Source organism: Carcharhinus amblyrhynchos, chromosome 15 (genome assembly GCF_965287045.1).
Source record: "Carcharhinus amblyrhynchos chromosome 15, sCarAmb.v2.hapA, whole genome shotgun sequence".
NCBI classification, from domain to species: domain Eukaryota; kingdom Metazoa; phylum Chordata; class Chondrichthyes; order Carcharhiniformes; family Carcharhinidae; genus Carcharhinus; species Carcharhinus amblyrhynchos.
In genome coordinates this window covers 19,386,370-19,508,496 of record NC_137338.1, presented here as the reverse complement: position 1 = coordinate 19,508,496, position 122,127 = coordinate 19,386,370, and the positions used below count along the sequence as shown (strand labels likewise).

The 122,127-nt window shown below is 41.9% G+C and overlaps 2 protein-coding genes across 3 annotated transcripts; one reads left to right on the top strand and one right to left on the bottom strand.

The window, feature by feature from the left end:
- Positions 1–7,352: 7,352 nt before the first annotated feature.
- Positions 7,353–15,270, bottom strand: rpl24 (ribosomal protein L24). The gene is made up of 6 exons (XM_080203494.1): positions 15,194–15,270; positions 14,989–15,064; positions 12,504–12,614; positions 11,267–11,403; positions 10,945–11,008; positions 7,353–7,479 (listed from the first exon to the last, which is right to left on the bottom strand). The coding sequence occupies exons 1-6, from the start codon at positions 15,196–15,198 to the stop codon at positions 7,399–7,401; spliced, it is 474 nt and encodes a 157-aa protein (XP_080059620.1). The 5' UTR covers positions 15,199–15,270; the 3' UTR covers positions 7,353–7,398.
- A 169-nt stretch (positions 15,271–15,439) lies between these two features.
- On the top strand, positions 15,440–106,458 carry cep97 (centrosomal protein 97). 2 transcript variants are annotated; one of them, XM_080203492.1, is made up of 12 exons: positions 15,458–15,506; positions 16,543–16,598; positions 24,408–24,550; positions 50,695–50,853; positions 54,220–54,321; positions 64,018–64,131; positions 64,321–64,487; positions 76,223–76,387; positions 79,107–79,240; positions 89,369–90,152; positions 96,846–96,921; positions 101,882–106,458. In XM_080203492.1, exons 3-12 carry the CDS (start codon positions 24,431–24,433, stop codon positions 102,560–102,562), a joined length of 2,502 nt encoding a protein of 833 aa, XP_080059618.1. In that variant the 5' UTR covers positions 15,458–15,506; positions 16,543–16,598; positions 24,408–24,430; the 3' UTR covers positions 102,563–106,458. The 2 variants fall into 2 exon arrangements, with proteins under 2 accessions (XP_080059619.1, XP_080059618.1); XM_080203493.1 differs by lacking the exon at positions 16,543–16,598 and having other exon boundaries at positions 15,440–15,506.
- Positions 106,459–122,127: the final 15,669 nt, after the last annotated feature.

Here is a 122,127-nt window from a genome sequence, read left to right as displayed (position 1 = left end):
ATAGGATAGAGGTGGAGAGGCTCTTCCCGATCAGAAAGGACAGTAGGACTAGGGGGCACAGCCTCAAGATAAAGGGGGGGGCGGTTTAGAACGGAGTTGAGGAGGAACTTCTTCACTCAAAGGGTGGTGAATCTCTGGAATTCTCTGCCCGTTGAGGTGGTGGAGGCTGCCTCGCTAAATATTTTTAAGAAGCGGGTTGATGGGTTTTTGATAAGCGAGGGGATTAAGGGTTATGGGGAGAGGGCGGGAATGTGGAACTGAGACACGACAGATCAGCCATGATCTTATTGAATGGCAGGGCAGGCTCGAAGGGCTGGATGGCCTTATCCTGCTCCTATTTCTTATGTTCTTATTCTTAGGAGTTCTGCAGCCAAGAGGTGTCTCCTTTGTTTTCCCAAGACATGTGGGGAAAACTGGAAATGGGTTGGAGTTCAGCCCATAAAAGTAAAGGAGAGAAGAATGTAGTGGTATAGCAAAAGGGAAAGGGGAGTGGGACTTAATGGATGGTCCTCAGGGTGATAAGGAGACTGGTGCCTCAGCACCAGGGATCTGGTTTCAATTCTAGCTTGAGGTGATTGTATGGAGTTTGCACATTCTCCTCATGCAAACTTCACATAGATCACTGTCTATGTGGAGTTTGCATGTTCTGCCCATGCTTGTGTGGGTTTCCTCCCACAGTCCAAAGATGTGCAGGTTAGGTGGATTGACCATGCTAAATTGTCCCTTAGTGTCCAGTGCTGTGTGGGTTAAGAAGGCTTAGCAGTGTAAATATGTGTGATTACAGGGTTAGGGCTTGGGTTGGACACTCCATCCAAAAGTGCAGACTTGATGGGCTCCTTCTGCAATAGGGATTTTACGTCGAAGATGTGTAGGTTAGTTGGATTAGCCATGGTAAATTTGTGGGTTTACAGGATAAGGTGGGGGAGAAGAGGGCCTGGGTAAGATGCCCTTTCAGAGAGTTGATGCAGACTTGACGGGCTGAACAGCCTCTTCTGCACTGTAGGGATTCAATGATTGCTTTTTGCTTTTTGAAGGGGTGGTGCAAATTCTCCCAGAAAATGCTGCAGATGGCAGAGCAGGAATCTCACGTGTGGGGATGATGGTTTTCATCAGAGCAACAATTTATTTAGTTCCTTCCAATGTTGCAAAACATGCTGCAGTGCTTCACAGGACTGTTTTCAAACAAAATTTGGAATCAAGTTGCATAAGGAGGTAATAAAGCAGTTGGTCAAAGTGGTAGGTTTCAAGAGGAGCATATTAAATGAGAAGAGAGGTGGGGACATTTAGGGAAGGAATTCTAGCGTTTAGAGGGATAAATAAAATTGAGGATTCATAATAAACTAAAAATGTAGTAAAGCTGAATTCTTGGAAGGATGTGCAGTTCAAGGAAATTACAGGGATTGGGAGAGGCAAGGCCATGGAGAAAGATGAATACAAGGATGAGTATTTTAAATTTCTGGTTTTGATGGACTAGGGATCACTATTGATCTTGGGCACAAGGATGATGAGTAAGCAGAACTTGTTGTGAGGAAGGACAGGAGCATCACAACTTTTAATGAGCTGAAGATTCCAGAGAGTGGATAATGAGCCCTGAAAAGAGAGCATTGGAATTGTTAAGTCTGGAAGTAGCAAAAGCATAAGTTAATGTTTCAGCAGCAAATGTGTAATATTTCTGAACTGGAAGCAGGCAGTCTTGGTGATGGAGTAGAGGGTCCAGAAGATTGGCTCAGGCTCAAAAAAGGATGTTAAGATTGCAGAGTCTGGTTCAGCCTAAGACAGGGAGAAGTCTGATAATGATGGCCAGGGAATGGAGTTGTGGTAGGAACCAAATTCAAGACTTTCAGAATTCTCAGTATTTAATTGGAGGGAATTTTGGGCAAGCACCATGACAAAATGACACAATGGTGTGATACAGAGCTGATTTACCAAGAGACAGCATGTAGATGAGAAATATGAGGTTACGAAGGATAAAGTTTTGGGGGACAGCAGCGATAATTGTGCAGAAGCGAGAAACAAGTTCATTTGTGTTTGTTCGCAGTGTGTGGGCAATTCTGGCAAGGCCAGCATTTGTTGCCAATGCCTAATGTACAAATTGCTATGGGGTCAAATGGATCAGGATTGAATTTGTGGCATAAAGGATGGTGTGAAAATGGGAGTTTCATTTCATGACACACTGGCCATGTTCTAAGGCAGCTGTGGAGCAACACTAACAGGTGTGAAGCCCCTTGAAATCATTACATTTTTTGCTGATGCTTGACATGTCCTAACAGACAGATCTTTGAGTCTTGATTGTTCTGCAAAAAAAAAACCTGTGGAAAAACCCGATGCCTTTATGATGCTCTTTCGAAGAAATGGTGCAGACTCAGGAGGCTGAGTGGTCTCCTTTAGCACCGTAAATTCTATGAAAATAAGCTTAATAAAAAAAGGGCAAATATCATGGGGATATTTTAATCATTGCTTCTCCACACAAAATCTGAAATCTATGTCCTCTAACTATGTGTACCATCAGTTAATGGGATGAGTTTTCCCGTGTGTACCTTACCTAAACATGTCATAATCTTCTACACGTCTATCAAGTCTCCTTTTAATTCGATCTCCTTTGCCCCAAGGAAAAGAACTCCAACCTTTATAACCTAACCTTGTGACTAAAACCCCTCTTCCCTGGAATCATTTGGATAATTCTCCTGTGCACTCTCTCAAGAACCTTTATCTATCGTAAAGTGCAGTGACCAGAACTGGATGCAAAGATCTAGTTGGGGGGTAGCCAAAATTTTATTAAGGTTCAGCATAATTGCTCTGCCATTTGCACCCGTATCTTTATTTATGAGATACAAGATCCCATCCGCTTTGTTAACTACTCTTTCAATATGTCCTGCCACCTTCAAAGGTCAATGCACACTTTAAAATTGTGCCCTTACCTCGATATTGCCTTGCATGATCCCTTCTGCCAAAATGCATTACTTCACACTTCTGTATTAAATTCCCGTGCGCCACCTGTCTGCCTATTCTGCTGGCTGATCTATGTTCTGTTGTAGGCAATTTGTATCATCTTCGCTGTTTGCCACTTCTGCCAGTTGAGTATCATTGGGAAATTTTAAGATTTTACTCTGCATTCCAAGATCCAAGTCATTTTTACATAGGCCAAAAAGCAGCAGCTGGGCACTGACCCTTGAGGAAGGCCACAGTATCAGATTCCAGTCCAAAGAAAATATTAGTCTGTAGAACAATCTACCATGATTCTCTGCTTACTGTCCAAAAATTCTAATTGAACATTGACTCTCCTATAAGCCCAAATGTTGTTAACCAGTCTTTTATGCATTATCTTGTCAAATGTTTTCCTAAAATCCATACACAGCATTTCCTTGATTATCCTTTTTTTTACTTCTTCAAAACATGAAATAGTTGACATAAGTTGACAAGCAACATCTTTCACAAATCCTCACTGACTCTCCTTAATTAGCTGAAACATGATTATGGATTCCATATCTCATTCAGTACTGATATTAAACTAACTGGCTGTAGTTGCTAGACTGTCTTTACACACTTGAATTTGCTACTCTCACATTTGCTGCTGTCCAATTTTAATATTCATGTAGGTTAGGCAAACCAAATTAGGGAAAGTAATTTGAAGGATGAGTTCATGAAATACAACCAAGGTAATTTCCTGAAAGAAAATATCATGGAATCAACAGGGAGGAGCTATATTGGATCTTGTTTTGTGTAATGGGATAGGATTAATTAGTCATCATAAGGAATCCTCTGGGAAAGAGTAATTGAAATCAAGAGTGATGTACATAAGTTTGAGACCAGAGTATTAAATTTAAATAAAACCAATTATACCATTACAAAGTTATGAGGCAAATTGGCTAAGGTAGACTGGGAAATTAGATTAAGAAGTAAAGTTTATTTATTAGTCACAAGTAAGACTTACATTAACACTGCAATGAAGTTACTGTGAAATTCCCCTAGTCACCACACTGGTGCTTGTTTGGGTCAATCTACCTAACTTGTACATCTTTGGATTATGGGAGGAAACCCACGCAGACGTCGGGAAAATGTGCAGACTCCACTCAGACAGTGAGCCAAGCCGGGAATCAAACCCAGATCCCTGGCGCTGTGAGGCAACAGTGCTATCCGCTGTGCCAAGCCCCATGGGAAATATGGGCAGCACAGTGGCACTGGTTAGCACTGCTACCTCATAGCGCCAGGCTCGATTCCTGGATTGGGTCACTGTGTGGAGTTTGCACGTTCTCGTGTCTTCGTGGGTTTCCTCCCACAGTCCAAAGGGCACACTTGTTGGGTATATTGACCACGTTACATTGTCCCTGAGTGTACCCGAACAGATGCTGGATTGTGGTGACTAGGAGATTTTCACAGTAACTTCATTGCATTGTTAATGTAAGTCTACTTGTGATAAACTTTACTTTTATCCATTGGTGTATAATTAAAGAGGTTACAAATAATATTAGATCAAAGGAGCTTTGCCAAGGGGCATATAAAACCTGAGGCTTAGGAGTGTTTAGATACCAGCAAAACATGACCAAAAATTGATGAAATGGGACATACTAGGACACAAGAGTAAACCAGCAGAAAATATAAAAACGTGCTAACAGCTTCTACATGTAAAAAAGAGAGTAGCATAACAGCCTGTAGAAGCTGACATGGGAAATATTATAAATGAGTAAGGAAATAATAGATGCTAAATAAATGTCATCATGAGCTTTATTCCATTTGTTTGCTGTCTTTTTTTGGTGTTAGAGGTTGCAAGTTTGGCATGTGCTGTTGAAGAAACCTTAGCAAATTGCTGCAGAGCATCTTATAAATGGTACACACTGCATTCAGGTGGTGGAGGGAGTGACTATTTTAATGTGGTGGGTGGATGGGGTGCCTTTCAGACAGATGGAATTGTTTTGAGTTTCTGTTTGGACTGTACTCATCCAAACAGGTGGGGAATATTCCATCACACTCCTGATTCATGCCTCATAGATGGTGGATAGACTTAGGGTAATTTTTCTGACCTGCTCCTATGGCACTGTATTTATATGGTTAAGTTTCTGATCAACGAACACTCAAATTAAGATGAAAGATGTATCTTGACTTTAAAAAGGGCCTTTGATAAAGTACAATTATTTAACATAGTCATCAGATATCAAATATGAATGTGTTAAGGGAATAAAACAGGCATAAAGTATTTGTGAACTCATTGCTACCATTATCTCAACAATAATTTTGTAATAAAGAATCAATTGCACCATTAGATGGCTAGATTAAAATCAAACTGATTTCCCTTGTGATTATGACTGAGTTATAATGTCTAGATCTTACTATAGAATACTGCATACTGTATTTATTTCTGGTTGCTATCTAGTCAAGGCTATTGTTCTCAGATGGCATCACTTTTTAATTACTTTAATAAGCAAAGTCCCTTAGTCCCCAAAATCAATTCAGACACTCTTTACAGAGAATTACACTGTGCAGGTGTGGGGGCACTGAGAATCATTTATTTACAACAGCAATTTTATTAGGTCAAATGGCTGTGGCCAGGACATTAACAGATAAGCATGGGATTGCAGTTCTGGGACAAGATCAATGAATTAAAGATTGTGCCATGCAAATGTGTTTTGAAGTGAAAAAGTTGCAGCTTGAGTTAAGAGTGTAAGCTTGGCAATTTGGTGAGGAAACTTTAAGGGCCTTTCAAGTGAGGGAGTTAAAAGATATAGTTTTAGTACTGTAGTAGGAACAATATATTTGGGGTGGGGGAGTGGCGATGCTAAGATATCTACAACTGGATGTGGAAATCCTCAAAACTGTTGCTTGCCTAGTGCTGGGTTGAGGACATCTCCTCAGGGCTGGAGAAGAACTTGGAGGTGGGAGGGGGAAGAATCTACATGGATACTAATGACTCAATAGGACTAAGAGATTCTGCTGAGAACTATCAGCAACTATGAGCCAAGTAATAAAGCAGAACCAAAAAAGGAATATCTATATTACTATGTCAGCCATGAGCAAATTGGCATTTGCTTTATTTGAGATAAGGATGTCACTGGCTAGCATTTATTACCCACCCCAAAGGTGCTAAATAAGCTCAACATTGAACATATGGATCAAAGATTGGATTTGGGAGAGGGGTTTGATTCATGGGGCAGACACCAGTACTAGTAGGAGGGAGCTTTATTGTTAGGACACCCTTCACTTATTTGATCTATTGTCAGGTCTTGGGGTACAGTGAGAAGCACTGTTTCTTGTGTGCTATACACACAAAACATACCGTTCATAGAGAACATAGGAGGGTATGCTTGAACCATACATGGACCAATTATTGGCAAATCATAAGTAGGCTGTAGAAAGGGCTTTTAACAGTAGGGAAAGGGTTCACATGAGTAATGGCAGATGTTAGTTTATGCATATGCGATAGTCATTACAGACACATTTTGAAGGTGATCAAATCTGGGACTTTGAAACTGTTAAGGATTTTCCTCTTTATCCATCACCGTAAGCTACACCAAACAAAGACACCTCACCTGAAAGAGATTTGTTGGCTGCATGTCCATCATCTTTCATACATGGAACACAAGTAAAAGGATTAAACCATATTGCTCATCTAATCTACTCCACCCAGCATTCAATATGATCATGGCTGATTATGGGATTCAACTCCACTTTTTCCATCTGCTCCCCACATCACTCAATTCCCCAAGACTCCAAAATTCTGTTTATCCGATCCTTAAACATATTCCTTGTTGGAACACACCTCGCAGAAGAAAATACAAAAGATTTGCAATCCTTTGAGAATGAAGTAATTTCTCTTGATCTCAGTCCTAAATAATTAGCCCCTTATCCTGATACAGTACTGTTACAGATTTAAGTGGTTGAATGATTGCTTTAACGGTGTTGTCATTGGGGTGTTTCACAGGGTCCTGATTAGTTTCATTTTCAGTTCTGTACAAGCATAAGCTCCCACAATAAACTTGTTATTTGGAATCTATGCGTGCAAACTGCATCTTTTCCCCATCAAAACTATGCTTTAGATAGCACAATCAGCAGGGATCTTCAGCATCTGGAAGGATGTCAGTACTAAGCCAAGCTATACTGAACTGCAAAATTCCTATTCTGATCTGCAGTTCTCACTCAGCATTTCACTGGTGTATCGATTTGGGAAGAATGACAAGACTGGATAAGATTCTCTTTCTTCCGATTGCTATGTAATGATTTCCAGTGGAAGTCCCCAACTGCAAAACTTTCTGAAGACTGCTGTAAGACAAGCTCAATGCATCGAACCTCTGCTAGCAAATTTACAGTCTCAACAAATGTAGTCAAGTTAACTTTGGGATAAAATAACAAGACATAAAATCTGAAAAAATTCGGTGATTTTTATTCTACATCAACAGTTAATGATGTTTAGCGTTTTCCACCAACACGAGGAGCCTGAGACTTCATTGGCTTGGCAAACTTCTGTTTGGGTGCTGCTTTCTGAGTAGCCTAGAAATACAAAAACATTAAATGAAAATCACGGAAGAGTTGTACAATATACACTGATTCCAAAATGCCAAGCATTTACAGCACAGAAACTAACCATTCAGCTCCACACAAATCACCTAGCAGCCTTCAACTAAGACCCTCAAATACATCTTATTTTACTTTTATTTTATCCCTGATGTGCTTTTATCCAGCCTCTCCTTAATTGCAGCTATGCTATTTGCCTCAACCATTATGGCAGAGAGTTCCCACATTTTAACCACCTTGGGTAAAGAAGCATCTTGTCAATTTTCTAGTGGAAATATTAGTTACTATCTGTATTTATGGTTTCTACTTGTGGCCTCACCTATAGGTGAAAGATTTTTTTGCCACTCTACCAAACCCTTTCATAATCTTTTTGCTGTATAAAAAAACTTCAATGTTTTCAGATGGGTATAACCTTAAGTTAAGAACATAAGAACATAAGAAATAGGAGCAGGAGTAGGCCATCTGGCCCTTCGAGCCTGCCCCGCCATTCAATAAGATCATGGCTGATCTGTCGTGGCTCAGTTCCACTTTCCCGCCCTCTCCCCATAACCCTTAATCCCCTCTCTTATCAAAAACCCATCAACCCGCTTCTTAAAAATATTTAGCGAGGCAGCCTCCACCACTTCAACGGGCAGAGAATTCCAGAGATTCACCACCCTTTGAGTGAAGAAGTTCCTCCTCAACTCCGTTCTGAACCGCCCCCCCTTTATCTTGAGGCTGTGCCCCCTAGTCCTACTGTCTTTTTTGAGCGGGAAGAGTCTTTCCACCTCTATCCTATCCATCCCATTCATCATCTTATACGTCTCAATGAGATCTCCCCTCATTCTTCTAAACTCTAACGAGTACAAGCCTAGTTTATTCAGCCTCTCCTCATAGCTCAACCCCCTCAACTCCGGTATCAGCCTAGTAAACCTCCTCTGCACTCCCTCCAAGGCCAAAATATCCTTGCGCAGGTGCGGCGCCCAAAACTGCACACAGTACTCCAGCTGCGGCCTCACCAATGCCCTATACAGCTGCAGCAAGACCTCCCTACTTTTATATTCAATCCCCCTCGCTATGAAGGCCAGCATCCCATTCGCCTTCCTGACCACCTGCTGCACCTGCAGGCTGGGTTTTTGCGACTCATGCACAAGGACCCCGAGGTCCCTCTGCACCGTCGCCTGCTGCAGTTTTTCGCCACGTAAGTAATAGTCCTTCCTACCATTCTTCCTACCAAAGTGGACCACCTCACACTTGCCAACATTAAATTCCATTTGCCATTTCCTGGCCCATTCGCCCAGCCTATCTAGATCCTTCTGCAGACTCTCCACACCCTCCGCACAATTTGCCTTTCCCCCAATCTTGTTCAGGCATAATTCTCATTTTTGGACCTTTGCCATTGCCTTACTATTCAATAAAGATCAGAACCTTTTGCAGTATACCACAGCTGATTTAACTAAGGTCTAAACAAGTTTAACTTCTCTGCTTTTTAACTGGACCTCTTATTAATTTTGCATCGCTACACAGTGTTTTGGAACGATACCGCCAGTTATTCCTATTTAGATACTTACTTTCAGACAAGTAGATGGCATTTTAACTCTACCAAAATGCTCAGTCTACTCTTATATTGAAGTCATTTGCCAATTATATGCATATATTGAATAACTTCCTATTTTTTCTCCTCCTCCTCTATTTAGCACCCAATTTGGTGTCAGCTGCAAATTTTCTAGTTTTACTTCAGATTTTTGAGGCTCAATTTATGGCCAACGGCTGTCCCAGCATTTATTCTTGTGGAAAAACCACTATTCACCATTTGTCAATGAGTAACTACCTTTAACTCCAATCATTGATTTCAATTTGGTAATCAGATTGCTATTCGTTCTGCTACTTGACTTGTCTCAGGACTTTTTAAAAAATTAATTCACTAATATTGTGAGCATTTGTTGCCTAGCGCCAACTGCCTACGAGGTGGCAGGAAGCCACCACCTTGAACTGATGTAATGTGGGTATACCCACAGTAGTTATTAGGTAGGGTATTCTATGATATAAGAACATAAGAACATAAGAACATAAGAAATAGGAGCAGGAGTAGGCCATCTGGCCCTTCGAGCCTGCCCCGCCATTCAATAAGATCATGGCTGATCTGTCGTGGCTCAGTTCCACTTTCCCGCCCTCTCCCCATAACCCTTAATCCCCTCTCTTATCAAAAACCCATCAACCCGCTTCTTAAAAATATTTAGCGAGGCAGCCTCCACCACTTCAACGGGCAGAGAATTCCAGAGATTCACCACCCTTTGAGTGAAGAAGTTCCTCCTCAACTCCGTTCTGAACCGCCCCCCCTTTATCTTGAGGCTGTTGACCCAATATTGACCCAATGACAGTGAAGGAATGATGATGCAATTCCAAATCAGATGGTGCAAGGCTTGGAGGCGGCAGTGTTCCCATGTACTTTTTGCCTGTGACCTTCTAGGTGGAGACCATAGGTTTGGAAAGTGGCTTAGAAAGTTGCTTCAGTGAATCTTGTAGATAGTACACAGTGCTGCCATTGTACAGTGATGATAGGAATGAAATGATTAAGGCAGTGAGTGCCGATAAAGCAGACTGTTTTGTCCTGTATGATGTTGAACTCCAATGCTTTTTTTGGAACAGCACTCATTCAGATTAAGTTGAAGTATTCCATCACATTCACAAATTTGAATAATGTCTATCACATTCCGCTTACCTGCCTGTCAATTCTTGACAGGTGGCACAGTGGTTAGCACTGCTGCCTTACAGTGCTACAGACCTGGGCTTGATTTCCAGCTTGGGTCACTGTCTATGTGGAGTTTGCATGTTCTGCCCATGCTTGTGTGGGTTTCCTCCCACAGTCCAAAGATGTGCAGGTTAGGTGAATTGGCCATGCTAAATTCTCAATGTAGCCAAACAAGCGCCAAAGTGTGGCGACTATGGGATTTTTCACAGTAACTTAATTGCAGTATTTATGTAAGCCTATTTGTTACTAATATAATAAATAAACTTTTTAAAGGTTGTCCTCCCCTTTCAGAATCAATGTTGAGTATTATGTGCTTGAGCATTACTCCTACCATCGCTATTAAGCTAATTCCTTGGATTTGTAATTCAAATATAATTGTGTGTGGGGTGGGGTGGGAAGGGAACAAACATTAGCTGACCACCAGTCTTCTGGCACTACTCAAACTGAATGATTCTTTTCTTCCCCATTTTTATGTTACACGTCTAATTTTTGATCTTTTCCAATGCCATGCAAAATAGAATCACAGCTACATTTTAAATTGAAATACATTAATCTCGCACAACATAAGAGCAAATAGTTATATTTTACTCTAATTCAAAATGTTTAAACGTTACAGTTTAGATACTTCATATGTTTTAAATGTCTTTATCCAAATAGGATGAAGTTCCAATAATCAGAACAATAATGTAAAGAGTTGTATGTTTCACTACCTTAGCTGTAGCTGCACTGACTTTCTTTGTTGCAGCTTTGGCCTTCTTAGCCTCCTTGGCAGCCCTGTGGATCAGAAGAGAGTTCAGCAACTTTCCCCCAATAATTTGTACTGGAAGAATCCTGGTTCTCACAAGATGCAACATAATGAAAATACCCGAACACTGCAATATATTGAGGGTGATTAACTGGATATAATTTGTCATCTAAGAAAAATACACATGCCGTAGCCATATAAAAATGTTTCCAATTATTTGCACTGCAGTGCAAGCAATCAATAAACTTACAACAGAAAACTCTACTTGGCACACAATCAGTTCTTACCTGATTGCTTGTTCACGTTGAGCCTTGCGCACCTCAGGCTTCTGATTTCTCTTAGCCATAATCTCAGCAAGAGAGGCACCAGTAATAGCCCGTTGGAACTTCACTGCACGACGGGAGCGCTTTTTCTGAATCTCTTCCTGACAGGGGGTAAAAAGTTTTGAAAAATTAAATTCAATTGTGTCAAGCTGTTTTTAGCTTCATTTCAAATTGTTAACTGAGAAAACTCAGTTCTAATTAAGCAAAACACAAACAATAAATGGGGTGCTTTATCTGTGGCTTGTTTTTGAAATGGCATCATTTTAGTCAAGATAATATTTGAATATATTCCAGGTCCCTGCTTTGATTCCAGCAACCATCTAAAACATATACTCAGAAATAAAGTTAGGCAATGGAGCATTATTTGTGGAAAGGAGGATGCATTTCTTTAAAAGGGACAGTGTCACAGACTAAAAATGAGTGTGCCAATTCTCTTCATTCTTGGGCAACATGGTAATGCTAGAATGGGGGGAAAACACATGCATAATCCAAAATTAACTTGGTTTTGTCAGGCACCCTTCTTTGCAAAAGCGTTAACAAATGGAAATCGTGTCTCAGAAACTTGGACATTGAACAAAAATTATTTTAAATGTTTAGGAAGACCTCATCATGTTAATTCACTCTAAATTTTTACAAAATGCATATTTGATTTCAGGTTCAAATGCCTTTCTCATCATAACCTGTGAATATTACCCAAACCAGGAGACCAAAAGGAATGTTCTGTGCCCTTTAAAAAAACACCGTTCATGTAATTCTCAATTGCTTGGCAGCAGAAAGCTGACTCTCCTATTAAGGTTACTAAATTCATTACACCAATATAAATCAAAAACAAAAAAGGCACCAACTGAATTATTGGGACAAAGTCACCATCAGGTTAGAGTGATTTATGAACATCCTAATAAGTCCTGAATATCAAATATCAGTTACATAATTAAACTAAAAACATTGTCAGCATGAATAGGTTCCACTTAAAAATATTCAGATATTCATGTTTTTCAGTTGATGTTTAAAGCCAGTGAACACATTTGCAAAGGTCCCTGACCATAAACTTAACGCAATTATCCAAGGTACTTTCATTTGAGAATTTCTTTGTGGTTTTAAAGTAACAGTTTCAATTTACCAGTAGAGTAATAGTGTACATTACAAAGTACAACACTTTGCAATGCAAACAGAGCGAGATATGTTATATATTTTCACTTACAGACTGCCCTTTTTTGTGCTTGCGCCTGTACAAGACAGTCCAGTTGATCTGTCGAGGGTTTCTCTTGGAGAGGAAGGCCGACTCGCATTTTGAATTCAGAAACTGGAAAACCTACAAACAAGAACAAAATTAGCAACAAATCATTATCTGATCTAGAACCAGTCTTTTGTGCTATCAGCTTTTTCCAGCATTGACCTCATTCTTGGTGTGAAATCAAGCAAACGTTAATCTTAAATTATATTTATAATACAATTCACTGTTAAAACAACATAGATATATTGAAAACTGAAGTTAGAAAATAGTTGTGACGTTTCCTCTTTCCAAATCTATAATTTTTATCAGGGTTAGTACCAACTGCCCAGGCTTCACAAGATGCTGAAAATGGCAATCACAACCACCAAATTTCTTTTAACAAATATATACCCACAATTCAATAAACTACTTAAATAAAAGCAAATTACTGCAGATGCTGGAATCTGAAAACAAAATGGAAAATGCTGGAACACCTCAGCAGGTCTGGCTGCATCTGTAAGGAAAGAAAAGAGCTGACATTTCAAATCCAGATCCAGTAATACAGATGCTGCCAGACCTGTTGAGATTTCCAGCATTCTCTCTTTTGGTTTCAGTAAACTACTTCCCCAGTTCAGTGAAAAACGATGACTGGTAACCCTGGTGATTTTTGTCTTTCTCGTCTGGATGCTGTGGCCAATTGTCCAAGCTAACATCATATATCAAAAATCAAAAATTTGATTTATTGTCATATGTATTAACAGTGAAAAGTATTGTTTCTTGCATGCTATACAAAGCACACTGTTCATACAGAAGGAAACAAGAAAGTGCAGAATATAGTGTTACAGTCATAGCTAGGATGTAGAGAAAGATCAACTTAATGCAAGGTAAATCCATTCAAAAGTCTGACAGCAGCAGGGAAGAAGCTGTTCTTGAGTCACCTGGTATGTGACCTCAGACTTTTGTATCTGTTTCCCAGGGAAGAAGACGGGAGAGAGAATGTCTGGGAGGCATGGGGTCCTTAATTATGCTGGCTGCTTTGCCAAGGCAGCAGGAAGTGTAGACAGAGTCAATGAATGGGAGGCTGATCCATGGCTCAACATGCTTCTTGAAATCAGCACTACTCCAGAGACTTAAGCACAAAAATCTAGACCAAACAGTCCAGTGAGATACTGTTTGTTCTTTTGGATGAGATGTTACAGTCAATGAACAGAAGACCATCCAAAACTCAATTGTCAATATCCTAACTCTCACCAAGTGCTATTCATTCCACCTTGCTACTCACTGAAGAGTGAACACAGATTCAGGTGGCACAGTGGTTAGCATTGCTACCTCACAGCGCCAGGGACCCACGTTCAATTCTGGCTTCAGGTGACTGTGTGAAGTTTGCATGAGTTTCTTCTGAGTGCTCCAGTTTCCTCTCACAGTCCAACGATGTGCGGGTTATGTTGACTGGACATGCTAAATTGTTCCTTAGTATCAGCAGCTGAAATTAGGAGGGTAAAATATTGGGCAGCGTCGGCAGCAGCGGGGGACGGGGTGTTACAGGGATGGGACCTGGGTGGGATTGTTATTGATGCAGGCCCGATGGGCCAAATGGTCTCTTTCTGCACTGTGGATTCTATCGTATGATTTAAAAATTCTCATTCTTGTATTTAAAACTCTCAATAATCTCCATGATATCCCCCAGCCCTACAACCTTCCACGACATTTGCATTCTTCCAATTTTAGTCTCAAAACATCTCTGATTTTAAATTATTCTGCCATTGTTTACAACTCCCTGGGCTCAAATTACCTCCCTAAATGTCTCTTCTCCACTGTCTCATTTTCCTCCTTTTAAAGTACTCCTTAAAGCCAACCTCTTGACCAAACTTTTGATTATCTGCCCAAATATCTACGTATGGCTCAGCATCACATTTCATTTTATAATAACACTGAAATGCCCTGAGCCAGAGTGCTAAAGTCACTAGATAAATGAAAGATGCTGTTGAGATATTACGTCTGCCATCTCAGGTGGACACAAAAGCACTATTTTGATGAACAGCAAGGTGTTATCCCAGTGCCCCAGGCAATCTTTATACCTCAATTAACAGCACTAAAATACAGTACGTAATCATTATTACGTTGCTGTTTGTGGGGCAGCTTGTTGCAGCAAAGAAGCTGTCACCTTTCTTGCATTATATCAGTGGCCACAACTGAAAAGTACTTCATTGATTGTAGAGTACCGTAGGACATTAGAGGTAGTGGAGGAAACAATATAAAACACAAATCTCTCTTGGCATTTTTCACCAGCAGAGTTTTATACCACTGCAAGTAGTTAGTTATGAGATCTTTTACATTCGAATGGCTTCTTCTGTCAATACCACTTTAATCTATACCCAGCACCAATAAAATAACACAGGCTATCCTGTGCAAACCCACGGATTTAAAACGGAATTGCGGCTACTCCACTTGGGGGAAGAGTTTTTTTGCTTACCTTCCCATCAATTCTGGCATAGCGCTTCCCGTGACCCGGGTAGATTTTATACCCACTGAAACTGCACAGTTCGACCCTGGGGAAACAAATAGCCGGTCATCAAGGTTGTTCACACTTAGCAGCATCATCTTTAACACAGGTTGGGATAATTCAACGGCGAGGAAGAGCGGATGGAAAGAGATTAGGTTGGGGATAAGAAACTCACTTCATCTCAACAGCAAATATGGCGCAGGCGGAGAGGGAGGAGGATTGTGGGTAAGGCCCTTAACGTCAAGGGGGGGGGGGCGCACACACAATTTTTTTTAAAAAACAAAGCTCGGATAGAAAATTAAAAGAGATCGGTTTGTGGGGCAAGAATGAAACTGATTGTTATTTTTAAAATGTATTTTGGTTGGCGCAGTGACAGCAGCCAATGGGCGGTTGGAGCGGTTGCTGGGCGTTAAGCACGCGGGAAGTGGCTGCGGTGATGGCGGCGGAGATGGAGGAGGCTGCTGAAATGATGGTTAAAGCAACCCAGGGTAGGTGTTTCTGAGCGAGTTCGGCGCCGCTTTGCCCGCACCGAGGTTTCAGAGAGTCGTTGCTGTGCTTTTTTTCCCCTCCCAGCTGCAGGGGGGTAACGGGGGCGGCTGACACTGCCTGAGGACGCTGCCCGAGGTCGCTCTCTAATTCCTGCAGCTTGTGGTCCTCCGGCTCCCCTGTCACCCTGGAGATGAAGGGGAACAGTCAGCACCTTGTAACTACAATTCCCAGAGCAACCAGCGCACTGTACCCCCGAAATACTCTATTTCTCTCCCTCTCTATTGTAGCCTCTCTGCCCACCAATGTCAGGGATTTTTTTTATATGTAGAAGCCGTATACTATTTGAGTGTGTCCAAAACCAGTGCTTGGATTTTCTGCTCATCTAACTGCAGCTTCTATAGGATGTACAGATTATTTAACCCAGCCAGGCCATGTTACTTGTGTTCCATTCCAGCATTTTTTCAGTCCATCCTCAATTAATTATGTCAGACTAGCCCTGTATTTTTCTCACGTACTTATTTAGCTAATCTCCCTTTTAAATGTACTCGTCCTATTCACTTCAGCTAAACTACTCCTGTTGGTAGCGAGTTCTACACTCTCGCCAATCTTTGGATCAAAAAGTTTCTTCTGAATACTCTATTTGATTTCTTGGTGATTATCACACGCTTATGGGCTATATCTTTTTGCTGTTCCCCATGAGTGGAAATATTGTCTCAGTTTTTACTCAATCCAAACCTTTCAGAATTGTCAGTCTCTTAATCGGTTCCCCCCGCCCCCCAACCTTTTTAAGAGGGAAAAAAAGGGCCTGTATTTCTGGTAGCATTCTTGCTGCCACGACAGATCAGCCATGATCTTATTGAATGGTGGGGCAGGCTCGAAGGGCCAGATGGCCTACTCCTGCTCCTATAGATCAGCCATGATCTTATTGAATGGCGGGGCAGGCTCGAAGGGCCAGATGGCCTACTCCTGCTCCTATTTCTTATGTTCTTATGTAAATCGTCTTATACGCTTTCCAGTGTCTCTATCTCTTTATAGTATGATCACCAGAAATAGAATGCAATACTCCAGATGTGATCTAACCAAGGTTTGATGTAAGTTTAGCATAATCTCTTTACTTTCAATGCTATTCCTCTAGAAATAAGCCTTAGTGTTTGATTTGCCATGACTTTGTTAACCTGTTACTGCTTTTACTGATTTGTTAATTTGTACTCCTTTGTTGTTTTACCCCATTTAGTGATGTGCAAACACATTTTTTCTTGTTTAAAATGTAATACCTCACATTTATCTATATTGTAATTAATTTGCCAATTATATTCTTATTCTGGAACTTTAATATCTCATTACTTGTTGCAGTTCTCTTCAGTATTGTTTTGAATTTGAGAAAATACTTTTCTATTGTGCTTTTCACAACCTCAACATGTCTCAAAACTTTCAGCCAGTGAACTACTTTTCTCTATAGCCACTGATGTAATGTGAGAAATCCAGGCAGCCAATATGGCACGGTGATCCCCCTCAAGTAGAAATGTGATAATGATCAGTAATCTGTTTTGGTGATTAAATCTATGTCAAAGAGCATTGACATGAGATTTTCTTTTATTAGTAATTCTGTTTTCTCTGTTCAGTAATACTACATTGAAGAGCACAGGTTAAACCTTGGTATAGCATCTGTTTCAAAAGTTGTTATCTCTGATAGTATGGCAAGATACCCTGTATAATGTTGTGTGGCAGCACCCTGCTAAATGGGATAGACTTCGAACAGAAACTAGCAACACTAGACTGGGCATCCATGATGTGCTGTAGGCCATTAGCAGCAGCAAAATTGTACTCAACCACAATAACCTCATGGCCCAGCATATCCCACATTATCACCAAGACAGGGGATCAACTCTGTTTCAATGAAATGTTCGGGAAGGCACGCTGGGAGCAACACCAGGCACGCTGAAAAATGAGATGTCAACCTGGTGAAGCTACAAAACAGGACTACTTGTGTGACAATCTGTATAAGCAGCAAGTAACAGACACAACCAAGCAATTCCACAACCACTGAATTAGATAAACTCTGCAGTGCTGCCACATCTAGCTGTGAATGGTGGTGGACAATTAAACAACTCACTGGAGGAAGAAGCTCCACACATATTCCCCTCCTCAATCATGGAGGATCCCAGTACATCAATGCAAAAGATAAAGCTGGTGGGAATCATATCTGACACAAAGGAAAATAGTTGTGGTGATTGAAGGTCAATCATCTCAGATTCAGAACATAATTGCAGGAATTCCTCAGGAAATTGTCCTAACCATCTTCAGCTGCTTCATCAATGACCCTCTTGCCATCATAAGTTCAGAAGTGGGGATGTGCAGTCACCAGCAAACAATGTTCAGTATCATTCATGACTCCTTGGATGCTAAAGCAGTCCGTGTCAAAATGCAGCAAGATAGGGACAAGATCTAGACTGGCTGACAAGTGGCAAATAACATTGTCTGGCACTTGTGTGGTGCAAATGACCATGGAGTTTGGTTACAAGTGGTGTGCCTCAGGGATCTGTTTTGGGGCCACTGCTGTTTGTAATTTTTATAAATGATCTGGATGAGGGTATAGAAGGATGGATTATTAAATTTGCTGATGACACCAAAGTCGGAGGAATGGTAGATAGTGAAGAGGGGTGTCGTAGTTTACAGAGAGACTTGGACAAGTTGCAGAGCTGGGCCGAGAGGTGGCGGATGGAGTTTAATGTGGAAAAGTGTGAGGTAATTCACTTTGGCAGGAATAACAGATGTGTAGAGTATAGGGCTAACGGTAGGACTCTGAATAGTGTTGACGAACAGAGGGATCTAGGTGTATATATGCATAGATCCCTGAAAGTTGGAAATCAAGTCGATAAGGTTGTTAGGAAGGCATACAGTGTCTTGGCGTTTATTGGTAGGGGGATTGAATTTAGGAGCCACAACGTCATGTTGCAACTGTACAAAACTCTGGTGCGGCCACACTTGGAGTATTGTGAACAGTTCTGGTCCCCACATTATAGGAAGGATGTGGAGGCATTGGAGAGGGTGCAGAGGAGGTTTACCAGGATGTTGCCTGGCATGGGGGGTAGGTCCTATGAGGAGAGACTGAGGGATTTGGGGTTGTTTTTGTTGGAAAGAAGGCGGCTAAGAGGAGACCTTATTGAAACATACAAGATGATTAGAGGTTTAGATAGGGTGGACAGTGATAGCCTTTTTCCTCGGGTGGAGAAAGCTAGCACGAGGGGACATAGCTTCAAATTAAGGGGTGGTAGTTATAGGACGGATGTCAGAGGTGGGTTCTTTAACTGAGCCACGACAGATCAGCCATGATCTTATTGAATGGCGGGGCAGGCTCGAAGGGCTAGATGGCCTACTCCTGCTCCTATTTCTTATGTTCTTATGTTCTTATGTTCTTACCCAGAGGGTGGTGGGGGAATGGAATGCCCTGCCTGCTGCAGTTGTAGATGCGCCTAGTTTGGGGGCGTTTAAGAGGTCCGTGGATAGGTTTATGGATGGAAAGGGATTGGTTTAGGTTAGAGGGTCATTGCTTTTCTCTTAATTGGTCGGTGCATCATCGTGGGCCGAAGGGCCTGTTCTGCGCTGTAATGTTCTATGTTCTATCTCCAAGAAGAGAGGATCTAACCACCGACCCTTGGCATTCAATAGCATTACCATCGTTGATTCCCCCACTGTCAACATCCAGAGACTTACCTTTGACCAGAAACTGAACTGGACTAGCCATGTAAATACTGTGACTATCCGAGCAGGTCATAGACTAGGAATCCTGTGGCGAATAACTTGCCTGTTGACTCCCCAAAGCCTATCCACTATCTACAAGGCACAGATCAGGAGTGTAATGGAATGCTCTGCGCTGAGTGCAGCTCCATCAACACAGAAAATGCTCGATGTCATCCACGACAAAACAGCCAGCTTGACTGCTATCCTTTCCACAAACATTCCATCCATTCACCATCAATGAACAGTGGCAGCTGTGTGTACCCTCTAAGATGCACTGCAGGAACTCACCAAGGTTCCTTAAGCAGCACATTCCAAACCTGTGACCACTACCATGTCGAAGGACAAGGGAAGCAGATAGGTGGGAACACCACCTGAAGGTTCCCCTCGAAGCACTCATCAGCCTGATTTGGAAATATATCACTATTACTTCACTGCCGCTGGGTCAAAATTCTGGAGCGCCCTCCCTAACAGCACTGGATGTACCTACACCTTGGACCACAGTCGTTCAAGAAGGCAGCTATGGATGGACAATAAATGTTGGCCTGGCTGGTGACACCCACATCCCATAAATTAATTGTAAGAAAACTGCTGTATTTCACTGTTGATGCAGAATAGATGTTCGAGGGGGAGTTTTCCTATCCTGCTTGCCACGGAATCATAGCAGGCAAAGCTCCATTGACCTGTAATGGGATTTTCTGGTTTTGGGATCAGCTTGGCTGGAAAATTCTGCCCCAAATCTGAGTAAATTTGAAACCACAACTTCTGACTCAGGCGAGAATGGTTCCATTAAGGATAACAAATGTATTGGTTAACAGCGAGAAGAACATACAAAATGGGAGCTGGAGTAGACCATACAGCCTGTTGCATCTGCTTTGCTAGTTAATATAATCAAGGCTGATCTTTGCCTAAACCTAATTTTCCTGTCATCTCCTATATCCCTTGATTTCCCTGAGAAATCAAAAATAAATTCAATTATGGAGCACCCACAGCTCTCAGGTATAAGGGAATTCCAGATTTGCCACCCTTTTGAAGAAGTTTCTCTTCTTTTCAGTCCTAAATGTTCAGCCATTATCCTGAGACTGTCCTTTTTGTTTTAGATTTCCCAGCAGAGAAAATAATCTGTGTCTACTCTGCCAAGCCCCTTCTGATTCTGTTTTATGTGCTTATCTGTCATTCCTCTGAACTCCAGAGTATAAAATCCCACTTTACTCAGCCTCTCATCATTGGCCAACCCTCTCATCCAGGAACCAAGCTAGTGAACCTTTGTAATGCCTCCAATGTAGGTACATTTTCGTTAAGTATAGGGACCAAAACGACACATGGTCTAAGTGTGGTCTCACTGAAGTCTGGTACAAGAAAATAAATATTTAGGTGATTGAGCAATACAATGTCACAGAAAGTTTTTATTAGAAGGTTTTCAAAAGAAGGCAGTGGGGCTACAAAACAATGTTCCAGGAGTCCAAGTAGTAAGTAGGATGTGAGAAATGATTTCAAAGTGGTAGTCCACTATCTACGAGGCACAAGTAAGGAGTGTGGTGGAAAACTTGCGACTTGTCTGAATGAATATGGCTCCTCCAACACTCAAGACCTTTGCTACCCAAGGCAAAACAGCTCACTTAACCAGCACCCTACTACCACTATAAACATTCACTCCCTCCACTTGAAGCACAGTGGAAGCAATGTGTACTGTATCCAAAGTGCAATGCAGCAACTTGCAAATTCTTTTCAACGGTCTAAACCCTGTCACCTGGAAGGACAAGGCAGTTGACACACGAGGATGTCACCACCTGCAAGTTCCCTCTCAAGCCTCACACCATCCTGACTTACAAACTATATCACCATTTTCTTTATTGCCATTTGTCAAAACCCTGAAACAGGCTTCCTAACAACACTGTGGGTGTACCCATACCACCTGGACTGCTGTGGTTTAAGAAAGTGACTTGCCACAGCTAACTTGAGGGGAGTTAAAGATGGGCAATTAAATGTTGTTCTAGCCAATGATGCCAGTATCCCATGAAAGATGAAAGAATTTAAAAAGTAGATATCAAGTCAAAGCACTGTTTTGAAATAAATGTAACATGCAACACCATCTTTTAACATTCTGTTATCTTGCTAGATGTTAATCACAGGACATTTCGGTTAGTGATGTTAATGATAGGGAGTGGCTTAGGATCGTTGTAATATTGGAAAGAGCAAGTGGTTGTAAGGGCTGTTCCAGGGCCACGTGATATGAGAAATATTCAGTATTGGGGAAATGCAGATTTTCCGACTTGTGATGTGATATCCTGGGTTGCATGGCTCAAGTGTGATTATCAGGTCAGTTTGCTGTCTTAACCTTAGTTGTTTGCAATCCATAGTACATTGGAATGCTCCCCTTATTTAATGTTGTTGTTCCATCAGGCCTGTTTGAGTTTTTATGTCACTATTTGATTTATTTAAATCAAAGAAATATCTTGAGAGTGTTGTTTTTTTAAAAAAAAAGTACTTTGAATCAAAAGTACACTTTCTTTCCTCTGACCAAATTGTTTCAGCTTGGGGGGGGGGGAAAAAACTTCCATCCCGTTCTGAATGTTGATGAGTGAATGTCTTTTGCTGCTGGTATCCCTTTTACTAAGGGGGGGTAGTTATAGGACAGATGTCAGGGGTAGGTTCTTTACCCAGAGGGTGGTGAGGGATTGGAATGCCCTGCCTGCTGCAGTTGTAAATGCGCCTAGTTTGGGGGCGTTTAAGAGGTCTGTGGATAGGTTTATGGACAAAAAGGGATTGGTTTAGGTTAGTGGGTCATTGTTGTTGTTTTTTTTTAACTGGTCGGCGCAACAATGTGGGCCGAAGGGCCTGTTCTGCGCTGTAATGTTCTATGTTCTATGTTTACAGTTTGTCCAAGGGACATTTTTCAAATGAGTTCAACATTCGAGGAGGTCATTATTTTTTCCTCATCTGATGCACGGTTTCCTTTAGGGGTGTCTTGGGCCAATTTTCTCTTTTAGTTGAGACTCTGCATTTCAGTGTCGTCCTCAATTCTAGCTAAAGCCACAATGCCATAATGGTTTGCCCAAAACTAAAAATGATACACATACAATGGAATTTGATGTTGATCTGTGCTCTGTAAACTGAAATACTATGAGTTTTGTTCAACTCTAGTACTTGCCTCACAATTAAGTAGTAAGTTCAAGCTCTACTTCATAATTTGCATTTACTGACACTTCAATGTGATATGCTGCATTATTAAAATGTCCTTTTTCCAATGAGATTCCAATCTGAGGTCCTATCTGCCAGCATATTTTCAAAAGAAGACAATTTGCATTTAAGCTGGAGACCCTCAAAATGTGCTTTACAGCCAATTCAGTATATTTCGAGTAGTCAATTGTGTGATGTAATCAAACATGACCTACTGAATTAGGCAAACAGCGATGAGACAAATGAAATCTGTTTCTGGTAGTGTTGGGTGAGGCATAATTTTCTTGTGGGATGTACCAATTCATCAGATTTGAACAAATTAATGCAAACAAAAGCAGTAGGAACAGGCTGTTTGGCCCCTAGAGCTTTGCTCTATCATTCAATGAAATCACAGTTGGTCTGATTTGACTCCCTTTTAGATTAATAATCTATCAATTAGCCCTGAATATATTCAATGACCAAGCCTGCTAACTGGGGAAAAGAAATCCAAACACAACAACGCTCAGGAAAGTAAAATCATCTTCACTAGAATCGCTACTCTACAGTGCAAAAGGAGGTCATTCAGCCCATCGAGCCTGCGCTGTCAACTGTCCTACCCATGCCTTTTTCCCTTAACCGTATGGTTATCTCCTCCAGAAATGGAAGATCCCTTATTTTGAATAGTGCCCCTAGTCTAGTGTCTCCCACGAGGCAAAACCCTTTCAGTTTATTGGGGAATTTGTAGGGGAATTTCACAGTAACCTCATTGCCGTGTTAATGTAAGTCTTACTTGTGACTAATAAATAAACTTTACTTTTACTTTATCTTTTAGTTTATTGTCTCATCTGAAGGATAGCACTTCTGGCAATGCCATAATCTACAAGTATTACAGCTAATGCTCAAACCAATGACCACCTGATTCAAAAGTAAGAGTGCTAGCAGACATGTCACTAAAAAAGGAAGATTTCTGTTGACATCTTGGCCAACATTTCTATTCTGACCTGCACCACTTAAGGTCTTATTTGCCAGTGTGAAGCCAACTATTTTGGACCAAAATGCAGTAAATTCCAGTTATTCAATTATGCAAAGCTTGGGACAATGAAGGTCCAAAGGACTAGAAATTTAGTTGCCCTGTTTCGAGGGCACAAGAGGTCATGATTTGCCACTTCCCTATCACTGCTCAGATTGAGGCAAGCAATAAACACAAACATTTATTTCCTGTAAGGGTCATGCTTGTTTTCTTTCATGCTTTCTTCCTTCACCTTGCTTATCATGTCTATTTGTCATTCATAACTTTACTTAGCATGAGGTCTGCCAACTGCTGGGTTACGTCTCCAAAGTTTGTGGCTCCACAATATCATCTGTTGAAACCTGGCATCCACTCCCAGAGACCGTCAGAATCTCCTCTGCATATACTTTATTGATGCCATTGACTTGTAAAATAAGCTTCGGCATTTTTATATTATTTCAAATTAATAGATGAGAATGGCTGCAATAGATCCCCGTCCGCCCCCCCAACTCTGGCTTGCAATTCTGGGCTGATGTTTTTCATTGTTGAGCAATCCTCAAACCTGCAGCCCCAACTGAATCCCTCCACAACGAGTATTTTAATTATATAATGATTGACGTGCTGCTTGGCCGAGATCTCTCTCCCTGACTTTGTAATTCTCCTGGAGAGTTTTAGAAATTAATCAACGTACTCTTACTGGGTAACAAAATGCTATGGTGCACAAATTTTGCTGCTCTATTTTGTTATTGAACCCTTGGCATTTTAGTAATCTGGGAAGTAAATCTTGGATGTGGCTTTTTTTTAGAGCACCTTACAATTATCGTATGGTTTTGTATAATTCTACATTTGGACTTTTGTAATATAGGATAGCCTACTTTTTTAATGACATGAATATTCACACGAATACTAGTACAAAAGTTCAGTACATGGAAAATTAAATATATTCTGAAACTCTAAGCAACATGTTCATTCAGATTTTATTTTTATTTTTCAGATCGAGTAGTTGATTTATCAGGGATGGGATTGCAGCATTTGGATACAGTTTCTCTGTCTGTGACAAACTCGTTTACTTTGATTCTGGACAAGAACCAACTGACTAAATTGGAAAGTGTGGAGAAATGCAGTGATTTAGTACAAGTAGGTGTTACCAGTCTTTAACTTGAAATTTTAAAGGACAGCACTGTGGGCTTGAAAGATTTTGTAGTAATGCTAATTTTTTAGAATATCCTCTCTGCTTCAGAGTTACTGCTGTGAATAAATGGAAAGCAACAGGTTATTTGGAATGTATTGCAAAATATGTTGTTACTTTTGTATTTTACTCATTTGTTCAGCAGACCTGACTGGGGAAGTAGCTATGCAATTTTACAATTCCTTAAGTTAGAAACATAGGAAAGAGAAAGAGGAATAGGCCATTTAGTCCTTTGAGTGTACTTCGCCATTCATGTTGATCGTATCAATATCCTAATTTCACCCACCCCACCCCAATATCCCTTGATCCCTATAGCTCTGTCTAATTTCTGCTTGAAATCACACCATTTTGGCTTCAACTACATTTGGTGGTAGTGAATTCCACACATTCACCACTCTCTAGGTGAAGAAATTTCTCTTCTCACTTCTAAATGTTTACCCCTTATCCTCAAACTATGATTTCATAAGAACATAAGAAATAGGAGCAGGAGTAGGCCAACTAGCCCTTCGAGCCTGCCCCGCCATTCAATAAGATCATGGCTGATCTGTCGTGGCTCAGTTCCACATTCCCGCCCTCTCCCCATAACCCTTAATCCCCTCTCTCATCAAAAACCCATCAACCCGCGTCTTAAAAATATTTAGCGAGGCAGCCTCCACCACTTCAACGGGCAGAGAATTCCAGAGATTCACCACCCTTTGAGTGAAGAAGTTCCTCCTCAACTCTGTTCTAAACCGCCCCCCCTTTATCTTGAGGCTATGCCTCCTAGTCCTACTATCCTTTCTGAGTGGGAAGAGTCTCTCCACCTCTGTCCTATCCATCCCATTCATCATCTTATACGTCTCAATGAGATCTCCCCTCATTCTTCTAAACTCTAACGAGTACAAGCCTAATCTATTCAGCCTCTCCTCATAGCTCAACCCCATCAACTCCGGCATCAGCCTAGTAAACCTCCACTGCACTCCCTCCAAGGCTAAAATATCCTTGCGTAAGTACGGCGCCCAAAACTGCACACAGTACTCCAGCTGCGGCCTCACCAATGCCCTATACAGCCGCAGCAAGACCTCCCTACTTTTATATTCAATCCCCCTCGCGATGAAGGCCAGCATCCCATTCGCCTTCCTGACCACCTGCAAGCTGGGTTTTTGCGACTCATGCACAAGGACCCCGAGGTCCCTCTGCACCGTCGCCTGCTGCAGTTTTTCTCCACGTAAGTAATAATCCTTCCTACCATTATTCCTACCAAAGTGGACCACCTCGCACTTGTCAACATTAAATTCCATTTGCCATTTCCTGGCCCATTCGCCCAGCCTATCTAGATCCTTCTGTAGACTCTCCCCACCCTCCGCACAATTTGCCTTTCCACCAATTTTGGTGTCATCAGCAAATTTCGACACCCTACACTCGGTTCCCTCCTCGAGATCATCTATATAAATGGTAAATAGCTGAGGCCCCAGCACCGACCCCTGGGGCACTCCACTAGTCACCATCCGCCAATCCGAATAGCACCCATTGACCCCCACTCTCTGCCTCCTATTTGACAACCAGTCCTCTATCCACGCTAACACCCTACCCCCAACTCCATGCCCCCTGACCTTCTGTAATAACCTCTTGTGAGGTACCTTGTCAAACGCCTTCTGAAAATCCAGAAAGACCACATCCACCGGCTCTCCTCTATCCACCGCCCTAGACACATTCTCATAGAACTCCAGTAAATTTGTCAGACACGACTTCCCTTTAAGGAAACCGTGCTGCGTCTGCTCTATCAAGCAGTTCCCCTCAAGATGCCTCGCTATTTCCTCCTTGATGACGGATTCTAACATTTTACCTACAACAGACGTTAAACTAACAGGCCTATAATTCCCTGCCTTTTGCCTGGCACCCTTCTTAAACAACAGCGTAACGTTAGCCGTTTTCCAATCTTCCGGCACTTCCCCGGAATCCAGCGACGTCTGGAAAATAACCACCAAGGCATCCACTATCACCTCCGCCATTTCTTTCAGGACCCTCAGATGCATTCCATCCAGTCCTGGGGACTTGTCCACAATCAGCCCCTCCAGTCTGCCGAGCACCACCTCTCTAGTGACAGTAATGTCATCGAGACCCTCCAGTCCTACCACCTTTCCATCTCTAACATCCGGCAAATTATTCACGTCCTCCTCCGTGAAGACCGAAACAAAAAAGTTATTCAAGACCTCCGCCATATCCCCATCCCGTACCACTAAGTCCCCCTTCTCATCCTCTATGGGACCAACGTTCACCCTAGCCAGCCTCTTCCTTTTTATATATTTATAAAAACTCTTGCTATCCTTTTTTATATTAAGCACTAGCCCAGCTTCATAGTTTCTCCTACCCTCCTTTATCAACTTCTTTGTCAATCTTTGTTGACATTTAAACCTCTCCCAATCCTCTTCTCGCCCACTACTCTTAGCTACTCTAAACGCCTCCGCTTTTAATTTAACACTTTCCTTCACCTCCTTCGTTATCCACGGCTTATTACCTCTCCTCCTACGGTCCTTTTTGACCATCGGAATAAATTTCCGCTGAGCACCAAGAAAGATCTCCTTAAAGATCCTCCACTGCTCCTCAGCAGACCTACCTTCCAACGCGCTCCCCCAGTCCACATTCGCCAATTCTTCTCTCATCCTACCGTACTCCCCTCTGTTCAAACAAAGGACGCGCGTCCGGGAACCCACTTTCTCCTCCTCCATCTGCACCAGAAACTCCACCATACAATGATCACTCTCCCCAAGAGGATCCTTCACCGCAAGTTCCCTAATTCTACCCGCCTCATTACATAGCACCAGATCCAAGATAGCTCGCTCCCTCGTCGGCTCCAACACACACTGTTCGAGGAAACTATCCTGGCAGCATTCCAAGAACTCCTCCTTGAGCCCACCGTGTCCAACATGGGTCGACCAATAAATATGCAGATTGAAATCCCCCATAACCACGGCCATCCCATTCCTGCACGCCGCACTTATTTGCGCGTTAACAGCCCGCCCCACCTCCAGATCATTATTGGGGGGCCTATAGACGACACCCACCAGCGTCTTCCTCCCTTTGCTGTTCCTAATCTCTACCCACAACGATTCCACCTTCTGTTCCTTGGCTCCAATATCATCCCTCGCTACCACCCTGATGCTATCCTTAATCAGCAGAGCTACGCCCCCCCCCTTTTTCCCTCCTGCCTATCCTTCCTAAACACTTGATACCCCTGGACATTCAGCTCCCAGTCCCTGTCACCTTGCAGCCACGTCTCTGTAATGGCCACCAGATCATATCCATTTGTGTCGATCTGCGCCACCAACTCATCCACTTTATTCCTAATGCTTCGCGCATTCAGATAAAGCACCTTCATCCCAGCCTTCACCTGGACCTTATTTGCTGGAACGCCACCAACCATACGCCCCTTACTCCCTCTATTATTGGGACATCCTCGGCCTCTATCCTTACCTGTACCGTCTCCTTAACTTTAGACCCTGTAATGTCACCTACCCTCACACCCTCCCCCCCCCCCCCCAATTAGTTTAAAGCCCTGTCTACAGTCCTCTTTACACGGTTAGCCAGCACTCTGATCCCAGCATGGTTCAGACCAACCCCATCCCACCTGAACAGGTCCCACCTACCCCAATACTGGTGCCAATGCCCCATAAATTCAAACCCATTCCTCCCACACCAATCCCTGAGCCACCCATTCACTTCCTTAATCCTATCAACCCTACGCCCGTCTGCACTCGGTTCAGGCAGTAGTCTGAGATGACCACCTTGTCGGTTCTACTTTTTAATTCCATTCCCAGCTTTTCATACTCCCTCCCCAGATCCTCAGTTTGCATTTTGCCTATGTCGTCGGCACCCACATGAAGAACTATGACCGGATTCTCACCCTCCCACTCCAGGTTCCTCTGCAGCCCAGATGTGACATCCCGGACCCGAGCACCAGGCAGACAACACACCCTTCTGTGCATTTTGTCGTTGTGACAAGGGACAGTGTCAATACCCTTCACCCCACTATCCCCAATTACAACTACGTTCCTTTTCCCCTTCTCTTTGCCTATGGCCTGCTGCATCACTGTACCGTGTGCAGTCTGCTCACCGACCTCACCTCCCTCGTTCTCGTCCAGACTGGAAGCAAGAACCTCAAACCTGTTATGCAGCTTGAGAGGCTGAGGCCTCCTCTCCCCACTCTCCTTCCTCCTCTTCTCACCCTCCTTCCTCCTCTCAGCAGCCCCCTCTTGTTCCTGACCCTTAGAGTTAGCCAGTCTAGGCGGGGTGGATGTTACTTGCACCCCATTGACAATGGCACCCTTTCTCCCCCTGATGAGCCTCAGTGTCCGTAGCTCAGAGGCCAGCTCATCTACCTTGAGCTGGAGCTCCTCCAGCAACCTGCACTTACTGCAGACATGGTCACTGGGGAGGACCCTGGGGTCCACCAGTTCCCACATCATACAGAAACCACACATCACATGCCCCTCCATTATTCACTGCAGTAATTTTGAAAATTTCCACACAAACTCACCTGGCCCTTTTTCTCCCAAGCCCTTTTGATATTAAGCCCTAATTTCTCACCCTGCTTCCCTCTCACTCCGCTGCCCGCTCAGACACTGCCCGCTGTCTACACCAGGCCTCCTTTTAAACCTGGCGCTGATTTAAAGCTGGCTGGCCCACAACTCCTTCTAACCACTCCCTCAGAATTCTTAAAGCAGTAAAGACAATAAAATAAATGCTTTAAACAGTTCTACAAAGAACAAAGTGCTTTAAACTTATTTAAACAGGTTTTTAACAGGTAAAATCTTATCTCTCTCTGCTCCTTCACTCGTCTGCTCCCTAACCCCTCCTTTGTAAAATCTGTTCATTTTCCTTCAAAAATGTAATCCAGAATTCTTGGACTTGCTTAGGTCAAATCTTCCTTTAGTTGATGTTATTGTATTCTGTTAAGATTAGAGTCAAGGTATGATGAGCAAAAATATATCTTGATAGAGCGTGTATGTACCTTCAGATGATTGTAATGCCTGTATCACTTTTTGGTGTTTTTTTTAATCCCACTGTACATTTCCAACCTTTTTTCCCTTTTTCACTTGTATTCAAATGTAACTATGTGCTGGGTTGAATTATGGAATGGAATTTATTGGAGTAAAATTTACTGAAGTAGCACTATAAACAAAATGGTCAGCAGGTAGTACTGAACGAATGCTGCTAAAACGCAAGAGATATTGCAAAGCTTCTGTTGTGTTCATCAGGACAAATGCAAGAAGGCAACATTTTCTAATGGAAGGAAGGGGCAGCACGATGGCATAGTGGTTAGTATTGCTGCCTCACAATGCCAGGGACCTGGGTTCAATTCTGGCCTCGAGTGCCTGTGTTTGTGTGGAGTTTTGGACGTTGTCTTCATGTCTGCATGAGTTTCCTCTAGCTGCTCTGGTGTCCTCCCACAGTCCAAAGATGTGCAGGTTAGGTGGATTGGCCATGCTAAATTGCCCCTTAGTGCCAAAGGATTAGAAGGATGACTATATGGGTTGTGGGAATAGAGCTTGGGTGGGATTGTGGTCAGTGTAGACTCAATGGGCCAGATAGCCTCCTTCTGTACTGGAGGAAATCTCTGAGAACAATTTTTACTCCAGGAGAAAAGGGGTGGTGTTTGGTTGGGAAGTCAGCTCTGGCTGAGATGTTGCCATGGAGAAAGCAGCAGTGAACTGTAGACACACTAAGTCTCTGGGTAATTCAAAAAAGTCACAAGGTTTGGACATGTTTGTTTGCAAAGGAAGGGTTCTTGTGCAATCACAAGCGAACATCCCCCCTTCTAGTTGAGTCTCAGATATTACTCTGAGGACATCTTTGCGGTGATTTCCCAAATCAGAGATAATTGGCCATATTGCTGAGTGAGTGCTGCATGATTGTGCTGGTGATGACAACTCCTACTAATGATTGGAAGTAGACTAATGGAGCAGTAATTGGCCAGGTTGGATTTGCTTTTTTGTGAACAGCTCATATTTGGGCAATTTTCCACATTGTGTAAATTTCAATGTTGTAACTATACTTGGCCAGAGATGCAGCTATTTCTGGGCCTCCAGTCCTTCAGTGCTATTGTTAGGATATTGTCCGGATCAGGCTAGCCATACCAACCCCTATCGACTATGGCAAAGTCTGCAAGGTGAAGGCATGTAAAATTGCTGGCTCCAACGCATCCCTCACTGATGAACTCAATGCATTCTATGCCTGTTTTGAGCAAGAGGTCAGCAAGAGCATGCCCTCCACCCTGGAAGCCCTGGATGAACCTGTATCTGGGGTCACCATTGCAGGTGCCAGAGCAACTTTCTCAAAGGTTAGCCCATGACTGGCCCAGATGGGGTACCCCGAGGAGCACTCAGATCCTGTGTGGATCAGCTGGCAGGAGTATTTGCAGACATCTTCAACCTCTCTTTACAACAATCTGAGGTCCCTATATGCTTCAAAAAAACGGCCATCATCCAGGTACCAAGAAAAACCAAGCACCGTGCTTTAATGACTATTGGCTGGTGGTTCTGACATCCATCATTATGAAGTGCTCCGAAATGCTAGTCGTGGCACAAATCGATTCCAGCCTTCTGGACTACCTGGATCCACTGCAGTCTGCCTATCGCCGCAACAGGTCCACAGCAGACGTCATTTCCTTGGTTCTGCATTCAACCCTGGAACACCTGGATAACAAGGACACCTATGTCAGAATCCTATTTATTAACTACAGCTTAGCCTTCAGCACTAATATTCCAACAAAACTCATCTCCAGATTCCGTGATCTGGGCCTCAGCACCTCTCTCTGACTGGATCCTGAACTTCCTAAATCACAGACCACAGTCAGTAAGGATAGGCAACAATGCCTCCTCCACGATCATCCTCAACACCGGTGCCCAACAAGGCTGTGTTCTCAGCCCTCTACTATACTCCTTATACACCTGTGATTGTGCGACCAAATTCCCCTCAATTCAATTTTCAAGTTTGATGACACCACCATAGTGGGTCGGATCTCAAATAATGACAAGACAGAGTACAGGAATGAGATAGAGCATCTGGAACTGGTGCAGTGACAATAATCTCTCCCTCAATGTCAACGAAATGAAGGAGATTGTCATCGAGGAATTATTCAGGAAGCATAAAGGAGAACATGCCCCTATCTACATCAATGTGGACGAAGTAGAAAGGGCCGAGAGCGTCAAGTTTTTAGGTGTCCAGATCACCTGTCCTCATCCCCATATGCCGTCACTATAGTTAAACGCTCACAAATGCCTCTACTGTCTCAGAAGACGAAGGAAATTTATCATGTCAGCTACGACTCTCATCAACGTTTACAATGCACCATAGAAAGCATTCTTTCTGGTTATATCACAGCTTGGTATGGCTACTGCTCTGCCCAAGACTGCAAGGAATTACAAAAGGTCATGAATGTAGCTCAACCCATCATGCAAACCAGCCTCCCATCCTTTGATTCTATCTACATTCCCCGCTGCCTCTGCAAAGCAACCAGCATAAGGACTCCACACGGTCCAGACACCCACTCTTCCATCTTCTTCGGTTGGGAAAAAGATACAAAAGTCTGAGGTCACATACCAACTGACTCAAGAACAGCTTCTCCCCTGCTGCTGTCAGACTTTTGAATGGACTTGCCTTACATTAAATTGATCTTTCTCTTCACCCCAGCTATGACTGTAACACTACGTTCTGCACTCTCTCACTTCCTTATCTATGCTTTGTCTGTATAGCGCGCAAGGCAACTTTTCACTGTATGTTAATACACGTGATAAATCAAATCAAAATTTCCTTTGTAGTATCCAGTGCCTTCAGTATTTTTATTATATGGAGGAAATGAAGTTGTCTCAACTGGCATCTGAGATGCAGGAAATCTTGGGATGAGGCTGAGATGGACAATTTTGGCTGAAGGTGTTGCGAATGCTTCAGCCTTGTCATTTGTACTGACAATTAACATTAACAACGTTAATTGTTTTATTATCCATCACCATTCATGACTGGATGTTTTAAGACTGAAGATCTTTGATCTTATGTTGTGTTATAGGATTGCTTAGCTCTGTTTGGCATGCAAGCATTCCTGTACTAGTGCTTTATCAAGGAATGCCACTGAGTGGCGCTGCGCTGCACTGCAGTGACCCTGATTTTTGCTCCTTGTTTTCATCTTGCAGCTTTTAACTTTTCAAATTTTAAAAAATTTTTTTGTTCGAATTGTTTTCTCTTTCCTGCTTTTTTTGTTTTTTTTTAGGTAGAGCTGTGATTTTTAGTGTTGGAGCTGCTGGGGCATGTATAAGGCCAGGCGGTGTGACGCCAGGTGTGTGGAGCATGCTGGGGCTGTGATTTATTTTTCTAGTGGGGGGAGGCATGCACAAAGGATGGGAATTACTGGATCTAAATATACAACCAGCAGGCTGTGGCTGAACTCACAGGATCCGCAACATTGTGAGTTATAATTTATAATCTTACCTGCGTGGGTACTAATAAAGAATGAGACTGCCTCAATTTAGGTTGAGTGGGAATGAAACAAGAAGGCATGTGACATTGTGTGAACAGGAGAGGGCAATGTTTGTCAATAAAGGACAATCTGATTCTGGGATAGAGGCTGACTGTATTTAGGAAATGAGACATGGTGAGTGAAAATGTAGGGCCAGTCAGAAATAAGATTGAGATTCAGACCTGCACAGAATTTTTGTCTGAATTTGGAGAGCTGAGTGTGCCTATTTATCAAAACATTTGAGGCCGTGCATTTGACATTGATGGATTTGATTTAGCACACCATGATAGATCTACCACTGCCAGATATAAAACCCAACGAGGGGTTATATGTATGTTTGTGAATAAACATTAGCCCAAAATTTTCAGGTTAGGAAACATTACCTCGAATGTTTAAAATGTAACTCCCTAACACTCATTTCTCATACCCCCCCAATGCCTGATGGCCTGCATCATAGGGCATTAGAGGAAGTGGTGGCGGAAATAGTGGATTGATCGCTTGCAATATTTTAAAATTCCCTGGTTGGTACCATACCTACAACGGATTGTAAAAATGCTAATAGATCATAGAACCCTACGGCGCAGAACCCGGCCCATCGAGTCTGCACCGAACATAATCCCACCCAGGCCCTACCCCCATATTCTTACATATTATACCCACTCATCCCTCTAACCTCCGCTATCCTGGACACTAAGGGGCAATTTCTTAGCATGGCCAATCAACCTAACTCGCACATCTTTGGATTGTGGGAGGAAACTGGAGTACCCGGAGGAAACCCACGCAGACACGAGGAGAATGTGCAAACTCTACACAGTCAGTGACCTGAGCCGAGAATCGAACCCAGGACCCGAGAGCTGTGAAGCAGCAGTGCTAACCACTGTGCTACCGTGCTGCCCTAATGTAATGCTCCCATTCAAAAAGGGAGGGAAGCACGAAGTAGGAAACTATAGACCAGTTAGTTTAACATTTATTGTTGGGAAATTGTTAGAATCCATTATTAAGGAAGTAATTATAGATTTGGAAAGTCAAAACACAATCCATCAGAGTCAGCATGGTTTTATAAAGGATAAATCATGGTTTGATGAATTTGCTGGAGTTCTTCGAAGATGTAACAAGCCGAATGGATAATGGGGATCCTGCAGATGTAGTATATCTGGGCTTTAGGAAGATGTTTGTGCAACACGGAAGATTAGTATGCAAGGTAAGATCGCACGGGGTTAGGGATAACCATTAGCTTGGATAGAAGACTGGCTAACTAACATAAGCAGAGAGTCAGAATAAATGGGTCTTTTTCTGGCAAGATTTCATTAGTGGGGTACCACAGGGTTTGGTCCTCATGCGTTTTGTGGCGTTGATTGCTAAAAGAATAGAGTAACAAAATAAGGGAGTGTTGCTGCAACTATACAAGGCACTGGTGAAACTGCACTTTGCGTATTGTACAGTTTTGGTCCCTTTGTTTGAGGAAGGACGTAGTGGCATTAGAGTCAGCTCAGAGGAGGTTTACTAAATTGATTCCAGAGATGAGGGTTTGTGTTATAAAGACAGATTGAGCAGTTTAAGCCTGTACACTCTGGAGTTTAGAAAAATGGGAGGAGATCTAGTTGAGGTGTATAAGAAAATAAAAAGCATTGACGAAGTAGATACAGAGCCAATGCTTCCTCTTGTAAGGCAATCTAGAAAAAGAGTCATAGTTGTAAAGGGTTGTGAATCTGTGGAATTCACTACCCCAGAGTGCAGTGGATGCTAGGGCATTGAGTAAATTTGAGGAGATAGACAGATTTTTAATAGGTTGAAAGGTTATGGAGAATGAGCTGGGAAATGTAGTTGAGGCTGTGATGAGATCAGCCATGATCATATTGAATGGCAGAGCAGAATTTCCAGGGGCAGAATTGTCTACTCCTGCTCCTAGGTCATATGTTCTTATGTGACACACACAAAGATTAAATACAGATGAAGTTAGAACCGTCATTATAAAATTTGAATTTGATTTGGCCTCAATTTTGATGCAGGCATAATGTTGTTAGTTGAGTTGATATTTTAGTTGGAGTGAATGTCTATTTGAAGCAAAGGATACTCATGAATCTGTAAGGCCTCTTACGAATTGAATGGATTTTATTAGACGGTTCAAAAATAGTGATTTCAAGTAATGTGATTTTGCAATTGGTTTCACTTTTTGAACTAGAAGAATCTTGTGTTACTATCAACAAATGGGTTGTAGCAAAGCAATTCAAGCTTGTGAATCCACTGAAAGCATGTGGCCAGGTTCAGATCAGCAGAAAATTCTTAAGGAACGTGCTCATCACTTGGCAGTTCCTTCCTCTCTGCTCTTTCAGAAAGTACTTGATGTGCATTCTGTTCTTTGAAGTTGGAAATCAGCCATCATTTCGGCTGCCAAGAAATTGCCTTGTTGAATTATTACCAACCGGTTACTCTTATGTCAATAGTCGTGAAGTTTTTTGAGCATAGTATCAAGGCACCTTTTAGATCCTCTTGTGTCACATGTTGAAAAAGTTACAATTTGCCTATCAAACTTATGTCAGTGGATGATGCTGTTCTGACCTTGGTCCATCTCATTCAACAGCACTCTGATAAATCAGGCAACTATGCTTGCGCTACCTTTTGTTGATTTCCTTTCAACTTTTAATACCATGCAAGATTATTAAAAGACCTTGATGTCGATCCTACTCTCCTACTTCGAAATATGTGGCTCTTTAAAACAGGACCCAATGGCTGTTGGTTTCTGGGATTTACCCTGAGTCAATGTTAATGAATATTGGATGTTCTCTGTGTACTGTCATGTTTACTTTTCATCCTCCAATACAGATGATTGTTGATTAGAATACAAAAAAAAATCCTGAAGCATGCTAATGATACAGTACTTGTGGGTCTCGTTAGTGAAAATGAAGTAAACTATAGGGACGCTGTGGAGAAGTTTGTAAAATTGTGCAGTAACAATTAAATGGAACAAAAACAAGACAAAAGAACTAGTTATTGACTTTGGGGAAAGTCAGTTTGACTGTATTCCTGTGAAGATTTATGACGTGAACATTGAAATAGTTACCAACTACAGGTTTCTAGGTGTCAGTGTCGATGAGTTGCATTGGAGGGAACAGTGATGGCCAAGGGACGTGTATAATTAGACTAATTTAGTTAATTAAAATCTTTTGGTGTAGACCCTACAATCATGAAACACCTCCTTACAGCTGTGATTGAGAATGTTAGTCTTTTTGGATGTTGTGCCTGGCACTATTGCTTAGGAAAGCAGACTTTTTAAGGGTATGGAGATTATTAAACCGGACAGAAAGGTATAAAGTGAGCAAATCTCTTCAGATGAAATCTGCTGTCAAGAATTTCATTCTGTGCTATTGCCTATTGCATTCTGGGAAAAAAATAAAGCTACAGTCCCTCAGATGTAGGGCAAATCAGTTCCTGAACTTGTTTCTGCCCTTTCCTGTAAGAACTTGTAGCAAGGATTTGATGAATGGAAAAGGATATGCACTCAGCATGGACCTACTGACTATTTTAACGTATTGGAATAATTTTTAATACATGTTCAATTCAAGTTAAATCTCTGTGATTGGGTAATTTTATTTCTTATTTCTTTATTCATTTACAAGTAATTTGTTTAACAAATATGATTGCCAGAAATGAAAATTGGGTTGAATTGACACATTTTTATGTAAAGTTTATTTAATAGTCACAAGTAGGCTTATATTAACACTGCAATGAAGTTACTGTGAAAATCCCCTAGTCACCATACTCTGGTGCATGTCAGGTACATTGAGAGAGAATTTAGCGTGGCCAATGCACCTAACCAGCATGTCTTTTGGACTGTGGGAGGAAACCGGAGCACCCAGAGGAAACTGATGCAGAGACGGGAAGAATGTGTGAAGTTTGCACAATGAATTGAACCTGGGTCCCTGAAGCTTGAGGCAGTGGTGCTAACTGCTGTGCCGCCCCAACAGATAATAGATATATAAACAAAAGAAGACTACTTCACCATGTTGTGTGCACGCGTGTGTGTGTTGTTGATGTCTCTTTTGAGGGTAGATGTAGTGCAGTGGCAAAGCAGGATAAGTTGATTGAGGCAATAGCCTTAAATCTGCCCTCTCCCTCCCCGAACTGCACCTGCTTTCTCTTCCCAGAATGAGTTCCCTTTGAGATCTGCTGGGAATGCTCACCATCCCATATAAGTAGGACCGAAGGCAAATACTGAACCCTTTTATCCAGTTTCCTATATTTCCCCCTAAGTAATGAACGTGACTTTAAATGAGGTTGAGGTAGCATTACATAACCTGAGATGGATACAATTTGGAGGAAACTGCAGCGAGTTCAACGAGGTCCATGAGATTGGCCTTTTGGAGTACGAGCTCCCTAATTGAGGTAAACCAGTGCGAAGGGGGGGCAGGGAAGGAGGAGCACCTCCTCGTGAACTTGCTCCTAGGCCTAACAAGGCGTCCATTTACAGCTCCAGGCAGCGGGCAATTGAGAGGAGTCGTCCAACCTGACTATCTGTTCCTCTATCGTGGCTATATTCATGGCTGGGTGTCCCTGGAAAGGGAGCATGTGGTGTCTGAGGGCACCATTGATGCCTTCTGTGCCCACTGGGTACCACAGGGACTAGGTTGTATTATTGACCCCTTGAATCATATTTTAATGAAATGTTTTATGTTTCCTTTCCACTTTTTTTGTTTCCAGTGGTTCTCTTCCTTTCAGGGAGCTGCTCCTTTTAAGTTGTCCCTAAATTAAGTTGATTTTGTTTATTTGAACGCAGAAAGATGTCCCTGATTTGCTGTACTGATTGGTCAGGCAATCAGGGAGTCTCACCTGTGTTACTGACACTCCAGATTCTAAGTTTGTACCTGAAGTACTCACAGTATATTTATTTATTAGTCACAACAAGGCTTACATTAACACTGCAATGGAGTTACTGTGAAATTCCCGTAGTCGCCACAATCTGGTGCCTGTTCAGGTTAATGTACATAACCAGAACATCCTTCAGACTGTGGGAGGAACATAAGAACATAAGAAATAGGAGCAGGAGTAGGCCATCTGGCCCTTCGAGCCTGCCCCACCATTCAATAAGATCATGGCTGATCTGTCGTGGCTCAGTTGCACATTCCCGCCCTCTCCCCATAACCCTTAATCCCCTCTCTTATCAAAAACCCATCAACCCGCGTCTTAAAAATATTTAGCGAGGCAGCCTCCACCACCTCAACGGGCAGAGAATTCCAGAGATTCACCACCCTTTGAGTGAAGAAGTTCCTCCTCAACTCCGTTCTAAACTGCCCCCCCTTTATCTTGAGGCTGTGCCCCCTAGTCCTACTATCCTTTCTGAGCGGGAAGAGCCTCTCCACCTCTATCCTATCCATCCCATTCATCATCTTATACGTCTCAATGAGATCTCCCCTCATTCTTCTAAACTCTAACGAGTACAAGCCTAGTTTATTCAGCCTCTCCTCGTAGCTCAACCCCCTCAACTCCGGCATCAGCCTAGTAAACCTCCTCTGTACTCCCTCCAAGGCCAAAATATCCTTGCGTAAGTACGGCGCCCAAAACTGCACACAGTACTCCAGCTGCGGTCTCACCAATGCCCTATACAGCCGCAGCAAGACCTCCCTACTTTTATATTCAATCCTCCTCGCTATGAAGGCCAGCATCCCATTTGCCTTCCTGACCACCTGCTGGAAACTGGTGCATCTGGAGGAAACTCATGCAGACACAGGGAGGACATGCAAACTCCACACAGACAGTGACTGAAGTTGGGAATCGAATCCAGATCCCTGGCTCTGTGAGGCAGCAGTGCTTGCCACTATGCCGCCTCTTGGGTGTGGAATTGACTTTGTAATTAAATGAAATTTACTGAAGCGACACTGGCTTCTGTTGTTCTGGGCGTGTCCTTCTGCATTTTTCTTTGAACCAGAGATGATTCCTTGGCTTACTGTGGAACGAGGGCTATGCCAGGCCATCGGGTTACATCCTGTGATGGAATACAATTTTGCTCCTGCAGGAGCCCACTGCATTTCAGGTTTTGAGCTGCTGTCTGTTCTGAATCTATCCCATTTATCATGGTGGGACTATGCTCTGTGGAAGATTGACGAGGACTGTGTGGTAGTCATGCCTCCCTTTAATGTCATGGACAAAAGCACGTGCAAACCATTGTCTTGGTGATGACAAGGTCTAGCAGGTTTCTCCCTCTTCATTTTACAAATTTTTAGGGGATATTTAAGCTCCAAATCCACTTACTTGATATTCATTTGAGACTTCAGCTATTCAGGCAATAGGATATGATTTAGTGATGACGTAACTTGGGAAACATCTATTAAGTGACAAAGTATACTTAAACTGGTAACAGCTTTCCTGGCTCAACACAGTTCTTGCTTCCTGATTCAGCATATTGTACTACCGAGAAGCTCACCAAGTTGTTCCAGTCCTTTTGGAAGAAAGGATCCATTCCTCAGGAACTTAAAGATGCTTCCATCGTACATTTCTAAAAGAGGAAGGGCAATCGGCAAGTATGCAACAACCACCGAGGAATCTCACTACTCTCCGTCGCAGGAAAAACCCTTGAGTCCTGCTAAATCATCTGGTCACTCATCTGGAGATGGGTCTGCTTCCAGAGTCGGTGTGGCTTCTGCAAAGGTCGTGGGACTACTGACATGAATTTTGCTGCGCGCCAACTTCAAGAGAAGTGTCAGGAGCAGAATCGCGAGCTCTACACAACCTTTGTTGACCTCGCGAAAGCCTTCGATACTGTAAGCTGACAAGGCCTGTGGCGGATCATGTCAAAGTTTGGCTGCCCCCCCAAATTCATTCAGATGTACAGCAAACAGGGCTGTGTGCTTGCACCCACACTGTTCAGCATGATGTTTACTGCCATGCTGAATGATGCCTTCCAGGACAGTGTTGCTGAGTACAGAATGGATGGGAAGCTTTTCAACCTGAGGAGACTTCAAGCTATTACCAAAGTGAAGGAGACTGTTCTGAGAGATTTCCTCTTTGCCAGTGACAAATTTTCCACGGCCTGTGACAACTTTGGATTCACCATCAACATTAAAAAGACTGAAGTCATGCACCAGCCTGCTCCTCATGCACTGTACACAGAACCCATAATCACAGTCAAAGGGCAGAAACTACAGGCAGTGGACCAGTTCACTTATCTTGGCAGCACCCTCTCCCGAGTCGTGACTATTGATGCAGAAGTTAACTGCAGAATAGCAAAGGCAGGTTCTGCTTTTGGTAGACTGTGCTCCACTGTATGGGAACGTTGAGGAATCAACCCAGCAACAAAACTGAAGGTCTACAGCACCATGGTACTCACTATGCTCCTGTACGTCTGTGAAACGTGGACTGTGTATTGAAGGCATGCAAGACAGCTCAATCACTTCCACATGACTTGTCTTCGCAGAATATTACGCATCCGATGGCAAGACAAAGTACCAGACACTGAAGTTCTCTCCTAGAGCAACTCTACTATCAGTCCACACACTGCTGATGAGAGCGCAGACCCGGTGGGCAGGACATGTCATCCGTATGTCAGGTGAGCACATACTCAGGCAGCTCCTTTTTGGGGAACTCTCTGCTGGAAGATGCTCGCGTGGAGGGCAGAAGAAATGTTTCAAAGACACACTCAAAGCCTTTCTGAAGTTGCTTGACATTGACACGACCACCTAGGAAATGCTGGCACAAAATCGCCCTAAGTGGCGCTGCCTCATCCACAAAGACTGTCAAGCTCACAAAGCAAGGTGTATTGCTGAGGCACAACTTAAGCGTGAGCTGCTCAAGTCCAAAGCCACCAGCACAACAACTATAGCATCCACACAAGTCTGTCCAATATGTGCCAGGACATTCCGTGGCCGAATTAGCCTGATCAGTCATCTTCGGACACACCACAACCAGCCTCAAAATGACTAATGGTGTCAAGGTCCTCATCGATGATGGATGAACAACAACAACGGTGTGAGGTGACAGGTTCTGTGTCTCTGTCTCTCTCTCTGTGTCTCTGTGTCTCTGTCTGTGTCTCTGTCTGTGTCTCTGTGTCTGTCTCTGTGTCTCTGTGTCTCTGTGTCTCTGTGTCTCTGTGTCTCTCGCTCAAGTCCTCTGGTCTTCTACAGTAAAAACTGCTGCCTGATTAACTTTTTATTAACTGGCAAAACAGCCAGTATAATTAGGGACCCCATGCATCCTGGACATTCTGTCTTCCACCTTTTTTCTCCGGCAGTGGGGCAGGGGAAGAGAGATACAAAAGTCTGAGGTCACGTACCAACCAACTCGAGAACAGCTTCTTCCCTGCTGTTGTCAGACTTTTGAATGGACCTACCTTGCATTATGTTGATCCTTCTCTACACCCTATGTATGACTGTAATACTACATTCTGCACGCTCTCTTTTCCTTCTCTGTGGTCGATGTGTTTTGTCTGCATAGCGCGCAAGAAACAATACTTTTCACTATATACCAATACATGTGACAAGAAATCAAATCAAATTTTTCAAGCCAAAACCCACAATGTGATCGTTGGTACAGCATTCTGATTGGCCTACATGAGGTGAGGCTAATTTCTCATTGGCTGAAGGGGTACATGATCAATTGGTGATTGGCCCACGAGGATGATGGTCACAACTGATATCAATTCCCATTATCTCTTGACTGATTCCTTAGGCAGTTACTTAGCGGACTAGCCGCCTGGTTATAAGTTTGTTACTTAAAATGACTAGCTGCTAAGATAAAGGATGTTTTATGATATTTTCTTTGCCCATTTATTTGGGATGGGGAGTATGAAACTTTTGAGCTCCAGACTTTGCTTAATTGCAAGTTCCTTATTAAATCAACATCTTTACAATGACTGTTTTTATAGGCCATTTGCTAGCTGATGTTTTTCTCATTAATGTTTTTGATATTGGAAATGAGTTATTTTACTTTTAAAACAAGGGATTGAGTGCTAAAGTTGCTAATAACCTTAAAACCATAAGCCTAATACAAAAGATTGCAAAATAGGTAGTACTTAAATTTTATGCACACTCTGTATAACTTAAGTGTAAAGCAGTAATTGGTGTTTAAAATATAAGGTTATACAGTCTCCTTATTCAGTTAATGCATTATCTTAAAAATTTAGAAGATGTATAGTCAGAAAACTAATCACAGACTTAAATTTTTCTTTAATGCACTTCTTCTTTCTAAAACACTGCACATTAAAACTATCTTAATGTAGAAGTTATCTGTTGTTAACTTTACTGTACTGATAACACCAGGTTTAGATGGAAAAAATAGTGCGAGAAGACGTGTTCCTGCCCAATCAATCTTGAAGGTTGCAAGTTTTTGGCTCTGTGTAATGGCAATAAGTACAAACAAGGACCTCCCTGGAAGTTCTGTTCTGTATTTAACTCACTAGTGTGTTATGCTGTCTAAAGTCCTATGGTACATTTGTCTGTCAGATGAAGTGAAACAGTCACATTATGATGCTAGAAAAAGGAGCAGGAGTCAGATCTTCAGCCCCTTGAGTCTGCACCAACATTTAATAAGTGTGGCTGATCTGCTAATAAGCTTAGATCCACATCCCACCAATCCCGATAACCTATTGTCCTGTTGCTTACCAAGAATATATTCACCTCTGCCTTAAAAATATTCAACGGCTTTGCTTCCACCACCTCATCAGAAAGAAAGGCTCTCCAAGTGAAAATATGTGCCTCATCCCCTTTTAAAATGGGCAACTCCTTTTTATTTTGAAACATTCTTTTCACATCCACTCAACCCCTCAGGATCAGTATATTTCAAAGAAAAAAAGAACACCACAGCACAGGAAACAGGCCCTTCGGCCGTAGCCGCCCATTTTAACACTCAGTGAGCGCCTTACTCAAGTCTTTCGTCGATCAACGACGCTATTGCCTACCTCTAGTGGACTCCACAATAAAGGGGTACAAATTTAGGGAATTATATGTGCGCCAGATTAAGGGAGACCCAATTCAGGGACAATTTATTGACACCAATCAGACTAAAAAGCACGTTTTTGGGATGTGGGACGAAACCGGAGCACCCGGAGAAAACCCACGCAAGCACAGGGAGCATGTGCAAACTCCCACAGACGTTGATCCAAGCCGGAGATCCGACCCCGGGTCCCTGTAACTGCACAACAAACAGTGTAGTCATTGAGCTGTCATGTTGCCCGTCAATTGGTCCAGTGTAAGCGTACACTAACGAACGTGAAGCACTAGGCAACTCTCAAAGCAACATCCAAGAGCAACCCTCGCATGACCCACCGCGTGTATGCCCCTTGTTGGCCAACAAGGCGGACCGAATCGTCTGTGGATGTAAAAAGGAGACATCAATAGACATACAACAGGCCATACAGACATTAATGGAAGATCCCCAACAGCTCCAACGTAAGTGACAAGGTGAGCCTTAAAATTTGTTGGACGGCCATTAGGAATCTATTAATTCCCAGGAACGTCCTGAGGCTCTTGATCTTCAACTAGAACATTCTTTTGTATCCCTCCATCTCCAGTCTGCTCATGTGCCTATCTAGATAAGTCTTAAATAACCCTAGTGTGTCTGCCTCCACCACCCTACTTGGCAGTGAATTCCAGGCCCCCACAAACCTCTGTGTAAAAAAAAAATCCCTCTAACATCTGAGTTATACCTTGTCCCTCTCACCTTGAGCCCGTGACCTCTCGTGATTTTCGCATCCAACCTGAGAGAAAGCTTCCCACTGTTCACTCTATCTATACCCTTCATAATCTTATACACCTCTATTAAGTCTCCACTCATTCTCTGTCTTTCCAGGGAGAACAACCCCAATTTGCCCAATCTCTCCTCATAGCTAAGACCCTCCATACCAGGCAGCATCCTGGTAAACTTCCTCTGCACTCTCTCTAAGGCCTCTACGTCCTCCCGGTAGTGCGGCGACCAGAACTGGACGCAGTACTCTAAATGTCTAACCAACGTTCTATACAACTGCAACATTAGACACCAGCTTTTATACTCTATACCCCTTCCTATAAAGGCAGGCATACCATATGCCTTCTTCACCATCTTCTCAACCTGTGCTGCCACCTTCAAGGACTTGTGAACTTGCACACCTAGGTCCCTCTGTGTTTCTATACTCTTGATGGTACTACCATTTATTGTATAACTCCCCCCTACATTATTTCTTCCAAAATGCATCACCTCGCATTTATCTGGATTAAATTCCATCTGCCATTTCTCTGCCCAATTTACCAGCCTATCTATATCATGCTGTATTGTCTGACACTATTCATCACTATCAGTAAGTCCAGCCATCTTCATGTCATCCGCAAACTTGCTGATCACATCAGTTACTCCCGCTTCCAAATCATTTATGTATATCACAAATAGCAGAACACCACTAGTCACAGACCTCCAGCTAGAAAAAGACCCTTCCACTGCTACTCTCTGTTTCCTGTGACCAAGCCAGTTCTCAATCCATCTAGCCACCTGTCCTTGTGCCCCATGAGCCTTAACCTTTTTCACCAACCTGCCATGAGGGACTTTGTCAAATGCCTTACTGAAATCCATATAGATGAAATCCACAGCTCTTCCTTCATCAACCATTTTTGTCACCTCCTCAAAAAAATTCCACTAGATTTGTAAGGCACGACCTCCCTCTTACAAAACCATGTTGCCTGTCACTAATGAGATTGTTCTGTTCTAAATGTGCATACATCCTATCTCTAAGAATCCTCTCCAACAACTTCCCTACCACTGACGTCAAGCTCACCAGCCTACAATTACCAGGGTTATCCCTGCTACCCTTCTTAAACAATGGTACCACATTCGCTATCCTCCAATCCTCTGGGACCTCACCTGTGACCAAAGAAAAGACAAAGATTTCTTTCAGAGGCCCAGCAATTCATCTCTTGTCTCCCTGAGCAGTCTAGGATAAATGCTGAGAGGCCCCAGGGATTTGTCAGTTTATTCAGTTTACATCTTCTAACGTTCCCTAAAAAAACCTAACACTTCCTTCTTTGTAATGGAGATTTTCTCCAACGGGTCAACAACTCCCTCTAAGACACCCCCAGACAACAAGTCCCTCTCCTTTGTGAATACTGACGCAAAGTATTCATTCAGGATCTCCCCTGTTCCCTCGGACTCTAAACATAATTCCCTCCTTTGTCCCTGAGAGGTCCGTTTTTTTTTGCTTGTTTTCTCTCTCTAACAACTCTTTTGTTCCTAACGTGAATAAAATGCCTTTGGATTATCCTTAATCTTGTCTGACCTCTTTTTGCCCTTCTAACTCCCCGTTTGAGTTCTCTCCTACTCTCTCTGTATTCCTCCAGAGCTCTCTCCGTTCTCAGTTGCCTGGACCTAACGCATGTGTCTCTTTTCTTTCTGATCAATTCCTCAATATCCCTAGTTATCCACAGCTCTCTAATCCTGCCTTTCCTATGCTTCCTTTTTACAGGTACATGTCTGTCCTGCAGCCTTATCAGATGTCCCTTAAAAGACTCCCACGTACCAGACATGGACTTACCTTCGAACATCCCCTCCCAATCAATGGCCACCAATTCCTGCCTAATCTGCCTATAGCTAGCCTTCCCCCAATTTAGCACCCTACTCTTTGGACAACACTCATCCTTTTCCATTAGTATCCTGAAGTAAACAGAATTGTGGTCACTATTTGCCACATGTTCCCCTACTGAAACCCTGACCACCTGACCAGGCTCATTTCCCAGAACTAGGTCCAGTATAGCCCCCTCTCTAGTCAGGCTAACTACATACTGCTCCAAAGAACCTTTCAGTGTGCATTTTACAAATTCCTCCCCGTCCAGACCCCCAGCCCTAGAACATAGAACATAGAACATTACAGCGCGGAACAGGCCCTTCGGCCCACAATGTTGCGCCGACCAGTCTTATTTTTAAAAAAAAACATTGACCCACTAATCTAAACCAATCCCTTTTCGTCCATAAACCTATCCACCAATCTCTTAAACGCCCCCAAACTAGGCGCATTTACAACTGCAGCAGGCAGGGCATTCCAGTCCCTCACCACCCTCTGGGTAAAGAACCTGCCCCTGACATCCGTCCTATAACTACCCCCCCTTAATTTAAAGCCATGCCCCCTCGTGCTAGCTTTCTCCATCCGAGGAAACAGGCTATCACCATCCACCCTATCTAAACCTCTAATCATCTTATATGTTTCTATAAGATCCCCTCTTAGCCGCCTTCTTTCCAGTGAAAACAACCCCAAATCCCTCAGTCTCTCCTCATAGGACCTCCCCTGCATACCAGGCAACTTCCTGGTAAACCTCCTCTGCACCCTCTCCAAAGCCTCCACATCCTTCCTGTAATGTGGGGACCAGAACTGCACACAGTACTCCAAGTGCGGCCGCACCAGAGTTGTGTACAGTTGCAACATGGATTGCAAGGTGCCCTAAGCACCTTGCAATCCATCCCAGGGAAATTAAAGTCTCCCACTACAACAACCCTATTTTTTCTGCACCTATCCAGAATTTCCTTACATATCCATTCTCCCACTTCCCACGGGCTATTGGGCGGCCTATAATATACCCCCAGCATAGTGATTGCACCCTTCCTGTTCCTGAGCTCCACCCACAGCGACTCATTGCATGACTCCTCTAAATTGTCCACCCTCTGCTCTGCTGTAACATGCTCCCTAAATAATATCACTGCTCCCCCCTCGTCTGTCACGCCTAAAACACTTATACCCTGGAATATTCAGCTGCCAGTCCTGTCCTTTTAACCAAGTCTCTGTCACCGCAATCACATCCAAATTCCGTGTAAGCATTAAGGCCTTAAATTCGTCTGTCTTACCCGTTACGCTCCTCGCATTGAAGCAGACGCACTCCAGAACTCCAGGCTCGCTCAGGTCCTCCTTCTCCAGAATGATCCTTTTCTCATCTAATCTTACCCTGGCAACCAACTCGCCCCCAGCCTCAGTGCTACTGAGCTATTGTTTTCATCCCCACCCCTCCTCCACATTAGTTTAAACCCTGCCAAAACACTCCAGCTAAACTTCCAGCCAAGATATTTGTACCCTTTCCATTTAGGTGTATCCCATCCTTTCTCTCATGAAAACTTCCCAATGATCTACAAATATGAAACCCTCCTTCTTGCACCAATCTTTTAGCCATGCGTTTAATTGTAGGATCTCGCTGTTCCTAGCCCCACTAGCACTGGGAGCAGCCCAGAGACTGTTACCCTAGAGGCCCTACTTTTTAGTCTAGCACCCATCTCCCTGAATTGCTCTCGTATTACCCCCCTGCTCTTCGAACCTACGTCCTTCTCACCTATATGTACGATCACGTCTGTTTGATTCCCTTTTGCTCTTTAATATACTGCCTACCCTCTCTGAGACATCCAGGACCCCGGCATCAGGGAGGCAGACTACCAACCTGGAGTCTCGTTTGCGCCCACAAAACCACCTGTCTGTGCCTCTAACCGTCGCATCCCCCACCACTATTTCTTTCCTAATCCCCTTTTTTCCCTTCTGGGCCATTTCAGTCAAGTTGTCTGTTAGTCTTTCAAACTCTAGCAGATACAAGCCTATCCTGTCCAACGTTTCCTCGTAGACTACCCACCATTTCAGGTATTAGTATGATAAACCTTCTTTGAACTGCTTCCAATACATTTACATCCTTTCTTAAATGAGCTAACCAATACTGTACACAGTACTCGATGTGGTCTCACTAGTGTCTTGTACAACTGAAGCATATCCTTTCTATTTTTGTATTTGATTCTCTTGAAATACTGAAATCCTCTATTGATTAAAATTTAAACCGGATAATATATTAGGTCAATAGGTTAATATGTTTTGTGTGTAAACAAAACTAAAACTAATCATTAAATATTCATTTATTTACTGTTCCCTCATTCTCTGCTGCAGGCCCAGCCGGACAAGTATGTCCTTTAGGACTTGGTAGCTTTGTCAGTAGTGGTGCTACGAAACTATTATTGGTGATGGACATTGAAGATTCTGCCCAGGATATGTTTTGCGCCATTGCCACCCTTAGTGCTTTTTCCAAGTGGTGGGCAACCTAGAGTGTTGATTCATCAGCCAAGGGAGGGTCGTAGTTGTTGACCAGTAGGATATTTCCTTGTGTATGTTTGACCTGATGCTATGTGACTTCATGCGGTCTGGAGTCAGTGACTCCCAGGGCACCTATCCCCTGACTGCATGAGATTGTGGCTTGCTGCTTGTGTTGGTTCTGTCCTGCTGGTGGATCAGAAAATAGTATTGCTTTTGCCTGGGACATTGGTGATAACATAGGATTTTAAGAGTTTAACTGTCAGGCAATTGCTTGACTTATCTGTGATGCAGCTCTCCCAATTTTAGTAAGAAGGACTTTGCAGACTAAGATGTGCCGTTGTCATTTCTGATACCTATGTCAATGCTAGGTGGTCCGTCTAGTTTTTTTTCCATTTTGACTACAATCTTGATGCTCTTTTAACCCTGAGTGGAGTTTGTAATCCCAAAGACTTTTGCTTTTCCATCATTGTCAATCTGCATCCCTGCCTTTGTTTATCTCCATTTAAGGTTTCAAATTATTTCTGTGCCAGTCTTCATGCTCCTGGTCAGGAAGGCGAATGGGATGCTGGCCTTCATAGCGAGGGGGATTGAATATAAAAGTAGGGAGGTCTTGCTGCAGCTGTATAGAACATTGGTTAGGCCGCAGCTGGAGTACTGTGTGCAGTTTTGGGCGCCGCACCTGCGCAAAGATATTTTGGCCTTGGAGGGAGTGCAGAGGAGGTTTACTAGGCTGATACCGGAGTTGAGGGGGTTGAGCTATGAGGAGAGGCTGAATAAACTGGGCTTGTACTCGTTAGAGTTTAGAAGAATGAGGGGAGATCTCATTGAGACGTACAAGATGTTGAATGGGATGTATAGGATAGAGGTGGAAAGACTCTTCCCGCTCAAAAAAGACAGTAGGACTAGGGGGCACAGCCTCAAGATAAAAGGAGGGCGGTTTAGAACAGAGTTGAGGAGGAACTTCTTCACTCAAAGGGTGGTGAATCTCTGGAATTCTCTGCCCGTTGAGGTGGTGGAGGCTGCCTCGCTAAATATTCTTAAGACGCGGGTTGATGGGTTTTTGATAGGAGAGGGGATTAAGGGTTATGGGGAGAGGGCGGGAAAGTGGAACTGAGCAGCGACAGATCAGCCATGATCTTATTGAATGGCGGGGCAGGCTCGAAGGGCTGGATGGCCTACTCCTGCTCCTATTTCTTATGTTCTTATAACTCTTGCCTGTATCTTAACTTGCACCATGACCTGTTGTTTTTATTGCTTGCTGATTTACATTGACTTCCAGTTCCCTGATACCTCTAGTATGAAATTCTCAGCCCTGTATTTACATTCATTCATGGTTCTTCACCACTCTCAATCTCTGTAACCCACATTAGTCATTCAGCTTAGAACTTTTAATTAATTCAACTTTGACTTCTTATGCATGTCACTATCAATGGCCTAGAACTGAGGAATTCATTCCTGAAAAATCTCGGTCCACCTGTAACATTTTTCTTTAAAATCATTCTGAAATTCTATCTCTAACCCACAACTTTTTCCCATAACTTTGGATCCCATTTGCCCCAAGTGCTATATCCAGCTGCTTCTTGAATACGTTGAATGTTTTGGCATCAACGACTTCCTGTGGTAATGAATTCCATAGGCTCACTATTTTTTGGGTGAAGAAATATCTCCTCACGTCCATCTTAAATGATCTACCCAGAATCCTCAGACTGTGGTCCCCTAGTTCCGGACTCACCCACCATCGGAATACCCTCCCTGCATCTACCCTGTCTAGTCCTGTTAGAATTTTATAAGTCTCTGTGAGATTCCCCCTTCATTCATCTGAACTCCAGCGAAAACGATCCTAACCTAGTCAATTTCTCCTCATACATCAGTCCCGCTATCCCTGGAATCAGCATGGTAAACCTTTGCTGCACTCCTTCGAGAGCAAGAACATCCTTCCTCAAAAGGAGAAACCAAAACTGCACACAATACTCTGGGTGTGGCCTCACCAAGGCCCTGTATCATTGCAACAATACATCCCTAATATTGTACTTGAAACCTCTCACAATGAAGGCCAACATGCCATTTGCCGCCTTTATCACCTGCTGCACTTGCATGCTTACCTTCAGTGACTGGTGCACAAGGACACCCAGGTCCTGCTACACACTCCCCTCTCCCAATTTACTTTTCTTATATTACATCTTAGATTGGTGACAATTTACATTTGTCTTGTGCTTTGGAGCATTTTTCTACGTGTAAATAAATGAAGCTATTGTTTTTGGTAATGTTCAGCAGTCTATATTTATCAGAGTTATTGTCCAAATATAATTTTAAAAAGCTCAAGCTGACTACGGTAGATGTAAATTTATGAACAATTCTTAACTGAATAGTGCCCCATTTACAGGCGGAAGGGCCTGTTCCTGTGCTGTAATTTTCTTTGTACATTGCATCTTTACCATGTCTACCACCTAGAGAAATTGACTGTGAACAGAAAATTTGCATTTCAAAGAAATTGTAACTTCTATTTAAAAACATAATCTCAGTGATACACTGTCAAAAAAAGGAAAACATGAATTGTATTTTATTATGTGATTAGTTCAATTTTTTTGTGCCTCTTACAGTTATCTGTAGCCAACAATCGTCTAGTCCGGATGATCGGTGTTGCAAAACTTGTCAACTTGCGAGTTTTAAATTTGCCAAACAACAGTATTGGAAATGTGGAAGGTCTGAAGGAATTGGTTCATCTAGAATGGCTCAATTTAGCTGGAAACAACATTAAGGTATAGTGCATTTGCTTAATTAAATCTGAACTCCCAACACCCAAACACATTGGTTTTCTTTCAAAGTATTTATTTCTTCATTATCACAACCTGAAGATAAATTTTTGAATGCTAAATAAATAGCTTTATGAAACCACTTTACACAATGTGCATTTTATTTAATTTCTCAGTCTTCGTTTGGTAGTATAAAACTCGAGTATTGCTGAAAAGAGATATGTTGAAGCTTTTTGTTTTGCATTCATCAGGACACAAGGGGAAAACAGCAATTTATCCCTTTTGCAAAGAGATTGGTTGACAAGTGAATTTTTATAGGTAGCGACATTGTCATGAAGAATGCATCAATTGGTGACTGACAGCTATCAATTTTGTTTGAAATTTAAACCAGGCAGCTTGACTCTTATTGGTTAAAATATTGCCTTGGGAAATGAACCAGCGAATGGCTGTCACTTATTTTGTTTAACTGAAACGCATGCAATGCGCATCTGACAATCATATGACTAGTTATCTTAAATTGGTTGCCAGCTTAATTCTTAGCACATTGAGGATTATTTAGCAAATGTTGTCTAATCGTAGAATCGCATCATTTGACTTGACCTCAAATAGGAATATTGTAAAATCCATTATCAGACTTGCTATGTGCTTTTTATATCAAGTATAAAAAACTGCTATCCTACCGTACAGCCTACAATGTATTATCTCAATTTTTTTTCTTAAAGCCAGTTCTCATAGCTCATATGAATACTTTTTTTTAACTTCTTTTGCCTCTTGATGGTACAGTTGCTAGCTCACCTGAAAAAAAAATTTGGATCACTTCTGTTCCTGATTTGAATTTTAATGATCTTCACAAACAATCTTCTTATCCTCCATCCTGGTCATTGTGACCAACATCACATTTTACCACACCCAACTAAATAATCTTATGCTTTCATTATTGTTCCTTCAGATCTGAACAATATGCATGTCACATCACTACTTAGGAAAGTTGGGAAATTTATAGACCAGTTTGCCTCTTGTGTGGTCAGGAAATTGCTGGAGTCTGTAATTAAAAATATGACATCTGGATAATCTGAACATTTTTATGTAACCAGAAAAAGCCAGCAAATATTTATGAAGGGATGGTCATGCTTGGTGCATCTTTTGAAGAGGTGATTAAACTAGTGGGAAGGGGATCTCAATGCTGTTATTCATGTGGACTTCCAGAAGATATTTGATAAAGTACCTAACAAGTTATTGTTAGGTAAAGTAGAAGCTCATGGAATTGAAGGTAGATTATTGATCTTATTAGGGAATTGTCTGTGAGAAACAGGGTTAGTGAACAGATATTTTAATTGACAGGATGTGGCTGGTGTCCTGTAGGAATCTGCATTAGAGCCTTAACTATTTTCTGCATTCATCAATGACTTGGATGATGGTACAGAAAGCCACAATATATGCTGATGACACAAAGGTAAATAGTGTTGTATGCACTGTGATTGGAAGTGTAAAATCACAGCCAGCTGTTGATAAATTAAGTGAATGGACAAGACTAGAAAATGGATTTTGTTGCAAGCAAATGTGAGGTCATCTACTTTGGACCTTCCTAGGCCATTGCAGAGGGTATTTAACAAATTACATTACTCTGGGTCTGGAGTTATATATAGGACAGACCAAAAAGGATTGCTGATTTCTTGGGTCAGTTTCTTGGGTTTTTGTTGTTCCTTCATAAGGAACTCTTCAAATGTAGACAATAAAAATATAACAAAACTTACTCCAACTTATAAATCAAAGAAATGGTTTAATGAAGAAACTTCATTATTCCAAACCTGGAGCCTTGCCCTGGGCCAATCCAAGTTCCCCACAATTCCCAACACATTGTTATTCGTAGTGAGTCAGCTGACCATCACATTCTGTAATTGGTTCCATGGATTACTGGGTCAGCTGATCCTTACAGTTTGTTACCATTGATCACATTATATCCAATTCAAAGTTGTCACTGGTTAAATTCTAACAATCAATTATAATTTTAAGGTCACCATTACCTTTAAATTCCAAATTGCATCAACTGCCGTGTTGAAATTTGAACCCATGTTTGAGAACATTAGTCTGGGCCTGTTGATTACTTGCCCAGTGATACTACCATGATGCTACAATCTCCCCATTTAGTCTGCTGCTCCACTGGTGATTTTATTTAGTCATGGGGTCAGTGTGCCTCTACAACTCTGTCCTCATAAACTTTGTATCATTTGTTATTACCTAGGATATCTCCAAAGCTTTGAAAGAAATGGCATGGTATGCTTCTTGGCAAATCATCAGCCTATGATTTTAGCTTCAAAACTCTGTCCCATATTATGTAATTTCCTCAAATTGCATTTGTTTAGAGCTGTTTTTCAATTAACTGTGCCTATTTTTCAAGTGTCTTGTTTTCAGTTCAATGATTGCATCACCTGACTTTTTTGCTAAGTTTTTATTTACATTACAGTCCTTCACTTCAGGTCAAAACTTATGATTTTCTGTCAATACATTAACCAGATTGCTGCAAAATGATCTCCTTGTCCATTTCAATGAAGCCACTTTCTTCTTCTCTATCTTGCAAATGTGATGTTATCTGGTGGCCCTCGTTACATAGTCTGCCTTAGTTGTTCCTCCAGGATTCTCATTTCTTTAAAAAAACTATTAAAATGTGAAATATTTTAATCACTCCTCCAATTTACTATATCTATTATTCTTTCATGGAACATGAGTATCAATGGCAAGACCAGTTTTGTTGCCAATCACTAATTGCTTTTGAGATGCCTCGAACGGCTGCAGTCCATCTGTTGTAGGCACACACAGTGCTGTTAGATAGGAAATTCAAGGATTTTGACCAAGCAACACTAGAGGAACAACAATATATTCCCAAGTCAGGATGATTGTGTGGCTTGGAGGGTGGTGGTGTACCCATGTGTCTGCTGGCTTTGTCCTTCTAGGTGGTAGGCGTCATGGTTTTGGAAGGTGTTGTTGGAAGCGGCTATAGTAGTTACATCAGTGCATCTTCTAGATGGTACATACAGTTGCCACTCATGTACATGATAAAGGGATTGAATGTTCAAGATGGTGGATGGGGTGTTAATCAAGCAGGCTGCTTTGTCCTGGATTGTGTCAAGCTTCTTGAGTGTTGTTTGAACCATTCAACAAATCTTCAGAAGGCAGTTAGAAATAGAGGGAGTTAAGCCCTGCTCATCAGCAGGACAAGTTTATCTAAGATTTGACATTCAGTTCATGAACCAAAATTGTATTGAATATATTATTTCTACTGTTCAAAACATCACCTCTGATGTATATTCAAGCAAATTATGATAAATTATTATTTTTCTCTATAATCTGATATATTATTTCTGCTTTTTACAGATCATGGAACCAGTTAATAGTTGCTTAGCACTTCGACATTTAGATTTGTCAGACAACAACATTTCCCTGATAGGTGACCTATCAAAGCTACTGTTTCTGCGGGTAAGATATGCACTTAATGCTTCATGATGATTAAGAAAACAAATATTTATTTGGGATGTTATAGAATCCTTTCTCTGTAAACTCCATTTTAACTTTATTTTTGATTTTTCCTTTGATAGCAATCACATTTTCTCAACGATAGAGATGATGGGACAGCCAACTTCGGTCACAGCCTGTTTTGAGTTGTGTTATGCAAGTTGTGCTTAATAATCTTGGCTGTCTCATCAGTGCCCTGTTTATTTTCACTCCTGCTTATAAAGGTAGAGATGGCCATCACTGTTGAAGCAGTTGGTTAGCCCCATGTGCCATGAAAAGTAAATGAGCTATGTGTGATTACATATTTGATTCAGGCACGTTATTTAGCCACATACTTTGGAGGGAGTAAGTTTTCGTCTCCAAAGACAAGCAAAAGGTATTGAATTCTTCAACACTATCTCAACACACTTACTTCCAGTTTTAATGGAGACAGGGCCAAATCCATGAGTAGGAACTTTCTCCTGTCACATCCATGTGTTTGGCTGATCCCTGATAAACTGAATACACTTGTTTCTAGTGTGGATGTTGGTAATAAGGACACAAATTTAAGATGGTTAAAAAATGATTTCTTTGTTGTTGAAGGAGACTTGCCATTTTTCTTTTTGTAAATGCAGTTAAGTTGTTAAGTTTTAAAAAATGAATCATGGAATCATAGAAATTTACAGCATGGAAACAGGCCCTTCGGCCCAACTTGTCCATGCCATCCAGTTTTTAACCACTAAGCCAGTCCCAATTGCCCGCACTTGGCCCATATCCCTCTATACCCATTATAGCCATGTAACTGTCTAAATACTTTTTAAAAGACAAAATTGTACCCGCCTCTACTACTACCTTTGGCAGTTTGTTCCAGATACTCTCTACCCTCTGTGTGAAAAATTGCCCCTTTTGGATCCTTTCGTATCTCTCCCCTCTCACCTTAAACCTATGCGCTGTAGTTTTAGACTCCCTTACCGTCTGGTCAGTGTTAGTTTAGGGAGTAAAACTAGCAGCAAAATAATGAAGAGGATGTGAGCAAACTGGAAGGATTATGTGTGAGATTGGGGGAAATCTCACAGGGTTAAATCCTGCTTTCGCTCAGGGAGAAGGTGTCCGGTCACTAAACTGTAACAATGGCTGAGGAATCTGGGCTGTTTCTAAGGTGCTGACTGACACGGTTTGTGGAAAGGTCTTCCTGTGGAAGAGGTCCTATCAGAACCCTGCACGTTTGCAGTTTGTGTCCAGCTCCCTCCTGCCCTGTGGACACCACGTTCAGCTTCAGTTAGCTTTAAATGTAAACTTCAAACCCCCTCAACAGTCGCAATGACTTCCTGGCTGGCAGGTGTTCCGGCTTCCAGATTGGCATTGGTCCCAGTGTGATACAGGATTTGGTAAGGGCCCAGAGAGAGACACAGTGAGGCCATCTGGCCCATCCAGCCTGGTACTAGCTCTTCCAATGAGCAAGCCAGTCAGTCACACTCCCTGCTCCTTCCACCACCAATTCCTTTGTCCCTTCCAATCGCTCTTGTATCTGCCCCCGCCACATGTTCTGCATATATTTTATCCTCATGCGCTCTCTCTCTCTCTCTCTCTCTCTCTCTCTCTCTCTCTCTCTCTTTTTACCAATCACTTTGTTTACCAATCTGATCTGCCTTGTTATCCAGCTTTCAGCTCCATACCTGGGATCAACCTAGTGAACCTTCTCTGGACTGCCTCCAATGCTAGTGTATCTTTCCTAAAGTGAACCAGATAAGTTTTTACAGCAATCAATGATGCTTTAATGGTCACCATTACTGAGGCTAGCTTTATAATCACAGATATATTCATTGATTTAAACTCTATCAGCCTTGGTGAGATTTGAACCCACGCTCCCAGACCGTTAAGCTGAGCCTCTGGATTATTAGCCCAATGACATTATACTATTCTACCCAGCCCCCTCATTACCTAAAGCAGATATTTGGATTCATGTCATGTTAGCCACCAATCTATTTCCTCATATTTACCCAGCTGTGTGAGTTTCCAAGAAGCAGAGGTTACCACGGTATCACAGAGTCTATTCAGTGCAGGAGGAGGCCATTCAGCCCATCGAGGGCACTGGCTCTCTGACAGAGCATTCTACCCAGTCCCACTCTCCTGCCTTATCCCTGTAACTTTGCACATTCTTCCTTTTCAAATAGTTATCCAATTCCCTTTCAAATACCTTGATCAAACTTGCCTCTTTCATCGTCTTTGGAAGCTCGCTCCAACACCCTCTGGGTTAAATTTGTTTTCCTCACGGCACAGTAGCACAGTGATTAGCACTGTTGCTTCACAGCTCCAGGGGACTACGTTCGATTCCCAGCTTGGGTCATTGTCTGTGTGGAGTTTGCACATTCCCCTCGTGTCTGCATGGGTTTCCTCTACAGTCCAGGTGTGCGGGTTAGTTTGATTGGCCATGCTAAAATTGCCCCTAGTGTCCTGAGATGCGTAGATTAGAGGGATTAGTGGGTAAATATGTAAGGATATGGGAATAGGGCCTGGGTGGGATTGTGGTCAGTGCAAACTCGATGGGCTGAATGGCCTCTTTCTGTACTGTAGGGTTTCTATGACTTCTACTCCTTTTACCAAACATTGCACCCTCTAGTTTAATCCTGTCTTGCATATGAACAGTTTCTGACTATTTACCCTGGCCATATCTCTCAGAATGCCTCTATCAAGTACTCTCTCTGTCTTTTCTTCAGAGAAAACAGTCCCAATCTCTCCAATCTATCCTCATAGCTGGAGTTCTTTATCCCGGGAACTATTCTTGTGAATCTCCTTTCCACTGTCTCCAATGCCTTCACATCCTTCCTCAAGTCTGGCACCCAAAAATGGATGCAGTCTCTTGATGAGACCTAACCAGTGTATTATACAAGTTCAACATGACCGCATCAGAAATTGGTTAGCTGTAAGACGAGAGGGTGGTGGTTGATGGAAAATGTTCATCCTGGAGTTCAGTTACGAGTGGTGTACCGCAAGGATCTGTTTTAGGGCCACTGCTGTTTGTCATTTTTATAAATGACTTGGATGAGGGTGTAGAAGGATGGGTTAGTAAATTTGGGGCTGACACTAAAGTCAGTGGAGTTGTGGACAGTGAGGAAGGATGCTGCAGGATGTGAAGGCATTGGAGACAGTGGAAAGGAGATTCACAAGAATAGTTCCCGGGATAAAGAACTCCAGCTATGAGGATAGATTGGAGAGATTGGGACTGTTTTCTCTGAAGAAAAGACAGAGAGAGTACTTGATAGAGGCATTCTGAGAGATATGGCCAGGGTAAATAGTCAGAAACTGTTCATATGCAAGACAGGATTAAACTAGAGGGTGCAATGAACAAGAACATAGATAAGCTGCAGAGCTGGGCTGAGAGGTGGCAAATGGAGTTTAATGTGGAAAAGTGTGAGGTGATTCACTTTGGAAGAATTAACAGGAATAGAGTACTACGCTAATGGTAAGATACTTGGTAGTGTCGATGAGCAAAGAGATCTCGGTATCCATGTGCGTAGATCTCTGAGAGTTGGCACCCAGGTTGATAGGGTTGTTAAGAAGGCCTATGGTGTGTGAGCTTTTATTGGTAGAGGGATTGAGTTTAGGAGTCATGATGTCATGTTGCAGCTGTACAAAGCTCTGGTGCGGCTGCAGTTGGAGTATTGCGTATAGTTCAGGTCGCCACATTATAGGAAGGATGTGGAAGCAGTTGAAAGGGTGCAGAGGAGATTTACCAGGATGTTACCTGGTATGGTGGGAAGGTCTTATGAGGAAAGGCTGAGTGACTTGAGACTGTTTTCGTTAGAGAGAGGAAGATTAAGAGGTGACTTGATAGAGGCATACAAGATGATCAGAGCATTAGATAGGGTAGACAGTGTGAACCTTTTTCCTTAGATGGTGATGGCTAGCACGAGGGGACGTAGCTTTAAATTGAGGAGTGACAGATATAGGACAGATGTCAGAGTAGGTTCTTTACTCAGGGAGTAGTAAGGGTTGGAATGCCTTTCCTGCAATAATAGGGGACTCGTCAACATTAAGGGCAATTAAAGGGTCATTGGATAAGCACATTGATGATATTGGAATAGTGTAGGTTAGATGGGCTTTAGACTAGTTTCACAGGTCGGCGCAACATCGAGGGCCGAAGGGCCTGTACTGCGCTGTAATGTTCTATGTTTCTCACTCTTGTACTCAATGCCCCTATTAATAAAACCTCATTTGTTCACTGCTCACTTAATATGCCCTGCCATTTTCAGTGACTTATCTACATACACTGAGGTCCCTCTGTTCCTGCACCTCCTTTTAGAGTTGCTTCCTTTATTCTATCCATATTCCTCCTGCCAAAATGATTCACCACTTGTTTACCCAATCCATGAACATGTCTCTGTCCTTTTAAAGCACAGGAATATCTTCATTAGAGCTGACAATGATTCCAATCTTTTGTACCATCTGCAAATGTTGACATTATGCCCTGAATATCACAGCCTAGATCATTAATCTGTGTCAAGAAAAGAAAGGCTCCCAACACTGACCCCTGGGGAACTCCATGATAAACCTTCAGTCTGAAAAACAGTATTTATGTAAACTTTAAAATTTTAACCAACATGACTTCAAACCATAGTCTCTGGTCATTATCATGTAGTTCCTTGAGGGACTGTGCTGTGCACAAATGGCTGCATTCTTATCCGAATACCTACTTTCTCTTTTATTCCATGAACTGGAATTCTGCTGACAAGCCTGTTGTGAGGCACTGTATCAAGTGCCTTTTGAAAATCCATACACACCACACCTACAACACTGCTCTTATCAACCTTCTCCATTACCCCCTCAGAAATCTCCAGCAAGTGAGTTCGACATGATATTCCCTTCATGAATTCATGCTGGCTTTCCTGAATTATCCTACACTTGTCCAAGTGACTACTGATTTTGTCCTGAACTACAGTTTCCAGAAGATTCCCTACCACTGAAATCAAACTGGCTGGTCTATTAGTTGATGGTTTTATCCTGACACCCATTTTTTGAACAAAAATGTAAGACTCTCAATTCTCCAGTCCTCTGGCACCCCCCTCATACCATGTCAAAGGAAGACTGGAAAATTATCAACGTTCCTCTGCCATTCCCCCCACACCCCTTCCACCACCTCAGGATCATCCGATCTTGGTGCCTTATCAATTTGGAGTAAAGATAAACTTTCTAACACCTCCCCCTTCTCAATTGTAGATACCTTGAGTGTTCCAATCACTTCCTGCCTCAACTCGGCCCGGTTGGCATCTGCTTCTTTTGTAAAGATGGGTGCAAATTACTCGTTTATGTCACAAAAGCAAGTTTGCTTTTCTATCCCAATTGGTTCTGTTCTTTCTTTAACCATCCTTTTATTACTTATATGCCCACAGAAGACATTTAGGTTCCTTTTTATGTTAGCTGCCGATCTCTTTACACATGCTTTCTTTATCTTTCTGATTAGTTTTGTCACATCTCCTCTGCTCCTTCTATATTCAGCCTGATTCTCCCCTGTATTTTCTACCTGGTGTCTGTCATATGCACACTTCTTCCTTTTCATCTTCACTTCTCTCACTCTCTCTCTCTCTCTCTCTGTCGTCATAAAACTGAACAACTTTCAGAGGATAATAGAACAAAAGAATGAGGATCAAGCAGGAAAACTAGACCGGGTGGATTGTGAAAAAAAATCCAGCAAGCCAAAAGCCTGTATTTTAGTCCTGTAATGTTCAATGATTCTTTGACTGGGCTACTTTGAGATATAATTAATGCAAAGAATCATTTTATTTGTAGAGAACTCTGATAACTTTACCAAAGGGCATTAACTGTAAGAAGAGGCACAAACAAGATTGCAATGCTCTTTGGCATCTTGCTTTTGTACAATTTAACACAAGGCTCTTGTTGCAGTCATAAGCCAGATCAAAATGACTCAATTCATAGTTGTTAACTGCTGAACTATCATACTGATCGTTTCCTAAATTTCTACATTTTTTTTATCATACATCTCGTTTGTTTTCCATTTGAATCAAACATGAAAGCCCATCTTTTTTTTAAACTCTCAAACCAAACGTGCATATATGATTTAAATAATTGTGGTCTATTTCTGTTCAAACAACAGTCAACTGCTATCTACAGATATTGGAGATGTCACCTTTCGTTCTTCAATTGCCTTAAATTCCACCTTCCTACAAATCTAGGACATTACTTAGAAAACATTTAGGGCTGTAATTTCACCATGGCAAAATAATGCATCAGGTAGATTTTGTTTATTATTTCATCGGATGTGGTGTGAGTGGCTAAGCCAGTATTTGTTGCCCATCCCTAATTGCCCTTGAAGATGGTGGTGAACCAACCTCTTGAAACATTGCAGTCCATGTGGTGTGGATAAATCCACAGTGGTGTTAGGAAGGGAATTCCAGGATTTCGATCCAGCAGCAGTGAGGGAACAGCTAAATTCCTAGTCAGGATGGTCTTTAGCTTGGAGGAAAGCTTGCAGTTTGGTGGTGTTCTCATGCATCTGCTATCCTTATTCTTTTGAAGTGGTAGAGGTTATGGGTTTGGCAGAACATTGAGTTGCCACGCTGCATCTTGTACATGGTACATTTTGCTGCAGCTCTGCATTAGTGGTGGATGGAGTGTCAATCAAGTTAATCTGCTTCATCCTGGATGGTGTTCAGCTTCTCCAAGTGCATTCATTTGGGAAAGTGGAGAGTATTTTATCACACTCCTTCCTGATACCTTAGATGTGATAGACGGACTTTGGGGAATCAGGAGATCAGTTGCTTGTCACAGAATCTGCAGATTCTGACCTAGCCTTCTAGCCACACAGTTGATATGATTGGCCTTGTTCATTTCCTGATCCATGTTAACCTCCAGAATATTGGGGAATTCAGCCATGGGAATGCCATTTAATGTCGAGGGGAAATCATCATTGCCTAACACTTGGGTTGGCAAGTGGCAAAAAACATTCATGCCCTGCACACCTGAATATTATCAGATCTTGCTGTGTATGGCTACATACTGTTTCAGTTTTTGAGGAGTTATGAATGGTATTGAACGTTGTGCAATCATTAACAAACTTTGATGATTGCACAGCGAATATTCTGTCAGATGCTGGAGTAAAAGGAAGAATCAAGTAAAATCAAGATTAAAAAACAAAATTGGTATAAACTAAAGAATTGGATAGTAGGAGTGCAGCTATCTGAAGGGATGTTTTTGATGTGTAAATTAGCTCAGCAGCTGGAAAACAAGTAATTACCTAAGTGACTAAGGTGCTAAAGTGTTAGAACTATAGAAGGGATGAGTTCAAAGATAAGATTATAATTCACGCCGATATGCTGAAAGCCTGATTCAATGTGATATTAAATAGGATGACATCAAAGAGAGGAAACAGTATATCCATAGCAGGATAAGTAGTTGCTAGCGTAGCCACACACAGCTGGAGAAGGCAGTTTGACTCCCAGAAATCACATTGATGCTGAAAGCCACTGTTTTTAAAAAAAAGTTCTCAGCGAACGGTGCCTCTGCCTTTTGTTATGTGTTTAATTGTCCACCACCATTTAGGATTGGATATGGCTGGACAGCAGAGCCCAAAGCTGATCCAGTGCATGTGTTATTGCTTAGCCTTGTTTATTGCGTGCTGCTTGACATGCAAGTGATTCTATGTTGCAGCTTTGCTAGATTGAACTGAAGAGAGATTTCCTCAGACTGGAAGGTGACGTATGGGTGGGAACTGTATGCTGGATTTAGGTCATAGAATTATATAATATTGGATGATTAGGAAAGAGGCATTTTTCTGAGTTCAGAAATGTAGATAGCTAGGAGCAGGGCTTAAGTTCATGGGACACTGTATAAAGACATCATTGAAGTAAAGTATGATGATGAAATATATTGTCATCTTTCTTGTGTATTTTATAATTAATTGATTGCAAGGTAGGTTTGTTCCTCACTGATTTGTTTCTTTTTTTCACATAATACGAAATTGAAAGTATAGACCACTATGATCTTATTGAATGGCGGGGCAGGCTCGAAGGGCTAGATGGCCTACTCCTGCTCCTATTTCTTATGTTCTTATGTTCTTAAGAACCCGTGTTCCAAGTTACCCTTCTAGGCTTTGGAATACCCTTGCATTTAACCTAAATCAGGTTCGTAATTCCCACTTCTGATTGAAGGATGGTCATTAATGACCATTGCTGAGGGTGGGCAGGCTTAGGACAGTACTCTGACAAACTTGTACAGTGATGTTCTGGGATTGAGATGATTGACCTTGAATAACCACAACCTTTCTTGTGCAAGTTTTGACTCAATTCAGTGAGGAAGTTTCTCCCTGATTTCCATTGACTCTAGTTTTGCCAGGGTTCTTTGCCACTTTAGGTCCAATGTTGTCTTGATGTCAAGAGTAGTCATTCTTGACTCGCCTCTGAAATTCATCTCTTTTGTAAGTGTTTGGATAGAGACTGTGATGAGGTCAGGAGCTGAGTGGCCTTGGCAGAACTGAAGCTTAACTTCAGTGAGCAGGGCATTGCTGAGCAAGTGCTGCTTCACTGCACTGTTGATGACAGCATCCATCACTTTGCTGTTGATCAAGACTGGACTGACGGGGTGGTAATTTGCCCTGCCCTTTCTGGATAGGACCTACCTGGGCAATTTTCCACATCATTGAGTAGTTTTGCGCACATGCGGCGCCTCTGCCTTTCATTATGTGTTTAATTGTCCATCACCATTTAGGACTGGATATGGCTGGACAGCAGAGCCCAAAGCTGATCCAGTGCATGTGTTATTGCTTAGCCCTGTTTATTGCATGCTGCTTGACATGCAAGTGATTCTATGTTGCAGCTTTACTAGATTGAGACATTTTTTTAGATATTCCTGTTACTGCTCCTGGCATGCACTTCTGCACTCATCATTTATGGAAAATGAAATGGGCTGCAATTAAACCATACTAAAGAACAAACTTCCATTTATAGTACCTTTTACGACCCACAGCCATGCCCCAAAGAATTTTACAGCCACTTTTTAGTAATGTGGGGAAACATAACAGCCAATTTGTGCACAGCATTCCAATAGATATAGGGTGAGTGATAAATATGGCCAAAGATCCACAGGGTTTCCTTTCCTCTCTCTAATCTAGTGATTTGCACTCCCACTCCAATTTTGGCCTCTTGTCCATCACCAATTTTTATTGCTCCACTGTTAGCAGCTATGTCTTGAACTGCCAAGCTTCGAAGTTATGAAGTTCCTGTGTAAATATCTCAACCTTTCTTTAAGACATTCCTTTAAGATCTAAATCCCCTAATATTATGTGAGCCTTTCTCTATATTAAAGATGCTATGTAACTACAAGCTGTTGGTGCTGATGGAGCGAGATATATTTGTTGGCCAGATTGCCTTGCTCTTTCTGCAATGGTTTTTTTCATGCACCTGCTCTTCAAGTCACTGGTGGAAGATGAAGGCACAATCCTACATTTCACCACATCATAGCTTAGCACTTGAAGTGCTACTTCATCGTGCGCCTGGCCCATTGTTTTTATAGAGAAATGTTCAACATTTTTACCCTTTACCACATTTTTATTTTTAAAGTTATGTATGATGCAGTGGCATTATAATTAAGCCAACTGATTATATTTTGGTTTGCAAAATATTGTAGAGCTATGTTGAGAAATATGACTTGTAAATATATTTTTAATAGATACTGCTGTTGCATGGAAATACTATCACCACACTCCGGTCTGCTTCCAGTCACTTGCCACCAGATTTAAACATCCTCTCTCTAGCAGAGAATGAGATTAGAGATCTAAATGAGGTATGTTGTGTTTGATTTTGCAAATGTAACAATTATTATTTATGTACAGTAACATTTGTACAAGTACAAATACCAATTTAGTTATTTTTCATTCTAAAATCAAACTTTTTTCCTTGCTAACAGAACATCATATTGTAAAGAATTTTCTTCTTTACTGTTTCATGAATCACACAAGATGTTTTCTATTAGGTTTCTTATCTTGGATTTCTTCGTGAGTTGGAGCAACTGTCAATCATGAACAATCCATGTGTGATGGCCACACCCTCCCTTCCTGGATTTGATTACAGACCATATATAGTCAGTTGGTGTCTAACTCTGCGGATTCTAGATGGTTATGTAATCTCACAGAAAGAGAGGTAAACGTAAATGTGGATTTTTATTAAAGAATTATATGCTAAAGTTATAAGGCATTTGTTGTTCTGGTTAAAGTCAATTCTTCACTTGAATATCTGTTATACATTAATGCTATGCTTACGAAATGTTGTTTTTCTACTTTTGATACCAGTATTTTGCATCATTATATTCATAAGTTTGTCACTTAGATGATGGGATGTAGCATTTAAGGTTTGCTACTGGTCTCCAGTGTCAAAGCAACCTCCAGCCATACCTGTATAAACTGTTTTTGATAACTAGTCAATGCTGAATTAAGAATAGGTTGGTGTTATAAACTCTCATTTGTTGGAAACTTAATTGCGAAAGAACAAACTCATTTACTCAGCAGTATTGCAATGTTGAAGACAGCTTCAATCTAGATTTGATTCAAATCAAGAACTATGATATGGTTAGCACTGCTGCCTCACAGTGCCAGGGACCTGGATTCAGTTCCCAGTTTGGGTCATTGTCGATGTGGAGTCTGCACATTTTCCACATATCTGCGTGGGTTTCCTCTGGGTGCTCCGGTTTCTTCCTGCAGTCTGAAAGATGTACTGGTTAGGTGGATTGGCCATGCTAAATTCTCCCTCAATGTACCCAAATGGGAGCTGGTGTGTGGCAACTAGGGGATTTTTACATTTACATTACAATGAAGTTACTGTAAGCCTGCTTGTGATACTAATAAATAAACTTAAACACAAATTCAGTGCTCCACACAGATGCATCTAATGTGCATTTTAAAATTTCTGGTACGCTCCATTTACATCAAGATTGTGAAGGTCTTGTGGCAGTGTGCGGTGTCCTAACCTCTGAGCCAGAAGCTCCAGGTTCAAGTCCTCCCCCAGGACTTGATGGTCAAGGCCAAACAGGTCGATAACCTTGTAAATTCTTCTAACATACACCAATTGCAGGTGATAAGATGAGAGATTCCTGTTGAGCCATGTGATGGATAGAAATTGGAGTCTGAGCCATCACTACCCATAGTTCCAGGCTACAACATGCATGGGTGCCAACAGAACAGAATTCAATCACCATTTGGGCTTGATCAGATTTGGGACCCGCTTCCTTGTTCTACTGTATTGGAAGTCATGTTACTGTGGGTGGATCTGCCTTTGGGCAGAGAACTCAATAAGAAAAAGATGATTCATATCGGATGATCTTTATTTTGAGCTGCTTAAAATTCATCCATAAGTAAAAGGAAAAAGCTGCAAATATTAACTGTCTGAACCAAAAGTAGAAAATGCTGGAAATGCACAAGTCAGTCAACATCTGTTAAATTTATAACACGTCGAGTGTGTACCCCTTATCAGAATTGTCAACTTAAATAAAAGCAAGCCGGTTACACTTTTACGCCAATGGAAGTCCTGGGCACTCAGTTTTCAACTTCCATGTCATGCAAGTTCTCTGCAATCCCTGATTCCGCTGCCCTACCACAATGAAGGGATTCGAAATTACCAACTGGATCAGTTAGTATACTCAGCTACAAGCTCAAAACAGATTTCTATAATTCATTGCAGCTTCCTGGATATCACTGAATTGGACCCCAGTGTATACTGTTCACAATGTGCCAAATAACATAACAGTCACTCAAATTACTAAACATTACTGTACAGCTAATGACCAACATTTGTGATTATGTCCTGTACTGAGAGTTTCAGCCCATGATGTAAACTAACATCACTCAACTTTGCACCTTCTACTGTTGAAAGCCTCATCCATGACTTTACTACTTCTATGTTCAATTATTCCAATGCACTTCTGGCTGGTTTACCACATTCTACTCTCTGTAAACTTAATCATAACAACGTACAAACCTACGTCTTAACTCATGCCAAATCTTATTCTCCTATCACCCTTGTACTCATCACCTTGGTTCCTAGACGAGCAGTGTGTTGATATTAAAATTCTCATCTTTGTTTTCAAATTCCTCCATGACCTTGCCCCTCTCAATCACTGTAGTTCTTCCAGCCCCACAATCCTTAGGGGAACTCCAGTATGCTCTTCTAATTCTGGCCTCTTGTGTGTTTTCAATTATAATTACTCCACCATTCTAGGCCCTGCAGTATATTCTCCACAATTTTTCATCTCTCTATTCCTATTCCTCCTTTAAGACACTCTTTAGAAGCTTCCTCTTTGACCAAGTGTTTGATTATTTGAACTAATGTCTCTTTATTTGGTTTGGTGTCATACTTTGTTTTATAATGCTGCTGTGAAACTCCTGGGGATATTTTATAACATCAAAGGCATTACATAAATTGAAGCTGTTGTTTTCACGAACAGTGTGTTTTATTTTATCCTGACCGCCAATTCATCCCTTAATCAGCACTGTCAAAACAGACTATTAGTCACTGAGTCATAGAGGTTTGGAGCATGGAAACAGGTCCGTTGGCCCAACTTGTCCATGCCGCCCTTTTTTTTAAACAATAATCCCAATTGCACGCATTCTATTATAGTGGTTTATTCTGTGCAAATTAGATACAATGCCAACATTGGAGCAGCACTTCAAAAGAACTTTATTGGCTGTTCGATGCTTTTGAATATCCTGAAAGCATGAAAGGTGTTATAAATGTAAGGTTTATTTTATTTGTTCATTCTTTGACTACTTTGTATTACTGTGCTATTGTTTTAATTTGTCAATTCTGTTTTCTTCTGACACTTGTAAAATAGTTTTTCTATATGCTTTAAACTTTCTATTGCAATATTATCAATTCAAAGTGTAGATATAGTAATGTTAAATTCAGTGAATTCCTTACTGCATGTGAGACAATTGTTTGTTTTTTGGTACACTCCATTGTAAGGACCAAATAGGAAAGGTACAGCTCCTGATTAAAACATCTCAAACTATTGGCTTTCCTTTGTTATTTAAATCCATAGATCATCACGCCCTTTTTAGGGACTTTGGTTGATCAATGTTATCTATTTCAAATGGACATTGCCCAACAACTTCTTTTTAACCCGATGAAAAAAAGTCCTTAAACCATGTGGTGGCATTTCTTTCCCTACATTTTACTAAAACAGGATTGAAAAACCTTTCAAAACTATTGAACGTATGCCCCAATCTAGTTGGCTCAGCACGCTAAAGCAGTGAGTTAATGTGCCTTATAGGTTAGGTTGGTTGCAGACTTGATATCCAATCCATGCTGAGTTAGCTAATCTTGGCTGGGATGGCATAGAGTTGATGAAATTAGCCTCTGCATTCATAGTTTAGAAAAGATTAAAGATTCAGTCGTGATTGCTTTGATCCGGAATTGCAAATCTGGAATGAGGTTGAGGATAGGATCTGCTTATCTGTAGTGTAACAGCTTCCAAACTTTCACATGATGAAAGCTGTAAGAAGTAACCAGTACCTAAGAGACCAAGGATCAGTTTTGTTTTACATTAATATGACTTTAAAAAAATTATTTAATAACTTATCTGATAGAAACCAAAGTGACAAATTTATATGGCGATCTATAAGGGGAATCTATTTTGCACACAATGCAATGTAGTGTGAGATCAGCGTTGATTTAGTTTTGAAAATTCGTACCTGCATTCATTTATTCTGAATCTCACAAAACACAATTATTATGGGGATCTATAGCACAATGGATTATTGTGGTAATAAACAGGGTAAATTTTGAGGTGAGGTAATATGTGCTTTGCAGATTTCAAAGCAAAATTAGACTCCTAGCCATAAAGGAGATATCAGGGCAGGTGATCAGTGGCTTGCTCAAAGAAAGAGGTTTTAATTTTGATTTGATTTATTATTTGCATGTGTGTTAGTATACAGTGAAAACTATTGTTTCTTGCGTTATACAGACAAAGCATACCGTTCATCGAGAAGGAAAGGAGAGAGTAAAGAATGTTGTGTTACAGTCATAGTTAGAGTGCAGAGAAAGAGCAACTTAATGCAAGTTAGGTCCATTCAAAAGTCTGACAGCAGCAGGGAAGAAGCTGTGCTTGAGTTGGTTGATATGTGACCTTAGATTGTCTCTTCCATCCGGAGAAAGGTACAATGTCCTGGGTGCATGGGGTCCTTAATTATGCTGGCCGCTTTGCCTAGGCAGCGGGAAATGTAGACAGAGTTAATGGATGGGAGACTGGTTTGTGTGATGGACTGGACTATATTCATGACCTTTTGTAGTTTCTTGCGGTCTTGGGCAGAGCAGGAGCCATACCAAGCTGCGTTACAACCAGAAAGAATTTTTTCCATGGTGCATCTGTAAAAGTTGGTGAGGGTCATTGTTGACATCCAAATTTCCTTAATCTTCTGAAAAAGTAGAGGCTTTGGTGGGCTCTCTTAATTGTAGTGTTGGCATTAAACTTTAAGACACTTTAAAAAGTATCTTAAGGGAAAGAGATGGAAAGGTTTAGAGAGGGAATTGGAGTTAAGGGTCTGTGCAGCTGAAAGTTATAGAGTCATAGAGGTTTACAGCATGGAAACAGGCCCTTTGGCCCAACTTGTCCATGCTGCCCTTTTTTTTGAAAACCTCTAAGCTAATCCCAATTGCCCGCATTTGGCCCATATCCGTCTATACCCATTGTACCCATGTAACAACCTAAATGCTTTCTGAAAGATAAAATTGTACCCACCTCTACTACTACCTCTGGCAACTTGTTCCAGACACTCATCACCGTCTATGTGAAAAAAATGCCCCTCTGGACCCTTTTGTATCTGTCCCCTCTCATCTTAAACCTATGACCTCTAATTTTAGACTCGCCTACCTTTGGGAAAAAGTATTGACTATCTACTTTGTCTATGCCCCTCATTTATTTTATAGACCTCTATAAGGTCTATAGTTATAGACCTCTATAAGGCCTCAGTGTCCTATGCTCCAGAGGGAAAAAGTCCCAGTCTATTCAGCCTCTCCTTACAACTCAATCCATCGAGTCCTGGTAGCATCCTAGTAAATCTTTTCTACACTCTTTCTAGTTTAATAATATCCTTCCTATAATAGGGTGACCAGAATTGCACACAGTATTTCAAGTGTGGCCTTACCAATGTCTTGTACAGCTTTAACAAGATGTCCCAACTCCTGTATTCAATGGTTTGACTGAAATCAAGCATGTTGAATGCCTTCTTCTTCACTCTGTCCATCTGTGACTCCACTTTCAAGGAGCAATGAATATGTACCCCCTAGATCTCTTTTGTTCTGTAACTCTCCTCAATGCCCTGCCACTAACTGAGTAAGTCCTGTCTTGGTTCAATCTACCAAAATGCATCATCTCGCATTTGTCTAAATTAAACTCCATCTGCCATTCATCAGCCCACTGGCCCAATTGATCAAGATCCCGTTGCAATTGGAGATAAAGGATAAAGGGGAGGCGGTTTAGAACGGAGTTGAGGAGGAACTTCTTCACTCAAAGGGTGGTGAATCTCTGGAATTCTCTGCCCGTTGAAGTGGTGGAGGCTGCCTCGCTAAATATTTTTAAGAAGCGGGTTGATGGGTTCTTGATAAGAGAGGGGATTAAGGGTTATGGGGAGAGGGCGGGAAAGTGGAACTGAGCCACAACAGATCAGCCATGATCTTATTGAATGGCGGGGCAGGCTCGAAGGGCTAGATGGCCTACTCCTGCTCCTATTTCTTATGTTCTTATAACTTTCTTTGCTGTCCACTATGCCATCAGTCTTTGTGTCATCGGCAAACTTACTAACCATGCCCCCTATATTCTCATCCAAATCATTAATATAAATGACAAATAATAGTGGGCCCAGCTGTGATCCCTGAGGCATACCATGTCTGCTAATGTTGGAACAATTAAAAACAGGGACCTGTAAGAGACCAGAATTAGATATCTGAAGAATAATGAGGTTGTAGGAGATTATAAAGATAGGGAGGGACAAGAGCATGGAAAGATTTGGAAACAAAGGTAAGAATTTCAAAATCAATTTGCTTGGCTAGGAGCCAAAGTGGTCGCCAAGAACTTGGTCACAGAAAGTACATGGGCAGCAGAATTTTGGATGACCTCCGGTTTATGAAGGATAGGTTGTGGAAGACCCATGAGGAGTGAATTGTTATAGTCAAGTCTTAAGGCATAAATGAGTTTTAGCACCAAATGAGTTAAGGTACGACTGGTGACATTATGGAGGTAGAAATAGGTGGCCTTAATGATGTAGATACGTGGTCAGAAGCTTAACTTGGGTTCAGATATGACACCAAGTTTGCCAAACGATCTGGTTTGGTGTAGGGTTTTGTGAGTTTTGATATACTGAATCCTCTGCATGCCTATATCAGAATAAAGGAAAAGTACGTATGATCATACCAAATGCATGGCCCCTTGGAGTTTTGTGCCTCTTTCCGTGTACTTGGGAGAAAGAGGAAGTGCGCTGCAGAATAATACAGGCAAACGGATGAGGATAAACATTAAATACTGAAAGGTTCCTAATCTTCTGTCTATCTGGTAGAAATTTGCTGGACATCGTTTTCATTCTTGTAATATAGGTATCGTTGACAAGCCCAGAATTTATTGCTCATTTACCCTGAGAAAATGGTGGTGGGGAGCCTTTGAAGCTATAAGTACTTAAGGTGAAGGTTCTTGCAAAATGTACATATTTCCTGCTCAATGCTGTTTTTATTGTCTGCTTTATGCATCACTATAGCACAGGGTCATTGTTTTGTTTTAGTACCAGCTTAATACTTTGTACATGGAGGCCCTTCAAAGAAGTAGTGAATGTTCAATCATCTTTTTGTCGTATGTCTTGATGTTCCAGTCTTTCAAAGTATGTTGGTTTTTTTTTAATTCATTTTACGGAATGTGGACATTTGCTAGACCAGCATTCATTGTCCATCCCTAATTGCCCTTGAGAAGGTGGTGTTGAGCTGCCGCCTTGAACTGCTGCAGTCCCTGGGGTGTTGGTATACCAACAGTGTTGCTTGGAAGGGAGTTCTAGAATTTTGACCCAGTGACCGTGAAAGCAGGGCAACACATTTCCAAGTCAGGATGATGAATGACTTGGAGGGGAACCTCTAGGCGGTGGTGTTTCCAGGTATATACTGCTCTTGTCCTTTTAGATGTAGCGGTCATGGGTTTGGGAGGTGCTGTCTAAGGAACCTTGGTGAGTTCTTGCAGTGCATCTTGTAGATGGTACTCATTGCTGTCACAGTTTGTAGGCAGTGAGGGATTGAATGTTTGTGGAGGGTAGCAATCAAGCAGGCTGCTTTGTCTTGGATACTGTTTGAGTGTTATTTGAGCTGTACTCATCCAGGCAAGTGGAGAGTTTTCCATTATTGAGGTAATTTGGCCCCTTTAGGGAGATGTTCTGTAAGGGCCTCATGGCCTGACTCAATATTCTGTTGAGGTGGGAAGCTGAGCCAGTCGAGTATGAGGGCCTATATCGCAGGTCAGGAGAGGATCGGCAGTTAAAGCCAGAAAGGAATGATATACAGTTGCATAGTTATTCTGTCTGACCCCTGTTGCAATTAGAATTATTCATTCATTGGCAATGAAGCCTTTTGTTCTTTAGCGTCAAGTCACCCTCAATTATTACAATTACACTCCTGACTTGCGCCTTAAAGATGGTGGACAGGCTTTGGGGAGTCAGGAACAGAGTTACTCACCACAGGATTTCTAGCTTTTGGTGTGTTGTGGTAGCCACAGTATTTACATGGCTAGTCCAGTTCAGTTTCTGGTTAATGGTAACTCCCAGGATGTTGAGAATTCAGCAGTTGTAATGCCACTGAATGTCAAAGAGCAATGGTTAGATCTTCTCTTCTGGAGATGGTCATTAGCTGGCACTTGTGTGATGCAAATATTACTTGCCACTTGTCAGCCCAAGCCTGGAAGTTACCCAGGTCTTGCTGCATTTTGCCATTGACTGCTTCAGTATCTGTGCAGTTGTGAGTGATACTGAATATTGTGCAGTTATTTGCAAACATTCCCACTTCTGACGTTATGATGGAAAAAAGGTCATAGGTGAAGCAGCTGAAGATTATTTGAGTCTAGGATACTTCTCTGAGGAACTCCTGCAGGGTTGTCCAGGACATCACTGCAGGACCCCCAACCACCACAACCATTTTTGTGCCTTGTATGACTACAACCAACAGAGGGTTTTCCCCCAATTCCCATTGACTCCAGTTTTTGCTAGGGCTCCTTGATGCCATACTCTGTCAAACGCTACCTTGATGCCTCACCTCTGGCATTCAGCTCTTTTGTCCATGTTTCAACCAAGGTTGTAATGAGGTTAGGAGCTGAGTGACCCTGGCTGAACACAAACAGAACATAGGTGAGTAGGTTATTGCCGAATAAGTGCTACTTGCTAATGCTGTTGATAACCCTTTCTATCACTTAATTGATGATTGAGGATAGGCTGATGAGGCAGTAATTGGTGGGGTTGGATTTGTCCTGTTTCTTGGGTACAGGATATACATGGGCAATTTTCCACAATGCCAGATAGATGCCATTGTAGCTGTACCGGAACAGCTTGGTTAGGGGCACGGCAAGTTCTGAAGCACAAGTCTTTAGTACTATTGCTGGAATATTGTCATGGCTATTGCAGTATCCAGTGTCTTCAGCTGTTTCTAGATATCACATGGAGTGAATTGTATTGATGATATGTGATGCTAGGGACCTCCCATAGGAGGTTGAGATGGTTCATCCACTTGGCACCTCTGGCTGAAGATTGTTATGAATGCTTCAGCCTTATTTAGCTCTTAGGTTGTGATCACTTAGCAATTTTAGATTGTGGTCATTTAGCTCTGTCTGTTACATGTGCCTTCTGCTGCTTGGTACTCAAGTAGTCCTGTTACATAGCTTCACCAGCTGACACCTCGTTTTTTAGGCAAGCCTGGTGTTGCTGTTGGCATGCCCTCCTGCACTTTACATTGAACCGGTGTTGATCCCCTGGCTTGCTGGTAATGGTAGAGTGGGGAACATGCCAGGCTACGAAGTTACCGATTGTGGCTGAGTACAATTCTGCTGCTGCTGATGGCCCACAGCGCCTCATGGATGCCCAGTTTTGAGCTGCTGGATCTGTTTAAAGTCTATCCCATTTAACACTGAGGTAGTGCCACACCACACAGTGAATGGTATCATTGTGAAAATAGGATTTTGTCTCCACAAAGACTGTGTGGTGGACAGTCAGTACTCTCTTGGACAGATGCATCCACAGCAAGCAGGTTGGTGATGGTGAGGTCAAATATGCTTTTCCCTCTTATTGGTTCCCTCACTAGTTGCCTCCATCCCAGTCTAGCAGCCAAACACAAAGAACAAAGAACAACCCAGCACGGGAAACAGGCCCTTCGGCCCAACGAGCCCATGCCGCCGCATCACCCTACACCTATTCTACCCTGCATGTCTACGAATGGAACCCCTAACTTAGCCAGATTCAGGGGAGAATAGTGTCAATTTGGTAAAACCAATCAGCCTAAGAGCACATCTTTGGGGTGTGGGAGGAAACCGGAGCGCCCGGAGGAAACCCACGCAACCACAGGGAGAATGCGCAAACTCCCACAGACACAGGCCCAAATCCATGTATCTGCACAGCTAGCAGTGCTAGTCACCGAGCTGTTGCGGCGCCCGTCTACCGGTCCAGGATCAAGCACACACACCAACACGAAGTACTAGGCCACTCCCGGAACCTCCAAGAGCAGCCCACGCACGACCCACCGTGTGCATGCCCCTCGTTTGACACGAGGTGGACCTCCACCTGCGGAATAAAAAGACAAAAACGTTAATCTTACAAGCCTGCTTTTCCGGTGCCTCCCGAGGTTCTAACCTTATTTAATAGCCCCTACCATAACCCTCCACCCTCGTTTCACTCGTGTCTATCTAACTGAACCTTAAACGAGTCCAACGTTCCTGCCTCCACCACCCTACTCGGTAGCGCGTTCCACACCCCCACAACTCTCTGCATAGAGAACCTTCCTGTCACTTCCAAATTATACCTCTCCCCCCTCACCCTTAAATCATGACCTCTCGTGTTTGTGCCCAGTCTAGGGAGCAGCCTCTCACTATTAACTCTATCTATTCCCTTCAGTATCTTATATACCTCTATCATGTCCCCCCTCAATCTCTGTCTTTCCAAGGAGAAAAGTCCCAGTTTCTCTAACCTTTCCTTGTAACCCAGCCCCTCCATGCCAGGCAACATCCTGGTAAACCTCCTCTGCACCCTTTCCAGAGACTCCACGTCCTTCCGGTAGTAAGGTGACCAGAACTGGACGCAGTACTCCAAATGCGGTCTAACCAACGTTCTGTACAACTGAAGCGTAAGACGGCAGCCTTTATACTCTATACCCCTTCCTATAAAGGCCAACATTCCATACGCCTTCCTAACAACCTTCTCCACTTGTGACGCAACCTTCATGGATTTGTGAACCTGCACTCCCAGGTCCCTCTGTATGTCTATACTCCTAATCTGTCTACCTTTTATCACATAGCTCCTCTCTGCATTATTCCTTCCAAAATGCATCACCTCGCATTTGTCAGGATTAAATTCCATCTGCCACCTATCTGCCCAATGCACCAACCTATCTATATCCTGTTGTATCACCTGACAATCCAGTTCCGTACCCGCCAACCCTGCCATCTTGGTGTCATCAGCAAACTTGCTGATCACACCACCTACACTCTCTTCCAAGTCATTTATGTAGACTACAAAGAGGAGAGGTCCCAGTACTGAGCCCTGCGGCACACCACTGGTCACTGGCCTCCAGCCCGACAAGGTCCCCTCCACAACTACCCTCTGTCTCCTATTACCCAGCCAGTTCTCAATCCACCTAGCTACCTGGCCTCGTATCCCATGCGCCTTAACCTTTTCTACCAGCCTACCATGAGGGACTTTGTCAAACGCCTTACTGAAATCCATATAGATGACATCAACGGCTCTCCCATCGTCAACCGTTTTTGTCACCTCCTCAAAGAATTCCACCAGATTCGTAAGGCAAGACCTCCCTCTAACAAAGCCATGTTGCGTATCCCTAATCAGATCGCAACGCTCCAAATGCTCATACATCCTACCCCTAAGTATTTTTTCCATTAATTTCCCTACCACCGATGTCAAACTCACCGGTCTATAATTTCCAGGGTTATCCCTACTACCTTTTTTGAACAGCGGTACCACATTTGCTACCCTCCAGTCCCCTGGGACCTCACCTGTGTCCAAAGAAGAGACAAAGATTTGCGCCAGAGGCCCAGCAATTTCATCTTTCACCTCCCTAAGCAGCCTGGGATAAATACCATCAGGCCCCGGAGCTTTATCCGTCCTTACGCTACCTAAACGCTATGTCCTTTTGGACCAAGTAAGTACGGTTAGCCATCAAATATCAAATCATTCTTGGTGAGGGACATTAAATTCCCCCACCCAGAGTACATCCTTCACTCAGTGCTTCCTCCAAGTGAAGTTCAACCTGGAGGAGTACTGATTCATCAGGGAGGGGGACAGAATGTGGTAATCAGCAGGAAATTTCCTTGCCCATCTGTGACCTCCTATGAGTCAAGCATGTATCATATGAAGATGTTCCACAAGCTGCTCTCTCAGTAAAATGCGAGAAGAGGGAAACAATATGCTCTATACCAAAGCTGAAATGATTTCCAATTCCATTAAAATTATATCAGTTCACTGAAAAGGCTGAGTGGACTTGATTGCCATTTCACCCATTGGTCATTTATGATGCTTGGGCTTCAATGGCCCTTTCATTGAGCTAAGCAGGATTCCCCTTTTAAAGGGATGGGTAAACTGTTGGTGCTGCCAACAGCTAACGCATGTACTGTATAACATTGTGAATCTTTTGTTTTGTTTCAGCCTCAAAGCAGAGTGGCTTTACAGTCAAGGGAAAGGCCGATCATTTCGACCTGGTCAGCATGTTCAGCTGGTCCAATATTTGGCCTCAGTTTGTCCTCTCACTTCAACTCCAGCGTTGCAATCTGCAGAGGATGCTAAACTAGAAAAAATTCTAAATAAACAGAGGTAAAAATAAGTACCTAACATGTTTCTTAAATTGATGTACAAAAAATGGATGACAAGACTTTTACATTTTCTCATTTTGTTAGAAGGGGGCTTTTTTCCACACTGAATTTACAAACTTTTTATATAGTGGCCATATTGATTTTTTGTGTGTATGTATAATATCTATATATGCAGACATCGATGTATTCGGGCACACTCACACATATATACATACATGTGCAAACGTATACACAGGTATCCCCCTTGTAATGTGCTTTCTAAAAGTACATTTCCATTTTAGCATGGTTTGTAACTAATCACATTGCTTCCGTTTGTGATTATTGCACATAAGCCAAGAATCACATAACTTTGCTTGTCACCTCTTCCTATCCCCTCCCACTTACCACTTCCCTTGTTCAAAGGCTCAGGAAACAGGCAGCGAGGGAAGAGTGGCATGGGGATTGGAAGCAAACAAGAAAGGTGACGAGGGTGAAGATGTAAAGGAGTCAGGAGAGGGGAGCAATGAGGCAGAGAGAACAAGTGGGTCTGGAGAAAAGAGATGAGTGTGAGGGAATGAAGGGGTTGGAAGAGGAAGGAGTTTGAGAGGACAGAGGGAAGAAGCAAACGATGGTATGAAGGGGTTGGAAAAGGGAAATCACAAGTAGGAGGAGCGAGGGGATCAGGAAAGGGAAATTGGAAATGGGTGGCAGGAAGCATTGAGAAGGAGATAAACAGAATTCAATGCATCCCATTACTAATGAGTAAATCGGGCAGCAGCTTCCGCAGTTAAATGTATAAATCCCTAAGTTGCCATCCTGTTTGACTTGGCTCCACTATCTCACCAATCAATGCAGCATTGAAATCCACGCAAGTCTGTGAAGTTGAGGTACTTGCCCATACATACTCAAAAAAATGTTCAAGATGATGTATTCAAGAGTTCATATTTTTAGTGCTGTGTTAAATCTTACTTGTCACCCAACAACCTCTCTGCAATGGAAGAATTAATTTTAAAGGTCCAGAGTCTCATTCTTCAGAGTTTAAATATTGTTGGGCATTGAAAAAAGCAATATTTTTCTTTATATTTTTATTTTGTCTTCTATCCTAATCCCAACGTTATTTTCCTCTTGCTTCCATTTATGATTTTACAATGAATTAAATAGTCAAATCAATGCTTTCTGTTTAGACTTTGCTAGTTTTTGAGGATTTGTCAATCTGTTTGAAAATTTGCACTGTTGCTTACCCTGCTCATGTGCTACAAATCCCCTGTTGAGGGCAACTTTCAATAATTGAGTGCTCACACAGCAATTTATGGTTGCTCAGGGCTGCTAATGACATAATCTTTCTGCATTCTCCTCCTAATTGCTAATCTGCTGTTTGTCACATCCAACTTGCTTCATGTTGAATGACAGAACCTACTCCCAGCTTAGCCTCCAAATGTTCCCTTAAAAATGTTGCAAAATTTCTGTCCCTTAGCGAATATCCTTAAAACTTTCCTCTTTGTGTAATGCATCCATGAACTCTTTCCCATCGATAGTTCGCATTTGTTTTTGCCTTATGTTTTGTTTCCACCCTATGTTAAGTGCTTTGGGGGGACTTTATTAAGGGTGTGATATTAACTCAAGTTGTTGTGTATCTCAATCATTGTTGCTGGTCTATCCCAATGACTAGGGACAAAATAAAGGGAAGTTTTGTTCACCCTAATTTATTTTCTAGATGTATACTGAGGTAACATTGGCGGGCATGGTCTTACTATGAAAATATTTCTACAGCACATTAACTGGTCGGAATCTTACAAATATGAAAATGCAAGTAACTGCAGTGCTGTTTAAACATTTCTAAAGTTTAGATGGTTTAGAGCTCTAGGTTGCGGAACCAAAGTGGCGGCTGGAGTCATTTTGGTGCATCTGCAAGACTAAGAATATTCCTTGACATGCTGTGCAACTGAATGACATGGACAGATAGTTCATGAAAACTAAGATATCTAAAATGAATTTAATTAAGGTCCATTTTTTATCAAATTGTTGACGCATCTTCTGCTCCTCTCAAATGCAATCTATTGAGATTGCACTGAATATTAAATTAATGCAATTTTAGTATTCTGAATAAAAATAATTTGGCTTGCTTTTCATTGGCATTCTTTTGTGTTATAAATAACTCATTCAGTTCAAGTCTACTGTTACAAAGAAGTAAACCAGTCAGTTTCACTCCCCACCATGATCTCTGCAACACTATTTTCTTCAAGTGCCCACCCGATATCCCTTTACAATCATGGTTCCAGACCATTGCTGCTCACTGCCTTTAAAGAAAAGTTCCTCCTCACATTCCCCCTGCATCTCTTGCCAAAACCTTAGAGCTGTATCCTCTAGTCCTTGTATTATCATATCATTTGAGCAGTTTTTCATTGTCTTATCCGAACCTCTTAATCCTGTGGACCTTTGTCAAATCTCCCTTCAAACTCCTTTGCTCCGAGGAGCACAATCCCAACTTTTTCAATCTAACCTTGTAACCAAAATCCTCTGTCCCTGGAACCATTCTAGTAAATCTGTTCTGCACCCTCAAAGATCCTCACGCCCTTCCTAAAGTTGGTGTAAGAACTGGATGCAATATTCTGGTTGCGGCTTAACTAGAAATTTTATAAAGTTTTAATGTAACTTCCTTTCACTAGAACATACCTCCTCCATTTACAAAGCTCAAGATATCAAGATTTTAGGTGGCTAATTTTGTTTTCCTTTGTCACAAGGCTTCACCAAATGGAGCTGATGGAGAAGCTCCAGGACAGCAGCCATATTCCAGGTTCAAGTCCCATCCAGGAATTGTCGTTTCAGAATGAACGTAGCAGCCCTACTCAAAGTTGCGCTACTCAAAGTGTAAAAGGTAGAAAGAACCCAGGACTTTATAAAATACTGTAGTTGCAAATAACCCGGTGATCTAAAACAATTGATGTATGTTTGAATGAATGGCCCTACAGCTTTATTTGTACCAGAATGTTATCTCTTTGATTTTGTATGTTTAAATTGTCTTAGAACCACCTGTGCATTTTATTTTGAAGCTGTGAATGTTCAGTGCAAACATTGATTTTTTTTTTGAGGAAATCTGTTTGTTGGATGCAGAAACCTGAGCTCTAGGTTGCGGAACCAAAGTGGCGGCTGGAGTCATTTTGGTGCATCTGCAAGACTAAGGCCTGCATGGATAACATATTTAGAGATGTCACACCGTAGCAAGGAAGTATACAGATAGCAGGAAGGGTGACCACCAGAGATTCTATGGGAAACAGGCATAACGGAGGAATCTCTGAGGCTATCTTACTCTCTTGTTAGTTTACCATTTTAGATAGCGGGGAATGAGTTGGTTCCTCAGAGAACTGTAGTAAGAGCCAAGTTTGTGGCACATAGGGTAGCTTTAGCAGCATAGGAGGGGAGGAGGAAGAGTAGAGTTGTTATAGTGGTAGAGGATTTCTTAGTTAGGGAAGCAGACAAGTGTTTCTGCAGTCAGTGATTTCAGGATGGAATGCTCCCTCCCTTGTGCCAGCGTCAAGGGTGTCGTAAAACAGTTGCAGGATATTCTTTTGGGGGAGGGTGAACAGCCCAAGATTGTGATCCACATTGGGGCCAGTGACGTAGGTAGGAAAAGGAGTGAGGTGCTGAAAGCATAGTGTAGGGAATTGGGAAGGAAATTGAAAAGTAAAATCTAAAGAATGGTGATCTTGGGATTATTTCTGGCACCTCTCACTGGTGAGCATAAGTGCGACAGTGCAATTCAACATGGGGCTGGAGAAAAGAAGTGGAGGGAGGGCTTTGGATTTCTGAGGCATTGGGACTGGTCTTAAGGCAGGTGGGACCTGTACAAGAAAGACTTGTTGCATCTTAGCAGGACTGGGACTGACATCTTCACAGGTTTGCTAGTGCTGTTGAAGACAGTTTAAACTAGATTGGGGGGTGGGAGCCCAAGGAGAAATTCAAAATGGAGAGGATGACAAATGGAATTATGATTATTATTGCTGTAACAGAGAGTTAACTTGTAGAAGGTCAGGACATTAATGGGGACGAAATGGAGATGGTCGAGAGGTTCATGTTTAGTGTTCAGCTCACCAACAACACTATAGTTAAGAAAGCCCACCAATGCCTCTACTTTCTCAGAAGACTAAGGAAATTTGGCATGTCAGCTACGACTCACCAACTTTTATAGATACACCTTGGAAAGCATTATTTCTATCTGTATCACAGTTTGGTATGGCTCCTGGTCTGCCCAAAACTGCAAGAAACTACAAAAGGTCATGAATGTAGCCCAATCCATCAATCAAATCAGTCTCCCATCCATTGTCTCTGTCCGTACTTCCCGCTGCCTCAGAAAAGCAGCCAGCATAATTACAGACCCTGCACACCCTGGATGTAGTCTCCTCATCTTCCATTGGGGAAAAAAATACAAAAGTCTGTGGTCACGTAGCAACTGACTCAAAAACAGCTTCTTCCCTGCTGCTTTCAGGCATTTGAATGAACCTACCTTGCACTAAGTTGATTTTTCTCTATAGTCTAGCTATGATTGTAACACTACATTCTGCACTCTCTTGTTTCCTTCACTGTGAAGGGTACGCTTTGTCTGTAAATCATGCAAGAAACAATGCTTTTCACTGTATACAAATACACGTGACAATAATAAATTGAATCAGACTGGGCATTAGGTATTCCAAGATACATAGTGTTTAGAAAAGAAAGTTGGTGGGGGGGGGGAGGGAAACTGATATAGATGGCTAGGGATAATGCAAAGAGATGAGAGGGCTGAGAGTTCCTGGAATGTGTTCAGGATAATTTTCTGCAGCAGCATGTTTCTGGACCAATGAGAAGACTTGCACCATTGAACCTGGTTCTGGGGAATGAGATGGCCCAAGTGGGTCAAATATCAGCAAGAGAACATTTAGGGGATAGTGACTATTGTATAAGGTTTACGTTAACCATGGAAAAAAAATAAGGAACAATCCCAAAAAGGGATAATTAATTGAGAGAAATCCAACTTTGATAAAATGAGAATGCGTCAGAGTCAAGTGTGTTAGAATCAGATGTTGGCAGAAAAGACTAAACAGTGGGCCACCTTCAAAGAAAAAGTATTGCAGCAGTGTCAAGTTATATTCCCTTGAAGGGGCAAAGTAGGACAAATACATCCAGATTGCCCTAAGTAATTAGAACGAAGTGATGCTACAACAGATGTCAGGCAGAAAATGCAATGCAGAATCAAGCTGAATAGGAAAGACCAGAGGGAAGGCAAAAAAACTAATGAGAAAAGCAAGGAAAGAGCATGAAAAGAGGCTGGCAACTGCAGACTAGTCTGTTTGACTTCATTGGTAAGGGAAACTCTGAAGTGGCACTGTGGTTAGCACGGCTGTCTCACAGCATCAGGGACCCAGGTTCGATTCTTGGTTTGGGTCGCTGTTTGTGTGGAGTTTGTACATTCTCCCTGTGTCTGTGTGGGTTTCCTCCCACAGTCCAAAGATGTGCAGATTAGGTGAATTGGCCATGCTAAGTTCTCCCTCAGTGTACCTGAACAGGTGCCGGAGTGTAGCAATTAGGAATTTTCACAGTAACTTCATTTGTGTGAATGTATGCCTATCTGTGACTAATAAATAAACTTTGAAACTCTGTTTCGGGACAAAGTCAATTGTTACTTAAACAAGTGAAAGATAATTTTGAAGTAACAGAGAAGGTTTGATAAGAGCAACGCTGTTGATGTGGGCAATGTTGTTAATGTGGTGTATGTGGATTTTCGAAAGACACTTGATACAGTGCCACACAACAGATTTGGGAGCACAATTTTAATTCATGGAATTAAAGGGAAAATAGGCACTTGGATGAGAAATTGGCTGAGTGGCAGGAAACAGCATGTTGAAAAGACAGTTAATAATGTATTGCATCATCTTGGGCTTAGGGCATTAAGGAAAAGAATAAGGAGGTCATGTTGGACTTGTTTAAGACACGGCATACAGCTCTGGGTGCCATCCTTGAGGAAAGCTATGAAGGCATGGGTGAGAGTACAGAGAAGATTCACAAGAGTGATTTCAGAGCTAAAGAACTGTAGCTATGAGAATAGATTGTAAGGTTTGGGACTGTTTTCCTTAGAGAAAAGAAGGTTGAAAGGAAAGTTGATAGGGGTATTTAAAATCCTCAGAGTTATGGACAAGGTAAATTGTGAGGAAGTGTTCCCACTCGAGAGCATCCAGAACAAAATGGCACAGATTCAAAAGAATTGGTAAAATGTGAGAAAATATTATTTTCACCTGGGAGGTGCTTGAAGTCTGGAACAAATTTCCTGAGGGGTTCAGTCAAAAAGGGATTGGATTGCTATCTGAAAAGAGAGAATGTGCAATGTTGTGGGGATAAGGCAGAGAAATAACACTAGACAGAATGCTCTTTTAGAGAGCTAGTGCAGACTTGATGGGTCAAGTGGCTTGTTTCTGCACTGTAAAGATTCTGTCATTGTGTTTCCAGGCTAATGAATTCTGACTGCATGACTTAAATGGAGAGCGACCCAGTAAAAATGGTCTTTGGTAGGTGACAGACAGGATGCTCATGTCAGGGCAATGGCACATGGAGCCAAGGAACAAATAGCTGGATAGATTTCAATTTGCTTAAAGAGATGAGAAAATAGAGGTAACAGTATATATTTAGATTGAAGGAAAGTTGAATGTGGTATTTCACAAGGGTCAATATTGGGACTCCTATAATTCATGTTAATCTCTTGCACTGACTGTAACAGTATCAAAATTTGGAGATGATACCAAACTGTGGGGAGAGGGGATGGAAATAGCTAAGACCAAAGAAATATCCAATAATAAGACAGTAGAAAATTTGCAGTTAAATGGCAAATGAACTATTAACATGAGTAAATGTGAGGTAGTACATTTGGCAAGGCGAAACAGTAAACAACATCTACACCTCAAAAAGAAGCACTTGATGAGAAGAGCAAAGCGACATAGGATTAAAGATGAACAAATAATTAAGAACAATATCACACAGTAGCAAAGCAGTTTAAAAACAAGCCATCTAATTAAATGGTACAACAAGGAGCTGAATGTGAATAGTTCACTCTCATTTTTATGATTTCTTCTGTGCCACAACAAGGCCTGCTGAGGAGAAGCAGAGTAGAAGCATCAATGAGTGAGAGATGGTGTAGAATGGAGGATTTCAGATTCTGTCAGAAAGGTAGTTTCATAGGCTAGGAAGATTGGATCAATGTGTCTGGATAGAGGCTAAATAGAACAGGAGAGAATTTAAATTAATGGTATAAATTGTGGGACACCTTGGTATATGGGGAGAGGTTAAGAATAAGGATAATGAAGAGCCACAGCAGTCTGAAATGTATTTTCCAAGATGGCTCCTTGACAGTCAACTCTCGAGACAGCTTCTCAAGGCAGTGCAAGACCATTCTTTGCTGTTTCTCCACTTACATTCTTTCTTCCACTGTTTAATTTCTCCTGGCTCAAAGTGAATGTATTTTAGCTTAAATTTCACATTATCTGTAGTTTAAGTAGCTTCTATCCATCAGTGTAAACACACCCACCCCTGACCTTATCACCTGTGCGAATTTGGATCAGGATCTGTATGTTCTTTCTGCTTCAAATTCCTGCCATCTGTGGATATCAAGGCCACACTTGTACATTGGACTTAATTTCTGCCACTTTTGCTATATTTCTCCCATTGTGACTGAGGGATTTCTATTTTCTTCTGTGTTTTTTCAACTTCATTTTGATCCTGGCTGGAAACCTATTCATGATGCCAGCATTGGATTGGGGTAAACACAGTAAGAAGTCTCACAACACCAGGTTGAAGTCCAACTGGTTTATTTGTAGCAAATGCCACTAGCTTTTGGAACCCCCACCCACCTGACGAAGCAACCGCGAGTTCCGAAAGCTAGTGGCATTTGCTACAAATAACTTTAAGTTGGTGCTGTGAGACTTCTTACTGTGGAAACCTATTCACCAATGTTGAAATATAAATCTATGCTGCTTCTGGATTTTATGACTAAAATGTTGCTGCCATTTTCTGTCTTGCAACTAATTTTGTACACCTCCTGGATCTTCTTTCCCACAGAAATATCTGTGTGTCCTTTGATAATCTACCTCAAATGGCTTCTGGATTTCATTCACCATAACTGTTTCCAAACTTTGACAACAATTTTCAGTGCTCCATGCTAACTTCACACCACCAATATAATGCTATCCTACCACCACAACTCTGACTTTAACTTTGAGCTCCATCCTAATATCTCCTTTATCAGGTTCCTATTTATTATTAGGTTTCTATGCATCTTAATAACTGCTATGTAACTGGATCTCTCTAACTTGTGTTTTCCCTGTTCTAATCATGTGTACCTTTTGGCTTCTGTTCTGTCACTTGACTTCCCCATCCTAACCCTGAACTTTCATCTTTCTCTAGTTTGACTTGTATCTCTGCACATGCCCTCTCTGAGTTGACCTTGTCCATAAGACTACTACTTCACACAGCTCCATATCCACTAAACTGTTCACCAGCCAGCATCCATTTCTGGTCCTCGTGTTCGCTTATATTGTTAACAGTTCTGTCTCCCAGGTACTGTCCCTTCTCTTATTAAATCTGCTTCCCCTCTCAAAAAAAACCCCTTACCTCACTGGCCTTGCAAACCGTCACCCATCGCCTCTTCCCTCTCCTCTTCGAAGTCCTTGAATGAGTTGTTGCCATGCTCATCTTTCCCGGAATTCCATGTTTAAATGCCAAAATCAGGCCTCCTGTTTCTGTGTTAACTGATGACATTGAGCTTTACCTCACCATCACTTGTCAACTTTTCCACAATTGCTAAAGTATCAAACGTTTACTAACGGGTGAGAGAAATTTTCTCCAATTAAACATTGACAAAACCAAGCCGTTGTCTTTGGCTCCCACAACATGAATTTGGATAACTACAAGCGCTAATTGGAATGTCGGAATATGCGATGTATCTTTGACAGAAATCTTGAGCATGAGATTTCTAGGTAATTTAGGTTTGCAGCTGTGATAATGGGAGATTTTTCAGTTTTCTGTGGTAGTTTAAAACAAAATGGGAGGTATTTCTGGAGTGCCTCCAGGATTGTTTTCTTAATCAATATGTTGCATATATAATTTATTTTTACTGTTCAGTTGTCTACATAAAATTATAGTACCCTATCATTCCTTAACCCAGACCATTTAAGCAGTGCCATCATGAATGAAAAGCTATTCTTTCTAAAGCTTTAATTATGTTTTTAATTAACAAGTCTACTACTTCCTTTTTCTAGCTTCATGTAAAGATTTCAGAGTCAGGAATGTTCAGTTCTCAGACTTGCTGTGACTGTCTTCAAAACTATATCATCATATCCAATTATTTTAATGAATGTCTCTCGTTCCTCATCTTAATTTGTAATGTTTTGCACAATCAAATTTGAACCTTGTATGTTAGCAAGAATGTTGTTGCGTATGAGGGGAAAAGCGTACTGAGAGAACAGTGTTTTGATGGGAGTTGCTGAAGATTTTGCAAAGTGGAGGGTGGGAAGTCAACCAGCAGAGCACTGGAATAGTCAAAATTGGAAGTGACAAAGGGATTCAGCAGCAGATGAGTAGACATGTGAATGGAGGCAGGTGGCGTTAAGAGTGGAAGTAGTTAGTCTTCGTGATTGAAGGTTAGAAACTCAGATTTGGGTTCATTAGGAAATAGAGAACCATCTGATTCAATGGAGATGGTTGCTGGAGAATGGGATAGAAAATAAGGAGCAGGGTGCAGAATTTGTGACCGGCCAAAGATGGCCTGTTAACAGTTTCTGATATTTAACCAGAGGTAATTGAAGCTCCTCCATTATTGGAGGTCGAGGTAAACTGAAGTAGTGGAATGATTGAGAGCTATAATGGTGAAGTGCATCAGCATATGCAAAGTGACCCCATCCATGTCTTTGCTGATCTTGTCGAGGAGCATTATTTATCTAAGGAAGATAATAGGGCCAAGAATAATTTCTTGGAGACACCAGAATTAATGGTACAGGTATAGTAAGAGAAGAAAATACACCAACTCTGGGTAGCTGACAGTGAAATCAAATGAGGATGTTTCTTTAGAGCTGATCAATGGAAGATGAATATTGGAGGAGGATGGAATTATTGACTATGTTGAAAGCCCCAGAGTGGTGGAAGAAATAGTGCAACATCGTCACAGAGGATTTGTTTTGTGTCTTTGATTAGGACTGTTTCAGTGTGGGGGAAAGTAAAATCATGATTGTTGGGATTCAGGTGTGGAGTTATGGGAAAAATGAGCATGATTTTGACAACATGAACAGGCCTTCAGAGGGAAAAGGGGAGGTTGACAAAGATATGATAGAAGTAGAAGATTGTTTTTAGATGGGAGGGCAATTTTGTATGTTGTATATATGAATTGTGAAGGCATTTGGTAATGTGCCGCATAATTCTAAAGCAGGAAATAAATGAAGAATGCAAAAATGTAATGAAGGATATATAATTGATGACAAGAGTATGACGTTTCTCATAGGACATGGAAAGGATGACTGCTGTCCACCTGATGTTCAGTTGTTTGATGTCAAGCAGGCACCATGACAACAAAGAGAAGTTCACATGGTTGAGTGAAGTTGCAGAGATAGAGCTCAGTTTTCATGTGGAAGTTGTGTTTAGGGCTGCCATTAAAGGGCAACTTGCAACTGAAGGGAACCAGGGAGTTGAGGGTGAATACTTGAACTCTGGAAGTTACATACAGTAGCTAAAGGAGCAGGCATTACTGGAGCTATGTTAGGTCTTTTGGGGCACGTAGAAAAGAAGTACCCATAGGCAGTCTCACCTAGATATTGCAAAGTAATAGAAGAATTTGACTCTTGTCAGATGATTTTATCTACTTATTCAGTCAACTATATATACAATTTCTAGTCCGTACACTGAAATGAAAATGAAACCTCTCTGTTTAAGACTGTAACAATATTTTCTTCTTTTGGGGTGTGAGTTGGCAAGGCTAGCATTTATTGCCCTTGAGCAGCTGCTAATGAGCCACCTTGAATGATTGCTGTCCATGTGATGTTAGTACACCCACAAGGTATAGGAGTCGAATTTGGCCATTCGCCCATCGACTCTGTTCTGCCATTCAATCATGGCTGATAAGTTTCTCAACCCCACCTTTCTCCCACCTTTTTCCCCATGATCTTTGATCCCTAGTCCCGCTAGGGAGGGAATTCCAGATTTTGGGTCCAGCGATGGTGAAGAAGTAGCAATGTAGTTCCAAAGTAGAATGGTATCGGACTTCACAGAGTAACGGAATCACAGAATGCTGCAGTGCAGAAGAGGCCCTTTTGGCCCATTGATTCAGCACCGACGCATGAAATTTCCTGACCTGCCCACCCAATCCCACTTGCCAGCCCTTGGCCCGTAGCCTTGAATGTTATGGCATGCTAAGTACTCATCCAGGTACTTTTTAAAGGATGTGAGGCATCCCACCTCCACCACCCTCCCAGGTAGTGCATCCCAGACCATCATCACCCTCTGAGTAAAAAAGGTCTTTCCTCAACTCCCCCTTATATCTCCCACTCCTCACTTTTAACTTGTGTCCCCTCGTAACTGAGTGGAACAGCTGCTCCCTATCCATCCTGTCCATGCCCCTCATAATCTTGAACACCTCAATCAGATCACCCCTCAGTCTTCTCTGTTCCAATGAAAATAACCCAAACCTATCCAACCTCTCTTAACTTAAATGTTCCATCCCAAGCAGCATCCTGGTAAATCTCCTCTCTATGGACAAACACACCAAGGTCCCTTTGTTCTTCAGAACTTCCCAATTCAGACCTTTCATAGTATACTTCCTTGTCAAATTACTCCTTCCAAAGTACATCACCTCACACTTTTCAGGGTTAAACTCCGTCTGCCACTTATCCACCCATTTGATCATCTAGTTCATATCTTCCTGTAACCCAAGACACACAACCTCACTGTTAACCTGCTGGTTAATCTTTGAGTCATTGGCAAACTTATTGATCCTACCCCCCACATTGTCATCTATGTCATTTATATAAATGTCAAACAAATGACAATGTGGGGAGTAGGATCAATAAGTTTGCCGATAACTCAAAGATTAGCCAGCAGGTTAATAGTGAGGTTGTGTGTCTTGGGTCTTTTGTTCGACATTTATATAAATGACATAGAAGAAGGCCCATCATGGATCCCTGTCGTACGTCACTAGCCTCTAGTCACTAAAGCACTTGGAAAAGGAACCGGAGACAGTGGTGTTACCATGCACCTACTGCCTTTGTTCTTCCAGGTGATAAGAGGTTGTAGGTTCAGAAGATGCTGTCGAGGGAGGCTTGGTGAATGCTTTCTATGGTACATCTGTAAAAGTTGGTGAGAGTCATAGCTGACATGCCAAATTTCCTTATTCTTCTGAGAAAATAGAGGTTTACTTAACTATAGTGTCGGCATGCGGGACCAGGACAGATTGTTGGTGATCTAGACACTTGAAGCTCTCGATCCTTTCGACTTCGTTCCTGTTGATGTAGACTAGGGCATGTTCTCCATTATGCTTCCTAAAATCGATGACAATCTCCTTCGTTCTGTTGACGTTGAAGAAGAGATTATTGTTGCTGCACCAGTTCACCAGGTTCTCTATCTCATTCTTGTACTCTGTCTCTTCATTGTTTGAGATCTGACCCACTACAGTGTGTCATCAGCAAACTTGAAAATCCAAATTGAAGGGGAATTTGGTCGCTTAGTCATTGGTGTATGTGCAATATAGTAGGGGGCTGAGAACACAGCCTTGTGAGGCACCCATGTTGAGGATGATCTTGGAGGAGGCGTTGTTGCCTATCCTTACTGATTGTGATCTGTGAGTTAGGAAGTTCAGGATCCAGCCACAGAGGGAGATGCTGAGGCCCAGGCTATGGAATTTGTCCGGTACCCCATCTGGACCAGTTGCTTTCCATAATTACATGAACAACTATGCTTTCATGCTACAAAGCTAAAACATTTTCTCTTTGTTGTATTGTAGAACGTGTAATTCGAATTAACTCATGGGTTGGAACGAGTGGCCATGGAGACCATTGCCATGCAGTCGAGCAGTTTTCACCAGTTCTTGGACAGACTCCAGGGTATTGTCAAAGTGAGCTCCTCTTGGAGGATGTTCAGACTGATGAAGACAAATTGAATTGTAGTCTTCTCTCTTCAGAGTCTATGTTTATGCCTGTAACCACTGCAATGTCCCCTCTTTCATCTCCCCATGATCTGGGGCTTCCTGGAGATATTCTGGCTCCAGAAGATGAGGCCACATCACCATTGCATTTGAAAACTGAGAATAAACATGAGGATAGCGATGTCCAAAAACATCAGAGGGCTACAAGAGGAACAGAAGAGTATGGAGCTTGGGAGGAAAAAGCTAGTGAGAAAAGTAAAGAAATGAGCGGCAACAAATTTTTCCATGTATCCAGTCCAGTGCAATCTTGTGTCAGCTTCACTCCAAGTACAAGCCCAGAGTCAACTGCATTAATAAAAAAGCATCATTTGCTGGATAACAGATTGCCTAAATGGGCACCAATAGAAACCAACCAGAATATGGTGGGAGAAGACTCAAAACCAGATAAATCTGGTACACCTATGATACTTAATCCAGATCCAGAATTTCTGAATAGAATGATTAAAGCAGCCGTTAAGATTCAAGCGTACTGGCGAGGGTTCTACACCAGGAACTGGAATCAAAAGGCAAAAGAAATACGTTGCGAAATTCGGCTACGTAGGATGCAAGAACATGTAGAATACTTGACTGAAGAAGTAATCAGGTGACTTACTTGAGAGAGGTGTTCTTTTATCCTTCAATTAATCCATATTGCATTTGAGATAAGTATGTTCCACTTAAAGAGTGAAAATCCAAAGTCCAGTACCAGACTAATAACTAAATATTTGGTTATTCACAATGCTCTCTATAGTCTGTAAATAATGAACAGAAATAGGCTTATTAGCCCACTGAAACTGCACAGAAAGAGCATATCTGATATGTGATCTAACTCCATATTATCACCCTTTCCCATATCCCTTAATACCTGTTTAACAAAAAGTTTTAAAGTTAATTTATTAGTGTCACTAATAGGCTTGCATTATGATTACAATGAAGTTACTTTGAAAATCCCGAGTCACCACACTCCGTGCCTGTTTGGGTACACTGAGGGAGAATTTAGCATGGCCAATGCACCTAATCAGCAAGTCTAAAGGACTGAGGGAGGAAACCGGAGCGCCTGGAGGAAACCCATATAGACACTGGAAGAATGTGCAGACTCTGCATAGTCAGTGACCCAAGCTGGGAATCAAAACAAGGTCCCTGGTGCTATGAGGCAGCAGTGCTAACCACTGTGCCACCCTATAACTATCAATCTCAGATTCAAAGCTGAGAATTACTCAAGCACAAATTGCCATTTGCAGATAAGACTTCCAAATTTTGCAAGTGGATATATTTCCTAATTTCATTCCGAAAGTCTGGCTCTATTTTTCAATACTATATCTCCTTGACCTAAGTTCCTCAACTAGCAAGAATACTTAATGAATGTACAAATTAGGAAGAAGAGTAGGCCACTTGGTCCCACCCTCAAGCATGCTCTGCTGTTTAGAAGGATCACGACTGATTTTTTTTTCACCTCCTTGCCCACCCAAATAACCTTTCACTCTCTTGCTTATCAAAAATCTGTCTTGATCTACCTTAAAAATACTCAGACACTGCTTCCATAACCTAAGAAACATTAAGGTAGATAAGTCCCCAGGGCCTGTTGGGATGTTCCCCAGAATCCTGAGAGAGGCAAGGGAAGAAATTGCTGGGACCTTGAGAGAAATCTTTGTGTTCTCACTGGCTACAGGGAAGGTACACACAGTAAGAAGCCCGACAACACCAGGTTTAAGTCCAACCGATTTATTTGATAATAAACTCACAAGTTTTTGGGGTTTCCCCCTTCGTCAGGTGAATGAAGAGTTCTGGTCTCAGACAGAACATACATCTCCATTCACCTGATGAAGGGAGAAACCCCGAAAGCTTGAGAGTCTACTATCAAATAAATCAGTTGGATTTAAACCTGGTGTTGTCAGACTTCTTACTGTGTTTACCCCAGTCCAACACCGGCATCTCCACATCATGACTACAGGGGAGGTCCCAAAGGATTGGAGAATAGCCAGTGTTGTTCCTTTGTTTAGAGCATAGAGTAGAACATTACAGCACAGTACAGGCCCTTCAGCCTTCGATGTTGCGCCGACCAGTGAAACCAATCTAATGACCCTCTAACCTAAACTATTCCAATGTTATCCATATGCCTATTCACTGACCATTTGAACGCCCCTAAAGTTGGCGAGTCCACAACTGCTGCAGGCAGGGCATTCCACGACCTTACTATCCTCTGAGTAAAGAACCTACCTCTGACATCCGTCCTATAATTACCACACCCTAATTTAAAGCTATGTCCCCTCGTGTTAGACATCACCATCTGAGGAAAAAGGCTCTCACTATCCACTCTATCTAACCCACTGATCATCTTGTATGCCTCAATTAGGTCACCTCTTAACCTTCTTCTCTCTAATGAAAATAACCTCATGTCCCTCAGCCTTTCCTCATAAGACCTTCCCACCATACCAGGCAACATCCTGGTAAACCTCCTCTGCACCCTTTCCAATGCCTCCACATCCTCCTTATAATGCGGCGATCAGAACTGTACGCAATACTCTTAAGTGTGGCCGCACCAGAGTTTTGTACAGTTGCAACATGACCTCATGGCTCCGAAATTCAGTCCCTCTACCAATAAAAGCTAATACACTGTATGCCATCTTAACAACCTTATCAACCCAGGTGCCAACTTTCAGGGATCTATGCACATATATACCAAGATCTCTCTGCTCGTCGACACTACCAAGAGTCCTTCCATTAGCCCTATATTCTGTACTCCTGTTACTCTTACCAAAGTGAATCACCTCACACTTTTCCGCATTAAACTCCATTTGCCACCTCTCAGCCCAGATCTGCAGCTTATCTATGCCCCTCTGCAAACTGTAACATCCATCCTCACTGTCTACAACTCCTCCGACTTTGGTGTCGTCAGCAAATTTACGAACCCATCCTTCTACACCCTCATCTAGGTCACTTGTAAAAATGACAAACAGCAGTGGCCCCAAAACAGATCCCTGAGGTACACCACTTGTAACTGAACTCCAGGTTGAATATTTCCCATCAACCACCACCCTCTGTCTTCTATCAGCTGCCAATGCCTGATCTAAACTGCTAAATCACCCTCAATCCCATGCATCTGCATTTTCTGCACTAGCCTACCACGGAGAACCTTATCAAATGCTTTGCTAAAATCCATATACACCACGTCAACTGCCTTACCCTTATCCACCTCTTTGGGCACCTGTTCAAAAAACTCGATAAGGGTTGTGCGGCACGACCTATCCTTCTCAAAACCGTGTTGACTACCCCTAATCAATTTATTTCTCTCTAGATGATTATAAATCCTATCCCTTATAATTCTTTCCAAAATTTTGCCCACAACAGAAGTAAGGCTCACTGGTCTATAATTCCCAGGATGGTCTCTACTCCCCTTCTTGAACAAAGGGACAACATTTGCTATCCTCCAGTCTTCCGGCACTATACCTGTAGCCAATGACGACATGAAGATCAAAGCCAAAGGCTCTGCAATCTCCTCCCTAGCTTCCCAGAGAATCCTAGGGTAAATCCCATCCAGCCCAGGGGACTTATCTATTTTCATACTCTCAAGAATTGCTAACACCACCTCCTTATGTACCTCAATCCCGTCTAGCCTAAAAGCCTGTATCTCAGTATTCTCCTCGACTACGTTGACTTTTCCCTGCGTGAATACTGATGAAAAATATTCATTTAGTGCCTCTCCTATCTCTTCAGGCTCCACGCACAACTTCCCACTACTGTCTCTGACTGGCCCTAATCTTGCCCTAACCAATCTTTTATTCTTGACATACCTATAGAAAGCCTTAGGGTTCTCCTTGATCCTATCTGCCAAAGTCTTCTCATGTCCTTTTCTAGGTCTTAACACTCGCTTTAGCTCCTTCCTGGCTAATTTGTAACTCTCCAGTGCCCTAAGTGAGCCTTCATGTCTCATTTTTACATAAGCCTCCTTCTTCCTCTTCACCAGAGATTCAACTTCTTTAGTACACCACGGTTCCCTCACTCGACCACTTCCTCCCTGCCTGACAGGTACATATTTATCAAGGACTCGCAGTAGCTGCTCCTTGAATAAACTCCACATTTCAGTTGTTCCCATTCCGTGCAGTTTCCTACTCCAACCTATGTATCCTAAATCTTGCCTAATAGCCTCATAATTACCTTTCCCCCAGCTATAACTTTTGCCCTTTGGTATATACCTATCCCTTTCCATCACTAAGGTAAACGTAACCGAATTGTCGTCACTATCACCAAAGTGCTCACCTACCTCCAAGTCTAACACTTGGTCTGGTTCATTACCCAGTACCAAGTCCAATGTAGCTTCACCTCTTGACCTATCTACATACTGTGTCAGGAAACCTTCCTGCCCACATGGGACAAAAACTGACCCCTCTAACGTGCTTGAACTATAGCTTTTCCAATCGATATTTGTAAAGTTAAAGTCCCCCATAACAACTACCCTGTTATTTTCGCACATGTCCAGGATCATCTTTGCAATCCTTTCCTCTACATCTCTGGAACTTTTTGGAGGCCTATAAAAAAAAAACTCCCAGCAGGGTGACCTCTCCTTTCTTGTTTCTAATCTCAGCCCACACTACCTCAATAGACAGGTCCACATCAAACATCCTTTCTGCCACCATAATACAGTCCTTGACTAACAATGCCACGCCTCCCCCTTGTCTACCACCTTCTCTGCTCTGACTGAAACATCTGAACCCCAGAACCTGCAACAACCTGCTCTATCCATGTCTCTGAAATGGCCACAATATCGAAGTCCCACGCACCAATCCAGGCTGCAAGTTCATCCACCTTATTGCGTATGCTCCTTGCATTAAAGTATACACACTTCAAACCACCCTCCACCTGATAATACTCTGCTGTGACCTAGAAACCTTATCCATGACCTCCCTATTCTCATCCTCCTGTACATTGGAGCTACAATTCAGGTTCCCATCCCCCCTCTGAATCAGTTTAAACCCCCCCCAGTTTAAGAAGGGTAGCAAGAATAACCCAGGTAATTACAGGCCAGTGAGCCTTATATCAGTGGTAGGGAAATTATTGGAAAGGATTATTCAAAGAACAACACAGCACGGGAAACAGGCCCTTCGGCCCAACGAGCCCACGCCGCCATTTTAACATTGTGAGTGCCCTCCTCTACCTATGACCTTTGTCTATGCCTATTGGGAAGATTGAGGGAAGACTAATTTAGGGACAATTTGTTACACCAATCAGCCTAAGAGCACGTTTTTGGGGTGTGGGAGGAAACTGGAGCACCCGGAGAAAATCCGCGCAATCGTGGGGAGAATGTGCAAACTCCCACAGACACTGGCCCAAATCCATGTATCTGCACAGCAAACAGTGATAGTCACTGAGCTGTCATGTTGCCCGTCAGATGGTCCAGTTTAAGCGTACACTAACGACGTGAAGCACTAGGCAACTCTTGAAGCAACATCCAAGAGCAGCCCTCACACGACCCACCGCGTGAATGCCCCTTGTTGGACAACAAGGCTGACCAAATCACCTGTGAAGTAAAAGAAAAGACATCAATAAACATGCACAACTTAGACATTTATGGAATCCCCAGTTATTCGAGACAGGGTTTATTCCCACTTGGAAATAATTGGAGGTATTAGTGAGAGGCAACATGGTTTTGTGAAGGCGAGGTTGTGTCATGAACTTGATCAAGTTTTTCAAGGAAGTGATGAAGGTGATTGATAAGGGTAGGGCAGTGAATGTTGTCTACATGGATTTCAGAAAGGCCTTTGACAAGGTCCCTCATGGTAGACTGGTGCAGAAAGTAAGTCGCATGGGATCAGAAGTGAGCTGGCAAGGTGGCTCGGTCAAAGAAGACAGAGTAGCAGTGGAAGGGTGAGTTTCTGAATGGAGGGCTTTGACAACTCCTCCACTTATTCTCCAATTCTCAGGGATCAGTGCTGAGACCTTTTGCTGTTTGTAATATATATAAATGATTTGGAGGAAAATGTAACTGGATTGATCAGTAAGTTTGCGGACGACATAAAGGTTGGTGGATTTGCAGGTGGCGATGAGAACCATCAGAGGATATAACAGAATATAGATCAGTTGGAGACTTGGGCGGTGAGATGGCAGATGGAGTTTAATCCGGACAAATGTGAAGTAATGCATTTTGGAAGGCCTAATTCAGATAGGAAATATACAGTAAATGGCAGAACCCTTAAGAGTATTGATAGGCAAAGGGATTTAGATGTACAGATACACAGATGACAAAGTGGCAATGCAGATGGAGAAGGTAGTCAAGAAGGCATACAGCATGCTTGCCTTCATCAGCCAGGGTATTGATTTTAAAAATTGGCAAATCATGTTGACGCTTTATAGAACCTTAGTTAGGCCACACTTGGAATATAGTGTTCAATTTTGGTCTTCGCACTACCAGAAGGATGTGGAGGCTTGAGAGGGTGCAGAAAAGATTTACCAGGATGTTGTCTGGTATGGAGAGCATTAGCTATGAGAAGAGGCTGGAGAAACTTGGTTTGTTTTCACTGGAGTGACGGAGGTTGAAGAGAGACTTAATAGAAGTCTACAAGATTGAGAGGCATGGACAGAGTGGATAGTCAGAAGCTTTTTCCCCAGAGTGGAACAGTCAATTACTAGGGGGCATAGGTTTAAGATACGAGGGGCAAGGTTTAAAGGAGATGTACAGGGCAGATTTTTTTATACAGAGAGTAGTGGGTGCCTGGAACTTGTTGCTGGGGAAGGTAGTGGAAGTGGATATGGTAGTGATTTTTAAGGGGCGTCTTGACAAGTACATGAATGGGATGGGAATAGAGGGATGTGGTCCCTGGAAGGGTAGGGGGTTTTAGTTAAGTCGGGCAGTACGGTGGTGCAGGCTTAGAGGACCAAAGAACCCCCTGCCCCCGCCCCCGCCCAAAGCCTCTCTTCCACCTCAGCAGACTCCAACACACCACTTCATGCATTCACATACATGTGTGGTAACTCTAATTTAGACTTCATTACTTTTTCTCTTATTCTGAAACCACCTAATAACTTACTATTTCTACTTACTCTGCTATTTAATATGGAACTATTCCGTTCTCTATCACTGTCTAATATTCTGACTTAATGTACTTTATTCCTCTTTTCTACTTCTATATGCTGGTACCCATACCCACCCCCCTCCTCCCGAATTTAATTTAAACTGCCCCAACTATCAGTGAGCGAGGACACAGGCACAGTCCTGTTAAGGTGCAACCTGTCCTTTTTAAATAGGTACTTTCCCTTAAATGTTTTAATCTTTTCATTTTGTCCTATGTTTGGATCTTTGTAGATGGAGGAAAGAATGTGAAAAAGAACGCATTCAAAGGATGGTGCAAGAAGAGGCTGTAAAGTTTTTATGGGACCAGGTAACTTTTTGTGCTTGTGTTCTAATGAGTTGATTATAGAACATTATAGCGCAGTACAGGCCCTTCGGCCCTCGATGTTGCGCCGACCAGTGGAACCAATCTAATGACCCTCTAACCTAAACTATTCCAATGTTATCCATATGCCTATCCACTGACCATTTGAATGCTGTTAAAGTTGGCGAGTCCACAACTGCTGCAGGCAGGGCATTCCACGACCTTACTACCCTCTGAGTAAAGAACCTATCTCTGACATCCGTCCTATAATTACCACCCCTTAATTTAAAGCTGTGTCCCCTTGTGTTAGCCATCACCATCCGAGGTAAAAGGCTCTCACTGTCCACCCTATCCAATCCTTTGATCATCTTGTGTGCCTCAATCAGGTCACCTCGTAACCTTCTTCTTTCCAATGAAAATAACCTCAAGTCCCTCAGCCTTTCCTCATAAGACCTTCCCACCATTCCAGGCAACATCCTGGTAAACCTCCTCTGCACCCTTTCCAATGCCTCCACATCCTCCATATAATGCGGTGACCAGAACTGTATGCAATGCTGCAAGTGTGGCCGCACCAGAGTTTTGTACAGTTGTAACATGACCTCACGGCTCCGAAATTCAATCCCTCTACCAATAAAAGCTAACACACCGTACGCCTTCTTAACAACCTTATCAACCTGGGTGCCAACTTTCAGGGAGCTATGCACATGTATCCCGAGATCTCTCTGCTCGTCAACACTACTAAGAGTCCTTCCATTAGCCCTATATTCTGCACTCCTGTTATTCTTACCAAAGTGAATCACCTCACACTTTTCCGTATTAAACTCCATCCGCCACCTCTTGGCCCAGCTCTGCAGCTTATCACGGAAGTAAATAGATCTATTCCCATTATCAAGTAGGTAATGATCTTATTGAATGGTGGGGCAGGCTCGAAGGGCTAGATGGCCTACTCCTGCTCCTATTTCTTATGTTCTTACGTTCTAAGTATGTGTTTTTGAAATTGAGAATTGTTTGTCAAGGGCTATGGCACATTATACATCACACCGAATGTGTAAAGAATAGAATAGGGAGTTTATAGCAGCCATAATCAAAATAGTAGCAATAAAATAGAAGTTTTGACTTAGAACATAGAACATTACAGCGCAGAACAGGCCCTTCGGCCCACGATGTTGCGCCGACCAGTTAAAAAGCAATGACCCTCTAACCTAAACAAACCCTTTCCATCCATAAACCTATCCACGGATCTCTTAAACGCCCCCAAACTAGGCGCATTTACAACTGCAGCAGGCAGGGCATTCCAATCCCTCACCATCCTCTGGGTAAAGAACCTACCCCTGACATCCGTCCTATAACTACCACCCCTTAATTTAAAGCTATGCCCCCTCGAGCTAGCTTTCTCCATCCGAGGAAAAAGGCTATCACTGTCCACCCTATCTAAACCTCTAATCATATGTTTCAATAAGATCCCCTCTTAGCCGCCTTATTTCTAACGAAAACAACCTCAAATCCCTCAGTCTCTCCTCATAGGACCTCCCATCCATACCAGGCAACATCCTGGTAAACCTCCTCTGCACCCTCTCCAAAGCCTCCACATCCTTCCTATAATGTGGGGACCAGAACTGCACACAATACTCCAAGTGCGGCCGCACCAGAGTTTTGTACAGTTGCAACATGACGCTGCGGCTCCTAAATTCAATCCCCCTACCAATAAACGCCAAGACACTGTATGCCTTCCTAACAACCCTATCTACTTGATTCCCAACTTTCAGGGATCTATGTACACATGCTCCTAGATCCCTCTGTTCATCCACACTATTCAGAGTCCTACCGTTAGCCCTATACTCTACACATCTGTTATTCCTGCCAAAGTGAATTACCTCACACTTTTCCACATTAAACTCCATCCTCCACCTTTCGGCCCAGCTCTGCAACTTGTCCAAGTCTCCCTGTAAACTAAGACACCCTTCCTCACTATCTACCACACCTCCAACTTTGGTGTCATCAGCAAATTTACTAATCCACCCAACTATACTCTCATCCAGATCATTTATAAAAATTACAAACAGCAGTGGCCCCAAAACAGATCCCTGAGGCACACCACTCGTAACTGAACTCCATGACGAATACTTACCAATATTAATGCTTCATTGAGAAAAGATCCATCTAGTATTGAAACTTGTGATAAAAACATACCTTGAAACAAAATTGTGAATTATTTTGTTTGAATAGAGGCACAAAAAGCAACAATATAAATATATCATTACAGTCTGAATTGCACCCACAAGCCCTGATCCAATTATTCTCCAGCACAGTTTGACCTGAACACTATGCCTGATTGTTGACTCCCATGTATTAGTTCAGCTAGAAGTCCTTGTAAAACCCTGGTCCGTATGGTTCAAAGGCTGACCATATTGATATAGGATCTTTTTGAGTCATGTTCACCGACAACCATGCTCCATCTGAAGTCCTTGGACATAGCTATCATCAACAAGGTGCACGTCCATGAACACTCTTGCACAGAATCTCCAGAGGCTCCCTTCTCCAAACCCTTTAAACATTGTCAACACTAAAACAACAGCAGTGTTTTGACCAATTCATAATCCATTGCCCTTCCTGTCCAATTTTATAACACTATACTGCTGGGTAAGTCAGTGATAGACTGGTGATTGGGCACGAGTGGCCCTCCATCATCTCAGCGGGCTGCAAGATTGAAGTTGAGTTTGTACACAAACATGACCCCATGAATAAAATTACGTACATTTAATATACTCTAAATATTTCATAATGAGTTATAGAAAATGCTTAGTCATTTATAAGTTAGTAAAAGTATAGCAGAGCATTTAGAAAGCAGTGGCAGGATCAGACTGAGTCAGCATGGATTTATGAAGGAGAAATCATGCTTGACAAATCTGTTGGAATTCTTTGAAGATGTAACTGGTAGAGTTGACAAGGGGGAGCCAGTTGATGTCATATATCTGGACTTTCAGAAAATATTTGAAGTCCCGCATAAGAGATTATCACGCAAGATTAAAGCGCATGGGATTGGGGCAAGTGTATTGAAATGGATAGAAAACTGGTTGACAGAAAAGACACAGAGTAGGAATTAATGGGTGCTTTTCAATTTGGCAGGCTGTAACCAGTGGGACACCACGGGGATCGGTGCTGGAAGCCCAGCTATTCACTATGCATTAATGATTTGGATGAGGGAACAAAATGTATCATCTCAAGGTTTGCAGATGATAGCAAACTGGGTGGGAGGGTAAACTGTGACGAGGATGCAGAGATCCTTCAGAATAATCTGGACAGGTTGGGTGAGTGGGCTGATCAATGGCAGATGCACTATAATTTGAGGTAAATGTGAGGTTATTCACTTTGGAAGCAAAAACAAGAAGGCAGCTTACTACCTGAATGGCTGTAAATTGGGAGAGGGGATTGTGCAGTGGGACCTGGGTGTCCTTATGCATCAGTTACTGATGTTAAGCATGCAGGTGCAGCAGATGGTAAAGAAGGCAAATGGTTTGTTGGCTTTCATTGCAAGAGTTTTTGAGTACAGGAGCAGGCTTGTGTTGTTGCAACTGTGCAAGATCTTGGTGAGACCATGCCAAGAGTATTGTGTACATTTTTTGGTCTCCTTTTCTGAGGAAGAATGGTCTTGCTCTTGGGATTGCAGCAAAGGTTCACAAGGCTGATTCTGGGTATAGTGGGACTGATGTATGAGGAGAGATTGAATAGGTTAGGATTGTTTTCACTGGAGTCCAGACAAATAAGGGGGGATCTCATAGAGACTTATAAAAGTCTAACAGGACTAGACTGGGTAGATGCAGGGATGATGTTCTGATGGTGGGGGAGTCCAGAACCAGGGTCACAGTCTGTGGGCAGCACGGTGGCAGTGGTTAGCACTGCTATCTCACAGCACAGAGACCTGGATTCAATTCCTGGCTGGAGTCACTGTCTGTGTGGAGTTAGCACACTGTCCACATGTCTGCATGATTTCCTCTGGGTCTCCAGTTCCCTCCCACAGTCCAAAGGTGTGTGGGTTAGACTGATTGGCCATGTTAAATTGCCCCTTAGTATTAGGGGGACTAGCTAGGGTAAATGCATGGGTGTATGGGAATAGCGCCTGGGTGGGATTGTGATTGGTGCAGATTCGATGGGCCAAATGGCCTCCTTCTGCACAGTAGGATTTGATCCTATTCTATTTAGGACGGAGGTGAGGAGATATTTATTCACCCAAAGAGTGGTGAGCCTGTGGAATTCATTTCCACAGGAAATAGTTGATGCCAAAACATTGAATGTATTCAAGAGGTGGCTAAATATAGCACTTGGGGCAAATGGGATCAAAGTTGTGGGTGAAAAAGCAGGATTAGACTATTGAGTTTGATGAGCAGCCATGATCATAATGATGGAGCAGACTCGAAGGGCAAAATGTTCATAAGATATAGGAGCAGAATTAAGCCATTCGGCCCTTTGAGTCCACTCCACCATTTGATAATGGCTGATGTATTTATATATTAACATATAACTGTCATTAATTTCAAATGGTAAAAATAAAATAAATATTTACATTTAGCACACAGCTCTCGCGGTCAGTGTTGTGTGCACTCAGCATGCAGCTCATTTCACTTGCCCTTGCATGCACATCATTTCAGTCATACTGGTAGGAGAAAAACTTAAGTGGACAGAAATCAGAGTGTGGCAACCCTGTGGGTGGGCAATAGTCAAAAAGTTGTCTTGTGGGCAGCATGTAACTTTGAGGCCACAGGCTGCCCACCACCAGTCTAAATCATTACATGAGTTTAAAATTTTAACATCAGACCTGAGTTCAGCCCATTCATTATTAGATATCAGCATCCAATGAATATTCAATAATCAAAAGATAGGTATGCATTTTACCCCATGGACCTCAAAACAGTATTTACAGAGGATGTCTTTAAACAAGTGTTTTGATGTTCCTTTTCTTTAAATGCAGGTTCGGAGTCTCCAGGAATGGCAGATGTGCATGATCCAGAAGCAAAATGCAGTATCACAGTCAAACACAAAAGAATCTATTCTCCCACAGCCTATGTTTATTAATTCACCTGAAGGTACACCACAATCAGTTGTCTTGAACAATCATCTCAGCCCAACCTCCAGGCAAAATACTCACTTGGAATGTTTAATGCAAGAATTTCCTGATTCTGGCTTTCAGTCTTCAGATGCCACCCACAATTGTCTCAAAGCTTCGTTGAATTCTCTTCAGAGTTCTTCAGGGGACACAAGCACAGTTGTAGAAGTCTCCTGTGAAATTCTAAAGAAAGACTACGAGTGTCTAACTAAAGAGCTTGGGGAGCCAGAAGCCTTAGGCTTTCATGAAGAATGCAATAAAGAAAACTCTAACAGTGAACAAGACAGCAGCCTTATACAGCAGTATCTCAATTCAGTAAAACAGCTAGATGCTGCAGAGGATGAACCAAATTTTAGCAGGACGGAATGCAGTAGCAGCAATGATGTTTACCCCATTAGTGCTTCAGTGGAAATGTCTGGAGATAGCAGTACCAGGATTCCAGAAGACCTTTGTCAAGCAGAAGAATGTGTCATTGAAACTGACATTGTCGACTCTGTAAACCTGCAAGGAAAAAACCATGAAGTCCCTGAGGCAGTATTAGATTAATAGTTAACTGTAGTCGGTTAAGAACAGTGTTAATAAGCTCATTTTTTTGTCAATGTGCATACATATGTGAAAACAAAATGTTACAGCCTAAATGTGTTTTGAATGATGCAAAAATATCACATTTAAAATAAAATATTATGATCAATAAACAATATGCATTTTTCAAAAGCTCTTTTAATATCAGATTTAAATGTAATTCTAGCAAGCAATTAGCACTTCATTTAATTTTTCTTGGTCTGCATTCCAGCTAGCAATAATTTGCAGTCTCCAGTGGCTACAGTCTTGGGCTTTTTTATAGCTTTTATACTTATTATGAAGAATAGTTTTTCCTCTCCTTTGGATTTTGAGTCATATCCTGGTTCAGAATCTGCATGCATCTCTTTCCCCTCAGCATGATGGCATGAATGAGATTATCAACTGAAGTCTGATCGGTATGAAATTGTATCCCAGCCTGGCAAAACATTGAAGTAGCAATCTCAAATGTGATCAGTTTACTATCTTGTTATCTGATCGTGGCTTTTATTGATGAAAACCTATTCCTTGCTATTGCAGCAATTAGATATTTCTGTGTATGAGGTAATGCTGTTGTCAGACAGATTCAGCACCACTCCAACTACTGGAATTACCCTCAGGGTAGTTTTGATAGATTTGAACTACCATAATATCATAAATACTCTAATTTACCTTGTGGCAAACTTTTGAGTGTCATAAGAAGTCTAACAGTTAATCAATAGCTGAGATAATATCTGTTTTAGTAGCTAATAGGGAGTTTTGCTTTAAATGTAAAATTATAAGTGTGACTAATAGTGTGCATTTTATAGCATAGCAGAGTAATTTGTATATTCATCCTTGGGAAAGAGCAAGATTTAATGAGCCTTCAAACCAAAAATTAATGACGTTTACTAAATGCATTGGTTTTGAGATGCAGACCAGGAAATGCCCAGATTTGATCATTAATCTTATAAAAGCTGTAATTTAGCATTTCTTTATTTAAATTATAATCCTGATCATTATTCTATAATCCTTACTTTGTGTCTCTCTGGGCATCGGATGAAGATGAAACCAAACACTGTGAAATAATCTGTCAAGCTATTGTTACCTGGCATCACATGTGAAAATGACTAAGCTATCCGAGATTGTGAAATGGAGTCTGTATTGGTCACTACTTTTGGCAGTGAGATGGGGGAAATGACTTTTCTGGAGAACTACTTTTGTGAAATTATGGTAGGAGGAAAATCAGAATAGACTGGTTATGCCCTGCTCTATTATATCCAATTATGTATAGCCATGTGATTAGGAGCAATTTCTTGTGAACTTCATTATAAATTTTGTGCAGTATGGAATGTGTTACTAATCTGACCTCCTAATGGCTCTATTTGCTATTGAACTTGGATATAGAGATTGGAACCGAAGGAAATATTGCTAACACTGGAAAAGGTTGCATCCCTTATTTGAGTAATTTATAATTTAATTTTCTGTTAAGAAAATGGATAACTTGCATTACAAGAATCATTGATAAAGTGCATGGAATACATATGCTTGACACTTCCTGACGTAAAAGAGGGCTTATTGAACGTTGTGACAAATACTAACTAACCACTAAAATATGCATGTAAATCTTGCCCAGATATATTGCATTTTTCAACCAGATTGCATTTTATACTGACTGTTTAAAGAAATGAAATAATATTCTAAGTATATAGTGATGAGTTACTTGGTCTAACCTGGGTGCACGTTTTTAGTGCCAACTCTTGCATTCTATCAAACAATACAACGTTTGTTTTTGGTGTTTGTTTATTTTGTGTTTGTTCAAGGAAATGTAAATGTGATTAATTTAAATTCTGTAAACCCGAATATTGTCTGTGTAATTAATAAGAATTGATAACCATGTGGAAGAAGAGTTGGAATGGACAGTGTTCTGTCACTGAGAATTCCAAATCTTCCACATGCAAGTTTTATTGTTATTGGTCCTGCTTGAAGGGATTTGATATTTGCAGCTGATTTGCCTCTTCCTGGAACAAATACATATCCTCAGATTTGTGCATATTTCAATGAAAATGCTCTGCAGGACCCAATGAAGACAAAGATATGGTAATTGAATTCCAAGAGTTAATTGTCTCTTCAAACCGTTCTTGTAAAATTTCAAAATAATGAGCAGATTGATTTCTATCCTTTTCAAATGTTTGCCTATACATTAATGTTTTTCATATTTATGTACAGTATGTTTTATTGTTGTGGGTACTTGAATATTTGGAATAATTTTGTTTATTGATCAAATTGCCATTGATCCTTAAGTTATTGAATAATAAATCTGTTTTGTTAGATAATATATATTTTTAATGAATTTACTTTTTCAATTTAATCTAATTTGATACTGCTGTGAGTGGCTATGCTAATATTCTTTGGGACATGAAGTTTTCTTAATATTATTAACTGGAATCACATTTGTCTTAAATAAAATTAAGTAATAAAGCCTATGATCCAGAATCCAAAGTCTTAAATCAGAGCTGATAAAATTCACAAGCAATTTATGAATTTACAAAAGATTCTTGTACCCTGTTCCCAGAATTAAATTGGTTGCGTGAGTGTGTATGTATGTCTAGCAGCCCAATACTACCATTGCCCCATGAATTCTCAGGTCTTTTATTATGTAGAGCGATAATTGCAAATTGAAGCTAAAATGCAAGTTATATCAGATGAAAAGCAAAAATGAATTACTGTTTTAGATGGACATGTATTTGTGATGACATGTATCCATCCATCATTAGCTTTTATTAAATTTAGTACTGTCTACATTGGCACATTATTTCTCCTCTGATTATTTTGAAACTCAGCTTAATTATTCTGGTAAATTTACCTATTCAAACTGATAACCTAGTCTGTGTTGTCAGATAAACATTCAAACCAGAGCCAAAATTATCTTGTGGATGAAAGTTAATACATTTGAAGGACCTAGTTGGAACATTGTCCTGGTATCTAATGCCACTCTGTCAGTAAAGACCAAAAGAAAACTATTCTCTCTATCTGAATCGGAGTCTCTAGCACCATGAACAATATTAATGCAGTTTCCAACAGTTGACCCAAAACTGCTTCAGTAATTGTCAAAAGTTAAGAGATTTAACGGTTTTGGTTTTATTTAATGTTTTCATTTTGCAAATCACTATTTGTTTCTGTATTGATATGCTGATGTGCAAAAGAAAAGTGCCTGGTACTGCATTTTGCTTATCTTTATAATTAGACTTCCATATAATTATGTGCATGCTTAATGAAAATTCAAATAATTTTACTCCCCCCACCCCTCCCCGCCGCCCTGCCCAGTGTCTTCTAGAAGTGTCACGGGGAAGAATATCAGTTGTGGATGTAGATGACGTTTCAGGAGTATTATCAAAGATACTGGGGCTGATTTACCAGATTTTTGCTCCCAAGGAACATCAATATCCTGGCATAAAGGCTTACAAATGGGATAGAGACTCATTTTGCTAGCTCTCTGCTCCTTTGTTGTTCCAAGGAATTAGCTGAGTCTGCAACTTCAATAGGCACGAGCAGGAACAAGCATGCGTTCCTAGACCTCTGGAATCTGTTTCTTCCTATGACCAACAATAAGATGCTCAGAAGCTGATGGTCAGTCTTGTGCCAGGTTTTGTTTCAAACTATAGCATTCTCCAATGATAGATGGAATGCCACCAGGATACCAGTTAATTCCCAAAACCTGGGAGCATACCTATGCAAGAGTGTGATTGGGCCAAGATAACAATCTGCCCACCAAATTTAGTTGCAGCTCAACTTGAACAGGGACAACACATTCCATCCAAAACCCTGACCTGAAAATTGGCTCCACTATTCATTTCTTGTGCAAGTATAAACTATTATTTCTATCTGAAGGCAAGAGTGTGATCTTGTTTACTGTTCACATTATATTTATTTGAATACTTTTTGTACTTTTTTGTATAATACTTTAATATTCAATAAAATTTTATGAACTTTTGTCATTTCCCTTTTATTTGATTTCCTCTCATTTTGTAGTCTCGAGAATCCCACTGTAAAATCATTGGATGAAAGTATTGTCAGTGTTTCAAAGTATTGTCAGGCCAAAAACTCCAAGGTATTTCGTGAAGTTAGCCTAGCATAGGTTTTGTACTTTGAATTTGGCATAAGGTATTTCACTCCAGGTATGATTCTTTAGGAAGGATTTAGGAAGTCTTTAGGAAGCTTTTATCAAACAACAATTATAATAAGAAAATATAATAACTTTTGCCAATTACAGAAAACAACCACAATATTGTATAAATCTTAACAGCTAACAATATTGTTCCAAATCAAAACACCCTCAAACATACACCCCTTTCTAGATTTGGCACAGAAAGCAAGTGCGCTCAAGCTGCACTTGCAGCTTTTCAACACCTGCTATGAAATAGTCCTTTTGCATGTTGAATTAAAATGCTGAGGCTTTCCAGTCCTGGAATTTTCAGCACACTTTGAGAGTGAGATAAAGACATTGCTTTCTTCTAGCAAGCAACCCACCGTCAGCAGGAGTTTCAACATCAGGGAGAAAGCACTGCTTTTAGTCTGCAGTCCAAACAGTTTCTGACTAAAATGAAACTAAAATACCTTACTTGTCAATTGTGCTCAACCCAGTAATTCCAAAAGGGTGTTAAAACTCCAGGATACTATAAATTAGATGCCAATTATAGTGCTTCAGCAACAATTAGAGGACAGGGGCTCAGACATTATGGCAACAATGAAACATTGGAGCCTTTTTGAAGAAACTGCAGTGAAACATGATTAAAATACATTTCTTAAAGGCTCAGTATCATCATGGAATAGTTACCCATTTGAACATGAAAGCAATATATTTATTCATAGCCTTTACATTTCTGTTAAATAACCTTTAATATGAAATTGGAGTGGTGTTGGAATTTACCTGACATTTGTATTTGTAAAAAACTGAGGCAATATGTCACCATATCTGTCACTGATAGAATGGTTGTTATTTTTTTCACAAGTGTAGACACAATCTGTAATTTCTTATGAACAGAATTTAAGAAGGAGCAATAAAGGCAAAGAAAACATATGTGACAGGCAGTATAACAATCAACAAAGTGCTTAAACAGAAGCAGGAGGAAGTTAATACATATGAGACAATAGCAGACATGAGATAATTAAAGACTGAAAAGATGCTGTTTCAGCTTAATCTGGATCACCTTGTTGGCTTCCTAGAGATGTGAATACGAGGCACTTGTATGCACTTGACATATGTTTTCACATTTAACTAATGTAGTTCACTGTTTGCTCAATGTGGGCCTGAAAAATTATTTTGCTCAGTGATGGGACAGACAGGGTATTAGAAATTCTATGTAGTTATATGTCCAACTCTGTCAACATTTAGGAACAAATGTTAAGATATTTGAAAGACTGCATAGGAGATTTTCTAGAATAATTCCAAGGATGAGGGATTTTAAATATGTGGAAAAATTTGAGAAGCTGAATTGTTTTGATGTAAAGTGAAATGTGGGTAAATGTATCCTGACTAACCTTGACCAGTTCGCAGTAACCCTTTTTCATTCTGGTCTATTACACAGTGCGATAGACAAAGGGAACAAGTCAGGTGAAGATCCAGCACAACTTTATTGAACACTTTATCAAGGAAAGGCAATATCAAACTCCCTTCTTGTACTTTGTTTTTCATCTTTTCACAGACACTTCAGTAAATAGTCTTAAATTTCTAAGTAAACAGTCTCAAATGTGCACTAGTTATCTATTTCAAACACTCACTTCCAAGAATTGGCCACTCCTTAACCAGATGTTGCTATCACTATATTTAAACTGTTTGTCTGAAAAGACTAGTAATGTTTATTCCACAAGACTGGGCCAGGCTGTTCCTCAGTCTTTGAGAATTGGCTGATATTTCAGGATCTGCAATCATCAATTTGGGTCTTCCTGTCTTTTCGAGGGCTGGTTCTGGTGTTTAGGTTGTTTCGCTGGGGTGATCTGCTGGGTCTGGTCAGCATGATGATGCTTGCTATGAAGCACAGGGAGCTGGTAATGCTGTGTTGCTTGTCTATCAGCCAAAGGTGCTCTGGAGATGCTGTTAAAGAAAGTGCCAAGGCAAAGAGAGGGAAGGCTCCTTTTATCCCCCTCTTTGCGCCCTTCATGAAGATTTTTTGGCCTGTGTCCAATATTAGCATTGGGCAGGTCAGGAAAATCCATATTTGGAGATTGCAGAAAATTATTTTGAATAGTGTCTCAGCTATGAGACACTAATTTTTGGTTCCTCTTTATTCTAAATGCTGGGTATTTCCTTCAATTATATCATTCTTATAAAACTCTGCTTTAATTTCTGACTTCAATTTAACCTGTTAACTCTCTTAGCGTGGCCATAATGAAGAATTTTAAATAATCCACTGTTACATCTTATATTTATGACAATCAAAGCCATTATTGAGTTTCAACTAATGTAACAATTCACAATAAATCCTGTTCCTATGCCCAGTAGTTGTTTACCTCCACATAGTTATTTATTTTAAGGATACACAGACCCCACTTGATACAGGGATATTTGATTCTACAAGCATCCACATCTTTGTCACGTTCCCAGCTGCTGTTGATACTGGATAAATCAGTTCCCAGAGTGAAACCTTGCTTGACTGTTCCTAACTTTTGTTTTGAAAACTTGTGAAAGAAAGTTACTAAGCAAATTCCTGGGAGTTTGCTGATGAATCTCTAACACAAAGAGTAAAATATTTATTGAAACAAGAAAAATGAACTATATACACCAGACAAAAATGTTGGAGACACAAGATGATTAAATTTCCCAATGTTCCTTTACCCAGCAATATTTTTTTTAATTCTCCAGATGTGGGCGTCGTTGGCTAGGCTAGCATTTATTGCCCATCCCTACAGACATTTAAGAGTCAACGAGATTGCTGTGGGTCTGGAGTCACGTGTAAGCCAGACCAGGTAAGGATGACAGATTTCCTTCCCTAAAGGACACAAATGAACCAGATGGGTTTTATGTGACAATGGTTTCATGGTCATTAGACATTTAATTCCAGATTTTTATTGAATTCAAATTTCACCATCTGCCTTAGTGGCATTCAAATACTGGTCCCTATAACATTATTCTGTGTCTCTGTATTGCTAGTTCAATGACAATACCACTACACCATTGCCTCCTCAGATTCCACTGAGAATTTTGACTTATACACAGGTAAACCTGTGAAGATTCACCACTAGCAAAGGCCCTTTGTTTGAAACTGGTACATGTGCAAATGGTTTTCTTCTGGTGAATTTTTGATGCTTCTCACCCAATTCAAATCTCTTCCCAAGACACCCAAAACTGTGCTTGAAGCTCACAATTGTTTCAGGTGCAGAGCAAACACAAGTTTCCTAAATGCAATCTCCCTTGTAGTATTATCTCCAGGAAGCTGAAAATCCCAGTCATCACCCTCTGACCTACATTGTCTCTCTGTGTCACTTGATCACTGTCGCTATCTTTGTCCAGTTTTTTCCAGTTTTTTTTCCTTAAAACCACTAAGTTTCAAAACTCTTTTTAAACATTTATTTTAACTCCAGGGGCTGTTTAAAAAACTCATTCAAATATGTGTATGCATAAACCCAACAAAAAAAACAGATCTGCTTCATCTATTCCTTGTCAGAGTAAGACCTCCTTCTAACCACTTTCTTGGTAATTCTCATTAATTCCCCATTGGATTTTTTAGAGCAAAACAAAATATTGTAGATGCTGAAAATCTGAAATGAAAGGAGGGAAAATGAAGTCGGAGTTCTTCATGCTCAGTAAGGTACCCCCCAGAGGCCCAGGAACACAGGCACCAGGGGAAAGTGATGGTGGAAGGGGAATTGTGGCATGGGGGCCATGGGTTAGGAGGGGAGGGATTTAGGAGAGTCAATAGCCTGGGCTTGGGGAGGCCCTCGATGGGCCACCTTTCCTGATCTAAGTCCCTCCATCAAGCACTGCTTCTGAGTAAGAGACACCATATACGTCTACCAACTGCATCCCGCCCACTCCAAATCTTGGCCTTGCACCCAGAATCCTGTAAGCAACACCCACAGTATTTACTTTTCAGGCTTCCTGCGTGGCAAGTCCCTTACCTGCTGCTGAGTGAATGCCAATGGCAGTGGGATGAAATCCTTAACACTCAGCCATAATTAAAATAGCTCCACCCCATGCAAAAGAGCAGACACTGTGAATTTATTCTTGTATTTAATTCTGCATTTATTTGTTTCAAATCTATATCAGGTACGCAGGAATCTGCAGTGTCCCAATAAATCAGGATGTCTTGGTAGCATTAGCACCTAGGCCCTAATCCATCTCAAAATTCACATATCAATTCTTTTTCTCTGTTGGCAAAATACAAGATCATAAGAATGAAAGAGGAAGGAAGAGAAGCAACGGGTGCAAGGTGTCCAACAGCTAGCAAAATCACTGACATTCATCTGCATGATGTCAAACGCCCACTTCACCTCAAGGGGTTTCTGCCATCACCTCTGAATAATCCAGTTCTAGTGTTACATTTCTGACCCTTTTGTTCTGGGTTGTCCACCAGAAGAAAGAGTTTCTGTCTATCCATCTGATCGAATTCTTATATGAACACCTCACTTATATCAACCCTAACTCTTCTATATTCAAATCCATGCAATATGCCCTCATAAATTAAGCTCTCTTTTAAGCTCCAGTATCATTCTGTTAAATTTGCACTGCATTCTCCTGCAAGGACTATATCCTTTCTGAGTGATGGTGCTTGAGCACAGAATGGTGTTGATCTAGAACTCTGCACAGCTATAACATAACCTTAATGTTCAAATCTTCTTTGCATAAAGGTCAACATTCTATTAGCTTTTCATTTTTTTTTACTTGCCCACTAGATTTTAGTGATTTCTGTACATGGATTTTTAAATCACTCTGCTCCTCTATTATTCCCAGCTTCTCACCATTTAGGACATTGTAATTCTTGTAGTCAAAATAGACAATCACACACACTTTGCTACACTGAACTCCATCTGCAATTTTGTTCACTCACTTGTTAAGAACATAAGAACTAGAAGCAGGAATCAAGCCTGCTCCGCTAGTCAATAAGATCATGGCTGATTTCATACAGGCTTCAACTCCACTTTCCTGCCCATTTACCATAGCCCTTCACCCATTACTCATTAAATTCTGTCCCCCTTTTTCCTCAAATTTACTTAGTGTCTCAGCATCTGCCACACTCTGGGGTAGTGAATTCCACAGACTCACAACCCTTTCTCCTCATCTCTACTTTAAATCTGCCAACCCTTATCTGAAAACTATGACTGCTTGTTCTTTATTGCCACACAAGAGGAAGCATCCTCTCCAAGTCCCCCTTATCATCTTGTACACTTTAATTAGATCTCTCATTCTTCTGAGCTCCATCAAGATAAACAATTTTAAACTGACATAATCTAGGATTTACAATTCCCAGGTTTCGTTGGATCTTGAGCCCCCACACCTCCCCTCCCACCCTGTCCAATTAGAAGTATGTCGGTGGACTTTGAAGCTGGAGGACTGATCAGGGGGTGTCCATCTTCAGTGGAGTACACAGCTACCTTATAAGGTAATGAACTGTGAGATGGTCTCTCAGCCTCTTCGTAAAAAACTTTAAATAAAAAGTACAAAAAAGCAGATAGCCACTGCTATTGGGAATGGGAGCTTCTCTACAGGGTGACCTTTTGGTTTACCCCCAACCAAGCAGGCAGACAGGACCTATAGACTTGACTGGAGTGCTGCCACTGGCTGACCAACTTAAGGCAGTTGAACCAGAATCATAGAATCCCTACACAGCAGATGGAGGGCATTTGGCCCATCAAGTCTGTATTGACATTCTGACATAGCATCCCACCCGGGTCCATCCCTTCGTCCTATCCCCATAAGCTCACCATGGCTAATCCCTGAACCTACACATCTTTGGATACTAAGGGACAAATCAACCTAACCTGCACATCTCTAGACTGTGGGAGGAAGCCAGAGCACCTGGAGGAACCCATGCAGACACGGGGGGAATGTGCAAACTGAACACAGGCAATGACCCAAGGACAGCAGATGATTGGGACATTTGACATACAGTGCATTGTGTACTATCTATAAGACACCCTGCAGCAACTCATAAAGGCTCTTTCAACAGCACCTTCCAAATGATTAACCTCTGAAAAGGCCAAGGGCAGCAGATGTTTGGGAACACAGCCGCTTCAAAGCTCCCCTTCAAGCCACGTCCCATTCTGATATGGGATGATATCGCCCTTGCTTCACTGTCGCTGGGTCAAAATTCTGGAATGCCCTTCCTAACAGCACTGTGGGTGGACCTACATCACACGGAAAGAAGTAGTTCAAGAAGACAGCTCACCACCACATTCGCAAAGATAAGGGAGATAGGAAACAAAAGCTGATCTTGTCAGCGATGCTCACACTCCATGAATGGGAGAAAAAGAGGCAGAAAGGAATAGAAGGATGTGTTGATGAGGTTAGACGGAGAGGGCTTGGCCTAGATTCAAAAGGAGCATAAACGCTGGCATTGATCTGTTGGACTGAATGGTTTGTTTCTGTGCTGTAGATACTTGGTCATTATAAAACATAAGAACTTTGTAACTGAATTTACTTTGACTTCCTCATTGAACTCTTTTTATTTTTCCCTCGTATCTGGAAGTTCATATATAATCTGTCCTGTGAAGTCTAATACAAAGGAGCTAGTTAGTAAGTCAACCATTTCTATCATTTTTATCTCTGTGAGGTCTGTTTTTCCATCAATCATTTAAATCTGAGCCTTCTGGCTATTGACCCTTCTGGCACTGGAAACAGCTTCTCCTTATTTATTTCATTCAAACCCTTCATGGTTGGGAATTCCCCTGTCAAATCTCTCCTTATCCATTTCTACACTGAGATCAACCCCACCTTCGTAAGCCTCCCAGTGTAAATCATGTCTCTGACCCTGATACCATTCTAGTAAACCTCCTCTGCACCTCCTCTTAAGCTTTAACATCCGTGCTGAAATTTGGTGTCCATAAACTGAATGTCCATACAAAGTTATTACATTTTATAATTACCAAGTATTTACAGGAAAACAAACTATTCTGTCCAACAGATCAATGCCAGCGTTCATGCTCTTCTTGAATCCGGCCCCAGCCCTCTGCATCTAATCTCATCAACATATCCTCCAGCTGAGGTAGAACTAGTGATGTATATCTTTTTATTTTCCTTTTGTGTCCTATTCCTTTATTAACAAAACCAGGGGTCCTATCTGCTTTACTACCAGCCTTCTGAACTCTGTCGTGGATATGATGAACCAAGTAGCATTATTTTGTAACGTAATGACTCGATGGCGGGATTTTACAGCCTCACTCATCCCGAAACTGTAAAATCCCACCCAAGGACAACAGCCCTTTCCATGGCCTGCCCCAGTTCCCATGGCGGGCGGGACATGTACACTCAGGTCTCTCTGCTCCTTCAATCCCTGTAAAATCGCACCATTTATTTCATATTGCCACTCTTCAGATATCCTGTCAAAATGCGTCATATTAATCTGAGTTACATTTCATCCCCCATGTTTGCCCATTTCACCAGCCCATTGGTATGTCAAAAAGAGCAGTGGTTCTAATGCCAACCTCTAGGGAAAACCATAGTATGTTTTTATCTTTAGTCTGAAAAAGAACTGTTCACCACTGTACATTAATTCCAGGAACTTTAATTGTGCTAACAAACCTATTACGTGGTAAATTGTCTAAAGTTAGCTCTCTAGCTTCATCGACCCTCTCCATTAATTCATCAAAGAACTCTATCAGATTAGATATACATGATTTGCCTGTGCTGATTTCAGTTATAAACCCAAGATTTTCAAAATGCCAATTAAATATATCCTTAATCACTGAATCATAGGATCACTGCAGTGATCCTATTTGGCCCATCGAGTCTGCACCCAATCTCTAAAAGAGCATCTCGCCCATGCTTATCTCCATGACCCTGCACATTTACTATGGTTAATCCACCTCACGTGGTCTGTGAGAGGAAACCGGAACACCCAGAGGAAACCCTTGCAGACACAGGGAGAACATATAAACTCCACACAGACAGTGACTCGAGGCCGGAATTGAACCCGGGTCTCTTGGCAATTTGAGGCAGCAGTGCTAACCACTGTGCCACTATGCTGCCCCACTACTTTCAGTGACTTATGTATCTGTATCGTTGACCTGATTTTTCCTTCATTATTCATGTATTTGTAGGATACTTTATTATTTCTGTTTACGTCCATTGCGAGTTTAACTTTGCATTTTTTTTCATTGCATTCCCAATTCATTTTGTTCCATACCGCTTCTTATTCCCTTTTGATCTCCTCTGCTTTGTTGTCTATGTACTTGATAGATACAATTTTTTTTAGTTCAAATTTTCCTATCCTTCTTTACTCATACAATGTGTATCCTTACCGTCTACTTTGTCTTTTTATTTAGTGGGATATATTCCTCCAAAGCTTGATTAAGCGATGAGTGGAACCTTAAAAGAATTTGGCAGAGTGTCAGTTCTGATGAGAAAATTAGGGTGGAACCCTCCAGCTCCACTGATTAGTTTTGTCTCCAGACCTTATCACTTTAATTGCCAAAAAATAAGTGGGTGGGCTTTCTCCTTCTGGGCACTCCGATAATTGGAAAAAAAATTAATTATTCCCCTCCCTCTACCACAGAGGTATTTGAGTCCTCCCCTCGGCTCGAAACACCCCTGGCCACACCGTGCCCCTGATCATCAGTGGTATCCCCCTCCCCCACCAGTGCCAGCATTGCCCCACCCCTCTTCCCACTCCCATCATTGCTGGCATCCCCAGTGGATGACCCAACATTAGGTATTGGAAATGATATAAGTAAAATGATGGTGGACAAATAAACAACCAACTGGAGGAGCAGAAGGCTCCACAAGCCTCCTTATCTTCAGTGAAGTGCAAAATGCAAGACAACCACCAGAAGTGCCAAATGCATCATCAATATCCATCTCCTCCTCAGGTCCTCCCATCTTGAATGCCAGTTTTTAGCCAACTCAATTCTTTCCACATGATATCAAGAATTGGCTGAAGGCACTGAATATTGCAAAGACTAGGTAGCTGACAACATCCCAGCTGTAATACTTAAGACATGTGCTCCAGGTCTTGGCCGTACGCCTAGCTTAGCTAGCGTGGCCCATACAGTTATAACATTGGCATTTACCCAACAATGTGGAAAATTGCCCTCATATGACCTGTCCACAATTATAACCAATTAGTCCCTATCAGCCTACCGCAATCATCAGCCAAGTGATGCAAGGTGTCATTGACAATGCTGTCAAGCTGCACTTACTCAGCAACAACCTCCCCTCTGATATTCAATCCAGGTTCCACCTTGGAGCAACCATAGCTCAAACCTGAACAAAAGGGTTGAATTCAACAGGTGAGGTTAGAGTGACTGTGTTGGAGAGCAACATTTAGTCAAATGAGGTATCAGGGAGCCCTTGCAAAATGTAATGTAATTCAGGAGAAAACTCACCACTGGTTGCAGTCATACATAGCACAAAGAAAGGTGGTTTTGGTTGTTAAAGGTCAATCATTCCTGTCCCAGGCATTGCTGCAGGAGTTCCTTAGTGTCCTAAATGGACAGTCATCTTTTGCTGCTTCATTAATAACCACCCCTCCATCACAAGGTCAGAAGTGGGAGTGCTCGCTCATGATTACATAGTGTGCAGCACTATTTGTAACTCCTCGAATACTAATGAAGACTGTACTTGTATGTGGAAAAACCTAAACAATAATATTCACTCAGCACAAGTGCCAGGCAGTAAAAACTAACTACTTTACTCATTCCTCCACATCTGACATATAGTGCATTGTGTACCATTTATAGGAAACACTGTAGCAACTCATGAAGACTCTTTCAAAAGCATTTTCCAAATGATTATAAGGCTAAGGGCAGCAGATGTCTGGGAACAGCACCACCTCAAAGTAGAGAGACTTGTCAACTTTTTAGGTGTCCAGGTCACCAACAACCTGTTCTGGTCCCCCCATGCCGACACTATAGTTAAAAAAGCCTCCAACACTCCAACCTTCTCAGAAATTTGACATGTCAGCTACGATTCTCACCAACTTTTACAGATGCACCATAGAAAACATTCTTTCTGGTTGTATCGCAACTTGATATGGCTCCTGCTCTGCCCAAGACTGCAAGAAATTATGTAATGAAACTGTGAATGTAGCCCAATCCATCACGCAAACAAGTCTCCCATCCATTGACTCTGTCTACACTTCCTGCTGCCTTGGTAAAACAGCCAACATAATTAAGGACTCCATGCGGCCCGGACATTCTCTCTTCCACCTTCTTCCATCGGGAAAAAGATACAAAAGTCTGAGGTCACGTACCCCCAGCCGACTGAAGAACAGCTTCTTCCCTGCTGCTGTCAGACTTTAGAATGGACTTATCTTGCACTAAGCTGATCTTCTCTACACTCTAGCTATGACTATAACACTGCAGTCTGCAGTCTCTTGCTTCCTTCTCTATGAACTTTTTTTTCTGTATTGCCACAAGAAACAATACATGTGACAATAATAAATCAAATCAAACCAAATCAAAAAGACACACCCCATCTTGATTTGGGATGTTATCGCCCTTGCTTCACTGTCGCTGGGTCAAAATCCTGGAACACTCTTCCTAACACCACTATGGATGGACCTACATCACATGGAAAGAAGACAGCTCACCACCACCTTCTCAAGATAAGGAAGAAAGGGCAAAAAAGATGCTCCCACCCCATGAATGGGAGAAAAAGAGGCAGAAGAGAATAGAAGGATATGTGGATGGGGTTAGATGGAGAGGGCTGGGTCCAGATTCAAAAGGAGCATAAACGCTGGCATTGATCTGTTGGAGTAAATGGTTTGTTTCAGTGCCGTAAATGTGTAATAACTCCATGGAGGCAAAAGTCCCATCACCAAGTTATTTTATTTATACCATACATCTATACACAGCCAGCTCTCTAGTTGCTCTCTGCTTAATGCAGGCTGGGAGTATGACCCACCTGCTTTAAATGGGGAGCATGAAGCCCCCTGATTTAACCATCAATTAGGACTCATCAGGTAGTTTTTTTTGCATACCTAACAAGTAAACAAACTCAAATTAACTTAGGGGCAAATTAAAAGGGGCAGCTCCCCAAAAGGAGGGGGAACAGCCCAAACAGAAAACAAAGTTAAAAGGAAACTTAAAACATTAAACCAAAATGTAATTATCAGGGTTTATAATGCATCGCAGACCCTGCGGTGCCTGGCAGGAGCAGAAGGCGTCAACTGCGCCTGTGGACATTGCATGCTCTCTCTCCAGGGACATCTGGCTGTGAATGTGGCTGCAGTAGAGGGGCGGACAGTCAGGATGGACGACCACGTCATTCGCTGGCTGCCTGGGCTTATTTATGGCTAGGAATCATCAGGAAGTTCATACTGTAGCAAGCCAACCTCATTAGCCTGGCTGAAGTCATCACAAAATACTTGACAATTACCAACGTAATAACTTTGTAACTGAATTTACTTTGAACTTCTCATTGAACTCTCTTTATTTTTCCCTTGTATCTGGAAGCTCATTGACATTCTGTCCTGTGAAATCTAATACAAAGTAGCAATTTAGTAAGTCAACCAGTTCCAGTTACGTATTTTTACGTCTGTGAGGCCTCTGTTTTTTCGTCAATCATTTAAATCTGAGCCTTCTGCCCCTTGACCCTTCTGGCACTGGAAACAATTTCTCCTCATTTATTTCACATGAACCCTTCATGATTGGGAATTCCTCCTTCAAGTCTCTGCTTAACCATTTCTACTCTGAGGAAAACAACCCCACTTTCGAAAGCCTCCCGATATAAGTCATGTCTCTCACCCTGATGCCATGGGCCAATCCACCTAATTTGCACATCTTTGGACTCTGGGAGGAAACCAGACCAACCGGAGGAAATCCACGCAAATATGGGGGGAATGTGCAAACTCCACACAGGCAATGACCCGAGGCTGGATTTGAATCTTGGTGCCTGGTGCTGTGAGGTAGCAGTGCTAACCACTGTGCCACTGTGCCCCTTCTTTTTTCTTGGACAGAATTTGACCTTAATCAATCTACTTGTAACAGGTTGATGAGCGGGACTGGCTGGCAGTTGGTTGGAAGCACATTTGTTTTATCAATAGGCTTGGCCATGACTCTTTAACTCAGATCCTCCTCATAATTCACTATATTTCCAAGTTTTATGTACTCTGCAATTTTTTTTTCAATTGTACCATATACATCAAATTTTAGCTCATTAATATATATTAAGAAAAGCAGTAATCCTAATGCTAATTGCAGGGAAATCTCAAATTTCTGCAGTGTAGAGAAACAGCCATTTACTTCTACACTCTGTTTTCTATCATTAACTTCCTACCCATGCTGACATTGTTCTGCTTCTTCCATGAGTCTCAACTTTGTTGACAAATCCATTATCTGGCACATTATCAAATGTCTTTTGGCAGTCAATGTACACTACAGTAATTGCATTACTCTCTTATGAACGCTTTCAGTTATCTCATCAAAAAAATCCATTCAAATTGATTGAACACATTTTGCCCTCAACAACCCTGTGCTGACTTTCCTTATGAATTCACTTTTCCAAGTGACTATTTATTTTGCTTAGACTATCATTTCTACAAGCTTTCCCACTGCCAACGTTAAACTAACTGGCCTGTAGTTGCTGGGTGTATCTTTGCACCTTTTTTTGAACAAAGGCGTAACATTTGCAATTTCCCGGTCCACTGGCACAACGTGTGTATGAAGGGAAGATTGGAAGATTGAAGTGCTCCTGTAGTTTCTATCCTCAGCAATTTTCTCAGTAATTTTCGATGCATCTGACCAGTTCTGGTACCCCATCGACTTTAAGAACATAAGAAATAGGAGCAGGAGTAGGCCATCTAGCCCTTCGAGCCTGCCCCGCCATTCAGTAAGATCATGGCTGATCTGAAGTGGATTAGTTCCACTTTCCCGCTTTCTCCCCATAACCTTTAATTCCCTTGTCTATCAGAAACCTATCTACCCGTGACTTAAATATGTTCAGCGAGGTAGCCTCCACCACTTCAATGGGCAGAGAATTCCAGAGATTCACCACCCTTTGAGTGAAGAAGTTCCTCCTCAACTCTGATCTAAACTGCCCCCCCCCCCTTATCTTGAGGCTGTGCCCTCTAGTCATGCTATCCTTTCTAAGTGGGAAGAATCTCTCTACCTCTACCCTATCCATCCCCTTCATTATCTTATACGTCTCTATAAGATCCCCCCTCATCCTTCTAAACTCCAAGGAGTACAGACCCATTCTATTCAGTCTCTCTTCATAGTCCAACCCCCTCATCTCTAGTATCAGCCTAGTGAACCTCCTCTGCACTCCCTCCAAGGCCAATATATCCTCCCGCAAGTGCGGCGACCAAAACTGCACACAGTACTCCAGCTGCGGCCTCACCAGTACCCTGTACAGTTGCAGCAAGACCTCCCTGCTTTTATATTCTAGTTTATGTGGTGTCAATTTGTCTAACACCACCTCCTCATTCTACTTTGGCCCCTCTAGTGTCTCAATTATTTTCCTCTTTCAACATGACTTTGACAGCATCTTCTTCCTTCATAGGAACAGATATGAAGTGCTCATTCAGCACCCCAGCCACGCCTACTGAAATGCTGGAAAGACACAGCAGGTCTATCAGCATCTGTGGAGAGAGAAAAACAGAGTTAACATTTTGAGTCACACTTGACATTTTTTCAGAGCAATGTCATTTTCTCTTCCTATCCATATCCGAAGTGAAGTTCCACTGTGCCTCATATGTGGCCTTTGTTCTCTTGCACTCATCCCCTCAAGTCCTTGTGTGGGCATTCCTGCTTCATCATCGGCTACCCAGAAAACTAACCAGTTCCAGGAAATCCTCCACTGCCTTGCTCAGATTCAGATGTCTGTAAGGCCTCCACAGGTCTCGGTTCTTTCTTCATTATTATTTCTCCTGGGGGAGGCGATGACCCAGTGGTATTATCGCTGGACTATAAATCCAGAAATTAACTGTTCTGGGGACCCGAGTTCGAATCCCCCCATGGCAGATGGTATAATTTGAATTCAATAAAAAATGTCTGGAATTGAGAAACTACAGATGACCATGAAACCATTGTCAATTGTCGGGAAAACCCGTCTGGTTCACTAATGTCCTTTAGGGAAGAAAATGCGCTGTACTTACCTGGTCTGGCCACATATGACTCTCAATTGCCCTAGAGATGGGCTGACCAGCCAGCGTCACCCATGTCCCATGAATGAATAAAAAAGCAGTTTTCCACAAATACTAGCATATCCCTTATGCTGGCTACACCACGTTAGCCCATTATGGATATCAATGGATACCCCCTTCATAAATTAGCTCTCAAGAGACATGGCAGAGGTCAGCAAAGTCAGATGCTGGTTACTGCCAAGATACCTTCATGCATTTAAAAGGATATATTGCTGCCATGCTCTCTTGGCATCACTTTGATGGTTACGACTTCCCCATCTTGCGTTGCTACATGCAAGACACAAAGAGAAGAGCAGTATGGAGGACTCACCCTGGTGGATTGAAGGAATTCCCCCATGTTCAGAATTTTTCCCACAGCTGATGACCTCCTCCGCAATCTCCATCCAGGCTTGCTCGCTCAGGTGGGTCGGCCTCTTCTTGTCATTCCTTAGGAAGAGGATTTCCCACCCTTCCCTTGCAGCCTGGACGAGAACCTGCGGGGAGGTATTGCTAAACCTACATGGGGGCTACCCACTGTGTTCCCTGTATCACAGTGGTCCTTTGGACTTGACATTTGGTGCAGGGATGCATGGATCCTGAATTTTTATGGGAGGCTCTTCAAAACTGTTGGAAGGCTGAACTTGACAGCAAAGTCGTGGCGTATGCAGGGCTGATTACCCTTTCAAAATGGTGGCAGCACTTGCCTTTGAGTAACTGACACCACGATCCATGGCTTCTTCCTCACCTTCTTCATCAATTGCACCTCCAGTTAGTTAACTGGCCCACCATGTTATTATGTTTGTCTAGCCGCATGACACCCTGGTCAAAACAGCAGTTGTCTCCATGGCTACCACCATTACGGGGACCAGTGGCCTCTGGACAAAATCCAGACCAATATTACCAGTATCGATCATTAAGTGGCCTCTGGTTTACTTGCCAAACTACTTTTAATCTGTGCCTTCTGGCTACTGACCCCTAATCATAGAATCATACGTGACACAAAATGAGGTCCATCGAGTCTATGTCTTCCGCCACTGAAAACAATTTCTCCTTATTCAAATCCTTTGTGAATGTGAACACCATTATCAAATCTTTTTTTAACCGTCTCTTCCAGAAGATCAGCTTTTCCAGTCTCTAGCAAATCTTCTCTGCACCTTCTCTGAAGACTTGACATCCTTCGTCAAGTTTGATGCTCATAATTGAACCAATGTTCCAGTTGAGGTAGAACCAATGATTCATAAATCTTTATCCCTTTTTTTCACTTTTGTACTTTACTCCCCTATTAATAAAGTTAGG

Excerpts from the sequence above, each read along its gene's own strand:
- cep97 (XM_080203493.1), top strand. The coding sequence starts at position 15,455 with ATGGCGGCGGAGATGGAGGAGGCTGCTGAAATGATGGTTAAAGCAACC. Across the intron at positions 64,488-76,222 it reads GTAATCTCACAGAAAGAGAG|CCTCAAAGCAGAGTGGCTTT; the intron begins GTAAACGTAAAT and ends GTTTTGTTTCAG. Across the intron at positions 79,241-89,368 it reads CGCTACTCAAAGTGTAAAAG|AACGTGTAATTCGAATTAAC; the intron begins GTAGAAAGAACC and ends GTTGTATTGTAG.
- rpl24 (XM_080203494.1), bottom strand. Across the intron at positions 12,615-14,988 it reads ATGCCAGAATTGATGGGAAG|GTTTTCCAGTTTCTGAATTC; the intron begins GTAAGCAAAAAA and ends TCTTGTTTGTAG. Across the intron at positions 7,480-10,944 it reads TCAGTGCAGCTACAGCTAAG|GCTACTCAGAAAGCAGCACC; the intron begins GTAGTGAAACAT and ends TTGTATTTCTAG.